Source organism: Pongo abelii, chromosome 5 (assembly GCF_028885655.2).
Source record: "Pongo abelii isolate AG06213 chromosome 5, NHGRI_mPonAbe1-v2.0_pri, whole genome shotgun sequence".
Lineage (NCBI taxonomy): Eukaryota > Metazoa > Chordata > Mammalia > Primates > Hominidae > Pongo > Pongo abelii.
Window position 1 is genome coordinate 51,160,741 of NC_071990.2, and position 106,550 is coordinate 51,267,290.

A 106,550-nucleotide genomic window follows, 5' to 3' on the forward strand; every position below is an offset into this window, starting at 1 on the left:
ATTAAAAAAAATTTAAAGACCAAAATGTTAATTAAGCCATGAGGAAATACAAAATAGACATTTAAAAAAAGGACTGGACTACCGAGCTGTCCATTCCCTGAATCCTGAACCAGTGACTTGGGGCTGAGCGGACACAAGCATCTGAGTTCTAGCTCCAGCCCTGGCTCTGTAGCTGCAGTGGCTGTGTGACCCTATAGGGCAGTGGAAGGTAGAATCTGATGGCTTCTGGAGTCTCCTCCAGCACAATTTTCTTTGGTACCATCTGTCCAAGGCTCTCAAAACGGGCCCTAGGGAAGCAAGAGTCTCCACTGATACTGTCTGTCTTTAGTAGCCTCCTTAACAACTCTCCCTCTTTCCAAATAATAGCCAATATTTATAAAGGCATTCCTTGTCCACGTTGATCTCAGCGACATATATATTCACTTACTTCTCACAACAGCTGGACCAGCTAAGTGTATTATTTTTTCTGATTTTACAGGTGAGAAAATTAAGTAACTTGTTCAAGTAGAATTGATGACCAAGAAGATGCCCAAGTAGGGTTGGTGCCTAGGCCCTATGGTTGCGGCTCAATTCGTGCAACCTCGGTTACCAGGGGGTCCCGGGGCCAGCGCGGAATTCACCAAGCCGCAGCTGCCTGCCGCTGAATGCGAAAAGGGCGCAGGAGACTGGCAGGTACAGCTGGTGGTCCCTTCGGCCTGGTTTCCCCGATGCGTGCCACAGCGTCCGAGATCCACGACTGGCCAGGTGGAGCCACCGACTCCGAAAAGAACCAGAGGTGGACCAGCCAGGGGAGAGGGCAATCCTGGGAGCACCGCACCCTTGTCGGTCCCCTGGAAAGCTAGCGCTAAGATCCGGGAGGCTGAATTTGAGGCCGCGGTAGTCTAGGCGACTTCCCCTGGAAGGTGTGACAATGACTTGTACTGCAAAAGAAGCCTAGACCAGGCCTCCGTGTTGGTGTTTTCTTTTAGGCTTTTGGAGAGGGATGGAGACGGTGGGTGGGGGCGAGGGGGAGGGGTAAAAAGAGAAAATTAAAATCCCGGAAAAGTTTAGACTCAACAGTAAAGACCAGAAGATGGAGGGGGGCAAAGTAAAACTTCTGGATTTGGGGCCAGAGCCCCTATGACCCAGGGATCACTCACACCTCTTTGAGTCTCACTTTCCCCAGCTCACAGACCTGCTGAGGGGGAGTGGGGCTTGGGATGAGCTGCCGCCAAGCGCTTCCGTTTCCTCATCTTTTGCAAAGGGAATGCATTTGCACTAATTAATACCTACATCCAAGGGTTGAAAGAATGAAATGATATAATGCTTACAAAGGGCTCGAAACGGGGCCTGGCACGTATGATGAGAGTTCAATAAATGTTAGTTGCTGCTACTTTGTTGTTATTTTTTCGTTTATACAAAGATGACAATAATTATACATATCCTGAATGGCAGAAAAGGGGAGTGTTCTCAGGATCAAATGAATCAATACTTTTTAAAGCGTTGGTAAACGAAGGCTCCATATGCAATCAGAAGGCTGGCAGACGGACTTGCAAAGCCCCTTACAGTGCTACAAGGTTAAACAACTGAAAGAAGAAAAAGAGGACAAAGTTCAGCCTCTTTCGGAACTCAAACATTTCTTGGCCGAAAGAGGCAATTTTCCCATGGGAGAAAGGCCTTAGCCAGAAGAACTGGCTTCCTGCCTGAAGGCGTGCAACCAGCCAGGAGGCCTCCAGGGTATCGTGCTCTCCCGGTCTCCGGCCCTGCTGACTGGGAGTGAACGTCCCCTGACGCGTTAGGGCTGGCGAGGCAGACTCTGCATGCGCCCGAGCTTCGCGCAGAGGGCGGGTGAGTTTGCGCCCTGCCTGAGCACAGCTTGGCAGCTGTTGCAGAAGGGCAGGGAGCCTGCTGTCTCAGATGAGGGCCTCGGCTCCAAGTTCCATTGTTATCAAAGAGAAGACTTCAGAAGAGGGAGTTCTCCCACTTAATTTTCCACTAATACGTTCGCAAGGCTTTTTAATTGCTTGCAAATGCATTTTCTCTGTACGATTATGGAATCCGTGTTGCCTGTCGGCTGTAAGGCTAAGGCGGAATACAGATCCGTGTTAGGCTTTTGACAAACAGCCCAGGGGGCGGGGTAGGGTCGTGAAGGAGGAGGTTTTGAAAAAAAAAAAAAGAAGAAGAAGAAAAGAAAAGAAAGAAAAAGGAGTTTAAAAAAATCAATGACAACCCTTAAACTAAAATGACTGCAGAGTCTGTCAGAAATGTTAATTTCCCCTAAACATCCTAAAGCTCTTTTTAAAAATGGCCTGCCTGGCCGGCGAGGTGGCTCACGCCTGTAATTACATCCCAGCACTTTGGGAGGCCGAGGCGGGCCGATCACGAGGCCAGGAGTTCGAGACCATCCTGGCTAACACGGTGAAACCCCGTGTCTACTAAAAATTTAGCCGGACGTGGTGGAACGCGCCTGTAGTCCCAGCTACTTGGCAGGCTGAGGCAGGAGAACCATTTGAACCCGGGAGGCGGAGGTTGCAGTGAACCGAGATCGTGCCACCATACTCCAGCCTGGGCAACAGAGACTCCGTCTCAAAAAAAAAAAAAAAAAAAAAGCCTCCTTTTCTTGTTTGCAATTAGGTAACGTTTTATGCAACGTGGCACTTCCGTCATAGAAAGTAGGATGGGTGTAGAATACCGAGAACTAGAAGAGTTATGAAATTTGATTACTTGATAATTTATTAAGAATTATCAGATTTGATAACTGGAAAAGGGAGGGACCTTTCGAAAGAGACCCAGAGTCAGCATCAGCACAGGCCAGAAGAAAAAGAAGCAATTACTGGGAGGGGAAACTTCGGGCGTCTGCGCATGAATGCCCGTTACCATGCCTTTTCTCTCCGAATATTTCGATCCATACAACTGGATCAAGTTTTAGATCGCTGTCTCTGCCCAGAATTGCCCTGGTGTTTGGAGTACTTTTCTGTCTTCATCTCGATTAGTGAAGAATAAATGAATAAACTAGGGGTTGGTTTATGGCATGGTGAACCCAACATACTCTTCTTTTCCACCACCTGAAGTATTGCCCCCACCCACTCACCAGAGCAGTGACTGAGTGACTGGGAGAAGTTAGGAGCTTAGAAGAATCACACCAAATGAGACGTTTCTGAACGATTAGAATCCGGAGTGACTGTGAAACTCAGACCCTGCTGTAAAAGGGCCCTGAGGGTTCCCTCTGTGGTTGTCTCTAGAAGACCCCAGGCTGAGTGCCTCTAGGAAGCCTACCAAGTGGACACACTGAGATGGTTAGGGATTCTCAAAATGGTGGAAGGGTGCCCGAAGGCAGATGGAACAAAACACCCTTAGATAAGTCACAGGAGTCCTTTGGTTACTATGGATTCTCTGAAGGCACCTCTGCTCTTCATGTTCATCCAAAAAAGGAGTGAAAGGACAGAAGCTGGAAGCAGTAAGGAGAGGTGCTGATTTTCAGACCTACATATCTTGTTTTGCTTTGTGGAATGAACATCATTCACCTATATGGGATCCTCAGTGCTCCACTGTTCTTTCAAAGCCAGGGTCTTTGTGACCATGGAAATTGTTCCCTAATGTGTAAATTCATGTCTAGTTATAGAGCTGCAACTCCCACTGGAGCAGAACATACTACATTTCATTCTTAGACAATGTACACACATGCTTGCTTAAGGCATAAGTATAAGAGATTCAATCCCACCTCTATCTACCTTTTGTTAAAAAGGAAGGGAAGGAGGGAAGCAAGGAGGGAGGGAATAAAAGAAAGAAAAAACAGGGAAAGAAAAAGAGAAGAAATGAAGGAAGAAGAAAGAGAGAAAGAAAAAAAAGGGGAGGGAGGGCAAAAGGGAGAGAGCAAAGAAGATACTCTGGTTGACTCATGTGTCTAAATACATCCAAGAAAATATTTTTGTTTCAAAATGCCCAAAATAATTCCAATAATTATTCCACTTTGCTCACTATTATATAGGCAATTTTGTGGGAGACGTGTATTCAAGCAATAAAAAAACAAAATCAATTTGCAATAGCAAAGGAAACCCTAAGTACCAAAAGAGAGAGAAAAAAGAAAGAAAACTGAAGAAATACATGTTTATTAAAGCTAGGGATAGGCATGAGTTCGTTTGTAATTGTTCACCAACCTCAAACACACAGTGGAGTGGCAAACTCTTTCAGTGAAGATGTTTGAGATTGGATGAAAACTGGAGTGATTTGTATAACGCTAGCCTAGAAGCCCAGGAAGGAATTTGCAACTACCCTGAAACTCTTCCAGCTCTGGATCATAACCAAGACAATAATGAGATATATATATATATAAAGATTTCTTTGCAGATTCCTAAAGTGACTGCCATAAGACATTCCTTCCTGGCATGTAGAGCATGGAACCAGAAAGAAGAACAGGAGAACTAAGTGCTGAGGAACAACCTTTTCAGCTTTTGGGGTGCAAGGACAGCAGCGTATCCACCATGCTCTTGCCGGCTATTTTGAGTGACTGACGCCGGCCTGGCCTCTGACTGAGGCTGGAATGCGCACCACGAGTTCCCTGTTGGAGGGGGCCCCAGGCAATAGTCACCGAGTCTCCGGAGTGCTGTGGCCAGTTAATTCAATTATGCCACCCGCTGGAAAATGAGTGGCCAATCACTCTCTGGAAAAGAAGTAAAACAGAGAAAGAGGAATCAACTTTGCTAAAAAGCCCAGTCTTTGGGTCAAGTCAGACAACACTTATTAATTGCTCAAGACTATTAATTGGATGGGAGGGGGTGTCTGACAGAAATGAACACTACACACACACACACATCGCATCACACACACACACACACACACAGGCACCAAACACACCACACACCTGCCTCAATGAGTTTCTTTAGAAAAGGGGCGCGCTGAGCAACCCCAGAGCAGATGGAAGGGAGCGCTGACCAGTATGTGCATATGGCATGGATGATTTCCTCAACTTTGTTTCTTTCAGGGGAAAACAGCTTTTTTATTTTTTTAAGTTGGGATGAAGTGGGAGGGAGCAGTTGGCCAAATGAAGTTTCCCTGCAGTTCAGTTGCTGGTGTGGGAAGCCAAGACATAGGGTTAAGAGGAACACTTTCTAAGGTAGTCAAGGGCCCTGGCAAAGGAAATCTCAAAACTAAAAGAGAGGCATTTTATCCTTCCTGCTTCATTTTCCTTAAGTACAAATGAAAGGGTTTTTTTCTCATTCTTCAGGATCTTTAGTTTCCCTCATGTCCACAAAAGCTCAACAAGCAAGTAAGTTAAACCCTGGACACTCTTTGTTTGGATACCTAAAAGTCACTCAGGAAAATGAACCATGAAAGTGGGGTTAGGGGGTGGAATGGGAAGATTGCCAGTTAGTTGGTGATGTCCTGATGTTCACAGGCTCCAGGCTACTGGAGGTCATTCCGTGGGGTGTACTCAGTTCAAGGCCAGAGCTCATTACCGAGAGTATCATAAAGCTATATCTTCTGAGTGCGGTGGCAGGGGTGAGAGGGGCTATGTGTGGCTCTTCTTCCAGACAGGGACAAACATGTGGGCCAAACACTCTGGGCCAGCAGGCAGAGCAGGCGGCCACATCTTCCTGAGCCTCCTCGTTGTTCTTCCCCGGGGAGAGGGTTTTGTGTCTGCTGCCTGGACCTAAACTGGGAAGGAAGGTACCTTCACCTTCAATGAAGATGTGTCTGACAATAGGGGTGTTGGAAAGGAGATTGCAACATGTCTGAGAAGGGCTATCCTTTTCCATTTGACTGGGACTAACTGGAAAGCCAATATCATCCACCAGGAAAAGCGCACCTGGGCATTCCCCAAGATAACCTGCAAGTCCTACATATTCTTCCAGGGAGTGGTCTGCACTTTCCCAGGGGCAAGGGTGCCTGAGTTAAGGTCGTGGGGGCAGTCTCCATCTCCCAGAGATGATTAGATTAGTTATTTTCTCTGTGGGTAAGCTATGGAGGCCACACTCAGACCTGGTAAACAAAGACTCCACTGCAAACATTTTTGGGATTCAACCCCTAGAGCCAACAGCACTCATTTTACCCCTTTTACTTAAAGATCAAGTTGGATATTCTTCCTTTTTGTCATCATTGGTCTCTCAGTATCCTTACTTCATTAGGCCAAAATATGGAATTTCAAGGAGGGGTGGGAGGGGGACAGCACTGGCACACCTTGAAATAGGGAACAAGTGTTGGCTGCTGACCCCATGTGGGGATGAAGAATCTTGTATCTCCATTTCAGACAATGCATTTCAATTCTTGTCGTGTGCCTTTGTCCATTTGTATAAAGCAAAGAGCTCTGAGTGACAGCCCCAGTTAGCCTGCACGAGCAGATCCTAATAAACCCTCCCAAACCCCAACCTAAAAAAAAAAAAGCCACATGCCTGTTTGCCTGCAGCTTATTATTAAGACACCTTCTCAGCTTAAACACTTAAAAGCAAACCAAATGAAATGGCAATTAAGACTGAATTACCCCTTCTATCTATGAGATGAGTCTGTGGGGCCAGCCAGTTCTTTCTTAGAATGTAGACACTGAGGAGCCAAGCCTCAGTATTTCAGGTTTATAGCTACCACCACCCCCTCCAGGCACTAGGCAACTTGGTGGAGGAAGCTGAATTTTGAAGGAAGGAAAGCTCAAAAACTGTTTGAAAGTCAAGAAATCCACTGAAGAGATGGAAATAGGTGTGCACTGCTTCCTTCCTGCCCTCTGTTTATAAAATATAACTTCCAAGCATTTAAGGGTTATTTTGGGGGTAATAGTGTTCAAAAGCCTAATGCTACTGCTAAACGGTCTACACCCCACCACCACCAGCACTGTTTCCAAAAGGGAAGAAGAAAAACACAAAAGAGAGGGGATATGGTTTAGTTTGGGGAGTGAAAGACATTTTACCTAAATGTAGAATCTTGTCTTACATCTTTATTCCCTTGCATTTTTCCTAAATGCATTGCCAGTTACACCATTTCCTGATGACGGAAACTTGGGACTGTCCATCACCGTTATTTATTTTTATAGCTGCTGAAAAGTGTAAGCCACCGCTTGATTTTGCCTTTCAAAAAAGGGGAAAGAACCCAAATTCAATGTAAATATGGGAAGACCAGCATTGTTTCCACTTGGGCGAAGGCAGACACCCCAATCTGGGCAAAATTGATTTGGGTGGTTGTTGGAAAAAGCAGCTTTCAGCATCCAGGGAGTGGAACCAATAGGAATGAACACTTCCCCATATAAAAGGAAGCTTTAATTAATATATATTTCTATCTCTAATATACATATATTGGAGCTAGATCTCTAGCTTCACAATAAAATGTGTGCAAATACTCTCCACAGAGATAAGTCCCCACGTCAGTCGGTATAGAAAAGCATGATAAAGGTTGGAAAAAATTGATAAAAATGTTGAAAGAACCTCCAGTTCCTTATTAGGCGAAGATACAATATTTATTCCTTGTCTCCTGGGATAAATCTCTTCTGCCTATTGTCCTCCCAGTTCTCAGTGCTGATGCTTAATTTTCAAAACTTCTATATTACCAAGGGACCTACGACATCAGCCAAAGAAATACTCAGCAAGTACAAAATCTGTTCCAGGGAGCTGCTTTTGTGCAGAGGGAAAATTTTGTTCCTACAGGTTTTTAAGTGGGTACGAGGCAAGGAGCTATCTGATCCGGGCAAAACCATTACAATTTAGATATCTATCTATAGAACATTTTTTTTCCTTTAAAAATTGGAAAATACAAGAACTTTGGATTTTTTTTCCCGATTCTTTTTTTGGAGGGGGAAATCGCATCGTAAGCTTTCGGAGAAACCCAACATGTCAACTACCTTTCCGGGACTAGTCCACGATGCCGAGGTATTATTACTTTTTTTTTTTTTTTTTTTTTTTTGAGCGCGCGTGTATGTGGCGGCGGCGGCGGTGGTGGCGGCGGTGGCAGCCTCCCCTGTCTCTAATCTATATTGGACCGTTACGTTTAATTATAATCTGTCTTTCGGGAGAATTTAAGGAACGAAAGGGGAGAAAGTTCGTTATGACATCTGTCGCCAGGGAGGGCAACTCTCTGCCACGTTAAGAAACATTTGCCATAATGAGCGGGAAAACATAATCCTAATAATAAAAGGGGGAAGTGAGGAGAAAGACATAAGAGACGGAAAAAAAAGATTCTCAGAAAAGCAAAGAAAAGGGACTGGTGGGGGAGCAGTAGGTGGACAAGGGGGATGGGGAAAACGCACCCCTTTTGGAATGGGCTTATTCAAGGAAAGGGAAGCAGAAAAGAGGGAGTTGGATTCCCTCCCTCAAATGACTAAGGAAGGGAGCAAGTTGAACGATTTGCACAGACTGGATTTTTTAAAATATATGGACAACGATTTTGAGCAGCCCGGGCCGAACACCTCGGCACAGACAGGCGCAGAATTTCGATGCTGGGGTCTAGTTAGAGTGGCAAAGCGGCGCAGGCCAGTGCTCTTTTCGGGTGCACTCGTTCCTCTGCTACCCGCGGCCCCGGAGTCAGTTGCAAACCTGGATCCCAACGCCAAGCTCCCTGCACAAGTTGGGCAAGGGCTGTGTGTGTGTCTGTGTGTGTGTGTCTGTGCGTGTGTGTGCGTGTGTGGTGTCACCCGCACCTATATAGGGTGGGGGATTTTTTTTTCTGCTCTCTCGACTGTGAGGACGAGGCCGCCCACCCCCAGTTCGCCTGTTTGCAAAGGCCCTCTGGTGAAGACGCTGAGACCCGGCTCGCTTTCCTTGGAGTGCCAGAGAAAGCTCCTGGCTCTGGGAGAGCGGCGCCTTGGTTGCAAAATGACAAACCTCAAGTTTTTCTGCTCTCCCTTTTCCCCCTCTTCCTTCCAGATACGTCACGACGGATCAAACAGCTACCGTTTGATGCAGCTTGGCTGTCTGGAGTCCGTAGCCAATTCCACTGTCGCCTATTCCTCCTCCTCTCCTTTAACTTACTCCACCACCGGCACCGAGTTTGCGTCCCCCTACTTCTCCACTAACCACCAGTACACCCCGCTCCACCACCAGTCCTTCCATTACGAGTTTCAGCACAGCCACCCGGCCGTCACCCCCGACGCCTACTCTCTGAACTCTCTCCACCACTCGCAACAGTACTACCAGCAGATCCACCACGGGGAGCCCACCGACTTTATTAACCTGCACAATGCGCGGGCGCTCAAGTCGTCCTGCCTGGACGAGCAGAGGCGGGAGCTGGGCTGCCTCGATGCCTACCGCCGCCACGACCTGTCCCTCATGAGCCATGGCTCTCAGTATGGAATGCACCCAGATCAAAGACTCCTGCCAGGGCCCAGCCTGGGGCTGGCCGCCGCGGGAGCAGACGACTTGCAGGTAAATAAGCATGCAGCGAATTTGTCTGCTCCCTCCCCTCTTCGCCCTCCCCCTCCCGCCCCATTAATGCTCCGACTGTAAAGCGTCTCTCTCTGTCTTCTCCTCTCTCTCTCTCTCTCTCTCACACACACACACACACACACCACTTATGGAAAGTTATCAAAACAATTAGAGGAGGAGTGTGCCCGTTCTGTTCCTCTCATTGGATCTGGGCATTTCACCTGGACGCGCGGGAGTCCGGGCGGCTGCGGCCCTCCATCTTTGGTTTGTCCTCACAGAAGTCTTTTGTGAATCAACATTTGTGACCCTGAGGGGAAGAGGTGGAGGAGATCGAGGAGTCTGGGGTTGGGCCAACTGGACTCAGAGTAAGACCCAATAAATTGATGACCAATCGTACCCTCAATCTCCGCACTTTACAGGGTCTTCCGAGGCGTCCCAGGTGTTTGTCTCAGACTGAGCTTGTGGAGATCTTATTACAAACAGGCTTGTTCTAAGGAAATTGTTGGGACCCTAAGCTTGAGCAAAAGTTTCACCAAAGACACTAGATATCTGTGGAAAGTAAAGAATCGCAAATGAAAGTCTCAAAGGTCTACCCCAAGGAAATAATCCGCACAGTGCACTTTGCCAGGGTGTAGGGTTGAGCTTAATTCTCTCTGCCTGATGTGCACTCAAAACCGCAGCCCAGTTAGGTAATTTACAAGTTTATTTTTGCTCTTTCAGCCATTACATTTTACGTAAAATGCACCTCCTTAAAAAGGCAAAAATGAGGCAATAACGGTAATGAAAGAGGGAAAAAATAAGGAAGGGAGGAAGGAGAAAAGGAAGGAAGGAAGGAAGGGAGAAAAAGAAGAAGGAAGGAAAGAAGGCAGGTATTCAGACACTGTGGAGGCCATCACTCAATCAGATGATCTGTCTTCTACTTTATTTCTTAACACATGTTTGCACATTCTTTACCAACAATAGAATTTATAATTATGCAATTATGTTGCCATAGGCATATTTCAAACAAATGAGCCCACAAATACCCAGAAAATAATTCAAAAGACCCATATTCTTAGCTCCTTTTAGCTAAAAGTGCAGTTCTACCTGTGAGTTACTACTTTTTCTGTCTGCACAAAGCTGGCCACCTTCTTCACACTCTCCAGGACAAATAGAGAAATATTCTAAGAACACAAGTTGGAGAGATAAGAGATCCCTTGTTGCGCACAGAAAATCTTTCCTCCTCATTTACCTTTGAGCAAGAGATTATTTTTAAATTAAAGTGAAAGCCCTTACAGTTCCAACAAAGAGCCATAGCAGTAAGATCGGTGCACAAGAAAAAAGATTTGGCTCCATAAACCTTGACTTTCTACATTTATATTCACAAAATAATTTTATACGCTCAGGGCATTTTTACATTTTTCACAAGGATCCCCTTATGTCTCAAGAGGGAAAAAAATCTGCCATTCAATGCTTAGCTCAACTAAAACCTATTTACTCCTTTTAATAGCCGCGTCTGCTGCTGATTTTTTTGTATCTGTACAAATTTTTTTTCTGTGCTAGGCACAAAGCCGGGCATTTTTCAAAAGAGCGGATTAGAACATTTGCAAGCACTAGACAAAGAGCGAATCCCGTGCAAAAGGACACCGTAGTTTATCCAATTTTCGACTTAGTGCCATTCAACTGGTCATTTATGCAATGTCATCCGACCAAACAACATGTTTTACTTATGAGGGGAAAAAGTTTGTTAAGTGAAGAAACCAAGATTCGTTTCTTCTAAGAAAATAAACATTGTAACCGTGCGCCAGAGTGGGAGGGAAAGTGATTCACTGCTTTGGAGAGCTTTGAGACCATTTATCATCTACATTTCAGATATTTTGAAAGCTTTTCTTCAGCGTATCTCTTTTTCCATATACAAATGTCCTTTTTCTCTTTTATTACTCATACTGAAGCAAAATTACTCATACTAAGGGACACACTCCAAGATACTAGAAGAAATATAGTACTGTGTGTGATATACGTTTATGCCTTTACACAGATATATCCATGTATGTATATATCATAATATATATCCATCTTTATCTATCTATCTAATCTATGAATGCTATGTAGCAAGTTTGTAAATCTGACAAGTTATTTTCTTTCACTCTTCTTGCCCCAAGTTGGCAAAATGAAAAAGAAAGAGTCATAGCTACTTTTAAAACAAGAAATGGGGAGGGAGTGTGTGTGGGAGAAACCCGTCTCTCTCCTTTTATTTCTTCCTTTTTAAAACATTCATCAGCATATGCCTCATTTCAAATGCAACAAATGTAAATATACTTTTCCCTGCACAGAATTTTAAGTGAAAGTCCAATGGTTTGGAGGGCGGTCTAAGTCTGCCTAACAGATGCAAACAGTCTTGTGGCTTCAGTTCCATCTTTGAGTCCCCTAAAAAGATTTGCTATGGCCAACAAAGGAAACTGTCACACCTTTTCCCATCACCGCTTTAATTTATGCTCAGTCTCCAAGTTTTTTTTTTTTCATATTGATTTGATAATCACTTTAAGGCAGAACATTTAAAATAAGAAAGAGCTTGTGAGTAGGTTGAAAAGGGGGGTCTTACAGGCCTGCCTCAATATGGTGAAAATGGGAAGGCGAAAGGGAGCCAGGGTTGTAAAGGTTGTTTTGTAAAGTGGGTTTTTATTATGCACCGACTCTCTCCGCATTTACTTAACTCTTCACGGGCTGTTGGGTAGGTTAACACCCTTCAAGGCCTCTTTCATGTCCAATACCTCGTTTGTTTGTAAAGGAAAATGAGCCTTTAACACATTTTGATTTGGGAAAAAAGAAAACGACAGACAGGGAGAAATTTTTATTTTTCCTAATCAAAAATCAGCAAACTCTTTCCATCTTTCCAGCTCCAGGGATTCCTCAATCCATTAGGACTTTGAAGGCCTACAGTGAGTGAACCTGAAGATTTTTCCTTCATGAGGCCCATTTTGGGTAGCATTATAGGATGTTCCTACATTTGGGGTAAAACAGAACCTCCATAAGACCTCCTGTATCCTGCATATGAAATAGCTCCTCTGTGTCCTCAAGAAACCCACAGTCCCAGACTTGACACTCTAGGTGTACTTTGCCCTACTCAGAAAGTGCTGAGTGTACACTGTCTGTATATATGCTATGTGCCTTGATGGGAACTCAAAGGGCTTCTCATTCTCTTATGCCAAGATGAAAGACTCCCAGGCACTTTGAAGTGTAATATTGTGTGGTGATGTAAAATGCATACCTTAAGATTTATACAACTTTTAGATTGTGGTTTTTCTTGCAATTTTTTAAAAAATTGTGTTTGCTGGCAAGCTTGCTTCAGCTCAATGCTTGCTTTCAAATGTCTACTGAGACAGAGTTCAGGGATGGGCTAGTCTAAAAGACTTTACCTACGTGGTCATGCGTATGAGTATCCATTTAAGTAACTTTATTTCTGTTTCTTTTATTAAGGGCTCTGTGGAGGCCCAGTGTGGGCTTGTTCTCAATGGCCAAGGTGGAGTGATAAGAAGAGGTAAGTAACAAGTAACAACATGTTAACCCTAGACATTCTTCTCCTATCTCTTACTTTATTTAGAAGAGCTGGTTGTGCTCAGATTCCTTTTCTGATGATTAAGAAAACAATTATGCTTAGTCAGTTATTCTAGTCCAACACTGGCACATCCACATTAAAAAGCCTCCTTTCTTCCATTAAAGTTTGAACCCAGGCTGTGCCCAGAAGGCTTGTGATAGGAGATATTTGTTGCTCCTCACAGAACAGTGACAGAATCAAAGTTAGAGGCAGAAGGAAAGACAAAAGAAAAAGGCAGAGAGAGAGAAAGAAAGAAAGAAAAAAAGAAAGAAAGAAAGAAAAGTTTCTCATACCCTCTTCCCCCAGCACTAATACCACATCCTCCAGCAGAATTTCTGGTCTTTTTTAGCCCTAAATGTGCTAGCCACAGCCTGAGTGTTTGAGGTGATGGTGTTAGCTTGAGGCTTTGAGGGATTCTGTGAAAGGCTAGATCATTGAGGCTTCAGGGGAGACTAATGAAACACCAATATTGTAGCTGCCCTTATTTTTCTAAGTGTCCAGAACATTTCTTTCTTTAAGGGAAGGTGGGAGGAGGAGGTGGTGTTAACTGTACTGGATAAAGCTTTCTTGTTCCCATCTGTTGAGGGAAACATCTGAATCCAGAGTTACCCATGGAATTGGAAGGTGGGGGAAGGCAAGAGGAGAGGAGAGAGCTGTTGCTTTCAGCTCGGGCACTAAAGGGGGCTGCATCTCAGATGTTCCATTTTGACAAAAGGTTTTGAACTATGACATTCTCAGAGCCTTAAGGCAGTGCAGATTTTGCTAGCTTCCCCTACTTAACTGTACCCAAAGCCTCTGAAGTTTATTTTTCTGGCAAGCTGAGTAACCCTAGCAGCACACAAGGCAAGAGCGACCAGCTGTTATCCTAACTTCATACGAATTAATAAGATGTGGTCTATTCACCAAGACTAATTCCTGCTTCAGGGCCACAGTCGTCTGCAGTAACAGAACACTAAAGACTGAGTCTCTTCTGATGGGACCAAATAAGTGTCCTTCAGCCCCTCTCCGTCCCTTTGAAAGCTTCTTGAAAGATTTGCTTTTCTGGATAGAGAAATGTGCTGGTAGAAATCAGTTGATTCTTTCATGTTTAAACTGCAGATTTTACATCCCAATGTCCAATGTAAACTCCATTTAAACTGAGGAGGAAAGAAAACAAAGGGTGCTTTCCTTTTGGAACTTGGTTATTGTTTTAGTGGATGCTGGTAGTTTACATTAAATTTAAAAGAGCTGCTCAACTCTTCTTGTTTCACCCTATGGAGATTAACACACACACACACACACACACACACACACACACGTGGTATAACTCCACAAAGATTTTTTAAATGAGGAATATTAAGCTTGCCAGCCACACTGGTACTCAGACCTATTGAAATGGAATAAAATAGGCCCAAGACTGATGAATATTGAATGCACTGTGTTGGAGGAGGCAAAAAAAATTTACGCATTGAACAGGGGACCAGGTGAGATGTGCTGATCAGGGGTCTGTTGGGACGGGTAAAAATAAGGTGAGGCAAGAGCACTCAGGGCGCGTAGAGACGTCGGTGGTGCTGAAGGACAGCGCCACTAATTAGGGACGGGATCCCGCTTCTCCCACAGCCGGCCTCTTGCTACTGCAGTTTTGCATTCACTTCCACACTTATACCAAGATCACCTTCTCAAATGCTTGGAAACTGCATCTGAGCATAAGATACCTGACAGAGGGTGGAATTACTTGAGGCCGAGGAGGGAGTTAGAGAGGAAGAGGCTTTGGAATCAACTGAATTTCTGGGGAGAGATTTAAGGGACACCCTCTCACCCCCTCACTCAATTCCCAAGAAAGGCCAAAGCTCTTAGGTATCTCCAAAATGTTAGCTACTTTATCAGAGCCACAGAAATTATCTTCCTTAGGTGATGCTTTATTATTCCTGTAGAATTCGGTCCCTATTCGTTTCACCTAAAAATCGTTGTCGAATCTGCTACTTGAAACCAAATATTGATGTCATATGAGACTAGTGAAGCTCCAGAGAGAAAGGGAATGTAATTTGGGGTTTACGTCTGTCTTGTTTGACTAAACCCCTCTTCATAGGAATTCAGATTTTAGCTGCTGAGTTTATTCCGTTTCCACGTGTCTTAGAGAAAGGACAGTTAACCTAGTTGAGCCTTGGAGAGGAGGGTGTGTGTCTATACGTGTCTGTTTATTCTGAAACAATCAATGTTCATGTCAATTTACAAGTGGATAGCAGGGAAGTGTATTCCCAAAAGAGGGCGTATATTTTTCTGCAGCCTGCCCAGCCCCTCATCTCAGAACTTCCTTTTTCAAAACCCTAAAGAAGCCTATTTTCTCAATTGTCATGGTAGTACACAGTACCCTTAATATCAACAGCTCAGACTACTTGTGTTCATCAAAAATCAGGAAGACATTAACTGAAGTGCTGCTATACTGCTATACTTCATATAACCCGATATTGTCTAAAAGCTGAGATAAGAATGTCTGTTTCTTTTCCAGTTCATGCTTTACAGATGACCCACCACGTGAAACATGATTTATTGCAAAGCACAACTTTGCACCATTTTCTCTTTTCTGCTAAGTTCCCAGATTAATTTACATTTCTAATGGTTTCTAGAATGTACTGTGGGAGGAAAAAAATAGATTCCACTTCCAAAGACCCCAAATGGTGCTCTTGAAGAAATATGGGTGCCTATGTACTTTACATTAGTTAATCAGGGACATTGTACTGGTTTGCAGTGGCGTGGAGGGCTTGGGCGTTCTCAGTTGTTCTTCACATTTGGTGACTTCAACTTGTAAAGAACAAAATAGCGTCGCCCTGACTCACTTTGTTAAGTGGCAATTACATTATTTTAGCCTGTAATGAAGGCCCGATAGCCAAAGAATGCGTGGAAGAGGGGACAGCAGCTAGGTAATTACCACCTGGATAAAATATTTGCCACCGCCTCAGAGGCGCAGCTCCCTGCGTGCTGACTCTCGGTTAATGGTGTACGCGATTTTGCCCGCAGCTCCGGCTCTCCAACCATCAGAACCAATAATCTTTACTTTACCCTTTGCTCGCGTATCGATAGCTTCTTTCGCCTCGGGTGTAGGCTTTGATATGTTAATATTACTGAGTAGCAAATTCTGCAGAGATCATATTAATGTTGTACGTACAGAGTGGAGCTTTGCCTTCGTTGAATATTCAGATATCGGGTTTCAAAAGGCATCTCTTGAAGAAATGAGGCTTCTATTTACAGGAGTCGTCTTGTTTTTAATCATTAAAAAAAGAAAGAAAACCCCACTCTTTTTTCCCCCCCTGAATCTTCTGAGGCTCCCTTATGGCCGCCTCCCCTTTGCCAGACACCGGTCCCTTTCATTTCTTGCTCTGAGTATTTAATAATAAGTGAACAATGTTGATGACGATGGTAATGATGAAGCTCATAATAAATGGATCCATATTGGAATCGCAGGGTGGGAGCAAGCGGGTAGTGGGCTGTGGACCTCAGAAGTGGGCTAGATGAGAAGACTTAGCTTTTCCTTACGTGGGTGGAAAGTGACATTTTGGCCCTGGTCTCCTTTGTGAAATCGAGATGGCAACTAAAAAGGGGGGGTGGGGGGCGGGAGAGGAAAAAATGAAAAAAGTGAGGAGGGGAAGCGCCCTTGTTTCGCTTTGTAATCACTCCGCCTTGCAGCCCCAGGCTAATTTCAGAAGCTTAAATACTGCCGTAGCCTCTGGGCCACGCGAAGAGGGAGCGGATCCGGCCATGGGCAGGCAGGAGCGCTTTCCCGATTGCCCGTGGCTACACAAAATACAAACTACTTTGAATCAAAACATTTTGGAGGAATTAATATGATCTGAACTCTGCACGTTTTAAGAGAGTTTGAGTTTGTCAGAGCGCTTAGAGGTGACTGACACGCCAAGGCAAAGGCATTTACGCCGCGGTACAAACATTGTCAGATCTGATTTAATTTCTTTAAAAAAAAAAAAAAACTTCCTTGAAATGGAACCTTAGCTTCAATTGCCCAGTCTGCCAATAACAGAGTAGAAGGACCTGACTGCTTTTCCCTTTAGCCAGGCTCAAGGCCGGCAGCAGGCTGCTTGGCAGGAGGACGCGGTTTCCTCTGCTTCTCTGGGTTTCAGGAAGGCCCAGAGCCTTGGAATCCGGATGGAGAAAGCCGTGGATTCTTTCAGCAGCTCCTGAAGGAGTACAACTGGAGGAGGGTGGGAAGCCTTGCTCTTCTTCCTTTGTCAGTACTCTTCGGATTCCAGATGGATTACCTGGAATCACTACCCTCGCTAGCCAAATCTCATCTCTATGGTTCATCCATTATGGGTGAAGATAGAGCCAGAGATACACCTCAAGCCTCGCCTGCCTCCTTAGTCCCCAGTGCAGATTCTGCAGGTTTGAAATTCAATCTCCTTTATATGAAATCTAAAACTCCTGTACCAAAGCATCCAGAGGCATGATTTGTTGGAAATCTTTTTGGGCGTCGGGGGTTGTAGAGGGGAAGAGGAGGCTTTCCCACAGCCTACAGCCTTTTCTCTAATTTCTTTAACTGCTTTGAAAATCAACAGAAACCAAAACACTTTCTGCACTGGGGAATGGGGATTAATCTCCCCCCAACCCCCGCCATACACACACCCTAATATACACCATTACACACCTACCGCCACATTAAACCAGCCAGTCTCTTCACGCACACCTCTCTTTTGTTCTGCCTGGAATCTACAAAAGGAGAAGCTCATTGGGCCCTGGTAATCCAGCTATACCTGTAATGTTATACCCTCCCCCCAAACAGCACAATTCGCTCCTGACACATCATCAAAGGCCTACTTGATTCCAATTAAGTCCGCATCCTTTGCTGTTTGATTACAATTAATATCTACTGCCGTGGGGGAGGGGTAACATGGGGGAGGAGGGTTAGGAAGGGTGAGAGGCTAGAGGAGAAGCAGCAGAGAATAATTCTACCCACCCAGCTCACAGGCGCACCTCGCAGAAATGCAACCGCAGAACAAACAGCGACAGGAAACTCTTGTAATCGCTTACACGTTTTTAATGTGTCAGAAAAAAACGAGCGATCACTGGAGATGAAGAAGGGGAGAAGAAAAATCCCTGCCGTTTGTATTTCTTTCATTTGAATTGTAAACATCTGTTTGGCTGTAAGGCGAACAGATCATTTATTTTGCTCTCAAGATTTGGTCTAATTATGTCAACACCGACGCTACGACGAGTGGGGCGGCGCTGTGGCTTTGGAGAGGATGCGCGCACGGGCCCAGCGCCCGGAAGCCCGCTAGGAAGTATTGATCGCACCTGGAGAGCGCGCGGGACCTCTCGCCACAGCTGGGTGCGTTCTGAGAGGGGAGGCGCGGAGGCCGTGAGTGTGGCTCAGAGGCAGATTTAGAGGCTCCAGGGACCCGCGGCTCCTTGGAGACAGCCGCCGCTGTTTCCTCTGCCCTAATAGCCTGGGATGAGAAGAGAAAAACTCACCCAGGCGCTGGCGCTTGTCTTTCTCATCCAGTTGCAGCACAGACGGTGGCGGGGGCTGTGGGGGGGGGGGGGTGGGGGGGTTGAGGGGAGACCTGTCTTGTCCTACCCCGCAGTTCACACCCTGCAACGGGGTAGTTGTTAAAAAAAAAAGTGGCGGGGTTGGGTGGCCTATAATCAGGTTGCCGAGCGTGCGTGCATCCATTTCCCGTTGCACCTCCTTACAAGGTGGGGAGATAAGTAGAGCAAGTGTGAGCATCTTCATTGTTTAGATGAACAGACTGAGACCCAGAGTCATTCGCCCAAAGTTGCCTGAGTCGACAGTTGGTCAAATTCTTACTTGTAGCCCGGTACTCTTTCCACTGCCCCACACTGTCTGCAGACACTTGGCCAGATGTCCCCAGCTATGCCAAGGCAGCCAAGGTAAAGCCACCCCATGCTTCTTCAAACCGAGTAAGATCTAACAAAATACGGCAGCTGGAGGATCTGCATCCATGTATTTTGTGCTAGTTTTGTCACACCTGAGCCGGAAGTCTCTGGCTGACTTCTTCCTGTAGCTATGGCAAAGTTATCCCTTTTATGAAAGCCATGTCCTAGGCAAAGGACCTTGAGTAGATAGTTTCTGATTTCTTACCACTGTTACCATAGCTACCCATCAGAATTTGCAGCATCACTGAAAATAGCCCTATCTCCAAATTCCAAATTTAAAAACAGTGAACTTTGTGAAAGTATTGCTTCTGTGAACTGTATATGGAAAAGGGATGAACTCTGGAGAAGTTCTGCATGAATACACTGGCTATAGAATCAAAGACATTCCTAATTGGGATGCTGAATCTAGAATGATTATCACATAATTTCAATATGAGCTGACATGCGACACAAACACCATGAGGAAGTTCAACTAGTAACACTGGGGATGACTACTGTAAATGGCTTGGTGTGGGCCAACGTTTCATAACATTTTTCTTTGAGATCTCATCATTACCATCTGTAGTCTGGATTATCTTAAAGAAGTATCACTCCCTCAGCACCTTCAATCTAAAGGCAAAACCCTGGTGATATTGACCTATTACTTTTTTCCACCTCTCTAAAGAATAAATCACTGAGAAGAAAGATATCAGGTTCCCCATGTTGCTGTAAACTCTACAAGTTGCCAAATCTTTAGCCAGGACTAGAGAGTTCCCCAAGGCTGCAGCAATGCCAAGTATCAAAGCAACAGAAATTCCCTTTAAAGATGCTGTGACATAAAAAATAAAAGACTCTAGAGTTGATGGCTAATCCTGAATATAAAATAAATCCTTCAGGCAATTTGTGTGTGCATAAAGCATGCTCTTAATATGCAGCTTGTGTAACTTACCTAATAAATGTCTACTTGAGCATAAGCCAGAAGCCCAACCTAGATGTAGGAGACGGAGACTCTGCGCCCAGGGAATTAGCACGTGAGTAGGTAGCAGACTCCGTGGCTTCCCTGGGAGCAGCTGGCTTTCAACACATAAGGTTCACTTTGCCAAAAGTCTTCCAGTTGGGGAGAGCCTGATCTAACAACTTCTTTTAAAAATGATAATCATCTACATCTCCCTAAATTAGGTTTCTAATCCACTGAAGATTAGTAAAGATAAGAAAGTTCTAAAATTGTGGTATTCCCTACTCTTAGCATCCAGGAAAATAATTCATACATATACTCAAACGCTCTGTTCTCTCACTCATCATAAACTCGAAGCTAACTGGCAACTGGGTGAGATTCCTTGTGTCCTCATTTGTATACTGGCTAGTATGCAAGAAAGGAAAGTTTATGTCAGAATATCAATTTGCTTATAATTCATAGTGACTGTGAGTAGAGGTCCATTTTTAGAAGAGGACTGTATGAATTTTGCATAAAGACATGGATTTCTCTTTGTTTAATACATTTGGTGTAGACTTATCTAATTCCTAAAATAATCAGGATCAAAATTCTAACAGTATGACTCTACACCACAGATTCATTAATACCTACCTTGCTTTCCTGTTCATCTAAAATTTTAAGAAGTCATTTAAGAATTTATTTTTGAAATGCATTTTGCATCTGTAAGTACAGAGTGAAACCGATAACAAAAGTGAAATGGTAGTCTTAGGTCCAGGAATCTGGGGGGATATTTTTATTATTGTATTTTGGCTTAAAACTCGGTAAGAATGTGAAGAGGGGGAAGTACCGGATAATTTGTTTTTAGCTCCTAAAGCAGGTGTTTACATGGTTTGCCATTGTATTGGCTACAAGTTTGATGTCAAGAAATGGATTTTAATTTGACGATTGAGATTTTGAACTGTCAGATTTCTAACTGAGAACATGCTTTCAGGCACTGGCATGGAGGTTTTGGCAGAGTGCACAGGACCTAACTTCTAGCCTGAAGATGGTTGGCTACCCTGACATTCCCACTGTTTACTATTCTGATTTTTGTTGGTTAGTTGTTGTTTTTTGGAGGGGCTTTAGAATGCTTAGGGAAAAAGATCTTGGTCTCCAGCACTTGCAAGGAAAACTTGGGTGACCAAAAGACAGTCAGGAAGAATTCCAGAAGGTACAGGGGTAGAAATGTTTTAAGAGTGGGGCAAGGTTAACTTTTTCTGTCTCCTCAGGTTTGGGATCCCTTTGCCTTTTTAAATGTCCTCCCAGGTTCTTTTGCAACCCAGCCCAGGGAAAATACCAGAATCTGAATGCCAGAATTTCTACCACCGGTGTAACATTCCATATGTGCTAGTTAGTAAATAAGGGTAGGAGATACCTGGGAGGCAAGTGGTAAGTCCTAGTTCAGTGCTTCTCAAACTTTAATGACCACGTGAATCATCTGAGGCTCTCATTAAAATGCAAATTCTGACTCAAAAAGTTTGGAGGTGGGTCTGAGATTTTGTGCTTCTAACAAGTTACAAAGTAAAAATATATTAGACAACACTCTTCTGTCCATATTTCTTCTCCCACCTACTTTTTTAAAACCTCTTTTCTCTCATAGAACTTGTCCCTTTTCTGGATATGGGTTGTAAGATTGACCCTAGCTGAAGAAATAAAATACATGATCAAAAAACCCAACTTTGAATTTGCCTCAGACCCTTAAAAACTCTGCCTTCAGATTGCTCAATGCATGAGGCGGTTTTGGATCCCAGAACTGTATAGTCACCATGCTAGCAGCGTGGACATTGGCTCCAAAGTCTTGCAGTGGGGGAGGAATTGAAGAGTGGGAAATGCTTCTCAGAGATGATCACCGTTGGATCCTCAAGTCCTCTTCAGCTGTTTTCGACTGCCTGAGGATAGGGAACATACACTGTTGTTCCTGGAGGAGATTGAAGCTCAGGGGGCTTTCTGGAGCTTGGAGACAGAAAGCTTCTGTTCCAGTAACCCTAGCATGGCAATATTGCCTTGGTGATTTTGCTACTGACAATTATCTTTGTTTTGCTCCCTAATAGTAATAATGACAATGACATTTACAATTTACATTTACAATGACAATTATAACAACAATATTGTCAGCTAACATTTAATAAGTATTATGATTACTATGTTCTAGGTCTTGTGCTGATATTGAGGGCTGGCATACAATAGAGGTATTTAACCTATCATCATCTGTATGGATTAGAAATTTCTTTCAATGAGTAACTGGTTTTTAGCAGTGCCTGGGATTGAGTGACTGTTTTGCCTTTAATTGGCAGATGGATGAGGAAAAGATGGCAGTTTTCAAACACTTTGGAAAAGACAGTAATTGTGGATAAAACATTTCCATCCATTGTGTACATTGTGCATCTGTGTGTGTACATAAACATACAACCATGTATAAGTAATACCTAGTCTTTGTGAGCTTAACTATTGGAGCTTAACTATTGGCATTCAGGTTTTTGACTAATTGAAGTGTTTCTTAGTGTGGATGTTGCCAAAATTAGCACTGGTGAGTCAGTCTACACTCCATAGGATGCCAATGTTTCTAACAATTGTACACTCACAGACATTTTCACAAACATTGAAAAGACATGACCCTGAGTAGTATTTGAAAGAACATTTAGAGCAGCTCTCTGCAATGATCTGGGGGATATATAAGTACAACTGTTAGCATGTATTCCCAAATCCAGAATAGTCTTTTGGTGTTAACTGCCTCTCATGCAGTTAGCTTCTTTCACTGTCACTAACATATTATATACTTTTTTCCTCCCAAGGTGGCACCTGTGTGGTCAACCCCACAGACTTATTTTGCTCTGTCCCTGGCCGTTTGTCCCTTCTTAGTTCTACTTCCAAATACAAGGTGACCATTGCTGAGGTAAAGCGGCGCCTCTCCCCACCTGAGTGCCTCAATGCTTCACTCTTGGGAGGCATTTTGAGAAGGTAAGACAAAGCTGTATTCTGGCACAGAATTTCTGCTAACTGATACCATACCCTCAACCCTTAGTCATGATGTCTTGCATCTGATAGTGTATTCCCCATGTGGTCAAGTCGTCTCATAATTTTCATCAGAATGTGAAATTTCAAAACCTAGTTTTTGTTTGTTTTTGTACAGAGCAAAATCAAAGAATGGGGGCCGCTGCCTGAGAGAGAAATTGGATAGGCTTGGCTTAAACTTACCAGCAGGAAGACGGAAAGCAGCTAATGTCACCCTCCTCACTTCCTTGGTCGAAGGTATGATTTTTCAGTTTAGCAAAATAATGCTGGAAGGTTGGCATGTCTTTGAAACTCAGGTTTCTTAAATTATGCTGTTTTATTTTTGTCTGTACCATTAAGCAAGTCAGTTAACAGTTAAGGTAAATTTCCTAAATTATCTTGACAATGATGATTAAATTAGACTTAATATAAGATTTAGATAATTCAAAAAATATCATTTAATTGACTAATCTTGGTAGTAATAGGAAATAAGACAATGGAAGTTTTGGGTACTTCTCCAAATAGCCTCTAAATAACAGCAACATGAAATTGGCAGTGCTCTTGTCATTTGCATTGTTTATTTTAGAGTTTAAGTAAATCTAACTTAACTCATTGTAATTCAGTACAACATGATCTACAGGAGAAATAACCCTTTATGAAGAGTTCACAGGGGCCTAGGCATGATACTGAGACTGAAAGTATATTGTATTAATCCTAGTAGACCTCTCTAAAGACATGGTGAACTTTCAAGGCTATATGGGTGGATAAGCTCAGCTCATCAGAGAGAGGTTAAGGTTAACCAGTAGTATAGAAAGAGAAATGGAAATGAATATATTCCCAGAAGTTGTTTTTTTTCCAACTTACCTCTTCCCCTTTTTTTCTCCTATTAAGGTCTAAACTTTACATATTCTTATTCAGTCTTCTTTTAAGGAGAGTTATTATTGAAAGGTTTTTTTTTTTTTTTTTTTTTTACATTGTGGGGAACTTTTTGAATGTCAAAGGAAAGTTTTTTCATCATGTAGAATGCTATTGTTTAAAATATAAAAGGCAGGGGCCTTTTGCCAAGCCTCACCTTGAACACACTTGTGTTACTTCATACATCCATTATTTGTCTATATGGCACTGTAGGAAGTAGTGAATGAAACACAAAACCAAACATCTATAATTTTTTTCAGATTTTCAATATGTAGCATTTACTGTACAACATTGAGAAGTAGTGTGTTCTTGACATTTGTCTTGGCAGAATTGCTTTGGCGATTTTGCTCTTAACAGCCATCTTTGCTGTGTTCCCTGATAGTAGTCACGATAATAACAACCACAACAATAACATTGACAACTGACATTTACTGTGTTACTATTACCATGTTCTAGGTCTTGTGTTGTGTTTGCCTGTGTGTGCTGGTACTAAAGGCTGGCATATGGTAGATGGCTTTAACCTATCGTACACCCACATTGGGAAAGAGCAAAGTAGAAAAAAAAATGACTAATGGGTTGATTCCAAAGGGAGACAGATTTCTGTACATTTTAAGTAAAAATGTGGGTTAAAATTATAGTTATCATTGTTTAAAAATATAACAAAACATTTGCTCAAGATAATAGAGGGGATTCAAGAATCATATGGGTGCTAGGACTCAAGTAGTTCTCAAACCCAACTCCACAGTAGAGTCAATTGAAAAGATTTCTTACAAAGTCCCTGGGTCTCATTCCCAAACCAACTGAAACTCATTCTGGGTGGATGGCTTAGGCATCTAAAGTTTTTAAAGCTCCCCAGGTGATTCTGATGTATAGTGGTGTTTAGATAGCATTGATTTAATTGTTCCTTGGAATCCTTTTCACTACCCAGGATGATTATTTATCAATGCTCATGAAATTTCTAATTGGTGTGAAAATTATCAATCCCAGTAAAGACTTTTCTCCATGCTGTCTATGAAAGTACTGGTCAGTACAAACGGAAGAGCCACAAAAAGTATGTTCACAATTCTTATTGATTTTTATGGTAGCCAAGAGCACTGGGATATCCTGCGTGGGAATCATCAATCTGTACTAACATCAAGGGTGCAGGTCAAATATGTGGAATCCTAGGATGATCTCTGGAGTCTTGCCATCCTACTCTTTCTGCATACCTCTCCTATCCCAAAAGTGCCTGGCTTGTGTTCTATTCCTGTGGCCTCTGCTTACAGATAGCTATCAGCCTTGGCTAATGAAACAAGATTTTATCCTTTTGAGGAGCACCTTATCTTAATTGTGTGCTTTTGAAATCCCCAGTATCTCCAGGATGTAGAGAAATAAATCTTTCACTATTGAATTCCAGGCACATTGATGAAACCTTAGAAAACAGATTTAGAGTCAAAGAGATCTTTTGCGCCCTTCCACTCCTGACATAGTAAGACCCTCAAACCCACTTTCATACACACACACACACACATTGAAGTTTTAGTACTATGTACAATATTCTCTGACATTTTAATTTGATTCCATATTTTGTTTCTTTTAAAGTTCATTGTAAACCCACTACATTTATTTCACAACTCACGGTCAAGTCATGAGTCATGACCTACAGTTTTAAAAATTACAAGTTATATTGGGGTATGAGGAGAACCTAATCTTTGACATACAAGGACATTATATCTACATTGAAATAGGTTTCATTATAACCCTGAGCTGGCATGAAGAGTGACTTCATTGTTGATGACTCTCTTTTATATTTTTATCCCCATATTTCAGTTGGGTTGGTGGTAACAGCTGATGACTCTTTTCCAGCCAGCAAGAGGCCATGTTCTGTATTAGATCATGGCCCCTGGAACTCTGCAGACAGTATTAGGTGTATACAGAATAATAGTAACCCAACTCTGATTCATCAAACCTCCTGGGACATTGAAATCGTTGATGTTTATCAGCATTTTTGGCAACTTGATCCAACATGGGTCTAATGTTTGTTCCATTTGTACAGTTTTACTCCTGTATGAATTTCACCATACTTACCATTTCTTGTTTATAAATTCTTGGATTGACTGTGTTTCTGAGTAATGTTTTCTCCCTCAATCAAATATTTTTGCAAGAGCCAGAAACTTTTTAGACATTTTTATTTTCAAAACTTCAAAAACTAGATTTCTAGTATCTAAAACAGGCCATTGGCTTTCTTATATGGTCTTTCTATGGTCTTGTGGGAAAGAATACTGCTATTTCTTTCATCATTTTTAAACTGAAATCTCTCCTTTATCTTCTGGATTTTCTACATTAACTTATATGTGCATTTTAATTACCAATAGAAGTAACTTAGCTTTTCTTAACTGTCTCTAGAAACTGTTTGCTTGAAATTGTTATACAGTAGTTCAGCCATGACCAGATGAGTAGTTTCTCAAACATCCTGATGACCCAATACATTACTGGGGTTCAATCATACCCCTGCATTTTGTCATAATATTGAGCATAGGAGAAAAAAATATCTAATTGATTGTATTCTTCACAGAGCAGACTTAGAAATAAATCTCATGAAGGTTAAACTTCTACGACTTTGCAGTACTTGACTTTGCCTCTTTGTGGGGAAGATTTGAATACAGCCTTGCCATTGTTGATATTTTCATAGACTACCAATGAAGGAATAGTATGTGGGGACCCTGGAAAGCTTTCCACACAGAGATGATGTACTCTTTGTGAAGAGCCAATCAATGAACATAAGTGCCTTATGATGGGGATTCAAATTAGCAAATGAACATTTGTTTTTCAAAAACAACACTTGTTACTGACATAACAGGTTTCATTAGCATATCCCTAGGTTTCTATGCTTGCCTTTGGTTTTTACTTTTAAAAAATTATTTTAAAAATCATTTTTCCTATATTCCTTTTAAATGGAGTCACTGTATGAATAGCTCCTAGCTCTGTTTTCAAATCCACATATTAGAGCCATTATTTTTAGAAATCATTTTAGGGATGTATAAGATAGGGGTATTTGATGCAAATTTATACTATATTCCAATAATTCAGAACTTTTCTGTTACAAATATTATTGTACCTACGAACTAATGGGATGAAGAACTTTAGACTGACTGAATGTTTTTCCACCTGATAAAGTTGTTTGAGAAATGAACATTTTAGTAAGGCAGATATTTAGACGGGATTTTGGGGGGGTCTACATAACATAGATTATTTAATTTTGAATGACATAGAAATATTTGAATTGAGTCCCACGAAAGCAATACCACATTTAACTTCTTTTTCAACTCATATGTCTTCATCTAAGTGGTTTAAATCTATAGGTAATAATTAGATACAACTCCTTGTATACTGTTTTATTACAAGTCTCTTCTTTCCATTTTCCTTTGCTAATTACATTGCTCTCATCCATTCTAGTGTCTATAATATCAGAAAGATGTCAGTCTCTGAAAAATACAGTGGCTTGGATTTGCTTAACTGATCTTCTTGAAGAGACGTTGGAATAATTTTATACTCTTCTGGAGTGGAAATAATTCTCTTCTAGAGTGGAAACTATTCTCTCTAGAAAACATTCAAGGAATTTGACCAATATTATAATTCTAGTTTTAACACCCTTGTTATATGTTTATTATTCTTGAATTGGCAACATTTTCTGTGGATGCCTCCTCCATATTTTACTTCAGAAGAATGTTTGCAGAGTTGGTGGTTATTCAAATAAATACAAGGAGTCAATCATCTTGTCCTTCCTGCGTATCACTGCCTTCTTATCTAGGAAGTTCCAAGATGAATGATGTCACAGAGTATTACCAGAAGGAAATTCTGTCTGTCTGAGTGGTGTGCTTCCTGGGACAGTTTTGCTGCATTTGCAAAAGCTTGTGTAACCTTCTCAGCCAAGACTTAGGGTTCTGAAAGTATAGATTATTTAAGCTCGTAAATATAAATACCTTGAGCTGAAATTTGTTATGATAGAAGATCAAATTCTCTCTCTTTGTCTCTCTCTCTCTCTTTCTGTGTGTGTGTGTGTGTGTGTGTGTGTGTGTGTGTGTGTGTATGTTTAAGCAGTGTGGGACAATGGAGGGTATAAATATGTATCAGCAAAAGAAAGGGAACCAGTTCCAAATATTGTGTATGATCTCCATCAATCTTTCTCAGTTTAAATCCTTAGTAACTGTTGCTCTTGTCTTTCATTTCAAAATATATACTCTCAGACCCTATCTTGGACATCTTAGCTCATGTAAATTAGTTGTTTTGTGCCACTTGCAAAATCTATTAACCCTTTGCCTGGTACTCCTCCCACCACCTCTTACCCTCAGAATAATATCATTTTTGAAGTAGGGCCTGACTTTGGACTGGTTACTTAACCTAGCTGAGCTTCATTTTCCTAATTCATAAATAAAGACCATCATATCTGTAATGATGAGGACAATGCCAGCTGTTATAACAGTTCCCAAAATGTCTGTGGCTTAACATAATAGAAGCTAATTTCTCACTCATCACAGTCTGATGTGAATGTTCATTATCAGGGACCTTTTTTTATTGTCAGTGTCTCATTTGGAGACCCAGGGACCCAGAATTCTTCCATCCATAGCTTACTTTGCCTAAGTCTTAGGAATCCTATTCATTTAGCTCACAGATAAGGAAAGGCATAATGGTGAAAGTATACTGCTTCTTATCCACTCTAGCCAAGAAATTACCCAGTTACTACTATTCTCATTCTATAAGAACTAATCATGTGACCACACCTTATTGTGAGGATGACAGTGGGATATGCTAGAAAATGTAATCTGTAGCTGGGCAGAGTCTTCTCAGAAACAACTCTATCATATATAAAGAAAAGATAAAAATTTTATGGTCTAGCAGCCATATCTACCCACAACATCTGACCTATGTTTCTTTTGCAGGATTAACTACATTCACATAGATTAAACATTTGCACAATAGTCCCCTCATAGAGCCACTAAATAAAAATTAGCGCGTTTGTCCTAATGCGTGGTTTCTGGAGTCAAACAAACTTGTCTGAACTCACTTCTACACTTGCTGTAAGGGAAGACACGTAACCTGTCTGAGCATAAGTGTCCTTATTTATAAGGTGGTGTTAAAAAATAACACCCTTCACATAAGATTGTTGCAAGGGTTAAATCAGAATGTTTGCAAAGCACTTACCATGGTGCCCAGCATAAAGTCATTCTCAAATGACAAAACTAAAAGCAAAGTGAGAATAGCTGTTCTGCACAGGATTATAAAATTGGGTGCAGCAAGGATGAGAACCCAGATCTTCTGGTTTGCAGCATCATGGCATATTTTCCATTTGGATTTGTGTTTGTGGCATATATCATGAACAGTTTCATTGCTGAGTTACTTCTGAATTTAACTAAAGTAAAACTCAGGGATAGAAGAAAGGTTACCAATCTTTGAGCCTGTTTTTCACATTAAATTGGTCCTCCCCTCCTGCTAGGAACCCTGAACAAGTTTCTTGAACTTTCTTGTGTCCAAGCTTCAAAAACTTTGTCCACGGGTACAGGGTTTTTAAAACCTGATGAACCTTCTGCTTCTACTTAATCCCTCAAAGTTAGGGGGACATTAAATCTTGGTTTAATCTCTTCTGGAATAATTATCAATAGTATCCATTGTACTTTTTAAAGGATGCCAATTCATTAAGTTATTAGTTACAAGATTCCCCTACAAAACCTTTTTATTCCACTCTGGCCAAACTTCCAAAAGGCAGTAGAAAGAAATCCTACCACTTGGTGGTATTTCCCTTCTGCCTTTAATCTTGAGCCTAAATTATTGCATTCCCAAGAAACAAGGGAAAACAACCGATTTGTCAATGAACTTTTTCCTATAGATAAGATCTACTAAGAAAGTTTTCTTGATGTGATTAGTCTATGACTTTGGAAAGAAGTATCATTGACTGCATGAGACTTGTAGGCTTGAAAACCGGAATCATTTTGCCAATTATTAGGGATAACATCTGGTTAGGGAATGCTCATTGTAAGTCATTGTTCTCATAGAGTTTAGAACAAAGCTAATATTCTCATTGCTCTTACACAGGTACCAACAATGGGCTTTTTTGAGTGGTGGTGGTGACATATGAAACTAAAAGTCATATGAAACTTGAGCAACTCATGGACCTCATTTCCCAAATAGCTCCTTCACTGGCCTTCTCGAGACATTACATTCCCACATTAGTCCCACCTTTGGGAGAAAGGTTTTCAGCTTTCTTCTAGAGGTATATTTGATATGAAAAGTGTAGTGCGTTGATCTCTTGTATTAATAGCTCTAATTGATGTTCACTTTAGTCAGACAGTCCCACCTGGAAAAGCTCTGCTGTTCCCTTTTACATACACACATTCTGGCACTCACAGTGTCTTCTTGGAGACAGTTTTGCATATTTTTTAGACTATTAGGTTTTGTATCATTCATAAATGTCTTATTCTAAGCACAGAATAATTTCTATCTAGGAGACTCTGCTTCGGTAATTGGTAATTAGATAAAACTTATTGTTATCTATTATCTAAAAACTTACATTTATCAGTATTCAAAAATTGGTCTCAATGAACCTGAAATGATATGACACAATATTATGGATAAATATATACCATCTTAGAGTATATATTTTAAAATTATTTGCAAACTTTCTAATATCACTCCCCTGACCTGCATTTTAAGATTTCATTCATTTCTGTGTGGTGGGGATGGCATTTGCATGTAGAGGCAGAAGGAATAGGATACTATACATATGTCACTGTGTCTGACTATATGCTTGGGTGTCCATAAACTCCTGTTCCTACTCATGGTGACTGTGCCACATAAAGACAAATATAGCCAAACCAATTTGCCTCAGTTTTTCCCTTGCCACCGTTGCTCTAGCTCATTATTCACTCTTGCACATAGTGATGCTCACTAAAAATAATGTTTGAATTCTCTTCTTAGTGTCTTTCTTTTCTTTTTTCTATGATTCTTCCTTTCAAAACCTAATGGATCAACTAATGCTTTATTCCTTTTTTTGTTTTGTTTTTTGTTTCGTTTTGTTTTGTTTTGTTTTGTTTTTGGAGACAGTCTTAATAGCTCTGTTGTCCAGACTGGAGTGTAGTGGCATGAACACAGCTCACTACAGCCTCTACCTGCTAGACTCAAGGGGTCTTCCTGCCTCAGCCTCCTGAGTAGCTGAGACCACAGACACGTGCCACCATGCTTGGCTAATTTTTGATTTTTTGGTGTAGATGGGGATCTCACTTTTTTGCCCAGGCTGGCCTGGCTCAAGTGACCCTTCCGCCTTGGCCTCCCAAAGGCTAGATTATAGGAAAGAGCTGTGGCCCCTATTGCTTACATTTATTGAAATTTGTAGGTATTTCAATCAAATTGCAGGCTGTAATTATTCTTAGTGATGACTAACTTTTATTGAATAACAATGGAAAACTTGGAATTACCCACGTTCCATCTACAATAAATATTTGAGTTCAGAATTAAATCTTTCTAAGAATAAGGCAAAGAGTAATTTTACTTTTTGATTAATATAAGTTTAAATAAATAATACAAATAGTTCAGGATTCAAAAGTTACAGAAAAGTATTCAATAAAATACTTCCTTTTCACTCGGTTCCCCAGTCATTCAGTTCCCCTCCCAGAAGAAAACAAATGTTATTAGTTGATCTTTTTCCTTCCAAGGATATATGTGTGTATCTCTTTTATTCATTTTTAAAACAAATTATAGCATTCTGTAGACACTATTTTGCAATCAATTTTTTCACAGTTTGTCTTACTGTTCATTCTTTTTTTTCAGTGCTTACAAGTTGTTTATTCTTTTAAACACTCGTGGCATTTCACTGAATGAATTTATTACAATTTATTTAACCAGTCCTCTTCTGAATATCATTTAGGTGTTTTCAGTCTTTGGCTATTACAAATAGTGCTTCAATGAAGAACCTCAAACTTATATAAATAGTTCCACAGATATGCAAGTACATATCTTCAATAAATGTCTAAGAATGGCGTTGCAGGGTCAAAAAACGATTTGCATTTATAGTTTTGATTGATTATTGGCAGATTCTCCTTAATAGTGGTTGCAAATTTATAATCCTATTAGCAATGAGGGTAAGAAGCATTAACATTATAGTACTTTCCTGTACTCTAAATTAAACAGGAGGCTATCAATTTTTTTTATCATTGCTTATTTGATTGACTAAAAAAAAACCTCTATTATGAAGGAGATTCAGACTATTCTTGGACTTTTATGAACTTTTCTATTTACTTATTTTGTATTTATGGAGTAATATTTGTACTTTCCTTATTGGTTTGTAAGTTTTCAGTCTCTATTAGGAAAATTGGCTTATTAAATGTTAGTATGTCTTTCATATGACTTACTTTCACTTTTCAGTTGGCTGTTACGGGTTTTTGTTTATTTGCTTTGTTTATTGAGGTCTTTGCATGCGGAACTTTTTTACATTAATATAATTATATTTTCATATTTTATTTCATGGCTTTTAGTTTTAATTTCAACACTGTACAGGCCTTTTTAATTCCAAGATCATAAAAAATACCATGTTATCTTCTAATTACTATGTGGTTTAATTTTTTATGTTTAAATCTATGATCCACCTGGACTTTTGTTTCATGACTAAATGTACGCTATAGATCCAGTTTTATTTGTTTTTTTCCAAGTGGCCACCTTGTTGGCTTAACATTTTCTATTGATAATCCACCTTTTCCCTACTAACTTTAAGTGCAAGCTTCATCTTATATTAAATCCCCCTTAACAAATACGCTTTCCCAATAGGCTGAAGTCTTTGCTATCTCTACTTCTACTACCACGTTTTCTTTTTTGTCTATAGAGTTCATACCATATTAGCCAAATAAGGGAGATCTCGTCATGCAAGAACCCAGCCAGACAGAGGCTCTTATAGTTTCATATTAACTCGCTAGTGGCTGCTTTCCCTTTTGTATAAGTCATAGAATCCTTATATTTTTGGAAGATGTGCAGCTCATCCTCACCTAGTGCTTTCTCTTTATCTTAGGACAGTGGTTTCTCAACTCTGGTTTGAGAGAATTACTTTAGGAGCATTCAAAAACTGCAGATGCCCTGGCACCAGAGATTAATTGATACGGGGTGAAACACTTTTTTTTATTATACTTTAAGTTCTAGGGTACATGTGCACAACATGCAGGTTTGTTACATATGTATACATGTGCCATGTTGGTGTGCTGCACCCATTAACTCGTCATTTACATTAGGTATATCTCCTAATGCTATCCCTCCCCCCCCCTCCCCACAACAGGCCCCAATGTGTGATGTTCCCCACCCTGTGTCCAAGTGTTCTTGTTGTTCAATTCCCACCTATGAGTGAGAACATGTGGTGTTTAGTTTTCTGTCCTTGGGATAGTTTGCTCAGAATGATGGTTTCCAGCTACATCCATGTCCCTACAAAGGACATGAACTCATCCTTTTTTATGGCTGCATAGTATTCCATGGTGTATATGTGCCACATTTTTTTAATCCAGTCTATCATCGATGGACATTTGGGTTGGTTCCAAGTCTTTGCTATTGGTGAAAAACACTTTTTAAAGCAAATTTCTAGGTTATGGGAGTAGCAAGGGTTGAGAAAGCCTGCCTTCAAATATAGTCTATTTTATTAAATGGCTCCACTGATAGAGGGATATACTCTATTTTTCTATTTTTCATAGGTTTTTCTGTATATATTTAATTCTTTCTAACAAGTCTCTTTTGCTCTAGTCCTTCCCTATATTCTAGGAGGGGATGCTTCACAAGACTATTGTCATAATTAACATACTGTTAACATAATCTGAAAGCTTTTTCATTTAACAAATGTCTACTGAGTACGTATTGTGAATCAGATGCTGTGCTAAGTGCAGGATATTGAATGGGGAATGAAACTTTCACTTTGAAACACAAAGTGTTGGTGTTTGACAAAAGCAACATCAAACCAGTGAAACTACTATATTATAAGGCACGTCTCCAGGCCATACATCGTATGATATATAGAGTTGTAGAATGCATTCCTTGCCGAAGAGTCTGGGAAATCTGTAAGTCAGGGCATCAGATATACTTACCTTGTGCTTCAGCTCCAGGGTTTGCTAAAGCTCGATATTATAAGAATTTACTTAATTCTCAAATTTGCTTTCTAATAGATAGTTCTTGGAATAATCCCATAGAATTGAATGTGCTATTTCCCGATACGTGAAAATAAAATTCAAATCATAAATATATGACTGGAGTTTAACACATACAAATTGTTATTTTCATTTAATAACATTGGGTTTTGTAACACTAAGTTAAACTGAATTGTTTTTAAGGCAATATTGTTAGAGTGACAGTTGATGAGAATTATCTATTGAATAACAATGTACAAGTACTGCTTAGTAAAAATTAGTGTTAAATATTAATTTTTTAGTTGTGTAAAGTTTTTTTTTTTAAATACCATAATTTTAAAGAAAGAATTTTTGTTGTTGTTGTTGTTTGTTTGTTTGTTTTGAGATGTAGTCTCACTTTGTCGCCCAGGCTGGAGTGTAGTGGCAAGGTCTCAGCTAACTGCAACTTCCGTCCCCCGAGTTCAAGCAATTCTCTGCCTCAGCCTTCTGAGTAGCTGGGATTGCAGGTGCCCACCACCACACCCAGCTAAATATACTTTTTTGTATTTTTAATAGAGATGGGGTTTCACCATCTTGGCCAGGCTGGTCTTAAACTCCTGACCTCATGATCCACTGGGCTTGGCCTCCCAAAGTGCTGGGATTACAGGCGTGAGCCAGCACACCCGGCCTAAAGAAAGAAAAATTCTTAATGACTGTATAACAGATTGAAAGTCAGGTATATTTATTTTTATTGTTAAAATGCATTTAAACCTGCTTCTTGTAAAACTTAGGATCTTGGCACAATTTGCAGTTTTTCCTTAAAAAACATTTTGCCACTAACTTTCTATTTCAGAACAACATCAGTGAATGTCACTTAAATTTTTCCTAATATTTCTTCCTAATTTTTTACTTTTTGCTTTGGAGTGTGGAAAAATGAATTCTCTAAAATCAACGAGCAAATTTATCTTTGACGTTCTTGCTATGTTCTGAAATTTATTTGTGCCTGCTTTTTAAGAGATATGTTTAATATAAGTATTAAATGTCTGGTTCTGTTGCTATTGAAAAGATGAATATCCTTCATGGTTTTCACTTTTTTAGTAGGTGGGGTTACTACGTGGCACATACAGCCTAAAGCCTTGCTCTTGGAATACGTTTCTCCAAGCACCAACCTGATCCACCTACACACCCATGCACCCTACTTCTTTTTTTAAACTTTTATTTTAAGTTCAGGGGTACAAATGCAGGTTTGTTACATAGGTAAATTTGTGTTGTGGGTGGTGGTTGTGCCAATTATTTCATCACCCAGGTATTAAGGCTAGTACCCATTGGTTATTTTTCCTGATCTGTCTCCTCCCACTCTCCACCCTCCAAAAGACCTCTGTATGTGTTGCTCCCCTGTATGTGTCCATGTGTTCTCATCATTTAGCCTCCACTTATAAGTGAGAACGTGTGGTATTTGATTTTCTGTTCCTGTGTTTGTTTGCTAAGGATGCTGGCCTAAGACCTAAAGACAGAAATACCATTCTATCCTACTTCTAAAATATGTAATTATTGAAATGATATGGAATAAAATGAAGGTATTTCAACTTTAGTGTGTTGCTTCAGTTGTATAAAATTAAAAAAAAAAAAGGTGGATGGCCAAGTGCTGCAATACATTGAAATAAAAGGATAGCTTAAAGTAGCTCTGAAAAAAAAAAAAGAACAAGAACAAGGGAGTTCTACTTCTCTCCCAGGAGTGAGGTGATGGCAGCCATATTTGCTGTTCTGGAAATAGAAGGGAAAACATCCTCGGGCTTTCCTGGATTGCTCTTTCCACCACAGGTTATTGCACTTCAGTTCATTGTTCATATAGACATTTTGTGCCACCACAGAGGCAGAGGAGCTCATGGATTTTTATTTTCCCAAATCAGTCAAACTCCTTACAGTCATGTTAATATGCTTTTCTGACTGTAAAATGTCTAGTTTTCTTAAACCTGTTGACTAAGACATCTGTTGTAAAGGACTTAACTATAGATTTGTCATTGTTTCTGAATACCATGTGTATTTTAGTTAATGGATCCATTTGTTCATTCATTTTTGGGCCCTCACACGCAAAGATTTTGTGGCATGATATATGCATTTTAACTACATATCAGAGTGTCTCCACTTGCCACTTCTTTTGATGTAGCATTGCTATATATCCTATAACAATGTTATATCACAAGCAGGAGAAAGCAGTAAACAGAACTGAGGGAAGGAAGGATCTGGCTGTCAGTGTAAATGTAAATAGCAGCTGTCCCACTCAAACTGTTTTTAAAACTGCCACACGGTGAGAGCTTTGCATAAAATGGGACAGATCCGCAGGAATCAGGTTTTAGCACAAAATTCAAGAGGCATGCTGCCATCCTCCTGTTTGCCCTGTTTTACCTCTCCCACTATTGTGCAAACAGTAAAGAAAAAGGATTGGATGGATGGATGGATGGATGGATACATAGAAAGACACACATAGATAGATAGATAGATAGATAGATAGATAGATAGATAGATAGATAGATAGACTCTGTTAAAATGTTATTTAAATATCTGTTTCGGTGTGAACAATAACAATGTGCAGCTATATTAATATATGTAACTTGACTTGCTGTACAAAGATGCTGCTGCTGATGGTATTATCCTGTTAGTTACAAGATACTTTTGAATCCTAAGGTCCACATGAGTTTATCCTCTGGTCAGCATTATTTGTAGCTGTAGCATTATTTGATGGGTCAAGGTTTAAAACATTTTTACTTCCAAATTTGAAACTTCTTAAATAATCTCCCTTCTATTGTTTTTCAAGCAATAGTGAGTGTCCTGTATGGCATAACAATGACTTTAAAACACACACACAGACACACACACACACCTTTGTGCCATTTCTTCTGCCAAATATTCACATATTTTCTTACCTTAAACTGTGACCCCTGAATCTAGCACTGTTCAGATTAACATAGAGATCCCTTCCGTTTAGTTACATCATCTTTCTATTTAAAATAGAAGAAAAAACAATGATGTTTTCCACCACGCAAATATTAAAATTGCAACTAAAGACCTGCCATTGCTCATGTGAAATATGTGTGGGGAGGAGCATGATCAGAGTTTACAAAACATTAACCGCACTAATATGTTTGCTTATTGCAATACCTTTTATATTAAACTAGACTTTTTTGCTAAGGCCTAGAACAGGAGGTCTCACCTTGTGGGAATGAAAAAAATAGTATCTTTTGTTTTGTTTTGTTTTGTTTTGTTTTGTTTGGAGACAGAGTCTTACTCTGTCACCCAGACTGGAGTGCAGTAGTGTAATTACGGCTCACTACAGTCTCAGCTTCATGGTGTCAAGCAATCCTCCGGCCTCAGACTCCTGAGTGGCTAGGGACTGCAGGCATGCGCCACCACATCTGACTAATTTTTAAATTTTTGTAGAGATGATGGGGTCTTTCTATGTTGCCCAGGCTGGTTTCGAACTCCTGGGCTCAAGGGATTCTCCCGCTTCTGCCTCCCAAAGTGCTAGCATCTTTACTAAGGATATTTTCATTGATATTAACTGTTCTCTTTTGTATATTTTGTATATCTATAAACCTTGCCTCCCTTTTCTTCATATTATTAGGTATTTCATTTTGTCCTGGTACTTGTAATATAACATCTTGTATTATATACTGTCACCATAATAACAACAAACATGAAAAGATTATAGGTGATATTCATATAGGTGCAATAAAAATTATAAAGTGCTACTAAGATACTTGTTGTTGTTGCTACTATTATTGCTATGACTATCATTTTCCTAGAGACAGGCAATCTTTGGTACTCTTTTTATTCCCCATTACTTCTACCTAGCACTGTGCCTTGAATAAAGTAGGTGAGTAGATGCTTAGTATTAACAGATACATGGTAAAAACTTGATTTCATTTTTAACTTTTAGGTTCAGGGGTGCACGTGCAGGTTTGTAATATAGGTAAACTGTGTCATGGGGGTTTGGTGTACAGATTATTTCATCACCCAGGTAATAAGCATACTACCCCAATAGGTATTTTTTCTGATTCTCTCCCTCTTTCCACTTTTTACCCTCAAGTAGGTCCCAGTGTCTGTTGTTCTTCTCTTTGTGTCCACCTGTTCTCATTGTTAAGCTCTCACTTATAAGTAAGAACATGCAGTGTTTGGTTTTCTGTTCCTGTGGTAGTTTACTTAGGATAATGGCCTCCAGCTACTTTTGCAAAGAACATGATCTCATTCTGTTTATGGCTGCATAGTATCCCATGGTATGTATGTACTACATTTGTTTAGAAAATTTGATTTTTAAAATAAAAGTTTAGTGGACAGGTAAGATTTGCCTTGACTAAGCTTTAAAAATACCATTGTTTTCCAGATTGATTTTCATCACTTAATTTTACTTTGCTGGGAAGCCATTCTTACCCCATTTCTTAAAAATTTACTTGGGTTTAGGATTTTGTGAAAGAACAAAGTTATTCATGATTTTCCAAAGTTCTCCGACTTCCTTGAAAAGTTATATGGACCCTTCGCAGATATTTTAATAGGTCTCATGGAAAAAACATCTGAATAGTTTAGACACACTAAGAATAGGTTGTAGGTTCAGCAGCCACAAAATGAGTTGTCCATGGGGCCATTTCACTTGGGAATCATGTGTAAAACCTGGGAAGTCAGTCTGGTCTAATGGGCAGAGCCATGAGGGGAGTCAGCACTTCTGGATTGTGTTTCTGTTTTTTCCCCTCAATTTTCCACCTATCCCTGCCTGCTAAGTCACTTCTCTGTTCCTCAATTTCCCCTCATTCTTCCTCATTACCTCCCCTCCTCCCCCCAAAAAGGTCTTTTTTCTTGAATAGTTTAAGTAGGAAAAATGATTTGTCCGACCACAGCCAGGAGTGAGGCTTGAGGAAAATGCAAGACACTACTGTTATTAAGGTTGGATGCTGGTGAGAAACTCACTTGTGTTATCTGCCAACAGGGGAGGCTTTGCACTTGGCTCGGGATTTTGGCTACACTTGTGAAACAGAGTTTCCAGCCAAAGCAGTAGGAGAACATCTTGCCAGACAACATATGGAACAGAAAGAACAGACCGCAAGAAAAAAGATGATCCTGGCGACCAAGTAAGCAGAACGGGGAAACCTCTGTGTGCTTTCATCTTCAGTTTTTTTTTTTTTTTTTCATTTTCTTTGAAATAAGGAAAACAGTCTAGAAGGCACCTGTTCTCTAAAACAAGGAAGGTCTCACACACCAGCAGCTAGATATATTAAACAAGGACTTTCTACCCTTTGGTGCCCAGGCAAGGTTTACAAACTGCCGTTGATTAGTGATAAGGCTGTCATTGAAACTGATGAAAGTTCTTGGAAAACTTCTCCAGAATATGCAGAAATCCCTTGGAGAAAAACATGTTTAGGAAATGTAGATCCCAGGCAAATATGCCTTTGGTTGCTATGTAATTTGGTCTAAGGCACTCATTTTGCCTTAATAAATGAGGGTAAAGATCTCAAAACACCATAAATGTTTGGAGAATGTGACAGAAGATGAGGTCACAGGTTGGTGAGAGGTACCAGGGAGACCTCTGGGAGCAAGGATCACCATGAGTGCCCCCATCCTCTCTTGTGTATGAGTAAGCAAATCATCCTTGTACTGCCTCATGGTGTTATTGTCTTTTTTTTTTTAAGGTATAATGTATTTCAAAGCTTCTGGAAATTGTAAAAAGCCCAATTAAAATGCAACTTAAAATAATGAGGAAAACGGTGTAGACAAATTTGACAATACAATAGGAAAGGGGGAAGCTTGCATAAGATGACTTCTAAATTCCTTGACACTTGAAAGTTCGTCGATAATTAGTGGGAATACTACCATTTATTGTGTAAAAATCCAGCAGAACCACAGATAGCACTGCAGGTTACGTTCAAAAGTTTTAGAGGAAAATCCTTCTGGTAGTAACCAATTCTTGTTATCCTCTCTTTATTGAAATAAGTTATTGATACATATAGGCCGTTAAGAATCTTAAATAATTTTTAATTCTATATTAAGATTTTAGAACTGATAGTTTCAGCTGGTTAAACTGTCATTTATGAATTAATTTTTTATTCAGGGAAAAGTATTTTGTTTTTTTGTTTGTTTGAGACAGAGTCTCACTCTGTCACCCAGACTAGAATACAGTGGCGCCATCATGGCTCACTATAGACGCACCCTCCCCAGGTACATGTGATCCTCCCACCTCAGCCTCCCGAGTAGCTGAGACTACAGGCATGAGCCAGCACACCCACCTGGTTTTTGTATTTTTTGTAAAGATGCATTTTTGCCATGTTGGCCAGACTGGTCTCAAACTCCTGTGTTCAAGCAATCCGCACTTCTTGGCCTTCCAAAGGGCTAGGATTACAGGCATAAGCCACTATGCCCAGCCTTAGGGAAAACTTTTTAAGAGAAAATCTAGGGCAGAGAGTATTGAAAACATCACTTCTTAGAAACTGATAAAAAGTAATTATTTAATGCCTTTACAACATACTGGCTGAGATTTAAATTGGCTCAAAATGCATAAAACCAAAACTAAATATTTTCTTTTCTACCAGCTTGTTATGAAACATAGGTCTTTTTACAAATTTAAGGAGTATGTGGGATACTTACCTTCTCACAGGTTTGTCCAAGACACTTGAGTCCCTTAATTGAAGTTTACACACTTGCTGTGGCTCGCACTGTTTGGACTTAGGATTATATTTATCTATTGCTGTTCTGAAAGTACTAGATTATCTCATCTTGTCCCAAAGAGAAGAAGAGCAAAAGTTGGTGGCAGAAGGAATAGAGACAAAGCAAAATAAGATTAAGGGGAAGGGAATAGCAGAAAGAGAGGATGAAGATCAACAGATAGAGAAAGAAAATTATAAGGCAGGTATAAAAGTTGGACTTAAAATCTGGGAATAAATTTTGTGATGTGGAAGCCCCTGAAAACTTGCTAGTAGAAAGACCTAAATCTGAACCTTTTGCATGGTTTGTCTTCTGGGAGTCTTTATCTCTACCGTATACTCATTTCCTTTTCCAAATAACTTCTTTGACCAAATTTTTTTTCCAAATAATTTCAGTCATGTTTCAGTTTCTCCAAAAGGAGCTGAAAGCACATATAGTTAGTTTGACTCCTTTGCATTACCATAGGAGAAAGATAAAGACTTGTTACAGATCAAGAGAATTATACAGTACTAGAATTTAGGTAATATCTCCCAGGTGTTTCCATAGCATATCATCCTAGCTGGCAGGATCATGCAGGTTTACCAATGCACATATCCATGTGAATTTTACCGTTGTCCCAAAATACAAATTTCCAAGAGAAAACACCTTCATTTTTTCTCCATCAAAATGACTTGGTTGTGATTTTATCATGCATATTCAAAGACTTTCACTCTTTAATCCAGAGAAACACTTCTTCTTGTCCTCCTTCCCCCAGGAATGGTTTTGGAAGTATTCACCACTACCATCATTGATGCAATAAATACAATTCCTATTTTCTTGGAGATTCCCATCATTCTGTTGAAGTGTGCAGTAGTCTCTGAGCACATTCAAATTGGCACTGAGATTTTGTTTTAATAGAAGTAAATGCTAGAAGAATTTGAGGGAAATAAGAGAAATACATCCATATTTGTCAAAATTATACTGAGACATCTATTTTCGGGTAGCGTATTTGACCAGGTAGTAGTATTCTCCTTTTACCTGGGATCTAAGTAACATATATTATTTTAGGTGATATTTTGAACTTTGATTTCATAAAACATTGTGAGAACATGTAATTTTATTTTATCTGTCTGCTCATAGCTGCACATTTGCAGACCATTAAATGTCAAGCAAGAATTGAATCCACTCATTTCAATTAACTTATTTTACAGAAGAGTAAATAGGCATAAACATCTGAAAATTATAATACAGCTTTATAATTTTTTATTTTTGTTATTTATATGCATCCTGTCTTCTTATTGGACTATGTGAAATAAAAATCAGAGACTCCAGTCATAGCAAACATACGTAATATAACCAGTAATCACTATAACTAGATAAACTGGGGAATGTGTAGAAATAATACCCTTTTTGTGCAACATATGAATGGACCCAACATGTGTTCTGAGAAGTTTCTAATTTTACACCAATGGTAAAGCATTAGGTATTTTCATCAATTAAAATGGTAAAAATTAATATTAAGTAGCCTATATGGATATTCATTACATCCTGGTCAGTTCACCTTTATTCATAAGACTTGGACAACGTTATAAAAAATATATATGAAATCTAGAACTTATTGAATGAGAGATCCAGTTGCTAATCTATATTGTCAGATTGGCCTACATATTTCTTTTTTACCTCCATGGATTACAGATTCAGTTGTCTTTAAGTATATTGCCAAGTATACAATTGTATAAAGGGCCTATTAATTAAGTGTCATTAGTCTTCTAATGCCTCTTTATTTCCAGTGTTTTGTTGATTAAATATTTTGTGTAATTTAGACATTTATTTAGGTGAAAGAGTAGAAACTAAAGCATTTTTTGAATTCTAAAAATGAACAAGACAAAACGTGTTTATTTGGTTAATAGAAAACATATTTAAATCTTTTGATTGCATTTAGAGCTAAATATGTCTAACATTTGATCTGCATTAAGGTAAAGCAGAATAGTTAACAACTTTTAGTGTTACCACACTCTTAATCATCTAAAGGTGAAACATAGAATTTGGATTTCAGACATCAGCTAAAAACTTAACGTCCTTAAGGACAATGATGTAAGTGATAAAGTTAGAATGTATGATTCACTGAAGATCATCTTGTGTTACATAATTCATAATATGACATTTTGCCTTGAGATGTAAGATTGTTTCTTTTTGTAGATTTATAAATAAAAAATTAAATAAGAAGGAAAGTAGTCATAAAATCATAATTCTGTTAAGTGCCATAATGAGATGATGATGATAATTGCCTACGGGGAATCTACAGGATTGTCATCTGTTTTCAAGTCTAAGCTTGAAAGTGAGTGAGTTAAGCTGTAGAATTAAATATAAAACGGGGAGATATAATATAATATAATATTACTCCTGGTAGAGCCTCACGTGTGAATTATTTAGCATGAGTTAAATTTTTCCACCTCTTTAGCTTTCTCTAATTTCTTCATCAATTTTATTATAACTTGCTGTGTTATTCATACAGGAACAAAGTTGATTTGTCAACTTAAAAGTTTATTCCATTATCCAATTAATTCTGATATTATGCCACAATAACTAAAGCAATGTTTCAATCTTTATTTTAATGTTTTAAAATTTATTTTAATCCGATAGAAAAACTAAAAGACTGCTAAAAACAAAAGTCTAAAAACAACACCAATCTTTCTTTATAAGAATGGATTGTAATGATGACCTACCATACAGTAATTTGGAAATGATAGCATGAGGCTAAATTTAAAATTTTAGTTAGAAATTTCCATAAACAAAGACAACAAATCTATATTAAATAACACAAAGCACAAAAGATTATGATATACTACTCAAAATGGCACCGAACACTTAGATTAAGTTGCATTCATTGATTAAAATATGGGCAATACACCTGAAAATGGGTATATTTCATAAAGCAACTGAGTCTCACAACAGAAAATGTGAGGAGTTCAGAAGAAACCTTCTGGTCTTATCAGTGCTCATGGGTTGTTATTTGTTTGAAATGTCGTATGATTATCTTATAGCTGTTGAGAGTAAAGTCACCATTGTGAACCTCAACTGTATGCTATGAATGTAACTTTTGAGGTAGCTTTATGAAATGTTATCTACACTTCTTTTAAAAGAGAGAACAAGCCTTTGGTTAAATATCATGGGATGAAATTAAAGCCCAATTTCAAAATTTCAATTTTAAATTTGATTCTTTTATTTTAGACAAATCTGTAAAGAATTCCAAGACCTCTTGAGCCAAGATAGATCACCACTGGGATCCTCCAGACCCACTCCAATTCTAGACCTTGACATCCAGAGACATTTAACACATTTCAGGTAAGACTGGTTTCCAGTTTGCTCACATTCTTTACTGACTCAGACTCTTGTATTCCTATCACAGTTCTATTTAGAGATACCACTTATATGTTTATATGGTGACTGTTCTAGTCCTTTCAGATGGGCTATAACAAAATACCTTAGACTGGGTAATTTATAAACAACAGAAATATATTTTTTACAGTTCAGAGGGCTGGGAAGTCTGAGATTAAGGTGCTGGCAGAGTTAGTTAGATAAAGGCTTGCTCTTTGCTTCAGAGATGGCACCGTCTCCATTTTCTCCCACATGATGAAAGGGCCAAACAAGATCCCCAGGACTCTTTTATAAGGGCACTAATCCTATTCATGAGGGTTCTGCCCTCATAAGCTAATCACCTCCTAAAGACTCTGTTTAATACTATTGCATTGGAGATTAGGTTTCAATATATGAATTTGGAGTGGGGTGGAGGCGCCACACATATTCAGACCATAGCAGTGATTGACTGAATTTTTTGAAATTCCAAGCTTGTAAAATCAAATTGAGAGAATAACAATGCATGAAGCATTTTAGATTGGAAAATTTTATATCTTTATGCATTGTTAAGAAATTATTACTTTATAAAAGTGAACACTATTATTTCAAATAATACTTAGCACTTTTGGATTTGGGTTCTGAAATCTTTTAAATCGTTCTTTATCTTGGTGACACAATTGTTTAATGGAAAGATGCCGTGACAGAAATTAACAGGATATCTGGACTAGTTTTCCAGAAGTATGTTAAAAATTTTGATGCAATTAGAAACTGCAAATGGTTCTTAAGTTAGACCACACAAGAGCATGAAATGTATTATCGGAAGCATATTTTAAATTTCATTTCCTGATGTGTTTTGGGAATGAAGAAAATATTTTTTATCTGGTTAGTTTATGCCCCAGATGGAATGTGAGAAAGAACATGTAATTACTCAGGTGCCTTACATTTTTAAAACTCTAGAATTTTAATGCCTACATTATAGGCATATTGTATCCTTTCTAAGTTATCATCATTTAGTTAAACAATGATAAGGAAAGACTAATACACATTAAATATTAAAATGCTTTCAATACCTGTCAAAAATTGTAAAGCTGTTGAGGAGGGCACTTCATTATATAAAATAACAAGTGTTTAAATAAGTTGAAATTTAGGCTGCAACATCAGAGACAGTTAAATAGAATATTCTATTTTACAATACGTCACAAGTTTCCTCAAGATGTAATAGACACACATCTCTGAAGACTCAACTTAGGATTTATCTTCCAAAAATGCACAAAATTTAGGATATATTTCACAGGACTTCTCTCCTATCACTCAACTGAGCTAGTGATAGGAAGTGTAATAAAATTGGGGGAAAATAAAAAGCCCAGATGCTATGAGCAAAAGGTTTTGGAGTCAAAACCTTTTCAAATCCTTGTATCTGTGAGCCCTTATATATGTAAGCTGGGTTGTTTGGGGTAACTTACCCACTCATTCCAAACCTTTATTTCCTCAGCTTTAAATGGGATAACAGCCCCTCCATTATATGGTCATAGGTGAGCTAAAATGAGATAAAGACTGTAAAGTAAGCATTCAGTAAATGACGTATCATTTACCTTCACCACCGATCCAAGTTTAAATTTGTCTCCGGCATTATATCTACACAAATATTTTTCACATTTTTGTTTATACGCATAATAAAAGGATTTATAATTTTTACAAAAGATCAACTCAGAACTTAATTTTCATTGAGGTTTGATTCTGGATTTAAAGAAGTGTGTTAAGTGACAATTTTACTCTGAGAAGGAGCATACTATTAAAGTACAGAGAAATGAGACTCTGTCATGTATGCTAGATTATTTCCAATTACAGATGCTGAGGCCTTCATCAGATAGTAAGCCATCATTTTTATGCTCAAAACAAAATAGAGCACCAGTCAAACATCAGCTACAGTGTGAAATAAATAGGCAAAACATTTGTTTCTTTAGCACAGGCACAACTTGCTGATTTGTCAATACATTAGTCAGTTGCCAACTTAGTGCCACAGAACCCTTTAGAGAAAACTTACTTCAAATCGTGAGCTGAGCATTTTCTTTGTGGGCTTTACATGCTCTTATTTACCTCCCCATACAGAATATGGGAACAAGCTGGTGTTACTCAGAGTGCAGCTAAATATATGGTAAATGGCTACCTTCACCCCTAGTGAAAAAGAAAGTGAGATTATATTGGAGGTATAAAACTCTCAAGATTATATATGGCTTCAGTTTCTTAATCACAATTTCATGCATAACCATATCTTAAAACTTTCTAACACTACATATTTACTTACAATAGTATCATCTATAAAATGTTATTATTTATATATTGAATATTTTGAATATTAGAAAGTTATGATTTCCCATTTATTACGCTTTTTAAATGTTTGCCAGAATTGTTGTTTTTCTTTAATTGTAGTCAAAATTATTTATTTAGATAAAATTTTCTGATTTCATAACAAAAGTATAGGAAGATACAAATCGCATAACCAAAGATTTCTTTATAGCAAATTTCCTACTATATCTTTTTCTTAAACTGTGATTAAAAATACATAACAAAATTTACCATCTTAACCATTTCTAACCAATTTGGTAGTGTCAAGCATATTCTCATTGTTGTATAACCAATCTCCACAACTTTTTTATTTTGTAAAACTGCCTCTGTACCCATTAAACAACTCCCCATCTTCTCCTCTCCCCAGCCTCTGTCAACTACCATTCTGTTTTGTGTTTCTGTGAATTTAACTACCCTAGACATCTCATATAAGAGGAATCATACAGTATTTGCCTTTTTGTAACTGGCTTATTTCACTTAGCGTAATGTCTTCCATGTTCATCCATGTCATAGCATGTGTCAAAATTTTCCTCCTTTTAAGGATGCACAATATTTCTCTGTGTGTGTATGTGTGTGTGTGTGTGTATGTGCCTATATATGCCACATTTTGTTTATCGATTCATTCATTGATGGCAATTAGGTTGCTTCCACTTCTTGACTATCATGACTAGTGCTGCTATGAACATGGGTATGAAAATATCTCTTCAAAATCCTGCTTTCAGTTCTTTTGGATATACACCCAGAAGTGAAATTGCTGGATGATATGGAAATTTTATTTGTCATTTTTTGAGGGCCTATTCTACCATTTTCCATAGCAGCTATACCACTTTACATTTTCACAAATAATGTACAGGGTGTCTATTTCTCCATATCTTCACCAAATAGTAGCCATCCTAATGGGTATGAGGTGATATTTCATTGTTGATTTGCACTTCTCTAATGATTAGTGACGTTGAACATCTTTTCATATGCTTCTTAGCCATTTTTATATCATCTCTGAAGAAATGTTTAAGTTCTTTGCCCACTTTTTGACCACGTTATTTTTTTTTATTAAGCTGGAGGTTTTTATATAGTCTAGATAGTAACCTCTTCTTAGATGTATAATTTGCAAATTTTTTTCCATTCTGTACATTTCTTTATTAGTCTGTTGATTGTGTCTTTGGTACATAGTTTTCAATTTTGATGTCGTTTAATTTGTTTATTTTTACCTTTGTTGCCTGTGCTTTTGGTGTCAAGTCCAGGAAATCTTTGTCAAATACAATGCAGTAAAGCTTTCCTGTATTTTTCTTCTAACAGTTTTACAGCCATATGTCTTCTTTCGTTCTTTGATTCATTTTGAGTTAATTTTTGTTTATGTTGCATGGTGAGGGTCCAAGTTCATTCTATTGCATATCTTAAATTTTATCAATTTAAACAAAAGATACATGATTGGCATTTTCAATTGAAACCCGAAGTGAAGGTTCCTGATGTAGACTGAATTTAAATGTGTGTAATTTCTTTACTGCACATTTATTTAAAAAGGCATCAACAGAATATGTTAACAATAGGATAGCAAAAGTCAGCTTGTTGCTTAGCCTTGAAATATGCTCTGCTCTTTACAAGTATATTTCTTAAACCTGGCTTTATATCAGAATCGCTCTTGAAACTGTAAAAAAAAATACTCAGGGATTGGAGGACATATTTAATATTTAAAGATTTGATTCAGTAGTTCTAGGGCTGGACTCAGGTATCTATGTTATTTTTAAAACTCTCAAGTTGATTCTGATAGGTAGGTTTAAGAACCACAGTTCTAGGATATTCCGTAACTATAAGCTTTTCTTTCCCCCTTTGGGAGAAGAAAAACTCCAATTCCTTTTTAAAGGGTTACTGAGAATTCTATCAAGTTTTGTATTGTATACTAACATATTAAAAACATTCTATTGGGAGCCCGAGGTGAAAGGATCACTTGAGGCCAAGACTTCAAGACCAGGCTATGCAACATAAAGAGACTCCATCTCTGCCAAAAATTTTAAAATTAAAAATAAAAAGATTCTACATTGATGATTCTACTAATAATCTGGGTAAACATGTGTTAGCATACAGCGTGTCTTTTTTATTTTTATTTTATTTTATTTTTTGTGAGAGAAGGTCTCAATCTGTTACCCAGATTGGAGTGCAGTAGCTCAATCATGTCTCACAGTACCCTAGACTTCCTGGACTCAGGTGATTCTTGAGACTACAGGCATGGGCCACCATGCTTAGCTATGTTTTTGTATTTTTATAGAGATAGGGTTTCACCATGTTGCCCAGGTTGGTTTCAACTTTGTAGGCTGAAGCAATCTGCCCACCTTGGCCTCCTAAAGTGCTGGACTACAGGCGTGTGAGCAACTGTAGCAGGCCGAGTGTGTCCCTTTAAAAATTTTCTGCTGACAGTGACAACTGTAATTTCGATAGAACCATTAGCTCAAGAGAAAGATGAATTACGAAGGAGACATATCACATCTGAGTTTGAAAGCAGACAATTGTCAGAGTGTGATTTTCCACCATTTTTACTGAATGCTGGCTGGGAAAGAAGTGAAGAGGGAGTGTAATTGGATAGGCATAAAGAATACTCTACTTATTACCATCAACTTGTGTTACTATTTTATTTAGTTAAACCTCCTTCCCAATGCAGACCACTTAAAAATATACCTTATAGGTTGGCCAGTTTGGTGCCTTGAGAACTGTGGCTTACTTTCAGCAGATTTAATATGTCCAGACAAAGCACAAATAACTACTTCTAGTTTTCCATGGCAGTTGACATATCACTGTGTTCTGGGAAGCCGTATGCATAGCAGTGACCCTTCTCACAATTCACAGCCTGGAAAGCTCTTGTTTCCATCAAAATGACAGAAGGCAGACTTATTCATTATTTATAATTTACTGAGTACCATCAATAGTGCGTATTGTTGTAGAGAACACAGCAGACACCACAACACAAATGAGAAGAGGGAAAAGATTTGACTGAAATCTCCAGAAGACCCCATAGACTCAGTTTCTGGGAATAGTGGTGGCAATTAGAACAAAGTGGCATGGGGTTTCATGGTCAGAGTAGCCTCAGCTCAGATGGAAACCCAGAGCCCTAACTTTTTTGAAATGTTAGGAATTCCCCTCTTTGAGATTTCAGGAAATCTTAAAATTTTCCCCTCTTTGTCTCTTATGTTCTCATAATCTCCTTGAATCTGAAGTCAAGCAAAAGCACATGTGACAATGTAATAAGAAATTGGACTATCTTGAAGGCTCAGTCCAGGGAAGACACCCTGTCCAAAAGATGTGAAAACTTTTTTTCTCAGCATGTACCTTGGGAGGCTGACGTTTTGTTGTTTCCATTATTTCTAGTAGAACTATTGTTTATTGTTTCTACTATGTTAATGGCAGGTATTGAAAAGATGACTAGAGGATTATCCCATTCTTTAGAACTTCTAAAGTGGAGAATAATTATATATATCTCTATATTATATAGAATATATAATTATATATATCTCTATATTATATAGAATATATAATTATATATATCCATATATTATATATTATATATATCTATATATTATATATATTATATATATCTATATATTATATATATATCTATATATTATATATAATATATATCTATATATCATATATAATATATCTATATATTATATATTATATATCTATATATTATATATAATATATCTATATATTATATATATAATATATATCTATATATTATATATCTATATATTATATCTATATATTATATATATCTATATATATCTATATGTTATATATCTATATATTATATATCTATCTATCTATCTATCTATATATATCTATATATATCCATATATATCTATCTATATATCTATATATAATATATCGATATATATATCTATATATTATATATAATATATAGATATATATATCGATATATAATATATAGATATATATTATATCTATATATTATATATCGATATATATATTGATATAATTATATCGATATATAATATCGATATATAATAGCTATATATAAGATTGATATTATATAGATATTATATATTGATATAGTATATATAGAATATATATAATTATTCTATATATACAGAATATGTATATCTATACATTCTATAATATAGATATATATATTCTCTATATACAGAATATATATAATTATTCTCTATATAGAGAATATATAGAGAATATATATAATTATTCTCTATATAGAGAATATATAGAGAATATATATAATTATTCTCTATATAGAGAATATATAGAGAATATATATAAATATTCTCTATATAGAGAATATATAGAGAATATATATAATTATTCTCTATATAGAGAATATATAGAGAATATATATAATTATTCTCTATATAGAGAATATATAGAGAATATATATAATTATTCTCTATATAGAGAATATATAGAGAATATATATAATTATTCTCTATATAGAGAATATATAGAGAATATATATAATTATTCTCTATATAGAGAATATATAGAGAATATATATAATTATTCTCTATATAGAGTATAGAGAATATATATAATTATTCTCTATATAGAGTATAGAGAATATATAGAGAATATATATAATTATTCTCTATATAGAGAATATATAGAGAATATATATAATTATTCTCTATATAGAGAATATATAGAGAATATATATAATTATTCTCTATATAGAGAATATATAGAGAATATATATAATTATTCTCTATATAGAGAATATATACAATTATTCTCTATATAGAGAATATATACAATTATTCTCTATATAGAGAATATAGAGAATATATATAATTATTCTCTATATAGAGAATATATATAATTATTCTCTATATAGAGAATATATAGAGAATATACATGAATTCTATATATAGAATATATAGAGAATATATATATAATTATATATATAAATATATAGGCTTATAATGTACAAGAATGATGCTACAATAGAAGATTAAGCATACTGGTAATTTACCTGTGGAAATAAGGAAATTTCATCTTTTTATCCATAGTACCTAACGAATAGTATGTATACAATAAATATATATAAATAAATGTAGATTATAATAATATCTCAATTGGGTCCTGTGTATATTTTCCACTGGTTCATTCTCAGGGCCATGATGTTTTAATTGGACAATGGACTAGGGAAGTAATATGATCAATGTGCTTAATTCTATTTAACTCATAAATTATCCTGACAGCCTACCTTCTTAGAAATATACCCTCTTACTACTGCCTTGGGAAATAAGGAATGTATAGACAGTCCCAGTCCCAGACATCTGTGTGCTTGCTGGTGATTAAATTTTCTTCATTGATTCTCAGTGTTGGAAGGCCCCTAACATTCCTACTCTCCTTCAACATTTAGACCTTCTCTCCAATGTCTCTGTCAAGTTATCATCCATCTCAAGCTTGGAAACTCTCAATAATAGGCTGCTCTCTATCTCTGACAACGCTATTAGAAATGCCTTCCTTCCATTTCCCAATGTCCCACTTCTTGTGCGCTTTACAGAGTTACTTTCATCCTAGTTCCCTCCCACTTTCTAAAGGCAGTTCTCATGTCTTCCCTAGTTTTCTCTTCAAGGGTTATTCATTCCCATTTCCATCAGGGTTCCACATATGACATGCCTTACAGTCAACTCAACTGGTATTTTCTGATTGCTCTGTTCTTGGCAACACGCTGAAGAGCGGATATTTGTCTCTACTTAAATGTGAGCATGTTTAGTTTTCTCCAAGAAGCCTAAAGTGTGCATAGTTTTTGTTTTTTGTTTTTATTTTGTTAAATTTTCTTGAGATGGAAAAATGGCTGGGAAGGTCATCAACAGTGGGCAGTTTTCTTCACCAAGCATTCTTTAGTGTGAGAAAAGAAACAATGAAATTTCAATTAAATCTGTAATCTCAAAAGCAAGGGTCAGCAGATACGAATTAGGGGAGATCTTCCTTGCTAAAACTGGATTTTTACAAGGAAATGCAAAGATGGGCCTAAGAGAAGGTTCAGAAGCCTGTCTAAAGTTTACTCAAGCAATGAATCTTTGTCAGGAGACACATACATTAAAGCATCCATGGCAGGGCTTTTGATGAATTTTTATGGATTTTTAGATTTAGCACATAGGAGACTAGTGGTTAAAATAATAGAAGCCAGAGGTAATTGTTTCTAATTAAAAGTTGCAGACATGACCCTGTAAAGACTACATGTGTGAATAATTGGCTTTGGGGAACACATACATTGTGGAAGAGTTTTGGTTAATTTTTATTTAAATATTATCTATCTTTGTTGAGCTATGGACTGGAGAAAAATCCACAAAGAGACAATACGGCACGGTGGGAAGCACTTGGGATTCATTGTCAGGGGATCTAACTCAGTCTCCACTTGGTTACCAGCTAGATGTGTGGATTTAGAATAGGCATTGCACCCGTGTGACCTCTGCATGTTCATGAGTCAGTGCAGTTAAGCTGGGTGATCTCTAAGGTTCTTTCTAGACCAATAATATTTTACTCCATTCTGAATTTACTGATTCATTTTAAATCATTACTTATGCTGAGTTTCTATATCATCTCATATCTGCTTTTTATGTTTTCTCAACTTGTTCATCTTAAAACATCAACAGTTCAATAAAATTCATTTTAAAAAGCTTAGCATTTTCATTCCTCTATTCCAAACAGAAAATACATCTGATAGGGAGAAATGTAACAAGATGGTTAATGTATCTGTATAAAAATCTCTATTCTCATATGTAAAAATTATGGAGCAGGCATCAAATGTTATCACTTTCAAGAAGTTGACTTGGATGTAATTGATTGTAGTCTCTTCTAACGTATGTGCAATGATTTTTATTTTAGCCTGCTTTGCTAATGAGCTGAACTGAGGTAAAATGGAGTCACAAGGACCCATTCATTCCCCTTTGGGACCTCGAAGTAAGTGGCTGAGAAGAACAGAAGGAATGTGACTTTAGGGCAGTGGATGAGCACACATCTCCCAATCTGATAGAGATTCAGGGTAGTCATAAACATACTTCCCCAAATTGAGTTTGATAGAGCACTAGTCAGTCCTATGAGATGCTCTGTGAAAGTGTTTCATGGCCAAGTGTCTTTTTAGTTAAAGAAACCCTAATTATTATACGTATCTTGAAGTATGACAATGCATATTGGCATACCAAAGACTCCCAGAACCCTTTTTGAAAGGAGGTAATACTTAGCCACAGTTTCTAAAACTTGATCATGAAAACTGTTTTTAAATCTCAGAGTACATATTAACATTACATAAAACTAAGATTCTGCAGAAGGTCTTGTGGGAAATGCTGCAGAAGTTTATCATCCTCTTTTTCCCAAGGAGGAATGCAGACATAATAGTTAGGCATTATTTCTTGGTCCTAAGGAAACGTGCTGAATTTTTTCTCTGCATTTAAATGGAATGAGGGTTGTTTAAAAAATGTTGATGCTTTGGATTCATCCCAAACCAATTAAATCAGGGTCTTTGGGGTGGGACCCATACGTGACTATTTTTGAAATAAGCTTTGTGAGTGATTTCTTCTACGCATCTAGGGTTGAGAACCACCAACTGAAGAAACCACAGAACATTTGAGAGTGTTGTCAAGGCTTTGCTTAATGAGTAGATGTCAATGATTCTTCACCACCAGAGAACTAGATACTTTAATTGTGTATCTTAATTAAATTCCCTTTTAAAAGTACTTGGGACCGTGAGATAAGATAATCTATGTAGAAAATAAGCATCATCAACTGGTTTCACCTTTCATCTGTTTTCTGAATCATTTAGGCTACAAAGAATAGATGCCATTGAGTTCTGGAGGATAAGCCCCAGTTACATGCCCCATGGTAAGGGTCTCTCTCCATGGCCTACATTTAGAAGTTGTGCTGCTTTAGAGATAAAGTGGCTAATACTCAGAGCCATGAGAAGAAGTAAGGTTGGGCGGAGAAGACCTACAATTCTTTGCTGTTGTTGTTGAGGGTCTGTTCCCCAGACTCCCTCTCTATTGGCTGTTCTTATGAGTAGAAGGCACTTATCTAGTGGCCAGCTAACACTGTAGTGAGATTATAGACTGCACTTGGACCTAAGCCTGTAGTAACTGAACAATCTTAGAGGGAAGGAAAATGAGATTTTTCTTCCACTTAAATCTTACTGTTTGCATGCTTCCCAGAGGGCTAAAAGCAGAACTGAGTGACATCAGTATGCATTTCTAGAAATAAAAAGATTAGTGATAGTAAACACCCATTGAAATGATGCAACATAACAAAATAATAGGAATAATAACCCAAACACCATTTCAACCTTCACACACACCAAAAAAAAAAAGGTGGGGGAGAAAAAGGCTTGCTTGCTTTTTCAGGTAAAAAGTTGAAACTTTACAAAATGAAATTAGCTTTTAGACCGATTACTTAAATGATGATGACAGGCTATTTTCTCTTGATTTTCAGTCTTCTAGTTTGTAACACGATAGTGTCTATTACTTCCAGCTTTTTGTACCCCAAAAGAAAGCTAGAAAAATTTATCTATGGTTGGCAGACACACTGAGTGATCTAATCTTCAGTGACAAATACTAAAGAGACTTTCATTTCCTTTATAACACATATTGAATCACTGTTTGCTTAGTAGGTAGAAAGGTGCTGGATACCAGGCACAACTCTTTCCAAGATAGGAAGAATTCAGGAGAGGATTCCATAGAAGGTTGCTTCAGGCTATGTTTTAGAAAATTGCTTTAGTGGTCTAATTTAAATTAGTTTAGACAAATCAATTAAAATAAAGATAAAGCATTTTTGAAGGACAATTAGAATAATATGGACACAGCTTTGTAGCATTTATCTAGCATACAATTAAGCTAGTGAAAAGTAAACTATACTTACTTAGATTAGAGAAAGTAAAATAGCTCTTATTCCTCTAACATTCAGATTTCTATACTAGCTTACATTCTAAGTAAGAACTGAAGCTTTGGAGATTTTAAAGATAAATGTAGGTAAGGCCTTGACCATGAGCAAGAAATGCACTTAACCAGGGATTATAAGGTGCGAAGAGAAGTTTGTGAAATTCCTATTATATGGAATTTTCTGATAGGTCCTCGTCATCAATGTCAAGCAATTTCTAAGTATAAACACTGTCCAAGTTAAAAATGGGTTGTTGCTACCATCTTATTAGTAAAACCACACAGGGAAAAAGAAGAAAGGATTAAAGTGTATTTTCTTTCCAACAGCAGTCTCTTTTCTTCCATCCTCTATTCTACCTCTTCTCTTTCATTTCTGAGCCTCAATTTCTATAGTTTTGACACCCACTGTTAAGAGAATACAGTTTGAATGGTTACAATACATTTCCATGTAAAAAGTTACAGACTGTGTCAGTAAAACATTCAGGTCAAGACCACTGGTCAAGAAGAAGATGCCATTTTACAAGTCCACAGGTGCACACACACTCTTTCTCTCTCTTTCACACATATATGCATACATATACACACAAACACACTACACACATGAGTGCAAAATCTCCCTAGGAATGGCTACTCTACCCAGTGGCATTCTTCAAATCATTGAAATGTAAACACTTAGGGAAGAAACCTGAAACTTAAGAGGAAAACGGAAAAGTAGAGCTTCACCTCTGAATCCAGTAAACAGTTACCTCCTTCCTAAACTGAGCCAATTTGAGGAGATGGTTTATGTTGCAAGAAAGGTGCTTTAGAGAATGTTAATTGGGAGGTCTAGCAAAATAGGAGCTTTTAAAACCATGAATAAAATTAGGAAGATGACTGTTAAATATAAGTTACATTTTCCGTAACATCAGGTGCCATAAACTACACTAGTCTGAATTTTCTCAGCAGGTGATGGTATTGTTCACAGTCAGTTGTCAGAGCCTTTCTGCTCCTCAGTGTGAAATTAGTAATAGGAAAATGAAATCAATGAGCTGTAATCTAGTTAGAGAGAGAGAGAAAGAAAGAGAAAATGAATGAAAATATAGTCCAAGGTAGATGTACTCTCTAAGTCCGCCTAGCTATGCTCCAAACCTCAAATTTTGACCTTTGCCTTTTTAGTTTAGACTTACTGATTTCGTAAAGCTCTTTCCTATGAATAGCCCTTGAGTCAGGTCTTCTTCTTAGTATATTGCAACACTAATTTGCTTTTTACCCAAGTGGACATGTTTTCCTTAATCTCCCCTAAATTTCCTATCATTGATTTTGGCCCACCAATTAAACTGTCTATCACATTAAGGTTTTTCAGAACTTTGGTTCTGTTATACAATGCAGGAACTTTCCTCTCTGTTTTAATACCAGCCATTAAGCTAAAAATCTATAATGCCTTCAATCACATTGTTAATTAACGTGTCCAGCAGAGTGGGATTAATGACAGCCTTGCAGCACTCCATAAGAGACATCTTTCAAGGTTGACAACTGCCCTTACATCCACACTTTGGGTGTCATTGTACAACCAGCTGTGAATTTCCCTTACTTTGCTGTCATCTAGCTTACCTTCCTCCTCCCCTCCAACTTTTCTTACAGTATATGGGGAGACTTTGTCAGATGCATTGTTGAAATCCTACACTCAATTATATTGCTGCTGCTCTAATAACTCATTTATAAAAGGAAATACAGTTACTTTATTACATATCTTACTAAATCCATGCAGCATTTCAGTGATTACTTCTACTTTTTAAATACTAACACTTCAGCTTTTTAATAACCCATTGTGAACAAATTGTCATAAATCCATTCATTGGAATACTTACCAGCAATAAAAAGAAACAATATATTGATAAATACAACATAAATGAATCTGAAAATTATTATACTAAATGAAAGAAGCCAGTCATGAAAGTCTATAGACTTCATGATTCAGTTTATATGAAACTCTGGGGAAACATGAAAATTATAGGAACAAAAACTAGAGCAGTGATTGCCAGGAGCTGGGGCTTGGGAACGTGAATTGACTGGCAAACACACAAGAAGCTTTTTGGGTAATGGTGGTAGTTACAACACTGTGTGGGCTTGTTAAATTTCAACTAACCGTAAGCCTGAAAAGAGTAAATATTACTATATGAAAATTCAATCTTGATAAATTCAAATTTTGAAAATATCCCATTACAGAAATGTGTTAGACTAATTAAATATAATTTAATAACCCAGAGTTTCTAAAATCTTTTTTCCTCCTGCTTTAACTATTAAGGCATGTCTCTCTGTTTAATTGTACTACTTTATGTCCTATCTTCCAGGATTTCTCAAAGATTAAAGATTACCTAACAACTTCATTGTCTTTGAAACATGTGCTTGTGTTTTCTATGTCCATAAATAGGTGATTACTAGACTTAAAAAAAGGTCTCAACTTTATTCATTATACTATTGCCAGCTTTAAAGATTGAACTCTGAAAAGAAAGCAAAGAATTATTTAATCTTTCATATGCTAACAAAATACTCTTCCCTGCAAACATTGGGCCTATCTGCACTATTCCTTTTTCTCATTCTTGGAACAAAACTTTGAAACAAAACCCTACAAATCTGGGCATCAAAGATTCCCAAATGAAACCAAGAAACATTCAGCTGTTCATTAATTCAATTATTACAAACACTGCTGTGCAATATATCCATGCAATGAAACTACATTTATATCCCTTTAATCTATACAAATAAAAATAAAGGAATTAGTACTGTGATTAAAATAAACGTAAATAAAGTTGTTTAAGGAAAAAATATTACTCCAGAATCTGGTGTCCCCACCCTTTCTTTCCCAGGCTAGATGCCTTCTGGAGGTGACTAATACCCAACTGCTGGCAGATAATGTCAGGTGAAGTATGCACTGATAATAATAGTTTTCCATCTCAGACCTGTTTATTTTCTTACCAGCTTTATTGAGGTATAATTGACAAATACAAATTATATATATATTTAAGATGCAGGATATGATGATTTGATACATATTGTGAAATGATCACAACAATCAAGTTAATACATCCATCACCTCACATAGTTACATTTTGGGTTTGTGTGGTGACAACACTTAAGATATACTCTCTTAATTATATCTTGAATATAAATAATTTTCAAATATATAATGCATTATTCTTAACTACAGCCACCATGCTATACAGTAGATCCCCAGAACTTATTCATCTTATTACTGAAAGTTTGTAAGTTTTGACCAACATCGCCCCATTTCCATCACTTCTTAGCCTCTGACAACCACCCTCTACTCTGTTTTTATGGTTTGGCTTTTTTAGATTTCACATATAAATGATACCATACAGTATTTGTCTTTCTGTGTCTGGGTTATTTCAGTTAGTATAATGTCTTCGAGATTCATTCATGTTGTCAAAATGGCAAAACTGCCTTCTTTGTTTTGGCTAAATAATATTCCATTGTATATACATGTTGACTATTAGAAATAATGCTGCAATGAACATGGAGTTTAGATATCTCTTTCAGCTACTGATTTCATTTCCTTTAGATATATACCCAGAAATGGGATTGCAGGATCATGTTGTCATTCTAATGTTTAAGTTTTTGAGGAACTTTCATAGTGTTTTGTACAATGGCTGCGCCAGTTTGCTTTTCCACCAACAGTGTGCAGGGTTCCCTTTTATCTACACCCTCACCACCACTTATCTCTCAGCTTTTTGAAAATAGCCATCCTAACAAATGTGAAGTGACATCTCATTGTAGTTTTAATTTGTGTATCACTGATTAGTGATGTTTAGCATCTCTTCATATACTTACTATCCATTTGTATGTCATCTTTGGAAAACTGTATGTTTGTGTCCTTAGCCCATTTTTAATATCAGGTTTTTTTTTTCCTATGGAGTTGCATGAGCTCATTATATATTTTAGATATTAATTCTTGTACCAAATGTATGGTTTGCTAATATTTTCTCCCATTCCGTAGGTTACCTTTTCATTTTGTGATTGTTGCCTTTACTGTGCAGAAGTGTTTTTCATTTGACCTAATCCCATTTGCCTATTTTTGGTTTTGTTGCCTGTGCTTTGGGTGTCATATCCAAAAAATAATGCCAAGACCAATGTCAAAAATATTTTCCCTATTTTTCCTTCTAGGAGCTTTATAGTTTTGGTCTTTTATTACTTTTCAGTTTTTAATCAATTTCAAGTTCATTTCTGTGTACGGTGTAAGATAAGGATCCAATTTTACTTTTTTGCGTGTGGATATTCAGTTTTTCTAGAACCATTTATAGAAGAGACCAACCTTTCCCCATTGTGTATTCATTAAGATCTTGTCAAAGATTAGCTTACTACATATATGAGGATTTGTTTCTAGACTCGTTCTGTTCCATTGGCCTATGTGTCTGTTTTTATGCCAGTACTGTACTGTTTTGATTACTATAGCTTTGTAATATAATCTGAAATCAGTAGCATGATATTTTCATCTTTGTTCTTGTTTCTCAAGATTGCTTTGGTTATTTGCGGTCTTTCATGGTTCCCAGTGAATTTTAGTGTTGTTTTTCCTATTTCTTTGAAAATGCTGTTTAAATTTTGGTAGGGGTTGCACTGAATCCATAGATTGGTTTTAGTATGGACATTTAAAAAAATTAATGCTTCCAATCCACGAACACAGGTTATTTCTTTCCATTCATTCGTGCCTTCTTTAATTTCTTTCATTACTGTCTTATAATTATTAGTATACAGATCTTTAATCCACTGTGGTTAAATTTATTCCTAAGTATTTTATTCTTTTTGATACTATTTATTCCTTTTGATACCATGAGATTGCTTTCTTAATTTCTTTCTTAATTTTTCACACAGTTCATTGGTACTGCTTAGAAATGCAACTGATTTTTGTATCATGCAACTTTATTGAATTCATTTATTATAACAGTTTTTCACGGAGTCTTCAGGATTTTCTAAAATCATATCATCTGCAAACAGAAACAATTGAACTTTTTCCTTTCTGATTTGGATGCTTTTTATTTCTTTCTCTTGCCTAACAGTTCTGTCTAGGACTGCCAGTACTATGTTAAATAGCAATAAAAGTGGTAAGAGTGGGCACCGTCTTCTTGTTCCTGATCTTAGAGGAAAAGTTTTCAGTTTTTCACTATTGAGTATGATGTTAGCTGTAGGCTTGTCATATATGGTCTTTATTATGTTGAGGTACATGATTTACCACTTGTAGTAAAAATCTGATATCCCTGGATTGTCAGTTATGCTCTGATGCTACCAATGTTATTCCCATTCCTCTTCCTCACTTTGTGACTGGGAGTTTAGCCTCACCTGTTTTCTTCCCATTGTCCCCTCTGTGCTATAGTTTTACATTTGTTTGGGGATTGTTAATTCTTTCTCCCAGGAATTTTATTTAAGTCCTCTCATCACTTTGGCAAGTTTCTATCTTTTGGAAGTAACACACCTGTTTTTCAGGCATGAGGAAACTAATCCCTTTTTCAACAGTATCATCAAAGAAATTGTGAGTTTCTTTGAGTGGAATTTCAACTGGCTGAGAGAGGGAGGACACACAAACACACAAATAGGAATAACTGTCATGTTTGGGTATTAAAAAGAGATAAGCTTGAGATAAGCTTTGCAAAAATAAGGTAATAGAGCACATGATTACATAGGGTGAAGGAAGGTGACTTGAGAAACATTAAGAAAACTGATATGACCTGTGAATCCTCTATAGTCACTGTTCTTTTACAAATGTAGCATAGACATGACTTACCTAACACAATGCGAGTTGTCTCCAGGGCCTCATTGAGGATAGAGTTTTAGAGTTTAGAATTTAAGTAACTTCTATATTTTGACTGCCTATTTCAAACCATCATGGCTACCATTTAACCCTGGTGATATTTGCATGTGAAATGCGCTCTCATCAGTAATCTGGTGAAATTATGTGCAAATGCCAAGGGTAACTTAAATATCAAACCTGTAACTGAAAAATATTTTCCAAAGTTGAAAATCATCTCTATTGTCAAAGAGTTTGAAGATTTGACTATAGTTCGTTACCTTGCAGGTGACCTTAGTCTTTTTTTTTTTTTTTTTTTTTTCCTGTCTAGGATCAAAAGTCAGACCTTCTATTTCTAATTTTCTTTTTTTTTTTTTTTTTTCTTTGGAGATTCTACATTATTCCTCTCTCCTTTTTTTTTCCTCTCTCTTTTTTTTTTTTTTTTTCTTTTGAGACAGAGACTTGCTTTGTTGCCCAGGCTGGAGTGCAATGGTGCAATCATAGCTCTCTGTACTCTCAGGTTCCTGGGCTTAAGTGATCCTGTCACATTGACATCTCAAGGCTCTGAGATTACAGGCATGAGCCACTGAACCCAGCCCTCTCCTTTTCTGTATGTCACTGTGAATGAGATACACACCTATTTTTCTGGATGACTGGGGTTAAAAGAATAGCATGATGTTCCCAGAACTTTTTAAAACATACTGTGATTGCACACTTATTTTTACATTATTGTAGTACATTAGATTACTTTAATTATTTGGGGTTCATAAATTTCACTGAAAACTGCTAGAAAAGAATCTTTGCCTTACATTTATTATTCTGGGCAGTGTGCTATGCATATTTTTAATATGCGGGTAATGTTAAATTAGGTAATTAACAAAATTTACATAATGTTTTTCATGTTGAAAGATGACATTTCAGGTCATGAAAGTCAAAATGACTTTTTTTTATATTGAATATCCTTCGATTGATTTTAGAGTTCTTTGTTGAACGAAGTGGTTTTTTTTTTTTTTTTTTGAGACAGTCTCCCTCTGTTGCCCAGGCTGGAATGCAATGGCATGATCTTGCTTCCGCCTCCTGGGTTCAAGTGGTTTTCCTGCCTCAACCTCCTGAGTAGCTGGGATTACAGGCAGGCACCACCACACCCGGCTAATTTTTTTTGTATTTTTAGTAGAGACGGGGTTTCACCAGTTGGTCAGGCTGGTCTTGAACTCCTGACCTCGTGATCTGCCCGCCTTGGCCTCCCAAAGTGCTGGGATTACAGGCATGAGCCACTGCGCCCAGCCCTGAAGTGGTTTTTCAACTTCCATAACCTGTGTCCATGTCCTTGATGTTAATAACACCATAAACATGTTATACTCTTAAATTGAAGCTTAGAGTTGGAAAGAACCTAGCAGATGTTCTTGTTAGACTACTGTCATTTTACAAGGCTAAATAACTTCCTCCAAATCACGAAGTGCCTAAAGTCAGAGCCAATGTGAGGATTTGGTACACTTGGCTCTCAATCCAAGGCAAAGATGACAATGCAAACTGCTAATGATCGGATCCATATTTTGGAACAAGAAAGCCCATCGGTCAAGAAGCGATACCAGCTTAAGAGGAATCTTTAAATACGGAAACAGCTCTTTTCTCAAAGTGGATAATGAAAGCATTTATATATAACTACCTACCTGTGCTTGATTTTAAAAACCCTGCTCTTAGACAGGAAAGTGAGTAAAAAGCTTCTGATTTTACAAGCCATCAAGGCTGCCCAAGTACAAAGTTAAGTCAGAGGAACTGAACTAAAACTGCCCACAGAAAATGTGATTTCTCAGAGAAAAATGTACCCTCAGCCTAGGAGGAACATAAGTACAGAATATCCAATTTCTCAGGCAAATTATTTAACTTCTCTGGGACTCAGTTCTTCGTCTGTAAAATGGAAATAATATTATCTAGTTCTTAGTGTTGTAACTAGAATTATATGAAGTGACACAGATAAAAAACTTAGAACAGGACTTGACATATGTTCAGAACTCAAAAATTAGATATTAACTTCAATAATACCCAGTGAAACTAAATAATATTGTATATTCTGCTATAGATGAAGAGGTGAGTCACAACAAAGAGGACATGCCAATGTAGAAGAAAACTTAAAAAGGAACTCTAAACAGGAATAAAATATGAGAAAAGAGACAGTTTGTGCCTGGGGCCAAACATCTGGACATTAATGGTTGGCTTTACCCAGTTCTTTTTGTGGGTATCACCACGATTAATTTTTCCACCACTCCAACAATTCCATTTGTTTTCCAAGATCCCAGATAGATTTCAAATTACTTGGCTTCCCCTCTAGTTGTCTCATTGTAGAACTAGAGCTTAAATTATTTTCCCTGATTGGCAATGCAAGACCTTGCAGCAGAGGTGTGGATATAGTAGTTGAGCAGTGATGATGTCTTACACCACAAACTTTGATGCAGATAATTGCCCAAGCATTGGCCATTGTTGTTTCTTACATAATCAGAGACTGGAATTTTCTTTTTTCTTTTTAATATGTGTTAACTATGGTGGAGGCTCAGGGAAAACTTTGTAATATATTCAGAAGAAAGATGGTAACAACCTATGGAATAATGAGGGACATGAGAAATTTTACCCTCTACCCAGAAAATACACCCAGCCAACAATCTCTATCATTTATCTAAGACTTCGTTTAGATCTGGCATCCTCCTGAGCCCTTTGCGTAGACTAATAAAAACAACAACCCCACATGGTAGATCTTACTATTACCTCCACTGAGGCATATTAATAGCCTGCCTTAAACCCCAAATCCTTCATTTGTATTATTATAAAATATTATTATTTTTGCTGTTAAAGATTATGTAACTTAAGAAAGATAATTATAGGTAGCTGAAGTATTATGAAGGGTGGTACTATCTGATTTAAAAACTACTAATGTCATAATAACAGTTACAAACTAGGACTTAAGCAGTTAATGGCTTTATTAAATGTACCATACACATATGCACAATGTTGTATATACATATTATAACATAGGCATACCATGTGACAAGGATGTTTTTCTATATTATTACGAGACATAGGAAGCAAACTGGTGGAGTGTCACTTCAGGACAGTCAACATAAGTGAAAAATCTGGGTAGCTTCTATGCACAAGAAGACTAAATCTACAGTTATGTGTTTTTTCAACCAAAGATGACATTTGTCATGGTTGGAAGAACTACCTATGCTGAGGTTACCATAACATTCCTTATATTTGCTTATTAGCTTTTGTTATTAGTTAATTAGTTAGTTTTCAGGACCTAAATGTTGAGTGGCTTACATAAGACAGGGTTTTATTTCTCTCTCATTTAGGAGTCTGGAGATGAATAGTTTCTTTCTAACTTGTTTTGTCCCTGCCACCTAAGCGATTATCTGCATAGGGCATAGCTACCCTTTTAAGCAAGTGGGAATTGCATGTATCACTTCTCTTTATGTTACATTGTGGGTAGGTTAAGTCCCATGTCCAAAACTCACTGCAAAAGAAGCTTGGAAATGTAGTCTCCAGCTGGATGGCCATATGCCCAGATTAAAGTGCATTACTATGGAAAAAGAGAATGAAGTCAGAGGGACAGCTAGCCATGAGGCACACTCAGCCAATTATGATTTCTTCATGTGTAGTCTATGCCATATATGCCATTCTTGAAAGCAAGATGTTTCCACACATAGAATCTAAAGGTGTGTTTTCTAGCTACTTCTTAATGAGGTGGAGAATCAAGTCGTGTGTTAAATATTTAGACTTGGTAATAATTAGTGCGTATCAATCGAAACCACATAGAGATACCATCTCACACCAGTTAGAATGGCGATCATTAAAAAGTCAGGAAACAACAGGTGCTGGACAGGATATGGAGAAATAGGAACACTTTTACACTGTTGGTGGGACTGTAAACTAGTTCAACCATGTGGAGGTCAGTGTGGCTATTCCTCAGGGATCTAAAACTAGAAATACCATTTGACCCAGCCATCCCATTACTGGGTATATACCCAAAGGATTATAAATCATGCTGCTATAAAGACACATGCACACGTATGTTTATTGCGGCACTATTCACAATAGCAAAGACTTGGAACCAACCTAAATGTCCATCAATGATAGACTGGATTAAGAAAATGTGGCACATATACACCATGGAATACTATGCAGCCATAAAAAATGATGAGTTCATGTCCTTTGTAGGGACATGGATGAAGCTGGAAACCATCATTCTCAGCAAACTATTGCAAGGACAAAAAACCAAACACCCATGTTCTCGCTCATAGGTGGGAATTGAACAATGAGAACACATGGACACAGGAAGGGGAACATCACACACCAGGGCCTGTCATGGGGTGAGGGGAGCGGGGAGGGATAGCATTAGGAGATATATCTAATGTAAATGATGAGTTAATGGGTGCAGCACACCAACCTGGCACATGTATACATATGTAAAGAACCTGCACGTTGTGCACATGTACCCTAGAACTTAAAGTATAATAAAATATATATAATATATAAAAATAGTAATTAGTGCATATCAACTCTATTAATGACAAGTCTTCCAAACTGGTCCTACATTTCTTACATAGTCAAGAGCAATACCTTCAACTGTGTTGTATCTTCCACAAGGCTTAGCATCATTTAGGAACACAGTGAATACCTGTTTAATTGAATGTTCTGAATTATATGGAGAGATTTGCTATTTCACATGATACTGCAAATCATTCACCTCTTTTTTCCTATCACTTCTCATTTCCAGTTTGATCACTCATGGCTTTGGGACTCCGGCAATATGTGCAGCTCTAAGCACTTTCCAAACAGTTCTCAGTGAAATGCTGAACTACTTGGAAAAACACACTACTCACAAAAACGGCGGAGCGGCGGATTCTGGCCAAGGACATGCCAACTCGGAGAAAGCCCCCCTGCGGAAAACTTCAGAGGCTGCCGTGAAAGAGGGCAAAACAGAAAAGACAGACTAGCTACATCAAACAGAATCTATTTCCAGAGAGTCTTGCTGCTGATATTTTTTCTAATATATATATCATTGAGGGTGACTAATCTTCAGTGGACCAAATCTCTACCCTTCCCCAACCCTCCATAAAAAACAAAAATGGAAATGAAAAATGAAACAAAAAAGGACAAAACCAAAAAAAAGAAAGAAAAAAAAAGAAAACAGCAGTGTAACTGTGTGATGAAATTGTCACCTTTTAATTTTATGTTATGATAAACTCCTTTGTGCACGTAACTTATTGTCTGAATTATATACATCACAGTTTTTAAGCACTTCTGGACTTTGGAGAGGCAGCACATGCTTTTTCACATATAACTGATGCACTTTCTTACCCAACTATGTAGGTAGGGATCAGAAAGCATGACCAAACTGGAATCCACCACCAGTACTTACAGCTCCAGTCTTTCTCGACTTAACTCCCTTTAACTGAAGAGTGCCTCATTCCACTAAATAGATCAATCTGGAAATTAATCTATTAATAAATGTTTGGGTAACTGGAAAGGGCAGTTATGAATCTGTGAATTGACAACAGATCTAAAATTTTGATCACCCCAGCCCACTTAACTACCAGTGCCTTGGTGGTATTTAAAAATTCCAGGAAACTCTCTCCTATCTATGACATTCCCACCTAATCCCAGGTCCATTTTACCCCACCCCAATAGCTAAGAAGATACTGGAAAAGTATATTACTGAAGGAATAAGAGATGAACTCTTCCATCCATTCTCTTCACATCACCAACCTAGCAATTCAAGAAAACAGACCCACTGCATTTAGTGGGTCAGGGCAGGATGGATATAGGAAAGAGTAGCTTTGCCTCTGTTGGGCTCCTGATGGAAAGCAGTGGCATTGTTTTGCCTGGAAAAGCATGGGAATAGGAAGAGTGATCTTTCTGGGAAGTCCTGCTTCTCAGAGATGGGAGAAAAGAACAGGGACCTTGGGGAGGTCCTTGAAGTGCTGGTGGCCAATGATTGTATGGTTAAGATGAGAGCCTTCCTTTTTCTGCTTTTGTGCTTCTTCTACCTGCCCGATGGCTGTATTCTAACCCTTTAGAGACACAAAAGCATTCAGGTCTGTGTTCAATAAAGAAAACAGAAACAATGATCAGAGAAAACTTTTGCTTTTAAGATGCTTTCTTTTTTCATAGCTTGTTTTTATAGCTTCATTGTCCTTTAGTTAAGACACTGAAAACAAGAGGTTCCTGGCTGCAAAGGCAAGGGGCTAATTGAATGAAAGTTTGGTCCATATAAACCTGAATGTGTCAAGAAACCTGATTGGTATCACATTGTACTAACCTTTCTACTGTTAACAATCCTCAAACCTCTAGGCCAATAAAAATGTAGGTCATTGTCTATGTAAAAGGAAAAAAATAATTTTTTTATTAATGTGTTGACTCCTGACAGTTTAAGATGAAAACATTCTCCTCTCATTAACATATTTAATTACTTTTTAAAAGCCTCTATCATATTATAACCCCATGGGAAATATTAGTATTATTTTTCATTGAGGGGAAATAGCTCAAGAGTTTTCATGTAGAGATCACAAAAACTATTTTTACCTAACAATAATTCTTAAAAATTATTTGACCTAGATCTTCAATCTTGTACAGAAAAGTAGAACCATACCAATGAAAAATTAAATTTTCTAGCCTAAATTTAATTAACAGAAAACACTACTAAGGAATTCCATAACAGAAGATCTTAAAATAAAGAAATGTGAAATAATGAATTGTGATTTCATGTGTTTAGTTCCATTTTTAAAATTTTTCTATTATTCATGGCTTAAATTTTTTTTGAAATAAAATAGAATAAAGCCAAAATTCTGCCGCAGTTCCAAATTTTCTCACAAAATATATGATTTAATCTTACGTGAAATTTCCCATATTGTAAAATATACACATGAAATAAAAATGATCAATATTTCAGTTTAATAAGTAATAGGAAAGTTACATACAGATAATGTGGATGACTACTTCCTCAATTAAATTTCCACATTAACTTGCTTTTATTCTATTTATTATTAATAATACATATGTATTTAATATGGCATTTTGATATGCATATCTGCTAGGTACTTTATGTAGTTATATACCATGTCGAATGTTCAACAATAATCAGACAAAAAATTAGATCTGGCTTATATTACCAGCTTACTTTTTCACCTTCAGCTGTGACTAGTTGGGTTTCTAAACACCTCAATGGGATGTTATTACTTACTAGCCTTGGAAACAAAAATATAACTACAGGGCATATTATTTACCAGGATTTGGGGTGTTTTAAGAGCCTTAAATGGACAGCGCCCATCATTTAACTTAACCAGCCATTAGGATATAAAAGAATTGATGGACTGGTCATGTTTAGAATCATTATCATATTCTAATAGACATTGTTAACACACCAACTTTTGCCTTGTATATAATAGGTACTCACCACTTTTTAAATAAATGAATAAATGAATGTGTGTGTGTTCTTTGTCCAAAATGAGCCAAAGGACCTTTTAATTTTGATTTTTTTTCAGTACTCAGTGCTTTAATCTGGTTTGCTTCCTCCATTATAATTTATAAATAATTATTTTTATTTGAATAAGAAAACATTTCCAAGAAGACACATTAGTTTCAGATAGATATATTTCACATGGAACAATAAAGAAAACTAGTTAGGTATTAGGATTTCAACAAAAGTGAAGTTATTACCTTTATTGTAGTTTATAGTAAAAGAAGATGGCTTGGACCGGGTGTGGTGGCTCACGCCTGTAATCCCAACACTTTGGGAGGCCAAGGTGGGTGGCTCACGAGGTCAGGAGTTCAAGACCAGCCTGGCCAACATGGTGAAACCTTGTCTCTACTAATAATACAAAAATTAGCCAGGCGTGGTGGCAGATGCCTGTAATCCCAGCTACTCGGGAGGTTGAGGCAGGAGAATCGCTTGAACCTGGTAGACACAGGCTGCAGTGAGCCGAGATGGCACCATTGCACTCCAGCCTGGGGTGACAAGAATGAGACTTTGACCAAAAAAAAAAAAAACCTAAATAAATAAAAAATAAAAGAAGATAGCTTGAAAAAAATCTTCTGATTTTTAATATTATGATAAATAACGGAAATGCTTTTTCAGATAAACTATTACTACCCCAGGAAATGTATTCAAATCTCTCATACTTACCCCAAATTAGTAATGACAGCATAACAGTTTTATATTTAAAACTTAACGGAAAGTAAAACTTTTATACAAAGATATGTTTGTTTTAAGACTGTTTCAATAATCCATTTAATGCCACTATCATGGATATGTCATCAGAGTTACCATTTGACTTAAGAGTGGTGGCTCTAGAAAAATTAATGAAAATTCAATTACTCTGTTTCTTCTCTGGAAAGATCAGAGCAATGCAAAAATGCCCAATCTATTCTTCTTCTGCCTTCTTTTTAGATGCCTTAAAAATAGAGATAATCCTTCCTGGCTTTTCAGTTCCTTTTTTTCCCGTTTTTTGAGAGTATGTTCTCTGCAATGTCTAGAACAAAATATGACCCTTTAGGACCTATGAGTACGCTGATCCAAGTGTGACAGTGATAAGAGTTCAGCCCTTTGTCATGTAGCGCTTTTAAGATAAATGTGTCAATAAACTATTCTTGTTAGTAATGAATAAGGTAATACAAAACATTTTCCTATATTTTCTTGCTTCTACGCCTCTTTGGAAGCATTTTAGAACAGTGGAATTTAAAATATATATATATACATATCTGAATTCATTACACAATGAGTGTGCCATCTCCTTACAAAAGCCAAGTCAATACGTGAGAGGTGTCATGACCTATAGTGTCTAAGAGTATAGACTAGAAAGCCAAACTACCTGGTTCAAATCAAGGCTCTCTTACTTGCTACTGCATGACTCTGAGCAAGTTGCCACACCTCTCCGTGCTCCTCCATTTTCCCATCTGTAAAATGAGGACGATAATAGATACCTACTCACAGAATTACTGTCAGAATCAAAGACTTGGTGTATCTAAACTGTTTAGAGCAGAAAAGGGGCATGTTAGTGCTATGTGAATATTAGCTACTGTCTTTAATACTTAGAATTTGGACAAATCATTTTTTATCTAGAGATCAGTTTGTCTTCAGCTTATTGTACCCTTTCTATGCCAGGCTTCATCCTAGAGACTGAAGATACAGAGTGGAATAGATTATTTTTATTGATGTCAAGCTTCTCATAATCTCCTATGAAGATAATAGCCATTAGAATATGGTATGTGTCATGATGAAAATACACACAGGGTGCCTAGCACAAGCCAGACCAGGATCTAGGAAACAGGAGATGGGGGGAGATGGGAGGGTGAAAATTTGAGGAGGAGAGTTGTGATCAGGGAAACGGGAAGCTAGAGATCAGGGAAAAAGGGCTTTAGGATTCTAGGAGACTTAAAAACATTTGGGGCAGTAAGCTATTTTGAAAACTAACAGACACACCTTGTATTTCTGGATATTCCTACCTTCCTTCCACATTTTGGGGCAGCTAACATGTTGCCTGCACTGCCTCAGGGAAGGAATGTGACCCAGAAGAATGCAGGCCATAAAAGTTTTAAAGAAACTTTCATAAAAATTTTCAGTTTCAAAATCTTAGGCTCTAGAGGGGACTTGAGATTTAAAATCATCTCAGTCAGGACCTGATTACTTCCACCTGCCCCGAAACCTCCCTGGCAACACCACACACACTGGAGACCAGAAAATAATCCATAGGTTGGGGAAAGAACAAAGAAGAAGGAGATTTTTTTTTTTTTTTTTTTTTTTTTTTTTTTTTTTTTTTTTGAGACGGAGTCTTGCTCTGTCGCCCAGGCTAGAGACGGTGGCGCAATCTCGACTTACTGCAACCTCCGCTTCTTGGGTTCAAGTGATTCTCCTGCCTCAACTTGCTGAGTAGCTGGGATTACAGGTATGTGCCACCATGCCCGGCTAATTTTTGTATTTTTAGTAGAGATGGGGTTTTGCCATGTTGGCCAGGCTGCTCTTGAATTCCTGACCTCAGGTGATCCACCCACCTTGGCCTCCCAAAGTGCTAGGATTACAGGCTTGAGGCACTGCGCCCAGCCAAAGGATAATTTTTTAAAGCTTAGTGTAGCATTGCGTCTCTGAGATAGGGCCATGTCCTGGGGGTGAGGTTGGGGTGTGAATCTTATTATAGAGGTGGAATTATGTCCTCTTCCCAGAGAAAAGCCCAGGGGTGGAAGAAAGCCCAGCACAGTACAGAAGCAAAGAGCTGTCTATGTGATGTGCATCTAGGCAGGTGGCACTCAGACAGATTCACATTTCTCCTAAGGAGTTTATTTCAAGATGGCAGGGACAGACTAGCATGATATGGATGCAAGAGGAACAAAGGAAGCAGCACTTAAATATTTCAGGTTCACCCAAGAGCAATCCAGATAGCTGGCAAGTATGCAGATTCCTCATAGATTGGACACAAGGACACACAAGAAAAACCTGAGACACACCAATCAAAGACTATATAGGAATTCAGACCTTTCCCCTACTCAGGGATTTCAAAGAGAATGAGTTAAACAAGTGTTAGAAGGCCAAAAGAGCAAAAATGAGACACTGAGTCACCCAAATACTCGTAACTGAAAAAGCAGCTACCATCCCCAGAAATGAGGGAACAAAAGTAAGGAAGTAAAGTTACGTGAATGTAGGAACTTTGAAGCAAGCACACTCCTACCCATGGGTGTTGCTTGAACCTCTCTCTGAGAGGACCCACCTCAAGATGAATGCTGGTGGATCTTCTGAGAGGGTAGAGTGTCCTAATTCTGGGAGTGCAAAAGAAGCTGGAGGCTGGAGCCTTAACCTACCTCTTCTGCTGGAAGGATGATAGCAGGAACTGGAAATATGCTGGAACATCCTTTCCCCTCTTTCTTCCTTCCTTCCACTTCCCACATGTGCCCCATTGCAGAACCAAATTAGAATCCAGCTTGCAAAGGGTTATGAGAAATGTAGTTGGCAGACTTCCAGGCCTAGCACCACAAAATACAGAAGCCAGCATCAACTGATGAAGACCTAGGCCAGATGTTCCTCCATGTCTGGTGCTACATAAGCTCTCCCCATGAAACCCTGGAACACATATGTAACCCAGGAAGACCCTGAGTGTACTGAGAGTTAATTTCTGCCACATTTCCAAATGAAGGCTCAAAAATAGAAATTAAGTCACATTATAGAAAATAAAGTGACATTTCTCATATATCCAAATTGGCAGACATGCCTACTACACAAGTAAATTATCTATTTCAGCTACTTCCTATCTGCATCATAATTTAATAAGACCAAGACACTTAAGAAAAATTAAAATAACTAAATAAATCTCCATAAGAGTCAGAAGAAAAAAGTTTAATGTGGCCATGTTGGTTATTGCCAGTTAGAAGCTATTGTAAGTTTTCAAAGCTGTTCTTTAATATTGCATTTCCTTAATTTTTTTATATCAAGAGCTATTTGGAAAACAGGCACTGAGGTATGATATAAATTTATGTTTAGTCTTCCTTCCAAGTTGAGTCATGTTGTCTTACTGTCAATAAAACCCAACTGTGGGTTTAAATATTGTCTTTTGTTTTCTCACCATCAGCATTCTCCCTGGGCAACATAATGTTCTACCATAATTTCAATTACATGTCTTTTCTCATGGCAGAGACCAATTGTCATCTAACAAAGTCCAGTTTTCCTTTGTCCTGCCATATATTCCCATATGAGAGGTTGGCAATTTTTTTTAAATAAAGGGCCCAATAGTAAATATTTTAATCTATGCAGGCCATGTGGTCTCTGTTGCAACTACTCAACTCTGCTGATGTAGCATGAAAGTAGCTATAGACAATATGTAAACAAACGGCCATGACTGTGTTCCCATAAATCATCATTTACAAAAATAGGCAGCGGATTGGATTATTCCTGAGGGCCATAGTTTGCCAATCTCTGACCTAGACTAAACTTCTTGCTGCTTGCAGCCATGCGATTAAGTTATCTCCAGAGGAAGAGTGGGAGTGATACCTGCTACTTCCGGGATTTACCAGTAAAAATCAGTCATGCACTTTTCTCTGTGTTCTGTCCTCTTCTACATGAGTTATATGATACAGTTCAGAGCAAGGATTCTCTACCTTGGCACTATTGATAAAGAATTATCTGGCACATTTGGGGCCAGATAATTCTTTATTATGAGAGCTATCTTGTGTGCTGCAGGATGTTTAGTAGATTTTTGGTTTCTATGCAGCAGACTTCAGTAACATCCCTCACAATTATAAGGAGCCAAATTATCTCCAAACATTGCTAAATCACTCGTAGTTGACAGCCACTGTCTTACAGATGGCAGAGACACAAGATATAGAGTACCTGGATGTCGGAATGGCCACGTGGAGAAGAAGCACACATTATTTTGACCTAAACATATATTATTTTAAGCCACTGAAATTGGGATGAGGGAGGCTGGGAGGGTGTATTTACTACTGTAGCTTACCTGTCTTGGCACAATGCTAATGAATTATAAATCCATAATATTCTCCCGCACTCCAGATCCATGTTGTCCATTTTCAATGGTTATTACCATCTTATGAAAAATAGCATCTTCGAACTCAGCACACATTAAAATATGGAATCCTAATCAACCTCCCTCAACCAATTACACATCCCAAATTTTCTATGTCTGCTAAAGACAACTCCATACAGTTGCACAAGACAGAAGCTTGTGAACCATCTTAACTATCCTTATCTCTATCCTCTCTTATAGTTAATCACTAGATTCTGATAAATTAATATCAAAGTATTATAATAAATTAACTTGGCTGGGTGCGGTGGCTTACGCCTGTAATCCCAGCACTTTGGGAGGTCAAGGCATGGGGATTGCCTGAGTTCAGGAGTTTGAAATCAGCCAAGGCAACATGGCAAAACTCCATCTCAACTAAAAATACAAAAAATTAGCTGAGTGTGGTGGTGATTGCCTGTAATCCTGGCTACTCGGGAGGCTGAGGCACAAGAATCGCTTGAACCTGGGAGGCGGAGGTTGCAGTGAGCTGAGATCACGCCACTGCCCTCTAGCCTGGGTGACAGAGTGAGACTCTGTCTCAAAATAAATAAATAAATTAAGTAAGTAATTAATTTGTCAGGACCTAGTGAATATGACTATCAGATAGCCAATCACTTAGTTCCGGGCACTAGCAACTCATGATTGCATTACTGCAATAGCCTCCTAACTGGATTTTCTGCCTCCAGTCCTGCTTTTTATTCCATGCTCCTCACTGGAGAGATTCATTGTAAAAAGTAAATATGATTTGCACATCCCAAATAATCCTCTTCACGGCTTGCTATTGCCCTTATGACAAAGTCAAACTTCTATACAATTGACAATATATCATTCTGACTTGGCCTTGCTCTCTTCTCCAGTCCCTTTCAGCTTTATCTTGCTTCCCTGTTTCCCCCATATCATCCTCTCCCCCCACACACAGTCCATTGTCTAGCCACATTAAGCTTCTTGGAATTCCTGAATCTCTTCACAATCTAAGACTTTGCCAATATAGTTCTCTTAGCTTTGAACATTATATTCCACCATCACCATCCAGCTCCTACTTATGATTCAATCAGCTCAAAAGTCACCAATTCAATGCAGCTGTATTCATTTTCTACTGCTGCATAACATATTACCACAAGCTTAGTGGCCCAAATCAACATCCATTTATTAGTGCACATTTCTATAGGTCACAAGCTCAGCTACGCTCAACTGGGTTCTCTGCTTAGATGCTCATAAGGCTAACTCAAGGTAGCAACTAGGATGGGCTCCTTTCTGGAGGCTCTAGGGAAAAATCCACTTCCAGTCTCACTCAGATGGTTGGCAAAATCTATTTCCTTGGTTGTGGACTAAGTACCTATTTCTTTGCTGGCTGTAAGGGCTTGTTAGCAGCTCTGAGGGGCCACTCTCAGGCCTTTGTCACATAGTACCCTCTGTGTTCGAAGCCAGCAACAGTGCATCCAACCAACAAATATCTCTCTGACTTTCTATTCTTCTGCCAGCCAGAGGGAAAAAAAAAAATCCCCGCTTTGAAAGGACTCATATGATAAGATTATGCCCACCCAGCTAATCTCTCTTTTGATTAACTTGAAGGCAACTGATTAATAGCCATAATTTTATTTGCAAAATGTTTATCATCTAAGGTAATATAATCACAAGTGTAATATTACATTATATTCCCAGTCCCAGGGATTCGGATGAGAAATCTTGGGAGTTCATGTTTACAATTTTGCCTTTTGCAGACAACTCTGATTTTCTTTTCTTTTTTTTTTAATTTTTATTTTTTGTCATACTTTAAGTTTTAGGGTACATGTGCACAACGTGCAGGTTTGTTACATATGTACACATGTGCCATGTTGGTGTGCTGCACTCATTAACTCATCATTTAACATTAGGTATATCTCCTAATGCTATCCCTCCCCCCTCCCCCCACCCCACAACAGTCCCCGGTGTGTGATGTTCCCATTCCTGTGTCCATGTGTTCTCATTGTTCAATTCCCACCTATGAGTGAGAACATGCGGTGTTTGGTTTTTTTTTGTCCTTGCTATAGTTTGTTGAGAATGATGGTTTCCAGCTTCATCCATGTCCCTACAAATGACATGAACTCATCTCACACCATTTAGAATGGCGATCACTAAAAAGTCAGGAAACAACAGATGCTGGACAGGATGTGGAGAAATAGGAACACTTTTACACTGTTGGTGGAACTGTAAACTAGTTCAACCATTGTGGAAGTCATTGTGTCGATTCCTCAGGGGTCTAGAACTAGAAATACCATTTGACCCAGCCATCCCATTACTGGGTATATACCCAAAGGATTATAAATCATGCTGCTATGAAGACACATGCACACGTATGTTTATTGCGGCACTATTCACAATAGCAAAGACTTGAAACCAACCCAAATGTCCAACAATGATAGACTGGATTAGGAAAATGTGGCACATATACACCATGGAATACTATGCAGACAACTCTGATTTTCTAAACTATGTTTCTTTTCTCTCCTTTGTGCTCCCACACCACCATTCATCACAGTTATGTCTTTTTTTTTTTTTCAGATGGAGTCTCCCTCTGTCACCCAGGCTGGAGTGCAGTGACACCATATCGGCTCACTGCAACCTCCACCTCCCAGGTTCAAGTGATTCTCCTGCTTCAGTCTCCTGAGTAGCTGGGATTACAGGCACCCACCACCATGCCCGGCTAATTTTTTGTATTTTTAGTGGAGAAGGGGTTTTACCATACTGGCCTGGCTGGTCTCAAACTCCTGACCTCAGGTGATCCGCCTGCCTCGGCCTCCCAAAATGCTAGAATTACAGGTGTGAACCACCGCACCCAGCCCCACCATGTCATTTATTAAAGACATTTAAAATAATCACTTGCCTTATTATCTCTCCTATGAAGCAAATAATTCTCAGTCTTTACAATTATAAAATGAGGACAATTATAGCACTTACATCATTGGGTTGTCATAAATATTAAATAAAATATTTCACGTAAAACAAGAATAATGCCTGAAACACAGTGAGGGCCCAATCAATGTTAGCTGTTAATATTATAATAAATGGTGGAATCATTCCTGTTAAATGTCATTAGGATTTAAAGAGAAAATCATGCATTAATATCTTGCCTATGGTTGCATTCTCAACCACTAGCCCAAGTATCTACCTGGCATACGGTTGTCACATGTTCATTCATTTGTCATAAATGATGGGAAAATGAAGGAATGGAATATATAATTCAGGGACTAGCCCTGAATATGTATGATTACAGCTGGAGAAAATATGTATGATTACCTGGGAGAAATAAAAGCAACCATAAATTATTGGACACCCTAGAAGTGTTTTCAGATACACAGTATCGCAGTGACAGGTATAAAATATCTCGTGTTTTAACACAGAAAGTCAGTATCAAGCTCAGTCTCCAATGTATAAGTTCCACAAGCAAACTGTTAAAAATCAAGATTTAGATAAAATAGTAATGGAAAATAAAACTGATGGCTATTGTCTCATCTCATCTACATACAGCAAAGCATTCTTTGTTTAAATTATTATATCCTCAAATACCATCATTATATCCTGAAAAGGATATAAATATGTTTATTGTTTCCATTATTTATTGGCGCCTACTTACTAGTACAGTCAAGATGTTTGTTTGTTTGTTTTTTCCTGGGTGTAGTGGAGGGGATAAGGAAAAGCTGCATTTCCTTTCTGGCTTTATAAATGTTTACCCTAATTAATTATCTTCCATTTTATAGTGGTTCACTTCCATTTTATAGGTTTTTGATTTCTTAATGAATAACAGAATTCCACTGGAAATTATGGTCTTTTATCCTAGAGGTTAGAAAGCTATAATGACTCTGCAACAAGATACTATTGTAATGGTTCTATTGAAGGGGTTTTGGAGAAGATTGCTTGTGACTTCCTTAGATCATGAGGAAAAGCAGTACTATGCTAAGAGCACACTGCTTATAAGTTTCTCCCCTATTGTCTGGCTAAATCTATCCAGTACGAATACATGAATTTAATTGTTACAGAAACATATATCTCCTAGAACACATAATAATAACTTCAGAAATTCCAGATTTCTTCTCAAATTGACCAAAGCTAAAATTCTAACCATCAGTAACCCATCATATTTAGTCAACAAAGACCTTTTTGAATCTGGAAATTTTTGAAAAAATTATCTTGTCATTATCAAAATGGAATCAAATTAAAATCATTAATTTATTTATTCAACAAATATATATTAAGAACTTACTATATGCCAGTCAATACATTAGACACATAATAGAAGGTGCTGAGTAAGTTCAGCACTCAAACTTTAAATGTTATTCAATCTTTTGTTGTCATTGGTCTTGTTTATTTAAGACTCAAATTAATTTGGGGTCTTAGATCTGAAAGCATATGTTCATTTCCAGTGGCTACAAATAGCAATTCTCATTCTGTACTTATTTTTGAGTAAGCCCTTTATCACAGACTAGAAATATTTTATGCTAGTATGTACTCATTTATGCCCCTAGATCTTTTTAAACGTAAGATTTAAGACAGCTTCTAGGAACTTATAAAAATAATGAAATACCACAAATTATGAATAGCTGACAAAGACTAAGGAAAATTAATGGCAGGGCAATAAAATGGAGCCAAAAATGAGCCTAATAAAAAATAAAAGCCAGATGCAGTGGTGTGAGCCTGTAGTCCCAGTTACCTGGGAGGCTGAGGCAGGAGGATTGCTTGAGCCCAGGAGTTTGAGGCTGTAGTGTGCTATGATCACACCTGTGAATTGCCACCACACCACAGCCTGGGCAACATAGCAAGACTTCATCTCTAAAAGAAACAAAAAAAATAGAGATATGACTATTTTCTGCAGGCGTGTAACAAATTTGACTAGGAGCATCCTAACAGCCATTGCAAAATGGAAAAGTTGACCATTTATTCAATTCACAGTGTTTGTGTCTAAGACTAAACCAAAACAATTGTTCAGCACAACTATTTCTGATACATAATTAGGAAAAAAAGTGTTTTGAAAGAGTATCTGGAAACCCTGTCAACAATATCCTTTCTGCAGATTAGTTTCTCAACCTTGGAACCATTGACATTTTGACTAGAGGGAGTCTGTCCCGTGGGAGGCTGTCCCATGCATGGTAGGAGGTTTAGCAGCATCCTTGGCCTCTACCCACTGGATGACAATAGCACTCCTCCTCCAGCTGTAACAACCAAAAACATCTCCAGACATTGCCAAATGTCCCCTGAGGGCCAAAATTCCACATCTCTCCCCCCACCCCCCGCCTTGCCTTTTAAGACCCACTGCAGTAGATCCAACAAGGAGAAAGACTGTTTCTTAGACAAATGGCATTAATGTCAAAATACAATTCAGTGAAAACAAGAGCCTTTTTGGTCAGAACAATAGTCCAGTTATTCAGCTTTCTACAGGCTTAGGTTAATCCAAGGTTGTATTTAGAGTAACTAACTAATATCCACCCATCAGGGCTTCTAAGGCTGTTCCTCTCATTGAACCTCTGATATATACTGGGTTGCTGTGATTTCAAGATTGTCTTTCTAAGTAAATATTGTTCCATGTTACACTTTTTTTTCCCATCTTCCTTTACCCACACCCTCAGGTGGTACTCTTCCACACCAGCTCTGAACTTAGCTATGTGACATTCTTTAGCAATGAGATAGTAACAGAGAATACAAGCAGAGACTGGAAAAGTCATTGCTCATCCCCCATCCCCATTACCCAGAGGACAAATCCAGACTAGCCTGCCAGAGGAGAAGGGATTTTGTGCAAAAGAGAAGAGTTCCCAGCCAACCTCTCAGACAACCACAGATGCATGAGCAAGTCTGACCAAGCACAGGAGACCTCAACCAAGATCAGCTGAACAGTCCAGCCAACCCAGAGACTCAAAAATAATAAATGGTTGCTGTTTACATTCCTTACGTTTTGGGGTAGTTTGCTATCTAGAGATATGTAATTGACAAGCGTCAATTTAAAACTGTTGTGCTGGAAATAAGTTGACATCCTCTTAGAAAAATTGAGGGACCAATAAAGGACTTCTCACCTCTTCTATGAGTGAGCTGATGATATATCAGCTGGAAATACCCCATATAGTAGCCAAAGACACCAGACCAGTGACGAAAGTGGGTGGTGAAGGCTGTTTTATAATTTAACATAACAAATATATCTGTAAGGTTTTGTAAAATAATTTTTGATGATAAAATATATGTTGGGCTGGGCACAGTGATTCATGCCTGTAATCCTAACGCTTTGGGAGGCTGAGGCAGGAGAATTGCTTGAGTCCAGGAGTTTGAGACCAGCCTAGGCAACGCATTGCAAGACCCTATGTCTACAAAAAATTTAACAAATTAACCGGGAGTGGTGACATGTACCTGTAGCCCCAGCTGCATAGATAGATAGATAGATAGATAGATAGATAGGCTTGAGCAAACAATATATATATATATATATATATATATATATATATATATGTATATATAGGCTTGCGCAAAGAAAATTTTCAGCCACGATTGAAAATACCAACACTCTCTTTTCACTGATTCAACAAATACATATTGATTTACTCGTCTGAGCACAGTGCTGGGTATGTGGTGCTGAACAAAATGGTCCCTGCATCCATGGAACCAGAGGGAGAGAGCAGCACTAGGGCCCATGTACAAGACTGATTAAAAGGAGAGCCTATGGTCAAGATTCCTGGATAGTGACCTTGGCTTGCCACTGTCCTGTGAGGTCCCACAGATATATGCTTTCAAATTGGGCATAATGTTAGGCAAATTATTCTTCATGCCTTGATGTTCTTATCTGTAAAATGAGGATGATAATACTAACAGTACTGCCTTCTAGGACTGTCGTGAGGCTTAACTGAATGAGTGCATGCAAATTGCTTAACAGAGGGCCCAGCATGGAGAAAGCCACTTTGAGGGCAGTTTTGCAAAGAATTAGGAGTGAGGAACATGTTGGAGTTGGACTGTTTCGGTTAGAATTTAGGCTCAACCTCTTTCCTAGCTCTGTACCCTGGAAAAATTCCATAACCCCTCTAAAACTTAAGTGAAGTGGGACAAATGACATAGTGAGAATTAAAGGTGATAAACTCTGTAAAATACATAGCATATGCCTGATTCACAGTAAATGCTCATTCAGTTATAATTTCATCAAAATTAACAAATGTACAAATTATGTTAAATGCTTTCATGAAGAAAAATATGGCAGATATTTAACTTAGACATGGAGGGGTAGGGCAAACCCTCTCTAACAGAAGGGACAATGACCTGAGGGAGGAGTTAACCAGTCCAAGGGGGAAGGAAAGAGCATCCCCCAATGAAGGAACAGCATGCACTGTTCCTGAGGAGGCCCCTGAGGAGGGAGAGAGCTTGGGATTTGTAGAAACTGTCAGAGGTCAGTGAGATTGTCTTGCAAGAGTGGGTGAGCCAGGAGTACAGGTGGAGAAGTGGCTGCAGAAGTGTTCAGGGCCATGTGGCCTCACTCTACATCCTGTATATCATCATAAATACAATAAGCAGCAAGTGAGGAGTTTTAATCTAGAAAGTGATGAAATCCAATTTACCTGTCATTCTTGGAAGGCTCTTAATACTAGTCTGTCCTTTGGCTCTCTTATCTCACAACTTTTTTCTTCCAATTTCCTTCTGGTTGCAAAATAGGTAGGCGATTTGGGATGCTTGGAAATAAATGTTTTAAAATCTTTTTAGGAAAGCAGATATGTGCAACTGGGACCAGGTCAACAAGAAACAATTGCCCAGCCCTCAGAAATATAAACATCATTGGCATCAGCAAAATGCCAACCCTGCCTTCTTTTAGAGGGGGGAAAGAAAGAGAGAAAAACTACTCCCATCTAAATCCTTGAGGTAAAAGTCGTCTAGATTTACAATACAATTGTTACCCAAAAAGTAAAGGACAAGAGATTTAACTTTTGTTCTTAGACTTAAGCCACTGTAATATATGGAAATTTGGTAAAATTCACATGTGAAGTTGAATGTTGCTTTGGATTGATCAATAATTTAAAACAAAATTAATCTTTCCAAGTGTGATTTTTTTAAAAAGATTTTATGCCTTGCCTTTAGAATTTCTAAAAAAAAAAAAATTCTAAACCATTGGTCTTGTCTGCTATCATATTTTGAAAATACTTTTATACATACAACCCCAAAAAGTGAGTGTTTGCTTATGTTTCATAAGTATAGCAGTTCTCATTTTAATAATTATGACTTATGGATTAAATATGTTATATGAAAAAATACTATAACATTAAATTTCAGATTAACTGGACTTCTAGAATTAAAAATAATAATTAAAATATTATATATACAATTGAAAACCACTTAAAGGCCCTGGTAGGTAGCCATTTAAAAGGATCCCCACTCCTAAATATCTGTTAAGTTTGGCCAGAAAATTCTCCAAGACTGCTTCTCAAGCCTTAACAATCTTCAAAATTAAAAAAATTACAAAATGTTTAAGGAGAAATGTATTTGACTATATTTTATTATACCTGGTTCTTCTCTTTACATATAAACATATAAATTCAACATTAACAGAAAATGCAGGCTTGAAGTTTACTGAAAGATGTATCAAATTTCAAGCACTCATAAAAGTGAGTATATGGAACCCTCAATTATCATCCAATCTGAGAAAACGTCTGCAGACAGAATCAAGCTGCACAGATCTAATGCACTAAGGCCAGCTGTTCACAAAATCTCACCTATGCAGACCCACTACGGGATACGTCCAGAACAAACGGTTTTTAATAAAAGAAACAAATGAATGTTCAGTCTTGTTTTGGCCACATACTACTTTTGTGGCTTGTACTTTAAAACAAAGACAAATCTGTTAGGAGACAATTCTCCATGGGTCTCTTGTGTTTCTACATGTATTTTGCACTGACTATTTCTGTGCTGAACTGTCTTTTCAAAGATGTGTTTATTGTGTACCATCGTGGAAGATAGAGATAGTGTCTCCCTTTGGAGCAAAGGGCAGGATTGCTTCTAGCTTTAGTAGGTAGAGATAATATTTCCCTCCAGAGCAGAAGATAGGCATGCTTCTGTTTATTACCCATTATGAAATATTCATGTTCCATAAGTTCAGGTTTGCTCTCTTGTAACGCAACCCACTGCATGTATAGGTGTCAACTGACCCTCTTCACATTGTTCTGTGAAAACTGGGAACTGGCACAAAGGCTTACACTCTGGCTACTTCTGCTACCATGAGTAATAAAGCTTTTTGTCTCTGACCTACAAGTCTTGTGTCTTCTGCCAGCTTATGTGAAACTGTTGCAGGCTAACTTGTTAGTTTGCAAGTAGAATCTCAGCCCCTTCACATTTCTTGACAAAACCATTCCCTGAGGAATTCTCTGCTAATTCATGACTTTAAATAAATCTACATATATGGGAGGGTTTAATCTATGTTCAATGATATATTCCTATCACCCAAAACAGTGCTGATGTGAAGTGTCACCAAAATATTGATAAATAAATGAAAGAAATTAGAAGCATTATTTGGAAAATACATGCATAATACAGGGGTTTTGCCAAAAAATAAAATAAAATTTCTGGCATTCCGAAAGAAAGGGTTTACAAACTAGAAAATGGTGCCCTGTATTAAAACATATTCTGAAAATATTTCTTAGAGCTTTAAGCAATTCCATTTAATGAATATTAGTTCCCAGTCCTCATGGGCCAAAATTTGAAAACTTTAACAAGGCTTAGAGACCCTTTATTTGCTTTTGGTCTGCCAGCCTCTCCAGCCTTATCACCCCCCAGACTCACTGAGGGCTCCTGGGCAGATTCGGATCATTTTTAGCAACTTGACAGAACGAGTCATGCCATCTAGATCTTGCAAACACTCTTCTCTTTGCCTGGAAATGCTCTTCACCCACCTCCTTCCCCTCTCACACCTATGAATCCTTCAGGTCTTAGTTTACATACCAGATACTTTGGTAAGCATTTTCTGATATCCCTTACCACCTAATTACCAACTAAAACTACCACCTAAACCAAGATTAGCTGCGATAAGAGCACACTCTTCTTCTACTACTTCTGTGTTATATTTGTTTACTTTTTTCACAGCACTTACCACTATCTGAAATTATCTCATTTATTTGTTTAGTGATTTATTTCCTGTCTCCATGAGATTGGGGTACCTGACACAAAGTAGGTCATCAATAAATATATTAGTCAAATAAGTAAAGAATAAATGGAGGGACTTTATAATTCTTTATTATATTTCCTTATTCATTTATGAGCCCAACTGGACTGTAAAGTCTTTAAAAGCAGGAACCTCACCTCTCTTATTTCTACAGTGCCTGGGACAGCAGCAAAAATTGTTGATGTAATGATAAAGATTGTTATAGCAAACCACTCAAATACTTACAATAAGAGGAGCTATTTAGAGAATTTTGAGTTGAAGTGAACCAGAGATGAAATGCAATATAGCCACTTAATCCTTTACAAAAATAAGCAGTATTTGAGATGATATGGACTTGAAATCTTATACAGGACAACTATTAAAAATTACTTGTATATATTGCTTTGCTCAGAAAACTCTTCCTATCTCTTCCATTGTGGCCCACTCTTCTCTACCCACTGGTTCCTCAAATTCCAGTTTTACTTTCATCATGGCTAGAAAGTAATTGAGTTACTAGTATTGCCTGGCAGTCTCCAATACTAGGATACCTCAAGGAGTTGTGATCTGGGAGAACATTTAGATTTTCTTACTTCCTTTACTTTCTGTCTTCCAAATTAAAACTTGGCACAGACAGAGGTAACCATAATAAAAGGAGGAACAAGGACAGTGTGGATGTTGTGGATGATAGAGATGTGTACATGTGAGTGTCTGCATATGAAATATGATCAAGCAGGTGGTAAGATCAAAGAGTAAGTGCTGAGACAACTCTCTGCATATCCTAACATGTTTCCAAGTATGGCATAAGCAAACAAGGTTTGGAAAAAAATTATCTATGCAGGTGGAACTCTAGAAAAAGATGTTTCTTTAAAGTTACTTTTAAAATGTTAATTCAACAGTTAATAAATAAACTAATAATTATAGGACACAGATTTATCTGACTATAACATATTTTAGTAACTACTAGCAAAATTGTTGCTAGTATTTTATACCATAACGACTTGGTACTTATGGTCTACCTGAAATTTATCCAGTTTGTGACAGCAATGAATTACTCAAAAGAGCAACCACAAAGTCTTTCTGCAGAATTCCGCTCTAGAAGAAAACTGAAAAGCCATTTACCTTATTAAATAAACTAGTAATCACAGGGACATATTTATATTCCCTATAACCCATTCTACAAAGGAAATATAGTATAGATATTATTTAAATACAGAAGGAATTAACAAAGGCAATTGCAAAGTATAGGCTTCTCTGGTGATGAGCAGTTTTGAGTCACATACCAACTACCAATTCCCGGAAGAAGAAAAATATTACAATGAAATTTTTTTTGCTTCACTTATAACAAGAATTAATATAATGTCTCTTTTTCTTTAATTTTTTTTCACAAAAAACTGTCACCTTATTCTCTATCTTCAAACATATCTGAATACCGTACTTTCAAAATAGCACCAGTATTTCCCAAAGCCTTCGTGCTACAGAGTGTATTCTACTGCCCTCTGCTGGAAGAGGAAGTGAGTTATCATTCATCAACAGGATTGCTGGAGCAAGTGAAGGAAAAAGTTGCTCCCATATCCGTTCAACAACTAGTTATTTATCACCTACCAGCCCATGTACCAGATAAGTGATAGATCAATAGGTAGACTGATCTATCAATCTACAGATTCAGAATATTATTCAGAGACAATATTGGTTCTCTGTGCTCTACAACTGTATTAGATCTATTTATAGAACAAAGTTGAACTTCCTCAAACCTGCAAAGTAAAAATAGGACAATACTTTTAAAATGACAAGTGACATGCATTTAATGAGTGGGGAATATGGAAGGATTAATCCTAACTAACGTGCAGATAATTAATAAAATGAAGCTTCTTAGTAAAGGGAAGGATCTAGGTTAGAAAACAGGAAAATTTGTGTCAGATAAATAAAGAAGGAATAAATGGATAGGTAACTGAAGACCTTATCATAACATTATAATTCTTTATTACATTTCTCTGTCCATTTATGAGCCCTTATGGACTGTAAAGTCTATGAGAGCACTTAATGCAACGTTCAGTAAATGATTTCACTGCTCTGTGCCGTGGTTCTCTTATCTTTAAAGTAGAAATTTTTCCTCCAACCCTACAAGCATATTGAGGGTGACAAATAAACAGTGTGTGTTATTTTGTATGTGTGTGTGTATGTGAATTTTCTTACAATATGGATGTTATGTTTAATCTCATAACTTTATTTGAATCATGGATTTAATTCAAAGTTTCCAGAAGGTTTATGTGAAATATAATGGCTTAAAATCTTAATTGGTCCCAGTTTGGGAACATGTTGTATCCTTCCTTGCCAGTTACTTTTGACATTCACTTTTGAGTCTAAATGATGCATCTTGACTCACTGAATCTTTATTTGGACTCAAACACACTGGCTTAGCAATGTGGTTTCAATCACTGGGCTAAGAACTAGCATGGGTTTCATATTCAAACAGACTTGGATTCAAATCTCAGCTCTAACAAAATATTTAATAACTGTCAGAGCAAACACTTGCATAACGTGTACCATATATAGCAACCCCATGAGGGAAAAACTGTTATAATTCTCATTTTACAAACGAGAAAACTAAGTCATGGAGATTGTTCAATAACTTTTACATACTTAGTCATATAGTTATTGAGTGGTGGAGTCAGGATTCAGGCCCAGGTCTAAAGGCTCTAGAACTCTTGTTCTTAAACCTTACATTGCGCTGCCTATCTTCCCCGAATCATATTTTCCTAATACATAAAATGATAGTAGAGAAACCAAGCTGAATTCAGGGAAGGATTGGGGCAAATGCATACGAAGCATAAAGCAGAGATCCTGGTACACAGAAGGTGCTGAATAAAATTGTTGCTAGTATTTTATGCCTTAACAACTTGATACTCAAGGACTACCTGACCTTTATCCAATTTCTGACAGCAATGAATTACTCAAAAAGGCAACCACAAAGTCTTTCTGGAGAATTCAGCTCTAGAAGTGAACCAAAAGGCCATCTTTCCCACGCTCTTCATTTTAGAGGTAAGAATCATGATGCCCAAAGAACTTCAGAGGTTTACCCAAAGAAGCACCAAAACCGGATCCTGGAGTCCCTCATGGTCAAATGGGTTTGCCATTTCCATCATGCTGTGTTTTCCCTGATATAGCTTGCTATCTGATTAGCCCCACTTCTGGAAAGTTTTGTGAGAAATTCTAGACTGCCTTTTATGTGAACTCAGATAACGGTACACCTCATCAAATCACATACATCGCTTGAAAAAGCACAACAGAAAAATAACTATGGTACATCTTCCCTATTAGATTATTAGATATCATGACAGCACACAGATATAAAATATTTTCAATTTCCTTCCATGTCTCATACATGCTTTATTTTTCCTTTGTCCAAGTAATCAACCCTGGATTTCTAGCATGGCCACATTTATTCAAAAGGAAATTTTATACACACACACCACCCCGTACAAAGTTTCACAGGACCACTTGAATCTGAATTTTCTGAAGTCTTTAGTAAAATGAAAATCCCTAGACTCTACTCCTGATTTACAGAATAAACTGAATCAGTATTTCTGAAGGTGGAGACTTAGAAATTGTATTAAATTCATACTCCCCATTAAAGCATCCTAAAGCTTGAAAACTACCACCTTAGGGCAGAAAACTATGGTTGAGCACAGAGGAAAGCACATTACACATCTTAAGCCCACATTCCCAGGACCGAGTTTGATTTTTTGATTTTCTTTTCTGCTCCCACTCCCTCCCTGATGCCCATCGTGTGTTTCTCTCTTCCTTTCTCTCTCTCTATCCCTCTCTCTCTCTCTCTTTCTCTCTCTCTCTGTTTCCTTCTCTTTCTCTTTTGCCTTTTGCCTTCTTGGTAAAAATGGGATCTGTATAGGCTAGAAGATGCTTATGAATTTCAGATCAGTATTTATGGTTATGTATACGTGTGTGCCAAGGACTGTTGGCTTTAATCACATTTCTTAATTTATTTATTGCAGCATACTTAAATTCAATACCAAAATTTATTTCTGACACCGGCAAAAATCTCCATGGAAATAACTAGGCAGTTCACCCCTAAAGAACAACTCATTTGGGGTGAGCTAATTACACAGAATAAGGTCACTTCAGGACTTTGTGGGACTAGTGGGTTTCAAGGACCTCTCTTTGGCCAGTCTGCTGAGAAAATGAATCAGGGGAGAGAAAGAGGCATGAAAAAGCACACCCACCTCCTTCGGGTAGCTCAAGCACTACCAGAGTCCAGGCTAACCGAAGGATGGAGGGGCAGGAGACCGGAAGGCTAATTGACAGGAAGGTGGCGGCCCATAAAAATGTGACCAGCTGGGAGAAAATGGAGTCCCCATGGAGCTTTGGAAAGGAGAGAAAAATACTCTTTTCTTCACTGAATACCCTTTTCTTTCCCGTGGATTTCCCAGGCTTCTTTTCTCTCGCCTATCCATGGCCAGGTGGGTTTGATGGAGCCCTAAGATGGCTTCCCCTTTCCCTACTGGACTGATATTGTGTGCACAACTAGAGTGGATGTTAGGGTGAGATTTTTCTACCTCCCACTCTTACATCTTAAGTAATGGGGCAACCCCATTATCTACATAATTCTGGGCCTAGAATCTACATGCACAAAATGCGCAGAATAGTTGAAAATGAATATATTCTCATGGATCATTATTTAGAAGCAATATCAGACCCAGAGACCACAGTGTATTACAGTTGTCATTCCTGACTTACAGAGTTTTCTTGGGCAATACAAGATGCCCTCCCTGAAGTTTCAATGGTATTAGGAATGATGTCTTTTGTTTCCCTCTCCTCAACCCACGGAACGTCTTCAGCCCCTATTAGCCCCTTAACCATTCCATAATGTGACCTCCAGTACAGAATATTTACACCTTTGGTTGCCTCAAATGCGTGATGTGGTTCCTCCAAAGGATCAAAATATTCTTCAGATCTTTCTTCATGTGTCTGCTGCTCCTACCTGTGTAAGTAAATAGCAAATGGGAAGGTGTCGTTACTATACATTACTTATGAGCCACAAAATTCTATAGTTCATTCATAAACCCTCTGGTAAAATAGGCTTGTACGACTTTAAGTTGGAACATTTGAGGGGATTTCCAGTTAGCTTCAAGTCAGTTTCCACAGCACTAATTGGTACATTCCAGCTGCATGTGATATCTTAAAAAAAAAAAAATGCACTAAGCCTGGCGCAGGGCTCACGCCTGTAATCCTAGCACTTTGGGAGGCCAAGGTGGGTGGATCACGAGGTCAGTAGTTCGAGATCAGCCTGGTCAATATGGTGAAACCCCATCTCTACTAAAAATACAAAAAAACTAGCCAGGCGTGGTGGTGCGTGCCTGTAGTCCCGGCTACTTGGGAGGCTGAGGAAGGAGAATCACTTGAACCCAACAGGTGGAGGTTGCAGTGAGCCAACATTGCACCACTGCACTCCAGCCCTCCAGCCTGAGCAATAGAGGGAGACTCCATCTCAAAAAAAAAAAAAAAAAAAAGAAAAAGAAAAAAAAGAAAAAAGAAAAAAAAAGCACTGAATTCCTACCCCTGTTAATATTTCCATCTAGGAGTTCCACCATCTATCAATAATGATGAATTATTAATGTACATACTGTTGTTAACTATAGTTTGCCATGGTACACTAGAACTTATTCCTTCTATCTGACTGTAAGACACTTTCTTGAAGATACGGGAAAATCAGCTTATATATCTATGGTCTTTTATAATAAAGGGAAAAATTTATTGTCTAGCCTCAAAAGCCCTCATTTAGTTATTCAATAAATATTGAGGACCTAGTAGGTGCCATGCACTCTTCTAGATACTGGAGATATATCAACAAAAACAACAACACCAGCAAACCTGAAGACTGTGACCTCACTGAGCTTACATTCTAACTTGTGTTGCTTAACAGGAAGAGAAATAGCTGGGAAAAAAGCAGATTTCGGTTCTAATCTTTATCTTCTAACTTATTTCCTGTTACCCATTTTACTTATTTTGACCTCACAGCTTTCCTTCCTGTTAAATGATTGTTTAAAAAGAAAATAGGCTGGATGCAGTGGCTCATGTCTTTAATCCCAGAACTTTGAGAGGCCAAGGTGGGAGGATCACTTGAGACCAGGAGTTCAAGGACAGCCTGGGCAACATACCAAGACCTTGTCTCTACAAAAAACAAAAATAAAATATTAGCCAGGTTTGGTGGCCTGCACTTGTAGTCTCAGATACTTGAGAGGCTGAGTCGGGAGGATCAATGGAGCCCAGGAGTTCAAGGCTGCAGTAAGCTACGATCACACTGCTGCAGGGCAGGCCAGATTCAAAGTTAGGTTTAGACCATGAGGGTTCTTGGTAGCGGGATGAGGGAGCGTGGGGATGAATGGGGATGGTTAATGGGTGCAAAAATATAGTTTGAATGAATAAGGTCTAGTATTTGATCATGCAAAGGGTAACTAACTATAGTCAACAATAATTTATTGCATATTTTAAAATAACTAAGGGGGTGAGATTGAAATGTTCCTCAAACAAAGAAATAAATGCTAGAGGTGATAGACACCCAATTATCCCATATCATTGAATGCCTATACCACAAATCACATGTACCCCATACATACATACATACACCTAGTATGTGCCCATAATAATTAAAAACCTAAAATAAAAAAATGCCTTTTACTTGCCTCATTTAGGTGGATTGAAATTTGATAAAGCAGCATAGATACAGAACATCATATACACAAAAGCATGCAAGAGACATCCATGAGATATACTGAGAATGAGCCTCAAAGAAGTCTTAATCTTGCTCAAGGAGATGGCTGTGCTGTGAAACATACAGTGATGATTAATTACCAAGCTGTATGCTGTTGAATCCAGCTTGTAGTCAGAGAAATCAATGAGCACTTGAGTAATGAGAGGGTGATTTAAGAAAAAGGTAAAACTTGAACTTTTTCCCAAGTAATATTAAGGTTAGGCAGAGTAAGAAAAGTATAGAGATGGGAATTGATACGTAACTGGTGTACAATGATGAGGACCGTTTAATAAGAAATGGAAGAAATAATGCACCAAGTAAAAGGCATGAAAAAATATCTATGCACAAACAGATATCAATAACTCCTGTAATTATTGTATATGCGTGTGTGTCGGGGGGAGGTAAGCATTAAAATTTTAAAGAACCCACAAAAAAAAAAAAAAAAAAGAAAAAATATCTGAGTGGCTTTAAAGTCCTAAGAGAAGTTTTGATGTAACAGAGAGCCAGTGGAGGGCTCAAGCATGAAAGAGAGATGCTGACAATCCTGTCTTTGGAGAGTCTATACTAGATGCTGATTTTCTGCTATACATTTCTCTTATGAATAACCGTGTCCTGATGTTGTCAGCCTCCTCCAATGATAAGAAGCCTTCCCTTTATAGACCTAGCAAAATCCTAAAGTCTTGGAAGAAGGGGAGAAATGTATGTATGCTCTGAAGAAACCTGTCATCACCACACCACTGGATCCTCCATCTCTACCTATTTGGGAAGACCCTAAAAGTAAAGCAAAACTTTTGATTCAACTTTCCTCTTTCAGGCCAAAGAAACATAGCTTGGTCTTCAATCATGGTCATTCCATAAAGCATTCCAAACTCAGAAGACTGGGAAAATACAATTAATATACATTTGATACCTAAATGTAGTAGGTGGCTGGAGAAACTATACTATATTAAGACTCTCAGAGTAATGTCGTCAATGAGTTAAGAATAGGTTTAACAGGAAATCAAAAATCAAAATGGCTTGCATGGGAAAAAGTTTATTTCTCTCTTATATAAAAGAAGTACAGAGGCAGGCAGTCCAGGGTTGGTGTAGTGACTTCACTCATCAGTAGTCCAGGCCTCTTTCTGTCCTTCAGCTCCACTATCTGAACACAAGCTTCCATCTTTAAGTTTCAATACATGGCATCATCATACCTACACTGCAGACAAGAGGAATGAGAAAGAGACAAAGAACTAAATGTACCCGTCTCAGATGAGTTGCTCCCTTTGAACAGCCTTCCTAGAGCCTCACACCACATTGCACTTACAGTTCACTGGTTATATGACTATATGACCATCAGAGGCTGGAAAAGACAGTCTTTCAGCAAGTTTTATTCCTAGTAAAAATAAATTCACTAAGGCTATAAAGAAACTGAATTTCAAAGTCTGAATATAAATTCATTACAAGTGGGAACAGAACAAAGTGAAAAATGGTGATAGTGATAGTTAAAGAACAAGATCTAAGTATTTTTCCCAGGATTAGACAAGAAATCAAAACAAGAACCAGCTGTCACAACTGGGTCTTTTCTTTGGCCTTATGAATTGCTGAAGAGTGTGTTAACATACACTTCACTCGGATTCTCTAAATATTAGCATTCTACCTAAATTGCTTTATATATCCATTTGAGAATAAATCACAGACATAATTCTCCTTTACCCCAAAATACTTCAGTGTGTGTTTCCTAAATTTAAATACATTTTTATACAGCCACACCCTAATTTTCAAAATCAGAAACATAGTATTAATAAAATACTACTTATAATTTACAAACTTGTTTAGATTTCTCCAAATATACCAATAATATATTTTACAGCAAAAGAAAATGTCAGATTGTATCTTGCATTCAGTTGTCATCTTTTTAATCTCCTTCAATATAGAATAGTTTCTCAGTCCTCCTTTTATGATTATTAACAGGTATTTTGTAGTGTATCTCTGATATTGTATTAGTTCTGTGCTTCCTCCCCACAGAGGAAAAAGAATGACTTTATAATGGAGATATCTAGCAGACACTATGTTAACGAAGCAATCAACATTAATATCACCAGCAATGGCACAGGTTTACATCATTTGCCTTCGATATGATGCAGCTGACAACGAATAATTCCCAAGCTATCCCTACCAAAAATGCATAACGGAATCTAATTTCATGTTTATTTCTTGTAATATGCTAAAACTATTCAAGCAAAAATATTTTTCCCTTACACTATCTATTATTGTAATTGAGTGATGAACCATGTGTGGTTCTATTTCAGGCACCAAAGTAAACCATCTTATTTACTTCAAAATCTAGATAGTTTGCAAGAAAAAGTGATTCCTATAAAGAAAATAATGCCGGGTATTTTTTTTCACTCATTATCATATCCACATTTCTAGGCTTCCATAATTTCCTCCACTTTTTGTATCTAACCAGTTGTGTTCTCACTCTTTCTTTCTATATAAAAGTGTAAACCCAGAATCTGGTGAGCTAAAGGGGAAACTTAGTTCCCATCCAATGTTCTAGATTTTGAAAGACAGAACATTGCTCATTATGTTATTTTTTAACCACCTCCTAAAGTTGCTTTGTGTTTCTTTACTCTAATCAAAAGATAAAAAAAGATTTTAAAGTATTTGTTAAAATTAATCTTGTCTCTTTTCCCATGAATGCCGAAAGTATAGTATTGCCATTATTTGCATAGAGAATGAAAGCTAAAATGTTCCCACGGTCTAATAGCAAACTATGCCAAAATTTAAATTTTCAGAGCTATTCCCCATTCCTCATGAAACCCAAGCTACCTAAGTAATGAAAAGAATCATATTTTATTTATCACCACTTATTGTTTATCTTCATTCACCATATTTCATTTATCTTATTTGTTTCATTTTATAACAGAGGTTAATCTGGAATGTCTGATTTTAATTACAGATTAACTTTATACAGAACTTTTAAAGTATGATTTTTAATATAATTTCTCCCTGACCTCAAATCCCTTGGACAGGCAGTCAACAACTTCTAATAATGTTCTTTTAAAGATTACATTAATAATGATCCAATGAATGGGGCAAGTGAGACCCACTAAAAAAAAGTCAAAGAAGTAAAAGCCAAGAGCCAACATATATCAGTAAGTTAAAATAGAGTCAGGCTTGCTTCCAAAACAGCATAATGTACAAATTATGCCTCTTATTCCGTGGACCCAAAATAGTCTCTTAGCCGTGCCATTCTTTCTGTTTTCTCTGCAAAGCAACAATTATAAGCAAGCCTCTGCTGGATTTGTTCAACTAGATGTAGACCCTCTCCCCAAAATTGTTCTTATTAATCAGTAGAATATATAATATATTATATACATGTTTATTTTAAGTTCCGGGGTACATGTGCAGAAAGTGCAGGTTTGTTACATAGATAAATGCGGGCCATGGGGGTTTGCTACACCTATCAACCCATCACCTAGGTGTTAAGCCCCACATGCATTAACTATTTTTCCTAATGCTCTCCCTCCCCCACATCCTACCCACTGCCAGGCTCCAGTGTGTGTTGTTCCCCTCCCTGTGTCCATGTGTTCTAATTGTTCAGCTCCCACTTCAAAGTGAGAACATGTGGTGTTTGGTTTTCTGTTCCTGTGTTAATTTACTGAGGATAATGGCTTCCAGCTCCATCCATGTGCCTGCAAAGGACATGATCTCATTCTTTTTTTGTGGCTGCATAGTATTCTATGATGTATATGTACCACATTTTTTTAATCCAGTCTATCATTGATGGGCATCTGGATTGATTCCATGTCTTTGCTGTTGTGAATAGTGCTGCAACAAACATATGCATGAATATATCTTTGTAATAGAATGATTTATATCCAGTAGTGGAATTGCTGGGTCAAATGGTATTTCTGGTTCTAGATCTTTGAGAAATTGTCACACCATCTTCCACAATGGTTGAATTAATTTACATTCCCACCAGCAGTGTAAAAACATTCCTATTTCTCCACAACCTTTCCAGCATCTATTGCTTCTTTTTTTTTCTTTTTTTCTTTTTTTTTTGAGACGGAGTTTCACTCTTGTAGCCCAGGCTGGGGTGCAATGGCAGGATCTCGGCTCACTGCAACCTCTGCCTCCCGGTTTCAAGTGATTCTCCTGCCTCAGCCTCCTGAGTAGCTGGGATTACAGGCGCCCGCACCACTCCCAGTTAATTTTTTGTATTTTTATTAGAGACGGGGTTTCACCATGTTGGCCAGGCTGGTCTTGAACTCGTGACCTCAGGTGATCCACCCGCCTTGGCCTCCCAGCGTGCTGAGATTACAGGCGTGAGCCACTGCGCCTGGCTTATTGTTTCTTGACTTTGTAATAATCACCATGAGATGGCATGAGATGGTATCTCATTGTGGTTTTGATTTGCCTTTCTCTAATGACCAGTGATGTTGAGCTTCTTTTCATGTTTGTTGGCTGCATAAATGTCTTCTTTTGAGACGTGTCTGTTCATGTCCTTTGCCTACTTTTTAATGGTGTTGTTTTTTTTTCTTGTAAATTTAAGTGGTAGAATAATTTTTAACATATCTGTAGTCAACCACATATGAAATTTTTATATCTAGGCTTTAGGATTTTATTACAATTCCTCTAAAACATTATTTTAGAATAATTAACTGATATTAAAAAAGGTGGTATTATTGCTGCTTTTTTATCACCTCACTCTATACATAATATTTGAGAGAGTTGCACCTCTGAACAAGAAATATTTTACTATATCAGTGAGCGAATTAATCCATCATCCTATACACCTTTCCAGTTACCCAGGAAAATAAATAGTGGTTTGTTGTTGTTGTTTTTATCTCCCACCAAATGAAATTGTTGGCTAGCTGAAGAGAGAGAGTACTAGATGCCTTTTGGAGGTGTGAGCTAACTCCTTAGAAGCAGTCTGGAGGGAAAAATAACATTCATTTTCACACTCAGGAAGAACCCTGGATCCTCTGCTTGGATCCCCTCCCAGTTCTGGGAAGCTTCCCTTCTGGCTTGCAGATAAAGGCTTCAGGTATCATGTTAAGGTAGGTCAAGTTGAATTCAATTCACCTTGAGTCATTTAATTAGTTTTAGAACTTTGCCTTAGAATAGAACTATGAAAAAATAGCAGTTAATCAAACACATATTACAATATCATTAATACGGTTTCTCAGTTGCAGTTGGAAAAGGGTTCTTTATACTTTCACAATGCCTGACACCCAATCCTCCTGTGCCTTTCTGTGTTTTCCCTCTCTTCTGCTTCCTTTCAGTTTTAGTTGTACATCTACCTTCTCCCAGAAACCCTCTCTGATTAAAATCATCCTCTTACTAATAGTAGCTTTATCTCCTATTGGTTTTCCTTTTAGGCTTGATCAGACATTTCTATGTACAAGTAGGCATCAGCCTCACATGCATTGCTTCTCTAATTAAATACATATTCTCAAAAGATAGAGGAATTGGCCTTTAGTTTCTTGTCATCTCCAGATCCTACCATGGTTAGCACAGTACGTGAGTTAATACACATAACACATACACTGACACCATTGCCTGGCACAGAGAAGCACTTAAGTGTTAGCTGTCACTGCCACAATCTGAGGTGCTCAACACAAGTAGTTGGTACCTAATAAATATTTGTACATTAATGCATAGTTCATTCATGTATCTGATTATAATTTTTGTGCTTCATTTTCCCATGCTTAAGTTACACTGATGAGAAAGACATATTTGAAAACTGCATTAAATTAAGAGAAACGGTGAATTCAAAGTGTTACTACTACTGTGAGTTATAAAGGCTTGGCAACTATCATCATGGCAAAATTATAGTCTGGTTTAATCAAATGCAGTACTTTCTTATCATTACATTTCTTTCCCCAGAAGAAAGAGGGGATATTGTATTAACTATTACAAAACTTTGAAAGGAATCTGTAAGTTGTTATGTCTGAGTGTCAGGGTTTGTGCTTGCATCTTGTGTGCTTTTAACAAATAGACCTGATAAATTAAAGAAAAAGATGCTTAAGTCATTTCTGATGGTTAGTGTTAGTAGTAAATTGCAGAACCAAGTTTGATAGAGGGAAAGAACTGAGAATTAGAAGGTTGAAGAACTGGGGTTTTGTCTCAACCCAGCCATCTATGGCCTTAGGCAAGTCCCTTCATTTTTCTGTGCCCTGACTCCCTCCTCTGTAAAATGACAGGCCTGGTTTAATGGTTCCTTATGGTCCTCTCTGTTCCAACACTGGGATTTTAAAGTCCTCACAGAGGAGAGTTAGAACTGATTACTCAACCCCATTCTGCTTCCTTAGAGTTCACTGACATTAAATTGCAATTTATATTGAATAACATAGTCAATTTGTATTAAAAATATGAAGTGTGCCACTCTAAAACTACATTATAGAATTTTTTCTCAGATATTGCAGGGAAAGAAAAGAATTTACCAGTACTAAGTCTTCTTTCATGTTCTTTTGTATCCTAGACGATGAAGATCTCTTCATTTCTCTCTCCAAAATGTCCTTTTTTAATGATTAGTGTTAGCTAGGGGAGGTTGGACAAGCAAACCCTAGACCAGGGTTTCTCAACCTCAGTACTATTGACATACTGATAATTCCTTTTTGTAGAAGCTGTTCTATGCATTGCTTAATGTTTATCAGCATTTTTGGCCTCTGCCTACTAAATGCCAGAAGCAGCACCACCTTCCATGCCAACTGAGAATTTAAAAATGGCCCCAGACATTTCCAGATACGCTCAGGGGATCGAGATTACTCACCTGCATGTTGAGTACCACTATTCAGAAAATCAGCAGCCTACTGCATGCTGTGTCTGTGTTCTTCTCTTTCTTTAAAACTTTACACTTTCTCTATTCATCTTTCTTTCCTTTCCTCTATTTGATTTCTCTTTCCTCCTTCTTTTATTCTACTTTTTTCTTTTGTCTCTCTTATATGTGATCTGGTTTTGACATTGCCCAAACCACTGGCCTGTGGAAATCAGAGTAAAGCTGACTCTGAGCCTTGAAAGTTTACACGGCTAAGGAGACAGGTTTGCAGTCAAATTTAGGCTCAAATCCTATTTCTGTCATATAAAAGTTCTATAAAAATTGATGAAAGTTACTTAATCCCTTTGGGCTTGGTTTCCTTATCTGAAAAACTCGAGTAAGAGTGCATTTTTCGTAGACCCTGTGAAGATGAAATTAAGTGAACTAAAATAAAGTACTGTGCTTCATTTAGGGCATGAGACATGGTGAGGTCTCAATAGGTGGCAGCTATTAGTTAATACTGTTAGGCTACTAGACAGAAGCAAGCAATTTCAAGAGTAGAAAAGATCATAACAAAAAGTAAAGCAGTGTTGTTGTTGTCAAAACAAGTAGAATCCTAATCAGTGTATATAAAATAAATGTGGAGTAAAGGGCAGAGTTAATGATGGTGGTCCTTTGTGTCTTTCTGACCAGTTAAATCCACAAATTGCTAATTTAATTGAAGTGTCTGTAATGTGACCATTTCACATAGGAGTAATTGCATTTATTCTTAAATATAAGTTGATGGTATAGGATATATTAATATAATAATCACTCCAAAATAAATGGTGTTCTTCTTCCATTGAAGAAAAAAATAAATGTTGGTTGGAAATAATAGTTTAAGGCACTAGATAATATTTGGATAAAAGGCTAGAGCTGGTATGCTGCTTCTTTTCAGATCTCATGTGACTTGGAGGGCCCTGGAACTCTGGTCTCTCTTTTTACCCAAAGTCATTTTTTCTTTTTTCTTTTGAGTTGCTTAGGTACAAGGTCACTTTGGAGCCACTGTCATCACATTCTCTAAAATTGTGTTCATCATTTTCTAGGACCATCCCTCTAATTAGAACTAAAATAAAAAGTATTTGCAAAAACAATATCAAGGTCATTAATAAGAAAGACCCATTGCCCCAAAACACCAGGTTAAGGAGAAACCATAGTCAGACTTTCATTACGGATTTGTGAAAACCAGAAAAGTTGCTGCCAAGTAATGCTGTATATCCTAGATCATTTCTATCATCTCCAATGACTAGTTGTTGTCTGATCTGTTCTCTCCCTGAGCTGTATTTCCACAGAAGAAAGGCTTAGAAAAGCTGTCATACAATATACTTGAACACTCACTCACAACATCTAGCTCTGGATTCTGAGGTAAAAGACCAGCCAACTCTAGGTAATTCATGGAGTCGAGGCCAAGGCTAGCCTTCACATTGGTTCATAGACCAATGCTCTTTGCTTTCCTTGGAGCAAGAGCCAAAACCTAAGAAGGTGGTAAAAGATGTGACCCTGGAGATAGGCTTCCATTGGCAAGTATATAAATCAAGATTTAGAAATGCTCAGAGTGAGGCTTCATGGGAGAAAGTCACCACTAGCAGAATATGGAAGAGTTTCTCCTAAGAAATGCAGAATCTCAGAGCCTGAAACGAAGCAAATAGAAACCCCTATTGATGTGGTTTGGCTGTGTCCCCACCAAAATCTCATCTTGAATTGCAGCTCCCATAATTCCCACTTGTTGTGAGAGGGCCCAGGTGGGAGATAATTGAATCATGAGGGTGGTTTCCTTTATACTGTTCTCATGGTGGTGAATAAGTCTCACAAGATCTCATGGTTTTATAAGGGGTTTCCCCTTCCACTTGGTTCTCTTTTCTCTCTTGTCTGCTGCCATGTAAGACGTGCCTTTCGCCTTCTGCCGTGATTGGGAGGCCTCCCCAGACACATGGAACTGTGAGTCCCTTAAATTTCCTTTTCTTTATAAATTACTCAGTCTTGGATATGTCTTCATCAGCAATGTGAAAATGAACTAATCCATATACACACACACACACACACACACACACACATATATATGCATTTAATTTACCAATCACTAATCACAATTTTTATTTTTAAAAAACTTTCTGGCCGGGCTCGGTGGCTCACGCCTGTAATCCCAGCACTTTGAGAGGCCAAGGCGGGTGGATCACCTGAGGCTGGGAGTTCGAGACTAGCCTGACCAACATGGAGAAACCCTGCCTCTACTAAAAATACAAAATTAGCCAGGCATGATGGCACATGCCTGTAATCCCAGCTACTCAGGAGGCTGAGGCAGGAGAACCCAGGAGGCAGAGGTTATGGTGTATTGCCCAAAATTATCAAGACAGCCAGTAAGAAAGAGCATGAAAAAGTGACTACCCATGCTTAGTTGGGTCTTAAAATATTTTTTAAATTTAATTTAGGTTGTAACGATGGGGTTAATAAAAATATTTTATAATACAGCAGGAAAAGAACATTCTTCATACTTTCTTTGTAAATACTAGTGAAAGTTTTATAAAGAGTTTTCACATTCCTTTGCAATTAAGGAGGGACTTGGAAAGAATTGCTTCTCTTTACTTGTGTGCTTATTTAAATCACTTAAAGGTTTCTGAAACTCCCTCAAAGGGACCCTGGCTTTGAGTGTGTTCATTGGAGAAATGCTCTGCAAAGCATTTATTTCTTTTAGGGATCAGACAAATGTTCCTCAAAAGGCCTAAAAGGCCCTTCATCCATACCCTAAATAAATAAATTTGCTTTTCTTCATTCTATAAAGCCACCCACATAAATTCTATTAAATATGGAAAAAAGTGATAATGACAAAAGCAAAACAATCAGACTGACAGACCAATAAAGCTGTTGAGTATAATCACTGTGATGTTGTTTCTACTAATGGATATCAGATAACTTATGCATTACAAGAAAACATGGGCTCAGAAATGTGTACAATTCCCCAATCAGATAATACTTTTACAGATGCAGAAATAATGGAATCTTCCACATGTATCTCTCAATGCCAGTCCTTTACAATGATTAATCTGCTGAACTCACAATGCAATATCAAGCTGAGCACCTGTAGTAGAATCCCAGCATCTTGGTGTTGCAAAGGACCTCCTGCCCAACGTTATATAGATAGACCTCCTGCCCCAGCATTACCCCATTCTAGACTGAGGTCGTACAAACTCTGCCTGTGTCCTACGGCGCCTGACAGTTCACCATAATCAAAGATGCTTTTTCTTGTGCTTGAAATTTTTAGAAATTTTTTTCTCACACTGAGTTATACCTGCCTCCTAGTAGAATCTCTCTATTGATCTTATTCTGTATCTTTAGAGCAAAAGAGAATTATTTTGCCTAAAATGCTTTGAACGCATTTGAGCCAGCCGCTTTGCTATACACTGGCAATATAGCAGTGAACGAGACAAATGCCAATTTTTTCCTCAGTCTGATTCTCCTTCCCCAAGACCATCAGCAAATATTGAAAGACAGCATTCACATTCCCAAGTTTTCTCTGTGTTCGTGTAAAAATTCAGTTTTTTCAACTCTTTCTCCCTTGGCATGACTTTCAGAACTTTTTAAAATCTGATTGCTTTCTTGTTTTTGTTTTTGTTTTGAGACAGGGTCTGATTCTGTCACCCAGGTTGGAGGGCAATGGTCCAATTTTGACTCACTGCAACCTCTACTTCTTGGGATCAAGTGATCCTCCCACCTCAGCCTCCTGAGTAGTTGGGACTACAGGCACAAGCCACCATGCCCAGCTAAGCTTTCTTTATTTTTTGTAGAAAAAAGTATCACTATGTTGCCTAGGCTGGTCTTGAACTCCTGGGCTCAAGCAATCCTCCTGCCTCCGACTCCCAAAGTGCTGACATTACAGCCACTGTACCTAGCCTGAATGCTTTCTGAGACATTTTAGTTTATCAGTGATAGTCATAGAGCAAGCCACTCCAGTTGGACACAAGTCCTGAAATGCAGTTTTACCAATACAAAAAAGCTGTAGGATTGCAACTTTTCTGCGCTTAAACCAGGTTTGCTAATGCAACCTGGGATTTCACTTACTCTATAGATTTTTCATTCTCAGTAAGTTGTTGGGCATGATACTGATGTGGTTACTACAGTCCAGAAACCATAAGGGCCCTGAGTGGTAAAAATCTGTGGGTATTTTCATGTCTTCCTCTGTCGGTCTGTGAGGCCCCCACTTCTTGCTCATATTTTTGTTATTTTTATCTTTGCTAAATTATAGCTTTTGGGATTTGTTCCAGAGTACTGGCCTGTTAAAATATTTGCAAATCCTCATTCTGTAATCCAGTGTACTATTTTCCCTGATGTTTAGCACCTAGAAAGTAACTAACATGTCTTGTAATTATTCTTCAAGTCTTTTATATTAGCAAGAATGAGACTAAGGACAAAGTCCTGTGGCAAACTAACTATTAAAGCTACTGTCTTAAATTGTTTTTTATTAATCAATTAATCTCTTTGGGAGATAATTATTCAAATAACTGCAAATCTGAGATGGAAACAGTAGATACAACGTATACTGAGTGGTTTCCTTATACTGGAGGTCACGAAAAGCATTTTATATGTATTATCTCAATTAATCATGATGATCATTCCCACACAATGGCTATTGCCACGCACATATTTCATGTAGGTAATATGTTTAATAAGGAAATACGTGTCATACAAAGCAACTGAAGCTCAGGGAGGTTAGGTAATTTTCTTAATGTCCAACATAGTAAGTAGCAGATCTGGAATTCACACACATCTGTCCTACTCCAAAGCTCATACCCTTCATCAGAGAGAAAGACAGTCTCCAAATACCATAACATCACTCAACCCAGATAAGGGAGCCAATGAAAAACCTTTGAAATGTCTTCATGAGCTCCAGATACACTGTGTCTCCAATATTCAGTCTAGTGAATTTTTAGCAAAAGGAAATGAGAACATATGGAATTATCTGTTCTTCCTGAATCCATGCTAGTTCTGAGATCTCTTCATTCCCTTCTAGAATTGACTAACTGCACTTTGACAAACTAAACTATCATTTTCTTAGGGAAACAATAGTATGATTCCCCATCTGTAGTTTCTAGTATCCATCTAGTATCACTTTTTTGTTGTTGTTTTTTTAGACTGAGACTCACTCTGTCACCCAGGCTGGAGTGCTGTGGAATGATCTTGGCTCACTGCAACCCCTACCCCTTGAGTTTGAGCAACTCTCATGCTTCAGCCTCCCAAGTAGCTGGAAAGCTGGAATTGCAGGTGTGCACAACCTCGCCTGGCTAATTTTTGTATTTTTAGCAGAGACAGGGTTTCACCATGTTGGTCAAGCTAGTCTCCAACTCCGGACCTCAGGTGATTTGCCTGCCTCAGCCTCCCACAGTGCTGGAATTATAGGCATAAGCCACTGAGCCTGGCCTTAGTATCGCTCTTTCTGAAGAATGAAGTGTTTTCCAGCCTTTGCTATTGGACATTGTTTCCACTCTGCATACTTTATCAAAGATTACTAACCATAATTTTCAAGATTATAACTGCAAATTCTTTTAGTACATTAAGATGTTATTCTTGTAGACATACATCCTTGAGTTTTTCAAAGTGCCTATTAAGTACTAGTTATTAAAATAATATTCTCTTCCCTCAAGCTATATCTATGGTCTGAATGTTTGTGTTCCTCCAGAATTCATATGTTGAAATCCAACTCTTAATGTGTTGGCATTAAGAAATGAGGCCTTTAGGAGGTGACAAGGTCAGGAGGTCAGAGTCCTGGTGAATGGGATTAGCACCCTTATAAAAGAAGCCTGAGGGCTAGGTGCGATGGCTCACGCCTGTAATCCCAGCAGTTTGAGTGAGGCAGGTGGATTACCTAAGGTTGAGAGTTCGAGACCAGCCTGGCCAACATGGTGAAACCCTGTCTCTGCTAAAAAAAAAAAAAAAAAAAAAAAATACAAAAAATTAGCTGGGCATGGTGGCAGGCACCTGCACTCCTAGCTAGTCAAGGTGGCTGAGGAGGACAATCCCTTGAACCCGGGAGGTGAAGGTTGCAGTGAGCCGAGATCACGCCACTGCACTCCAGCCTGGGTGACAGAGCAAGACTCCAAAAAAAAAAAAAAAAAAAAAAAAAAAGCCTGAGAGTTTGTTTGCCCCTTTTGCCTTTCCACCATGTGAGGTAACCATCTATTGGAACAGGCCCTCACCAAACACTGAATCTACTGGTTAACTAATCTTGGTCTTCCCAACCTCCAGAACTGTGAGCAATAAAATGGTGCTGTTTATAAATTACCCATTCTAAGGTATTCTTTTTGGCCATACATAAAAACTTATTTTTATTGCCAACAAACAAAAAAAAAAAAGAAGAGAAAGAGAGAAAATGGTCAGAAATACAACACATAAGATTAAGAATTTAACAGCATCTTACATTCTGTCCTAATGGCAGCATAATTAATAGGAACCAATGGTCATGTTGCTTCCTGCCACAGCTGGGAAGTATTTTTTTTATAGCAGCTCCTACAAACTAAGACACTGTTTTCTTATCCTTTTTTTGTTTGCTTTCTTCTAAGATCGTATCCCTAAAAAATTTTTGTGATTACCATTTATTAAAAGATTGGGACCAATTCTTTTAAACTCTCTCACAGAGGGCTCCAGAAAGATGAGACTTGCTGCAAAGCCTCAGAACACTTTCATTTAAATTTTTTTGGCTGGTCCCAGTGGCTCACATCTGTAATCTCAGTGCTTTGGGAGGCTGAGGAAGGATTGCTTGAGGCCAGGAGTTCAAGACCAACCTGATCAACATAGTAAGACCCCGTTTCTACAAAAATAAAAAATAGAAATTAGCTAGGTGTGGTGGCATGCACCTGTAGTCCCAGATACTGGGGAGGCTGAGGTGGGAGGATTTATTGAGCCCAGGAGGGTGATGTTGCAGTGTTCATGTGATCATGCTACTGCACTCCAGCCTGGACAACAGGGTGAGATCCTGTCTCAAAAGAGTAATATTTAAAATAAAAAATTTGATTAATTACTACTTGATGCTTTTATCAGTTTCATAAAGTCCATTCCTATGGAAGAAGCTTGAATATCATCTAGTAAATTCTCCTTTTTTTTTTTTTTTTTTGAGACAGAATTTTGTTCTCATCCCCCAGGCTGGAGTGCAATGGAGTGATCTTGGTTCACTGCAACCACTACCTCCTAGATTCAAGCGATTCTCCTGCCTCAGCTTCCCAAGTAGCTGGGATTACAGGCATGGGCTACCATGCCCGAGTAATTTTGTACTTTTAGTAGAGACAAGGTTTCACCATGTTAGCCAGGCTATTCTCGAACTCCCGATGTCAGGTGAAACGCCCACCTCGGCCTCCCAAAGTGCTGGGATTGCAGGCGAGAGCTTCTGGTCGAATTCTCCTCATTTTATCAACGAGAAAACTGAGATCTGGAAAGGTCAGAGGACTTGCCCAAGGGAATACAACTGGTAAGTGAAAAACTCATCTTATGTCAAAGAAATAAAAAAGAGGCATAAAATGAAGATCCTTCCCTATTTTTATCAGAATGCCAAATCATGAATTTTAGGAAGTAGTTCCAATATAATGCTAATTTCTCCCAAATGTCTCTTGTACTTATGAGACACTTCAGCTCTGACGCTGTACATTGTATGTGTTTATTCATGCTTTAAAGGTTATATTTCTGCTCTACATCTTTCAAAGTCTTTATTTGCAAATTTTTTTTCTCGCAGATGTGTACTGGTCTACTGGTTGCATTTTGAAACCAAATTGTTTAGTATTCTTACCCTTCAAGATTGCTCCTTCTTAAAGCAATAATATGGAAAACATCCACAGTGATGAAAGTACCTATCCTCCTGCATTAGTCATGGCAGAGGAGACAGACACCTCTCATATTTTGTATGTGAAATGCCCATTGGTGTTGAAAACAATTGTTGCGTGGCTGTTTGCATCATTTACTTCAGCCCCTCATCTTCCGTTCCTTAACCTCTTTACCTCCAAGAGATAGGAATTTCAAAACTGTCCCCTTAGCCACTTCATACCCCCATAGTTAAACAGAAAACTTAAGGGGATCAGGACATCTAAAATCTCCAATAAAAGTACTATTGCTTCTCAAAAGTCCCAGGGAAAGGATGAGTTTTCACAGTTACAGTTATTTTTATTCTCACAAGTGACTTCAACTCAGTATCTTTTACAAATTTACAAATGTACCATCAACTAAATACTATGATTAAAGAAATGCTCTTTCCTCTTTACTGCTTAATTTACTCGATAATTATGAAGAGTCAATCTAAAGATAACCCCACCCACATTTCATTTTTTAAAAACAGTCCTGTGCAAACATTAGTCCCTCTTATTTTGTTTCCTCATACCAAGTCACTGAAATCTATATGGTATCAAAGCCCTAGAAATCTGAAGGCAGGTGCTTAAATTGTAGTTTCAGACATTTAACAGTATTTTGTTTCCAAATCGATGATAAAAACACCTACCGAATCTTCCCCAAAAATATAATCACGAGAAAGCTTAAGACAGAAACATGGTAGGAAAATTAGGAGCCAGACTGCAACAATAAAAAATGGAGCTGTCATGTTTTATCATTTTTTAACTTAACAATATCTGTTATATGGATGTTGTGTCTTATTATTCAACTCAGCAGACAATAATGATTCTGATGGGTAAGAGGTGGGGCAATATCTGAGGATGCTGAAGTAAGACAGTTTTTCCTTCCTCTCTTCTTTCCTTTGCCTACTTATAAATCCAGGACTACAAAAAATAACCCTGGACATACTCAATGATCCAAAAATACTGTCTTCTTAACTTCAGAAGGAAAGAAGTAAGACAGCATCATGAGACTGTGGGCAAAGCGCTGAGTACACAGTCTGAAGACCTATATTGGGTTTTCCACCTCCACTTTCTAACTAGGAGCTTATTGCAAGTCCCTGGTTGTTAGAAGCCTCCACTTTCCTGACCCCCTGCTAAGTGTTTTGAGACAATTATAATAAGTTAAATTGTTTACGAAGCAATAGTACCACATATATTTTCCCACAGATATTATTTTAATAAATTTTCACAATCATTTCCATTTTGTAGTTCAGTGCACTGAACCTCAGGCTATTAAATAGCCTGCCCCACCACCTAGATGAGAAAGGCCGGGGTGCAAACTTGACACAATAATTTTAATTCTTGACTTTTCTAATTTTATTATTTTTATGTGTTGGGTAGATGGAAAGGGGAAACCCAGGGAGACTGTTTAATGGAAAAAGAAAAGGTGGTACAGTGGGCATCTGCAAAGGAAGATAGTTCATGGAGTCTTAACCCACAGGTGCAAAGGTGAGGGCTAGTGGAAGAAAGGAAGTCAAATAAATTTAGATAATTCATAATTAGATTTTTAGAAGCGAGATGAGGAAGACATGAAAGTGCTCCTAGTTGACCTTGATTTAATAATGATATTTTTCTGTTACATTTTTTAAAAAACAGTCCTGAACCTACTTCGAAAATCACCAGCAGAGGGCTTCAGGCTGGGTGCATTTGCTTTTAATTATAGACTCCGACACTTACTGAATAA

The 106,550-nt window shown here is 37.9% G+C and overlaps 1 protein-coding gene across 1 annotated transcript; it reads left to right on the forward strand.

The window, feature by feature from the left end:
- Positions 1 to 7,608: 7,608 nt before the first annotated feature.
- On the forward strand, positions 7,609 to 65,980 carry TFAP2D (transcription factor AP-2 delta). The gene is made up of 8 exons (XM_002816990.4): positions 7,609 to 7,826; positions 8,820 to 9,317; positions 12,774 to 12,834; positions 22,522 to 22,687; positions 22,860 to 22,978; positions 38,717 to 38,858; positions 43,636 to 43,749; positions 65,543 to 65,980. The coding sequence occupies exons 1-8, from the start codon at positions 7,788 to 7,790 to the stop codon at positions 65,760 to 65,762; spliced, it is 1,359 nt and encodes a 452-aa protein (XP_002817036.1). The 5' UTR covers positions 7,609 to 7,787; the 3' UTR covers positions 65,763 to 65,980.
- The last annotated feature ends 40,570 nt before the right edge of the window (positions 65,981 to 106,550 follow it).

What these genes read in the sequence shown, in the direction of transcription:
- TFAP2D (XM_002816990.4), top strand. Translation starts at nt 7,788, where the DNA reads ATGTCAACTACCTTTCCGGGACTAGTCCACGATGCCGAG. An exon ending in CGGGAGCAGACGACTTGCAG is followed by an intron (nt 9,318 to 12,773) that starts GTAAATAAGCAT and finishes TCTTTTATTAAG; the next exon opens with GGCTCTGTGGAGGCCCAGTG. An exon ending in TTGGGAGGCATTTTGAGAAG is followed by an intron (nt 22,688 to 22,859) that starts GTAAGACAAAGC and finishes GTTTTTGTACAG; the next exon opens with AGCAAAATCAAAGAATGGGG.